Source organism: Clavelina lepadiformis, chromosome 9, assembly GCF_947623445.1.
Source record: "Clavelina lepadiformis chromosome 9, kaClaLepa1.1, whole genome shotgun sequence".
NCBI lineage: Eukaryota > Metazoa > Chordata > Ascidiacea > Aplousobranchia > Clavelinidae > Clavelina > Clavelina lepadiformis.
In genome coordinates, this window is record NC_135248.1 from 13,704,565 (window position 1) to 13,806,450 (window position 101,886).

General features: G+C 37.5%; 7 protein-coding genes, 4 long non-coding RNA genes and 1 pseudogene across 15 annotated transcripts; 4 read left to right on the forward strand and 8 right to left on the reverse strand.

Annotated features, from left to right (window-relative positions):
* Positions 1 to 305: 305 nt before the first annotated feature.
* LOC143470744 (beta-adrenergic receptor kinase 1-like) lies at positions 306 to 15,578 on the forward strand. The gene is made up of 21 exons (XM_076969018.1): positions 306 to 609; positions 1,719 to 1,795; positions 2,457 to 2,527; positions 2,783 to 2,887; positions 4,055 to 4,129; positions 4,286 to 4,347; positions 4,905 to 4,956; positions 5,548 to 5,639; positions 6,280 to 6,367; positions 8,347 to 8,428; positions 9,647 to 9,777; positions 10,563 to 10,657; positions 11,030 to 11,204; positions 11,502 to 11,602; positions 12,233 to 12,299; positions 12,465 to 12,636; positions 12,954 to 13,034; positions 13,207 to 13,340; positions 13,738 to 13,857; positions 14,135 to 14,266; positions 14,472 to 15,578. The coding sequence occupies exons 1-21, from the start codon at positions 497 to 499 to the stop codon at positions 14,589 to 14,591; spliced, it is 2,145 nt and encodes a 714-aa protein (XP_076825133.1). The 5' UTR covers positions 306 to 496; the 3' UTR covers positions 14,592 to 15,578.
* On the reverse strand, positions 15,564 to 17,804 carry LOC143470746 (uncharacterized). The gene is made up of 4 exons (XM_076969019.1): positions 17,211 to 17,804; positions 16,666 to 16,706; positions 15,961 to 16,157; positions 15,564 to 15,721 (listed from the first exon to the last, which is right to left on the reverse strand). The coding sequence occupies exons 1-4, from the start codon at positions 17,302 to 17,304 to the stop codon at positions 15,685 to 15,687; spliced, it is 369 nt and encodes a 122-aa protein (XP_076825134.1). The 5' UTR covers positions 17,305 to 17,804; the 3' UTR covers positions 15,564 to 15,684.
* Positions 17,805 to 21,606: 3,802 nt separating this feature from the next.
* On the forward strand, positions 21,607 to 25,644 carry LOC143470747 (synaptic vesicular amine transporter-like). Its single transcript, XM_076969020.1, has 9 exons — positions 21,607 to 21,748; positions 22,731 to 23,018; positions 23,349 to 23,525; positions 23,686 to 23,822; positions 23,892 to 24,060; positions 24,223 to 24,370; positions 24,522 to 24,688; positions 24,763 to 24,908; positions 25,215 to 25,644. Exons 1-9 carry the CDS (start codon positions 21,652 to 21,654, stop codon positions 25,254 to 25,256), a joined length of 1,371 nt encoding a protein of 456 aa, XP_076825135.1. The 5' UTR covers positions 21,607 to 21,651; the 3' UTR covers positions 25,257 to 25,644.
* Positions 25,645 to 26,971: 1,327 nt separating this feature from the next.
* LOC143471409 (triosephosphate isomerase B-like) lies at positions 26,972 to 28,101 on the reverse strand (annotated as a pseudogene). The gene is made up of 5 exons (XR_013119544.1): positions 28,014 to 28,101; positions 27,668 to 27,814; positions 27,474 to 27,591; positions 27,202 to 27,384; positions 26,972 to 27,099 (listed from the first exon to the last, which is right to left on the reverse strand). The product of XR_013119544.1 is annotated as a triosephosphate isomerase B-like (transcript).
* Positions 28,102 to 40,669: 12,568 nt separating this feature from the next.
* On the forward strand, positions 40,670 to 42,357 carry LOC143470917 (uncharacterized). Its single transcript, XR_013119431.1, has 3 exons — positions 40,670 to 40,770; positions 41,282 to 41,739; positions 41,925 to 42,357. It is a non-coding gene; the product is annotated as an uncharacterized LOC143470917 (long non-coding RNA).
* An 11,491-nt stretch (positions 42,358 to 53,848) lies between these two features.
* LOC143471321 (uncharacterized) lies at positions 53,849 to 54,533 on the reverse strand. Its single transcript, XR_013119529.1, has 4 exons — positions 54,442 to 54,533; positions 54,280 to 54,366; positions 54,059 to 54,156; positions 53,849 to 53,933 (listed from the first exon to the last, which is right to left on the reverse strand). It is a non-coding gene; the product is annotated as an uncharacterized LOC143471321 (long non-coding RNA).
* Positions 54,534 to 58,172: 3,639 nt separating this feature from the next.
* On the reverse strand, positions 58,173 to 61,095 carry LOC143471325 (uncharacterized). Its single transcript, XR_013119532.1, has 2 exons — positions 59,503 to 61,095; positions 58,173 to 59,252 (listed from the first exon to the last, which is right to left on the reverse strand). It is a non-coding gene; the product is annotated as an uncharacterized LOC143471325 (long non-coding RNA).
* A 710-nt stretch (positions 61,096 to 61,805) lies between these two features.
* LOC143471045 (uncharacterized) lies at positions 61,806 to 80,999 on the reverse strand. Of its 4 annotated transcripts, none has more exons than XM_076969375.1 (16): positions 80,855 to 80,999; positions 79,849 to 80,007; positions 79,183 to 79,251; positions 77,022 to 77,185; positions 75,810 to 75,960; positions 75,603 to 75,738; positions 74,713 to 74,894; positions 69,166 to 69,303; positions 68,557 to 69,003; positions 66,775 to 66,872; positions 66,258 to 66,412; positions 63,384 to 63,469; positions 63,076 to 63,306; positions 62,822 to 62,960; positions 62,603 to 62,749; positions 61,806 to 62,443 (listed from the first exon to the last, which is right to left on the reverse strand). In XM_076969375.1, exons 2-16 carry the CDS (start codon positions 80,000 to 80,002, stop codon positions 62,266 to 62,268), a joined length of 2,475 nt encoding a protein of 824 aa, XP_076825490.1. In that variant the 5' UTR covers positions 80,003 to 80,007; positions 80,855 to 80,999; the 3' UTR covers positions 61,806 to 62,265. The 4 variants fall into 4 exon arrangements, with proteins under 4 accessions (XP_076825490.1, XP_076825489.1, XP_076825488.1 ...); XM_076969374.1 differs by lacking the exon at positions 80,855 to 80,999 and adding an exon at positions 80,607 to 80,847; XM_076969373.1 differs by lacking the exon at positions 80,855 to 80,999 and adding an exon at positions 80,077 to 80,563 and having other exon boundaries at positions 61,807 to 62,443.
* Positions 81,000 to 83,964: 2,965 nt separating this feature from the next.
* Positions 83,965 to 85,806, reverse strand: LOC143471410 (uncharacterized). Its single transcript, XM_076969864.1, has 5 exons — positions 85,778 to 85,806; positions 85,552 to 85,607; positions 84,701 to 85,483; positions 84,493 to 84,605; positions 83,965 to 84,378 (listed from the first exon to the last, which is right to left on the reverse strand). Exons 1-5 carry the CDS (start codon positions 85,804 to 85,806, stop codon positions 83,965 to 83,967), a joined length of 1,395 nt encoding a protein of 464 aa, XP_076825979.1.
* A 5,941-nt stretch (positions 85,807 to 91,747) lies between these two features.
* On the forward strand, positions 91,748 to 93,501 carry LOC143471267 (uncharacterized). The gene is made up of 4 exons (XM_076969689.1): positions 91,748 to 91,877; positions 91,953 to 92,639; positions 92,735 to 92,847; positions 92,968 to 93,501. The coding sequence occupies exons 2-4, from the start codon at positions 91,976 to 91,978 to the stop codon at positions 93,391 to 93,393; spliced, it is 1,203 nt and encodes a 400-aa protein (XP_076825804.1). The 5' UTR covers positions 91,748 to 91,877; positions 91,953 to 91,975; the 3' UTR covers positions 93,394 to 93,501.
* Positions 93,502 to 93,636: 135 nt separating this feature from the next.
* Positions 93,637 to 94,787, reverse strand: LOC143471275 (uncharacterized). The gene is made up of 3 exons (XR_013119521.1): positions 94,663 to 94,787; positions 94,213 to 94,387; positions 93,637 to 94,037 (listed from the first exon to the last, which is right to left on the reverse strand). It is a non-coding gene; the product is annotated as an uncharacterized LOC143471275 (long non-coding RNA).
* A 140-nt stretch (positions 94,788 to 94,927) lies between these two features.
* Positions 94,928 to 99,980, reverse strand: LOC143471258 (uncharacterized). Its single transcript, XM_076969673.1, has 7 exons — positions 98,287 to 99,980; positions 98,031 to 98,120; positions 97,861 to 97,941; positions 97,529 to 97,600; positions 96,869 to 97,131; positions 95,677 to 95,865; positions 94,928 to 95,599 (listed from the first exon to the last, which is right to left on the reverse strand). Exons 1-7 carry the CDS (start codon positions 99,239 to 99,241, stop codon positions 95,537 to 95,539), a joined length of 1,713 nt encoding a protein of 570 aa, XP_076825788.1. The 5' UTR covers positions 99,242 to 99,980; the 3' UTR covers positions 94,928 to 95,536.
* Positions 99,981 to 101,886: the final 1,906 nt, after the last annotated feature.

Here is a 101,886-nt window from a genome sequence, read left to right on the forward strand (position 1 = left end):
AGAAATGAATTCATGTTAATGGACTTTTCCTGCAAATTGTCTTTTTGTAAATTACTCTCTGACCTGCCATTTATTATGTGCCGCTTGCAGGCTGTATATTAAGCCATCACATGCTACAATGAAGCTTGCTTATTTTGGAAGCAAATTAACTGAGGTCACTTTAACCAATTTATTCCTAAACTGTTCCATTGCAGGGCTCATCGTTGAGATTTTTCTGTTAGATGAACTGGTGGGTGTGGTTCATGTAACTGCAGTTTTAACTTAACTGGAAATGAAAAATCAAACTATAACAGTTATATAACTGTTTAAAAACTTGTCTATCAAGGATTTACGGCATTGTAGGTTCTTCTGTGACATGTAAGGTGGTGAATTGCTTTGAATGGATGAGAGCTGCTAGTCACTGATGATCTTATCAAGACTATACCACTTACTGTAAATTCTCTGTCCATAATAATCTGTCCTCTGTCGTGATAAGGAACGAGGAACCGACTAAGCCATGGCAGATTTGGAGGCGGTCCTGGCCGATGTCAGCTACCTGATGGCCATGGAAAAGAGCAAAGGAGCCCCCGCTACAAGAGCCCTTAAAAAGATGCCGCTTCCAGATCCGAGGTAAAAAGTGATATTATGTGTTTGTGATGTCATCTGCTGTGGATCATTTCATTAATTTTGAACATAAATATATATGGTAATTATCATGTGGACAACATGCGGCATGTTTTGTGCCAGGCTTTAAAAAGTAATTATTCTTAGTTTTGTTTGACGTAGACTTGTTGTTTGTTACAAGTTATTTGAAATTAAATTTAGTTTTTTTTTCAAAGTTTGATAGACAAAAGCATTAGGAATGTTACATCAAAATAGCAATGATGGCAATGCTCAATAAATGTATCATATATATAGCTTATATATATACGTATGTATACAGTAGATTATATGTAAAATTCAATTAAGTATCGACACACATCCCCACCATTTTTACAATTACTATGGAAGTGTAACTTAGTCATAAAACATTAGTAGAAAGATCAACTTCGGACTAAAATCCTTAAAACTATCTCCTGTGAAGTTGTACTTTTGCACCATCGTTATTCGTGACCGTAACAGAAGGCTGCCGATATATAATTTTTATTCAAGTTTGTACGTGCACTACTGTGTTACACGCTTTTGATTACATAAGTGATATGTGTTTTAATTAGAAAAAGTGTTCAAAACGTTCCCCACAGACACAGATTTGTGCACTCTTTTTATTCTAGATGTAAGATACAATGCACTGTCATTAGTTTATTCACCTTTCAAAGCAAATCCACTAAAAAGAAATCGAACAGTTGTGCTTAGACTAGATCAGGCAGCAGTTTAGCCAAAAGTCCAGGTGTTTAACACCTCTTCTACCCAATGGTGCCTACGTGGATTTATATACTACATACATGTGTGTAGTATTAAAATAATTGTGGTAAGAGTTGAACACATACAGGAGATGTGTTTAAGTAACTGTATAAGTTGATGAAAATAAAATTAGATTTGGGAAAATACCTCGTAAACTCTATGCTATATTTTTAAAGCATTGTGGTGATAGATTTATGATTTTTGACGTATATCCTTCCAACTTGAGCAGCACACAAGAGAGATCCATTATGATACGTGTTTGTCATGTTTCAAATATTTACCTACACGAGTGATACAACTCAGCTTACACCTTCAGTAAATATTAATTTTTGTCACAGTATTCGCTGCTTGATGATGAAATATCTATCGGAGAGGGGAAAAATCAATTTTGACGAGATATTTGACCAAGAAATTGGTAAGCGGTTTGAAAAAACAATTGTTGAATGTTCTTGTTGGATTTTAAATTGACTGTACAATACAATGTGTTGTTTACATAATAGTCTTAAACATATTATAAATTGGTCGTGGAAGTTGTATCTGAATAAAGTTTTATCTATATATCTTATATAGGCCTAATTATTCAATTTTTATAACATTTTGCTTCATCCACTTCATGTTTAATGAAAGGTGTCCTTCATAAATGTAATTTCTTTATTTTGTCACAAGTGTGTTGTGGTTTTGTGGTAGTGTAACGGCAGGATACAACTGCCTTGTGGCAACTTGTAGTTTAAAATAGAATCACTGAGTTGAAGTGTGCGTTGCATGGTATAACATAAATCGGTCAACCATGACTTAAAAGCCTGTAAGAGAGTTGTTGTTTGTAATCTGATTAGAGCGATGGACTCCTCATCTATTATATGTAATTTGTTTAAATGTCTTTGTGTGATTAAAACAAAACATATCGACCTTTTTAGTAACTTTCCTTACGAGCTTGTAACATTGTGTTTTGAAACATTCAAGTGGTTTAGTTTATTACGACTTCAATGCCTAGTTAATCTGGTTACTGTAGAATACTTGGGTGAATAATTGGATTACCAAAGTATTTCTACTTTCCAGAACCTCTAAGTTTTTTGCAGGTTATCGATTGTTTAAAGAATTTTGCACACAATCTGAAGAACCAATACCACAGCTATTACTTTATGAAGAAGTAAGGTTTTAATTAGATATTTGAAACCTATACATGTTTAGTTTTTTTTTAACTCGTACCAGTTGGTGTCATATTGATTTGTGCGTTCAAAGAATTAACTTTTCATGACACAATTATTAAAAACCTCTCCAATGTTAATGGGCATGTTACAGTAAATATGTTTAGTCTCATTGGTAACATAAAGATTTAACTTCTCATCTTTTGAGTGAGCTCCAACTAACTGAGAGGCAACTTCCTTACTCTTTGCTTGAACAGATCTTCAACTATCAAACAATGGACTTGGAGGAGGATCGCGAAGTTCAAGCGAAGATGATGTACGATCGTTTCATCATGAAGGATCTTCTTCAGAGAAAGTCAGCTGTAAGAAGTTGCTTTTTTGCACTTGTGTGCTAGGACTTTCATGTTTAATTATGTTTTGTGCTCTATGTATTTACTAGACCTACTGCTTTATTAACAATCAATAATTGTATTTAGCTTAGCTGATGGATACGTAAATAATATGTTATGGGTTTGTTTTGTCCAAACTTATTGGATGAAAGATTCATTGTTAGACCACCTTAATCAATGGTCACTGTTTTTCCTGTGGGTTTTCACAAAGAACATACAGGGTCATTTACCTGACTGTTGAATACTGACATTGACAATTATTTTTTACAGCAACCCAATAAAATCATCTTTAAACAAAGATATGTTAAAAGCAGCCCATAAATTTTGTTTTAATATTAAGCACAAGATTTTTTCAATCATATTTACATGGTCTAATACCGCTACACATCAAATTTCTCAAACTTCAATCAATATTTTGCTTTTTTCCCTTACAAGTGAAATCAATGAATAATGGACAAAAATCAGCCCAGTGTCAAAGGCCAGGCCCAACCAGCATTCTGCATCCACTTGTGCATTGGTGGGGATTCACCTTGGCATGAACTCATTTAACATTTGCTGTATTATACAATTTCTTTCACTCTTTGACCTTCGTTATGTCCTCTGTATTACCCGGCTAATTGTTATCTTGGCTCAACCACTTTATTGATTATAATTGGTGGGATGGATTTAATGGCATATACTTTGGCTGATTGGGGCACTGGCTGAGTGAATATAAAAATATTAATCCACTCAGTCGGTAGTGGTAACTAGGTATAAATCATGTCTGTATTTTTTTGAAAAATTATTGAGACATTTTCTGTTTTTTACAAATCATTTCAACACTATGTTTCTGCTGTACTTTATATATCTAAGCGATAGGATGTTTGTAGTGTAGTTTTATCAGCAATTTTTACATTTTTTCTCTTTTCCATTAACAACCCATGTGGTAATGGTCTGAATGGTCAACACCATGGTCTGTGATAATTATGAATATTCGCACTGTGGAAGTTTGTTCTATTTTGGTAGAATTTTAGCCGTAAAATTTTCAATGCATTATTTTTGCGTTGTTTAATTTATCCCTTTCAAAAAACATGGTGTTGGTATGAATAGGACTTGATTCTAATTAAAAGTATTTAAAGAATGTTTGTTTCTTAATTCCAGGAATTATCTAAAGGGACCGTGGATCAAATCAAATTAAAATTAAACCAAAAACAGTTTCCATCAGATCTCTTTCAGGTATTTTGGATGTTATTAAGAAAAAATAAGTGATCTTTGTAAAATGTTTGTGCATAACCAGTTGTTGCAAACCTTGTAAATTTTAACTGCGATGCTACTTAAAACATTAACAGTTGTAACGGCAACGCTAGCATCAAAAATACTTTGTTTGTGTAGGTCTGTGACAAAGAGATACGTTCCAGTTTAAAAAAGAATTTTTTTAACACTTTCCTCGAAAGGTGAGACTATTGTATCAGAAATATAAGCTTACATTTAACTTGTTTCATCAAGTAAGGTTTTGTTTATATCTATCACGCATTATTCCTGCTAGGATTTCGTGATGCATTTGAGTATTTCATGATTACAAGCATCATATCACTTAAAGCTGTTCATAATGATCCAAGTTGTCCAAGCGGGTCCACCAATTTCACGTGTGTGGACGTACGAGGTCCAAAAATTCTTTGTCAATAACCTGCTAGTGCATTAATTATTCATTTGCTGGACAGATATCTGACATCCTTATCTGTGCATAATGAACCCTTTGAAAGGTTCATCGGGTTCAAATGTGCTTTGGATTGGTTGCTCTCATATGAATTAACGTTAATCAATAGAAAATATGGATTCACAGTGATCTCCAGAACACTTTAATTATGATTATCAATAATTATGTTCCAGTATAAAGCCCCATTTCATATTCATATGATCATGATTCAGTAATCAATGATACACCAGTTTATGAAAAGGTCATGCTATTTGTTAAATTCTACGTCAATGTTAAAATTCTCTCAAATTTCAGCGACAAGTTCACTCGCTACCTGCAGTGGAAGAGCGTGGAACTCAGCTTGCATGTAAGTGGCCGTTTCAGTATCAATTTTTAAATGTCAACTCGATAAAGTCTCGTAAGAGCTTCTACAGCAAGGTCAATGACATTTATCCCCATGTAGCTCACTTCCCTGTGACCCATTTAGCAAATGGAAATTTTCTGCCAGATTAGGCATAGTAATATGTCTTTAGTCAAGTTGTACTTGCTCCCATTGCAATTGGCGATACCTTATTTTGCACTTGATTCCTATGATTGGTAAATCTTTTCATGGTGGATAATACACAGTATTTGCCAGTGCAGCCGAATTGACTGTTTTCAACTATATCCTTGATGGTATCACGCATATGATTGTTAACATTGATGACAGTAATCATTCTTGATTGGTTTGTTGCTGATTTGAAATCTTGTCTTTATATCCTTGAAGTAATTCACTGTAATTTATCGAAACCATGCCACCGATTAATTAACCCAGTGTGTCCCAAAAATTAGTTGCAGTAAACATATATAGGTTGAAGGTATCTTCATAACTTGCTTTCTTATTGCAAGTAAGTACGATTTCTTTGCCACTAAGCTTCTGCGTTTTCTTGGTCCACATTTTAAATCGTTTTCCTTTCAGTTGACGATGAACGACTTCAGTCTTCACAGAATAATCGGTAGAGGCGGATTTGGAGAAGTTTTTGGCTGCCGCAAAGCCGACACCGGGATTATGTGAGTAGTCAATCTAGTCATACCACACTTGGTTGCGCTACATGGGATAACCTTCTGGTTTGAATTGTCTTTGTCTTAGAAATAAATAGTTTTGAAAGGCGTCCTATCAACACATCGATGTCTGTTGGAGCTATTGCTACAAACCGCTGTTAAACTTAGGTTCTATCCAAGAATGCTTGCAAACTGCTTCAGACATTACTAGAAATACCATCCGGTCTTTTCATTGTTCATCTGACGTCGTAATATGGAACAGTGGAAATGGTAGTAGATCACACCCACTCTTGTAGAATTCACATCCGCCGCATTTACAACGATCTCACCGCGCAACGAATTAATTATAACTTTACTTTATTTTCGGCTTCACATTTGGAGGAAAAACGCATTCTTCGACGCGTTAGAAACGTGTTGGTATACTGCTTTTTTGACGTCATAGACGGTGTGTTTGGTGCGTGTAGCCTTGAAGAAACTGCTTTGTACGCGAATGCAATGCCAAGGGCCTTTCAAAACACAAAAACCTGTCTGTAGTAATGTTGGTGATCCTTTGTATTTTCCAACACATGCCAATATTCCAACTTTTACATGACTTTATTCATGACTTTATTTTGACTTTATTCATGACTGCATGACTTTATTCTTGCAGGTACGCCATGAAATGTCTGGACAAGAAACGCATAAAGATGAAGCAAGGCGAGTCGTTATCATTAAATGAACGTCACATGTTGCAAATGGTGAGTTTCCAGCACTTGTTCCATCTTTAGTGAAGCCTCTTATACGTTCTGTGTTGGCAACAAATATGCTTTACAGTGCTTAGCGATGCGCTACAGCTGTGCTGTGTGCAAAATATTGTTGACCCTTTTTAAAGTTGTTTTTGACGCTTCTCCTTAGAAAGACTTGCCAAGATAGAGTTTTTGCAGCGGCGTGCGTCTATTTCGCTGCCTAGAAATCTTTTTCAATCGTTAAATCATCTACCAAAGGCCATGTCCGCACAAGTTGAACATAGCTACAACCACACGGGTGATGCGAATACGTTGTTGACCGTTAATTTATAAACACGTAAAAGCGGTAAAGTTGCATCACCCAATTTCAAGACTAAAATTTTCAGAAATTTCCTTATAACCTCATGTAAACGTAGTAAGTTAAATAAGTCACTGGTATGACCACAGCGGGCCCCGAGCTGTAGAATTGTAGCTGTTGGTATCAGTGTCGATCGCGAACATATCTATTGATATAAGTCAGGCTTTACGCTGTATGGACACGGTAAATACCGAAACCATTTTGCTGCACTGTCGTTATCTTTATCACAAGGCCATCGTGCCTTGAGTAAGAGTGAAATTAGCACAGCAGGCAAGTTGTAGCTTAAACCGCCAGCGTTGGTGTTTACAGTATACACGCAAGTGCGTTAAAATCTACTGCCAACAAGTACATCTAAACCGTCAATCAAATTAAACTGGCCTCGATCGATCGAAGCGTCGTAAAACTTTCGCATACTGTGGTTTTTATAATAATGGGGTTTGTCTCGACCAAACCCAATACATTGACGGCTTTACGCATGACTGCGTTCTTTGAACCTTGCCGTGAAATACGTCGGTTGTAGGATGTTGAATAACTACCGTCCATGTTTGGCAAACGATAGAAGCCCGCTTTTCATTCTTTATGATTTTTTTACTCAGTTATAAAGTTTTGTAAGATATGAAATACGAACCGCGTTGGTTCATCATATGATCGCGCTTTCGCAATGCTGCGAGGCTCGCCGAATTGCGTTATGTGAGTAACCCAATCGTTACTAGAAGGTGTGTTTTTATCAGGTCGTCTAGTACCCGTAATTTATTGCGTGTTTATTTATTGTAAAGCGGCGCTTGTATGATAACTTTCTCCATTTACTTTTTGCCTTCGCGCTTATAAAAGAGAAAAAGCGAGATTTGTCGCCTGCAGTAGAACAGCACATTTCACCGTGTGTTCTGGGCAGGACTTCCAACATTCGTATTGATTTCAGCGCTGGTAAAATGCCCGCAGGCGTTTTAAACTGCACGACAGATTCTGTGATGTCAACTCACTTTAAACCCTGTTTTGAAAACTTTGCTAGTATTGTCATCCTGAATGCGTTTAAACAACCTGAGGTTTTAAAAGAAATTCACTTTATAAAATGACCTTTGACCCCAGTTAATGCTTACGGCTTGACATGACATATATATAGAACTTTTGGTTGAAGGAAAGTAGAACAAGACAGAACATTCTTTCCTGGTCGTTGAGTGCATTTATAGACGTTTAACACCACTAGGAACACTCATGAACACTGGGAACGCTCAGCAGTTGATTTCGAAGCAAATTAACCTTTACTTGGAGTGGGTGAAGGCTGTAATTCTTTTTACAACACACTCAACGTTGCCAGAGGTGTCTAAACTGCAAGCGCCTTTTTAATTCATTGGGGTTAATTGAATCAGATAGGATTGCTTATGCCAACTCTGAATCATCTCCCAAGCTTAACTTATCATATGCGTCTCCGGTATGTGTTGATCTTTAATGTCGCTCTCAACCACAGTCTTTGCGACTGGAGTTATGTCAATTGCTACTGGTTCAATAATAGTCAATTATCCAAGAACTTAACATGTTCTGTAGATATTAATAGAATTGTTCTTGCCACCTGCAACAATCTTACAAACTTAATCCTGTCAATGTATCCTTTTAACCTATTTTCCATATATTGTAGGTTGATTCACCGTTTGTGGTCTGCATATCATACGCCTTCCAATCCCCTGAGAGGTTGCATTTGGTGCTTGACTTGATGATCGGTGAGTGTTTTATCGAGTTCAACGTTTTTGGAGCTTTTGTTAAGTGCATTATCCCTCAAAAATTAGAAAATGCAAACCATAGATTATTATTTGCAGAATGAATCTCTTCACGTTTGGTGCCATATTTGTTTGGTTTTTATAGTTGGCGTTTTGCATGTATTTTTCATTCTGCTAAGTTGGTCACGTGTTTTTGGCTTATTTTCTGGGCAATTAGAAATTGTCATAAAGTTTATTTTCGGCATAATATTGGTAATAAAGGCAGTGACGTAATTTAGGAAAGAAACTCTAGTTCATAAGAATTCCACCACAACAAAATCTTGAGGTTACCCTTTTGCCAACTGACAACATATTTATGATAAAACTTACAGGTAGTCTGACAAGCCTGAAACCCTACCAGTGCTAGCTTTCAACTTCGCTCTACTGTACTATAAGATAAAGACGATTTGCATTTAGTGTTTGTATGTTGCTATGCGTTGTTATGTTTATCGCAAGTAGTTTTTCCTAAAACACATCGCAATTAAACATAACTTGGTTGGACTAGCCTGCTCCCATATTGTGTGCTTAATTTTCATATAACTTTTGCAGGCGCATCTTTTCAATTCAGTTATGAAATGGTACAAATTTTATTGTGTCTTTCTGCAACACATTTCAACTTAATTAATGTCTCCAAGTGTTTTTCGTGGTGCTGCCAAAGCTTAAAAGCAGTGTTCAGGTCTTTAAAGAAATCCCAAGGTTGTAGTAGCTCAAAATATTATGTCATTCTGTTTTGAAAGTCATTATGTTGTCACAATTGGCCACAAAATTGCTCATGGTTGCATTTACTGTCCCGGTGTCATTTTTAAGAGATCTTACCAGCCATTTAATAACACTTGTATGTGTTTCATTGCTATTTTGGTACTGCTGTCATTTTAATGTGACAGAATGTTAGATACAGTCTACAGACAAAAGAGCTTCCCGTCTTCAATTTTATACTTTATTGGGAAAAGACATTCTTATGGTGACAAGCCATACTCAAATTTTGTACCTTCTACACAGACCACATCAATATTTGTGACAATAGCACTTTGCTTGGCCATAACACAGCATACCAATGTGTTCTATTTCTTCTGCATATATATATTTATGGCACCACATTGCTCATGACGCTATTCTGTATTGTAGCGTATTAATGTACTACGTCACTCAAAAGGTGTCAGTTTTAAAAAGATGACTTTTCAGGTGGTGACCTACATTATCAGCTCACACAGCGGGGAACTTTCACCGAAAACGAGGTTCGATTTTACGCCTGTGAAATTCTGTTGGGCATCGACCACATGCATTCCCGTGGAATAGTCTACCGAGACTTAAAGGTATAATGCAGCAATTCTCAGAAAAAAATTTTGGTAACTCAAACTTCTTTGACAAATTTACTGCATCCAAGTTAAATGCACCGGCAAAGTTTAGGCGTCAATTTCACTTGCAACTTGCAAATCATGAGTTGTCGGAACACTTTGGGATTTATTCTATTCCAAATGTGACAAAAACAAGTTGTAATAAGTGTGTTTGATATGATTTTTTTGGCGCATGTATTATTTTTTTACTTGGACTTGTTCAAAAAATAATAATTATTGAATCGCTCGAAATTTTTGTTAAATTCAACTAAGTTTTGTCAAGTTTTCTCAAATAGTCCTTAGAGACGAGATTTTATTTAGTTTAGTCGTTCCCAGAAATAATTGCAGACATATTTGATTGGTTTATTTTGTTCATCGTAATAATTTCTGATCAGCAGTGACATGAGAATCGAAAGCTGAAAATTTAGCAGCAGTTCCTCAACCTGTTTCATCAGCTTTGAAATCTGCTTTTATTGATTTTTCTTGTTCTCTGTTCGTTTAATTTTAATCATTGTCCCCCTCCCCGTTTTATACCGGACAGCTTTGACAAGCTAACTTTTACCAATTATCTTGATTGTATTATTGTACGGATAAAGAATCAATGTTTTTTATAGTACGCACAGTGTTTGACATATACCAGTACTATTTAAGCATTGTAAGGTATTGCACAGTGTGATTATTGAAGGACCCTCTCGGAATAAATCCATAAATCATTTTATCAATTTCCAATCTATTGATCCTTAATTTGCTTTTCACTTCCTCAGCCGGCAAATATCCTTCTAGACGAGAAAGGTCACACAAAGATATCCGATTTGGGTCTTGCGTGCGATCTTTCTATAAAGAAGCCCCACGCCAGCGTGTGAGCCTTTGACGTAGTTTTTATTTGTTTACATAGTTCAGACCTGCTCTTAGGGCACTTTCTGCTGTGTTTGTTTTAGTTTTAAATGCCTTTAACTACCATAAATAGCTCTCATTTAGGTTTGTTGGTAAATCCAGATGAAATCTGGGCTAACTTTGTTAAAAAATGTTTATAAATCATGCCCCGATATGTTGATAATGGATCATAAGATCTCACTATAACAAATATACCATATTTAGATACATCATACACATATTGAATTTTAGATTGGGATGCAGTATCTATTATTTAAAAGAAGTTTCCCCCTAATTGTGGGTTGAGGAGACATAGAGGCGATTTATGAATAATTTATCTGATTTTATTCCCGTGCAGCGGCACACACGGCTACATTGCCCCTGAAGTGCTCACACGAGGGAAATCTTACGACACTGGCGCCGATTGGTTCTCTTACGGATGCACTTTATATAAATTATTACGGGGCCATTCGCCGTTCCGAACCTCAAAAACGAAAGACAAAGCCGAGATAGACAAAATGACACTCACTGTGGTAAGTGGTTTCAATTGACTTGTCCATTTTGATTGTTGGTTTTTATTTTACTGTAAAACATACGTCCCATGTTATTTATTGACCTTGGTTCTTTCAAGTGTGTTTAAAAACTATATTGATTGTGTTTTGGGGCTGACTGGAAAGTGGATGTGTATTTTACTGATGTAATTTTACCAGATTTTTGTCTGTGTTCAAATTCAAGCAAAACTTGATAAAACTACCAAAGTGTCTGATACACCTCGGTAAAGTTTTCGAAGCAACATCAGCAAGTAGTTCAGCAATCTTTGTACTTTGCAGGAAGTGAAAATGCCTGATAGTTTTTCAAGGGAGGCGACGGCTTTCCTGCAAAGTTTGTTGAGGAAAGAACCGCGAGAAAGACTGGGATGTCGGGGTCGTGGGTGAGTGAAGTAGCACCAGTTATCTCCAAAAATTAAAGTAATGCTACTTGCACGTAAAATATAACTTTTGAGTTGTGCTGACTGTAAAAACTCATTTTAAACTCAGTTCTCTGTCATTCAAAAAGCAATCTAACTTCTAACAAAACATTCTCTGTCTAATAGTGCCAATTTAAAACTTTGGCTGAGATTAAATTTGATTAACATATAACGGTTCCCTTCACCTTCACGTAAGCAAACTTTCACTTTATACATTGCACTGGTTGTGCAAGCTGTGGATTAATTACTGAGGTTGCTTTGATGGGAAATCTTGTCTTGGTAATCTTTGCTCTCATTTGCTGAGTGCAATTTGTTTGGTCTGTGCAATGACTCCCTGCGGCGTGGAACTTCTAGTAGAAGATCTGTCTATGTTGCACTTGCCTTACTTCTAATGCAACTAGCTAAGAAAATGTTTTGTTGGAAAATCAGCAAAGGACTTCAGTTTTTAACCAATGAGAAACTATTTAAACTACTACTACTACGAAACTACTTCGTATTTGCTGTGGCCACTTGAAACGTCCTGTACAACTAAAACCGAAATAAAAACTTTTGAGATTTTGTTCATATTTCTGACGAGACATATTTATCTTTCAGGGGAGAGGAGGTGAAAGAGGACCCATTCTTTAAAGATGTGGACTGGGATCAGGTTCTCCGACAAAAGGTATTTTCCACTGTCTAGAACAACACAAAGATGTTTGGTCGCCTTTGCTTGGCCATTTCATGATCAGTTGTCAAGATATACCCTCGATGCTATTATAACTGTTCTTTGTTATTTATGTTAGTTGCAAAATTTTTATCTTACCGACTTCATATTGTTCTCTCATAGTATTTTCCACCACTGGTGCCCCCTCGTGGTGAAGTTAATGCTGCCGACGCTTTCGATATCGGGAATTTTGATGATGATGAAACGAAAGGCATCAAACTAACCGACGCAGATCAAGAACTTTACAAAGATTTTGACCTCATTGTCTCCTCGCGGTGGCAGAAGGAGATCTGTGGTCAGTAAAAGTAGAAGGAAAATCGTCACTAAACATATTTTTGTACTTATTATTAAACATGCACGATGGATTGATCTATAGAGGATGTATTTGTTGCTTTTCGTTAGATGTTGTACGATATTGTGTATTGTCATGTATTACTTTTATGCGGTGAACAAAAGCAACAATTTAACATATTGTAATCATAAAACAGTTATCATTTTAAAACATGGTTTCCACACAAATTGCCACATGTTATTTATTCACCTTGCAATGTATATTAATACTGATTTATGCTAAGGGCAACACTTCTCACAGGTGTTAGTTGTATTTTTTAGACACAGTGTTTGACAACGTGAACCATGAGACTAACAAAGCTGAGTACAAGAAGAAAGCAAAGAACAAGATGCTTCAAGCTGGTAAGACTTTCGACACTGATTTCAACATTTTTCGAAATCACTGCATTGATGCTACCCTACATCTACTGCAGCTGTTCTTTGTAGCTTTATTTTAACAGCAGTGATAACTTGCCTTGTATAAAATGATTGGTAACACTTCATTAACACAAGTTATCGGCACCGTTCTTCGCAGAAAACCTCGACGGAGATTGTGTGCTTCATGGTATTATGTACAAGCAAGGCGGCCACCTCACAATCACGAATTGGCAGAAGCGATATTTTTACCTCTACCCCAACCGTCTCGAATGGAAAGACCAGGAGGGTTCCGTAAGTTATTTCCTTCCAACAACTTATCAATCGTTAGCACAAGTAGTGATCAATGATCATACTAGTCAATGTATTATTATTGCTGTTAGTTCGTATGTAGTTGAGTTTTTTGTCGTAGAAGTTTTTTTTTTTTGAATTCTAACATTTTACTGCAATTCTTGGGTTTTTGTTTGAAAAATCTAATTGGCTCAGGGTAAAAGTGTCCGTACTCGGTACAATTTGTTTTAGTAATTAAAAGGGCACAGAGTTTGAGATTGGATAATACAGTTCATCCACCATCATTATATTGACATACATTTCTCATACTCCACATGGTTGAGACAATTTTATAAAACGTTCATATGTTGCAACAATGTCAAAGTGTTTGACCCGGAGTAATTTATCGTTGTTTGATAAGAAAAACCTGGTTGTTTTCGAATCTGTGACCGACGTGAAAGAAGGCCAGGCGAAAGGGATGAAGTATTGTCTCTTCATCACCTCAAGAGACAACAATCGCGACATCGTCATTCGGTGCGAGGTGAGGTATCATGAAAGGGGATTCCCCACGTAAAACTATGCCGTTTTTTGCTAGATCTCGTTTGCTTGCCTTCTAAAATGGAATTTCATACAAAGATAGCCAGTTCAATAATAAATGTAAATATTTGCGACTATGACGCAGCTGTGCTCTTTAAAAGTGATAAAAAAACTGGTTGGTGAAGGCGGCTCATTGATTCATGGACAACGTTTACTTGTGGAAAAGAAATTGTTTGCAATTTAATTAAAAAATTTCCCAATTTAATTAATTTCCTGGTCAGACCGAGCCAGAATTCACGCAATGGAGACAGGACTTAACGGCGACTTGGCGAAAAGCGAAACAAGTCATGAAAAAGGGCCCAAAGTTGATCAGTATGCAGCGCTCTGTTGCTGAAGACGCCAACTACAACAAGGTGACACCGCTTCACAATTTTCAATCTGTCCTAATAATTTAGATCTTGTTGCGGTTTAAATCTTTTGCCTGCATTTAACTTTTTTCCTTAAAATATGAATTTTTAATACCTGCTCGGCACTTTGCGAAAACTGTCGAAGCTATGACACTTACACTGCAGTCGAATCGTTGCTATTTTTTTTAACTCGACTTTCGTCATGTTTCAGGCCATTTTAGCTGCGCAAACAAAATGCGTTCGCGGTAATTCTGCGAACGGTCCGACTTACCGACACAGACTCGTTCCAATGAATGTGGAGGTTGGGGGTAAATCCTCCGAAACCGAATAGGACCTGCCAGCCATATTAACCGCTATCGAAGATTTCGTGATAACTTTGGAAACAAAGTTCGTACAGTGAAAGAGCTTTCACTGTCATGGCGGAATCTCCAGTGTAAAGTTATCTCATTGCGAATAACGGACACAAATTGTCAAAAACTGCATCGTTTTCCAAGATTTCTTTGTCTAATGATAAAGCAGGATCTCATGATTGATTTGGTGAGATAGTATCTCAGTGACCTTGTGAGATGATTTTATCAGAAACCCCTAAGTTTGCTTTTTGTGGTGTTTTACTTTTTTTCATTACTATTATTGTTATCGACAAATGTGCGTGTGTTTGTATGTATTTATAAGAAGCTTTTTTCATTTGTAGTTAAAATGACCACCGTGCATCAGATCATATTTCTTCTGTAGGTATGGGGCAGTGTTAACTACTCTAGTCGTTGAATATCCAATTTTAGGCGTGCGCTATGAGGATAATTCTGCCTCAAATGGCGTAGTTATAGCAAAGGAGTTGTTGGTTCTCTGCTGTCATTACTTTTATCGGAATTGCGGCGATCGCTATTGTGCAAATTTTTCTCAGTTGTCGTTTTCTTTCAACCCTCCCTTTATTATGTCTTGTGAACTTTGTTGACGCACTTCCCCATTTTGTTAGGTACTTATGGCAGTATTCATTGTGGCTATGTTTTATGCATTCGACTCAGCAAAATGAAAGGTGTTTGCAACGAAGAATTTTCACTCGTTTTCGGTCGATGGCCTGTTTCTATTCTGATTTTAAACCAGTTCTAAGCCACCACCATTATATAGTCTATTTTATGGACTTTACCGGTTACTTCATGCAACTCTCCCGATCAGTTTGTATTGAATTTTCCTTCTGTCATTCAGCTTTTAAGCTGATCGTTTTAACCATGGCCATCATGCATGTGTATTCGTGTGCATTCTTATCAGTTACGTTATATGAAATCAGCAAAAGCACAAATATACATCGCAGAAAAAATGTGTGTACTTCTGAAAACAGACTAGTAACACTGAGACAGCAACAAAAATTGTGTATCATTGGAACAAAGAACAATCTCATATTTCAGTGCACGGTGGACATGGAAAGTTCATGCAACATTTTCTTGCTTCAATGTTTGACGATATCTGTAAAGTAAGAACTCAGAAATCAAAAACTAACAATTTCAGTTTTTTTCAGACACTATGGGGTGTTTGAACAAAACCTGTAAATTTTATGTAATGCATAGAACATCAACAATAACTTTTTAAATGGGCATTTGGTGATTAAAGAATTAAGTTTACAATAAAAGCTGCTAAAACTTGTATAACTAAGATTCAAAAAATCTCTGCAAGAAAGCATTGAGAAAACTGCTCAGCAAAAGCACCTTAAAATCCTATAAACTTGGAAAGCACCGGTAGTACCAAGACCAATGTTAACCGAGAAGAGAAGCCAGTTCTTGGGAGTAATGACAAGCGAGTAGCGGGACCATATAAAACCGGTTGCTGTGAGTGAGGCGGACTGGTTAAGGCTCAGCTTATCAGGAGGTCTGAAGTAATCAGAGAGTCCAGCAATAACTAGAGCCTGTTAATGTAGTTCTGTATATCAGTATGCTGGTAACTATACTGATTCTGTAATGAAATTTCTGTAAGTGACATGTACAGAAACGTAACAGTGACATTTCTGTAAGTTCAGAATTCTAATTGCAACCCGTTCTCTAATGATTGTATATAATTTATAACACTATCCAATACTAAGCAACTTGTAATTGCTCTGTATACAAATAACTTAGCATGAAAATGGACTAATAAGTTATTAGGCCTCTACAAAAGTACTTATTGAGGCCACATAACTGCTTGTTAATTGTTCCTGAGAATGTGCTTTATTGTGCTACAACTACAATTGTTAGCATCCCAGCTTTCATTCCGCACAGTTAATGGCAAAAAATATGCAATACAATGAACCCCACTTTAAATTCGGGGCCAAATGTCATCACGATTTGCACAGTCAAGGTCTAGCATTCTAATACAACACATGTTGTGCACTTTTGCATTAGACCCGAAAATGGATAAACAATTAGTATTTCACTTACCCACTTAAATGCTGGTGCCCAAAAATGAATTGTTTTTAACCCTGGTGAAACAAAAAAAATACTTTGCCGTTAATCACAACTAAACTTAGCATTCAAGGCAAATCTTGTAGCATGATCAGCTGCTGGTTTCAAGTTTGTTAATATACTAGCCTATGCTCCAGATAGGAAAGTTTTTTGGGTGAGAAATCCCCATGCTGTGCAACAAGATGGAACAATTTAGCTAATTATACGCGCCATTACTGTTAATTTCCACGTCAGACTGAAAAGCGCAGCAATTTTCGACAAGAAATCATGAGTGCAAAGACTTAAATGGCGCGCATTGATGTTTCAATTCATTGTTTATTTATTATTTATCAGTCGTCGAGAAGATAAAGATATTGGCGTGCAAGTTAATGAATTTAGTGTGTCCTGCTACCACATTTTACACTCTGGCGCACTTAGCAAACTTTCCAGTCTGGTCTATTATAGGCTTTGTATCATAATCTTTATTGGTGGATTGAGGAAAGTCCCTCACTTATAGTTTGAGGTGCTGGAAAGCAACTTACCAGCTGGGTGATTCCATCTTTGCTTTAGTTTCTCAGACATCTTAGACTGAAGACGGGTGTCCAGCCTCGCCAAAGCATGGCGAATTGCACTCATACTTACAATCTTTCCTGCTTTAATAAACAGTTCTGCAATTGAAATTGTTGAGCCTGGCTACTTTGGTAGCTTTTTGGCTGCACTTTTTCTATGCTTAGGCTCTATAGCACAGTAACACTATTGAACCCCAGTTCTCACAAACTGCCCAACAATAATGGAATGAGAACATCTCTCTTGATATGCTTAGCTGTATGCTGTCGCTTAAGGGGCTGTAGGCCTATCCGAACGCCTATCTTAAATAATGCAAAGTAGCATTTTCAATTTAAATTTGCTACTAAACAAGCCCGGTTACCACTGAGTTTTTGTATCCACCAAGATGTAGGATAAAAGAACATACGGTAATGCAGTATTATGAGCAAATTCTTGTGTCTGGAATTCTCACACCAAATGCTTCAACTTTTAAACAACCATTTTTCTTACATTTTTTCAAAAAAACAAAAAAACAGCCAAAAAACCTTCATTTTGAACCAACACAAAATGTCAATTTTAGCCTGAGCCTATCCTACAGGCCAGGGCTTCCCAGCGGGTGTGAGATTATTCTGCACTGGGGGTCGCGACCCCGCAAGGGGTCGCGTAACGAACTTCAGGGGTCGCAGAGCGTATACCAATTTTACACGAAGTACAAAATAGAATCAAAAGAAAATATCGTTCCAGCCTAATCAACATTGAAACCGCCTTGAGACCAGCATTAACAGATATTGAGCCACGGCTGGACTTGCTTTGTAGCAGAAAGCAGTCGCACCAATCACTGAATAAATGTGTGTGCTTTTTTGTTTCCAGTAGCCTACACTGTAAAAAATCTTTTCTAATTATAAGTCAGTGAGACAATTGAGACTAACTATAAGCCATACTTTTCGTTGGAAGACTAACTATTAGTCTCAATTGTCTCACTGACTTATAATTAGAAAAGATTTTTTACAGTGTAGACGTGTGTAAAGTAGTAAGTAGGCTCTGAGTTCTGGTTGCTTGAATTCAGTCTTTGCATCTCAATAAATGTCACTAATGACTAATGTATATTTCGCACTGCTAATCAATTCAAACGTGAAGGGTCGCGGAAAACTTCAGAAGTTTGAAAGGGGTCGCGAGCAAAAAAGTTTGGGAAGCCCTGCTATAGGCTACACTCAGCAAACGCCATAACAACAAACCATCACAAACTAAGATCACATGCGCACTGGACCGGAACGATTTATAGTTTATACTTTTTCTGTAGCGACGTCTTGGATAAGACCTTTATCATATTGTCAACCCACATATGTTGATTGGATTTTCTTGAACTCTAAATGATATTTTGCCATATATGCGGCGATTAAATCTATTGACTGCTTTCTGCATGTGTTATACTATACTTCAGGGTGGTCCAAACCCAGGCCCACGGGCCAGATGTGGCCCACAACATCATTATCTGTGGCCCATGGAACATCATTAAATTCAGTGATATATAATCAGTTTATTTAGATAACCTTATAGATAGGTCTGTACTCTGTAGTTTGATTCATGCGGGACGAAATGTATTAAAATCGTTCCGGGGCCGTGTATTAATTGTGTCCATTTACTCTCCTTAGCTTTGAAAATATTTTTACCGCATAAGTTCCTAGATGCGCGTCGCATATCGGTTCCTTTATAAGTTATAAGGACGGGTTAATTGAGCTAGCGATTTATCTTTTGAAATGACGTTCATTTATCCCGAGCTTTGCAATAAATCTTTAATCGTCGCATTCTGTTATTAAACTATATTTCCATAGAGGGCCACATGCAATATATATGCGATGCTCCATAGTATTACATTGCATACAATTCCGAGTAAGGCTATTTCCTTGTGCATTGACAGAGCGGTTGTATAGGAAACATCATAAATACGACAGTAACATCCAAACTGGTTTCGTTGAAGCTATATCTTTTTAAACCTGACTGCTTTAAATGTTTGTCAAGAAATTTGTCAATATTGTCATGATCTCATCACAGTTCCAGTACTTTGCCCAACCTCACCACCACCTGCCACTGTTATTGGCGAAATTAAAGTATTTTAATTCCTAGATTTCTTTTTGTGAAATGTTTTGACCAACGCGGTGCTTTATTTTTGCTTATAACGTCACCATGCTATTTTGCACCAAACCTTACAGTTTTACATTATACAGTTTTTAATTATTTGATGTCCATGTATCGGCGTGCACTACGTTATACAAGTGTTATTTTCCTGTTTTGTTACGTAACAATAAATCGTGTTTGCAATACTGCATTTTGTTTCTGCTTAAACTGCGTAGCTCTGTGTCCATCCATGATTAGATACAAAAATTTCAACGCTATATTCACGTGTAGTTTGGCACGGTAGGATAACCTGTATCGGTGTATCCACAGACTCTTACCCTCTTATCGCACGACTTAACCCGGCGGTGATTCCTCATCGCTCGAGCCCCGGTTACCGAGCTAGCCTTTGTGCAACTTTCTTGGCGCCTCTATGTAAGTGCAAAAAGAGCTGGTATGTGTACTGGATAGAAGAATATTTAGCAAAACTTTCTTTACTCCATCACAGCAAGTTTTCTCCAGAAATAATTGGCATGGCTTGAGATGTATTAATTCCCTGTAATCAGCTGGAGATGTGCACGAAGGTTTAATTACGTTTGAGAAATTGAAAAAAGTATTATTATTGATTCGGCGCTGCCCGAATTACTCTGTAGTTCGAAATAATTACAACAACGCTTGGTTTCAATTCACTCATTAAAGATCAATCAATTCCGAGGACCACAAGCTACCATCTGTTCATCATTACATTGAAATCGAAGCATATGTTGCCCATCAGAACGGTCAGCCACACTGCATCACGGTTGAGGGCTGACCTTAATTAAACAAAGGAATTTAGAACGGCAGCCGGCGGCGTGTTTTTCAATTCCTTCGACGAGCTGAAGTCAGTTCCAGTCTACCAGCCTTCTAGCTCATTATTGCAACACTGGGCAGATGTTACTCATTGGCACTGTCGTTTCAATACGCTGAATCTAGGTTAATCTTAATAACAGAGTTAGAACAGCAGCCAGCGACACGTTTTGTTTGTTTTTGCTTGGAGTTAGAGTCTGTCTATAGCTGATAGTGTTATGGCGCACAACTCATCAAAGTAACCAACTGATTATGTCGTACTTTAAAGGTGAGTTTGACAGATAAGAGTGAATCTTTTAACATTACCTGCATGAGAGTGAATTGTTAGGAGATAACTGGTAAAGCAAGGGTATAGGCTTACCTTTGTATTTAGAAGGCATCGGGCCTGAGATTTGAGATTAATTTATGTTGTTGAAAGTTATGGTGCCAGGCATCAAGCCGATCATCAACTTGAGCTGCGAAGAAGTGCAGATTAATGGCGACTGGGTAGTTACGAACAAAACTGAAGTTTAAGTCGCACTGAAGTTGTACAGTTTGTGGCTTATAGTTTCTGCCAGTGGCAATACGTTATCCAACAAACAGTAAAATAGCTTGCTGGTATCGGACAATGACACTGTACAACCAACAAACAGCGGTCAACGGGTGTTTTTGTGCGTGTGGCGAGTAAAAATCGGTTTCAGGCAACCAGTGATATGGAAACACAAATACTTTATTCCGACAGCTGGTTTATCTGGTTTATAAGGAAACTAGAAGGGTGATGAGTGAAGTGCTCGGTTGTGCGTCCAGTTAATTACTGCCTGTGGATTACTGTCGTTCTCGCTCCGCAAATATTGAGTAATTGTCGCTCATCATAGAAACGTCGAATTGCGCATCCAACGCATCCGGGTTCTTTAGAAAAAAATTGAAAAGGCCGGTTTTAAGACTCTTAGTGCATTGAGTTGCTGCATATAAGCTGATAGTAATGCGGCTCACCACAGATCAACTAGATGTGCTGCAGGTCGATGCTGATTTCGCTTTACAAGATTAAGTTTTTGTTTGTGACTTCAGGTCCCGACGAGAGCAGATAAATCGCGGATGGATTGATACGAAACAAAAATAACGTTTGTGTCCTACTCGACTGGACGATTTGTGGTTTAGCTGCTGCAGTCAGCTAGTAATGTATTATATCTGCCACACAACTTGCATAAGTTGTTAGTTATCAAACCATTGTCGAATTGTAGAGGAAACAGAGGAAAAATTCGTTTTTGTAAAAAGTAATGTAATAATGACGAAGACAATTTAGTTTCAGGTTTAAACAAAATGTTTATTAGTTTTTTTCAAATCATAAAAGTAAACCTAAAATAAAAAATAACCACAAAAATAACAAAGTTAACTATTTTCAATTTCTTCACTATAACATAAAACTAAACCGGTGATATTTTAACTTTCAGAAGCATTAAGCTAAGATACTGTAGCATTGACACAAGGTGAAGTGACGAAATGTATGTCTTGGAACAAATCAGAAGCAGCAGGTGCTCAGCTATATGTCTGGTGCTCTGGTTATTCTTCATCGATTCCAGTCTTCAATCAATGTTAAGTGAGTGCTAATTTCCAAACCAGATTTCCAGTGAGCTTCGACCATTAAAATGTCGGTAGTGTAGCGAAGTGGTTCAAGCTCTGTAAGGGCTCGCAGACACACAGCCCGTGGCCACTACTCGATGTTGTAATGACTCGCAGTTATAACGATCAAAGCGAAGTACCGACGAAGCTTGCCCCTGCTCATTGGTCCTGATGACATAGTTCCAAATCCGTTCCATATAAAGATCTTTAAAAAAATAAAACTGTGTGCCGTTAATAGGAACTTGCACGAAGACAACACCACGCCATTAATAAAACTTATCATATATTTTGCAAGCAGTGTTTTTGTTGTGTCTTTTATTTTAGGTTTTCTTCTTGGTACAATATTACTAACAGCATTGAAAATCGTGCTGGGTGCATTTTCGTGACGTCATCAAACAAATGTCTTGTGAGCAGTAATCATGAACTCTAAGTAGCCATGAGATCATGATGGCCAGTCTACTTATAAACCGGCTTCGCTAATGATAGTTGCTGCATTGCCTCTTTTTTTCACTTGGTGGTGGTCTCCTTCCGGTACTTTGGTAATACCAAAGAATGTTTAAATTCACTGCTTCATAAGCTTAGATCCATCAGTGCCATAAAATATCTTTTTCTATCGATTTGAGTTGTGACGAACTCGTAAAACATTGCGAAAATAAAACATCTGTCTTTCGCAAATTTTTGATTCAAGTTTAGCTTCTTGCGTTTCAGATACGCTAATCTCTTTTTTAAACGATAATTGCGTCAATACCCTGCTTTTGCCAAACATCTCCGATTTTAATTGAATTAAGTGTCGTCAGGCCTAGCTATCTCGAAATCAGCAATAAATATTATTTCTTTTCGAATCATTTTATGGGAAGAGTTTCATATTAACAACTAATGTGACCCAAAGATTTAGTTACACTACAGTGCATTCATTTATTATAGTGATTGCATTAAAGGTCTAATTTCTTATTTTACAGTCCATCTTGTTCCAAACTTTCTCTGGAAAATCCATTTGTCCACAAACCCTATACCGCAGGCGACAACTCTAAGCTTGAACACTACTTTGCAAGCAAATACTTCACATATATTTGAAGAAGCGAAGAAGACTTTCCTTGCGACGCAGAAGTTGAATGTTATCGCCATATCCGCTTTCATACCGACACTCCGAATGTTTGGCAGCTTTTTGGTTGGTCCATTAGTCGACAGGATCGGGCAGAGTGCTCCCATGTTTGCTGGGACACTGATTGTCTTTGTAACGGCAATAGGTTGGTTTTGTTGAACTGTGGTTGACCTGTTTCGTATTAACCTATTATTTCCTCAGATCACGAAAAAAATTAAACTTGCTTAGTAATATTTATGAAACAAAAAAAATTATTTTGAGCTGAATGATCAGTAAAAAAATTTTTTCATAAAACTGAAATTAAATTAGATAATTTATTTAACTTTCCAATGATTAATTAATTATCATTCTTCTTCTTTTTAAAATAAAACGTTTCTTTACTTCTTGACACAACAAGAACGAATGTACAAATATCAGCCACAAATAACTCTGCTGTTAACTTTGTGTTAATTAACCCAATTATTCCTTCTTTTAGGATATGCACTGGCTTCTTCTATTCTGGTTTTATTTGTGTCGGCCGCTATACACGGCGCAGGTTCTTCGCTTATTATTGTGAGTGGGATGAGTATGTTGACCAGGACCTTCACTGACAAAACGGAAATGAAGAAGGCGTTTGGGTTGTCTTTGGCTGTGGCAGCAAGTGGCACAGCAGGTACACATCTTTTAAAAGTCTTAGACAAGTATTTTAATCTGTTAATTGGGAAAAAAGCGTTACAAAGTATACGACGTTAATTAGTCGCCGATAGTTATCAATTTGCAAACTTCAGTAAGCATATAGTTACAATGAATGACAATAAACTTTGTTATTGAAGTTGGGCCAATTTTCGGGAGTTTAGTGGACATTTGTCAAAATAGACATGCGACGTTTTTCAGTTACGCCGGAATGGTAGCTTTGCTCGGATTCGTCCAGCTTTTCTGCAACTGTTTGAAGGTTCAAAGAGTAGAAAAGGTGAGTTCAATGGTTGATTGCTCCAGTAATGATGAAACCCACTGAATATGTTGATTGTGGTTTCTAAAGAAAAAACAATCTTCGAAAGAACGAGAAAATAAGATGTCTGTGGACATTACCAACAGCTACAATCTGGCTGCACTACAAGGCCTTATGATAACTGGTCTTGTGTTAGGGTCCTTGTGCAGCTCATTCTCAAGTTGGCCAGCTCGCTTTAATTCCTTCGACTCACCCCTAGGTATGACAACATAAAATTAGCTAAATGGGTTTTATACTTAAAGTAACTTATTGGCAGTTTAGGTTAGCTCGTTATTTATAAGAAAAACATTTTAAGAAACTGTAGAGATCTATTTCCAACAAGGTGAGTAACTCCGGCGTCTTTATGTGTAACTGTCCCCAGATCTGGCACTCGCATCTGGGATGGCTGGATTCCAGTTGGGTGCAACGATGGCTTATTTTTTGCCTATAAGCAGTTGGCCTTGGATGGCGGAAACGCTGGAATTGATGATTGTTATAATAGGATTATTCTCGCTAACAGTATGGACAAGGTTTGGACGTGATTTAACAAAAAAAAACGTTTAAAATTTAGACTTGGTCAACAAAGCCGTACTTTTGTAATTAACAAGATTTAGTGTTTGGTCACAAGCATAAATCTACGCCAATCAATTCCAAATCACTGAGAAAGTTCTTGTTATTCAGCTCTATAGTCACGGCTGTCTCGATGTGTGCAATAGGCCTTGGAAGTGGTATGGTTGTCAGCAGTATCTATGCAGCTTTGTCATACTCGGTTGAAACTAAGAACAACTCGAAATATGGAAGCGTTTTCGCGATGGCGATTCTTGTCATCGATGTCGGTTTTACTACAGGTAACGTTCCGTAATCATGACGTAAAGTTACACAGTTGGCTAGGCAATTGTTCCAACCTCATGTTTGTGCGCAGTGCTTTGGAGCGCCAGCGGAATCGTGCCAGTTATGGGTTCCGACATTTTGATGTGGATCATGGCTCTTAACTTCTTGTTATACGTCGCCTCTTGTCTAGTGAATGAGCTTTGGATAAAGCAAATAGTTCTGAATGCTTTGAAAAAGGTGCTAATAGCAAATATTTTAATTGGGTTGGAAAGGCCTATGTAGCTCACCTGTTTAATTGTCACCCAAACTGTTATATGGGCTTAAAACAATAAGGCTAATGGGTTTTGCATCTAACAATAAGAGTTCTTCAGCGTTGATATCGGAAAGTTGTTAACTTCAATTTAAAATAAGCGTTTTTAGCAATAATATTTACTTTGGAATATCAAATGCGTTTGCTTTTTTAGATTGTTCGAGTCGATTAGCATAATTTCAGCTTGTTTACGCACTTGTTGCTTGTCAATTAACATTACCAGTATCTTTCAGCGTCGACGCCACAACTCGAAGATCACCATAAACAATATTTAAAACAAGTGATTTTTTTGTGCTAAAAGCTTCAAAAGAAAGCTTTTTCTGACGAAGAGATCCTTGCTCCAGTCAATATTTCAGTGGCGTCTCTGTACAAGTGTAGACTTTAGTTATCGACGACGGTCGCGGTGATATGGTCCTGGTGATATAGTTCGAAATATTTAAGATATAACTTTATAAAGATCGTTAAGAAAATAAAAATATGTGTGTTTGTGGTTGTGGTAATCGTTTTTCTTTGCATCTGCTGCTCGGCCGGGAATCGAACCCGCAAACTTCATGCTGGAGGGCAAAGATTTTACAACCGAGCTAAACTAACTTTTTGTTTTACTGCAAATTTTAAATGTATATCGTTCGAAATCACTGACCAAATAAAAAACATGTTCCACTATTACTGCCACTTAACCCGCATCCCCGGCCGGCGCCTGAGTTCCAGACGTAGTTAGGTGGCTTAAGGCCGTTAACTTACATGACTTAACTTACATGCACTTAACTTAACTTACTTAACTTACATAACTTACATGACTTACCTGGGGTCGGGGTTAGAGAAAGGATTAGGGGGGTAGGGTTTAAAGATTTTAGAGTGGCCCATGCCCGAGGGATAGGACAAAGAGCGGCTTAGGGCCATGGATTGTTTTAGGGTGGCTTATGGCCATGAATTGGGCTAGAATGGCTTACGGCCGGGGATCGAACTCAGAACCTCTAGCACCGAGTGCAGTGTCGAAGGACGCGAGCTACGGAGTGGCAACAGCATCCAACGATGACTTAACGCATTTAAACGAGCATCAGGTTGAGGTTCTTGAAAAAGGAACAGGGATTTGAAACCGAGACCCATTGCACCATGTATACAGCAGGTAACCTGAAACTTGTCAGCATCTCTACAAAGGGGTTCTGGCCTTTTTTTTCTAGCGAAAACTGCATTACAGAAATTGAGAGTTTTTTTATTACAAATAAATTGGGAAAACCTGTTTTATCTTCTAACTGCCAACAAACCCGAAGTAGTGTGCTATGGGTAAAACATGAATCGATTAATTTGGTAATATTATGTCGATGCTTGCAGGAAAAGGTTTTAATCACATTGTACAGTACCAAAAAGAAGAAAGCCATGGCCATGGTCACCAGTGGTGTGTATGGTTTGGTTCGACATCCATCGTATACTGGCTGGTTTATTTGGAGCATATCCACACAGGCTGGTGGTTCTATGGGGACGCCTAAAGATTCATTTTTTCAAGTACTTGTAGGATGGATAATAATAAATAACCTTTTAGATATTGCTTTGTAATCCTGTCTGTTGCGTGACAATTGCATCATGGAAGTTCTTCAGTGAAAGAAAATTTTACGAAGAATCAACACTGCTAAATTTCTTTGGGCAAGATTATGTAAATTATCAAAAGAAATTACCCAGCGGTATGCCGTTTGTCAGTGGATTTATATTGCAGTATAGGAGTTAACCGAAGTGGTATTTAAATATTTTTTAATCTGCCTTCGTCGTACTTAGTGTTATTTATATTTATAAACTATTTTGTATGCAAGTTCTGTGTAATCATCAATCATTCCACTTACGACAAACATTCTCAATAAAGCAATCAACACAAGGCAATTGTGTTGTATTTTGGCAAACAACACCATTCATTTCATATGCAAAGAGTGTCTGGCTATGCATAATTAACTGACTGCAACAAACAACGAGAAGTATACGTATGAAACTTTAGTGAAACTGACAGTATCCCAATAACTTATGCATTTGCTTTTACAATTTCCAAGAAATCAGGCTTAAAAGAAGCACCTCCAACAAGAAAGCCATCGATGTCCTTTCCCTTTGCAAGTTCTTGCCAATTTCCTGCATGAAGTACAAATGCATGGTCATATAAATTACTCCAGTCACTGACTTGGTTACAACACTGGTCATATAATGGATTGATTGTGAACATGAAAATATCAATACTTATTGTCTCACCCCCATAAATAATACGTTTTGATTGAGCAACTTCATTTGAAACATTGTCAGCGAGCCATTTACGAAGTTTTTGGTGAACTTCTTGTGCTTGTGCAGGGGTGGCAGTTTTTCCAGTGCCTATAGCCCACACAGGCTCGTACGCAATAACGGCTCGACTCCAGTCTTCAACATTATCTAAAATATACACATGACGACTAGATTCGTAGTACTATGCATTAATTACATTAAAATTGCATACAAAACAGGCAATTGCAAATAATAACATTTTATGTGTTTCATTTGTTCAAACACAATCTGTTCTGTTACACCGGCCTCACGTTCATCAAGTTTTTCCCCAATGCAAGGGATAATATTCAGTCCACTCTGAAGAGCATGTTTAACCTGAAAACTTTAAATGCAAATTGCAATATTGTAGGAAAAAATTTGCACTGGATGCAGCTCAGCATTTCGAGCTTACTTTTTGTCCAATGAGTTCATCCTTCTCATTGAAAACATGCCTATTGAAAACTACCTTATTTCCCCAGTGTAGGCACCTTTTGCAACCTTATAGCAATTTTGGGCAGACACTATTAGAGGTATGGACTTGGTGGGGCTACTACGACATCTGTAAGTAAATATGACACAGTTTAGTCAGATTATAAGTGAAGTTATGTTAATTAGCTAAAGACCATAAAATTTTGAAATACTACGTTAACAATTTTTTTTTTAAATAGAAAGAATTAAGAAATATAAGTTTGTGTGGACAGTATGCATGCTTGCTACATCCCCAGCAATCTTATGTTGAAGTTATGTTCATGACTTACCATTAAGTGAATCTACTGTGTTTAAATTGTTAATGATAACATCTAGTGAAGCCTTGTCTCCATTCATCTTAAAGTTACCACCAACAAAAAACGACGTTCAGACATTTTAACAGTATTTTACTTCTACTAGATCCAGTTGTAACCTATTCCCTTTTCAAATCAGATGTTCATTGTTTGTAATTAAATAATTCACGTAGGCCTATAAAAACAGTTTACGATCGTCGCCCACGCCTTACTTATTAAAGCTATATACACTGCAACACACGTGAATGGAAAGTACAGAAGTTTTTGAGAAGAAATCGTGCATGCAAAGACGAAACATATGGCCTGCACCGAAGCCTCAATTCTTTGTTTATTTATCATGAATTAGTGTTTAAACAGTTTTTCTTTGTTTATTTGGTGCAAATTGGTTGGCATAAAGATAAAAACGGCTGCGAAGAAAGAAAGTTTCGTTAACTTTTGCATTTTGACGTAGGCTAAAGAAGCCAATTCTTTAAAGCTTGTGATGTTGCGACATAATCTCACTGAGCTTTTCTGCCGCATTAACATATCATTATCAAACATCATCTTTTGAGTTACAGACAATACAGGCTAGTTCTCCGGTTCTGGCCTATTACAGTATGCAAGGTACAGCGCCTCAACTTGCCTTAGCCTACCACAACTAAAAAGTTTTATAATTTAACTAAGACCGGTAGCTAAGACTAAGACCGGAGATTCAAGGCCCATAACGTTTCCACTTTGAACGAGCATAAAATCACGTTTATGTTCATAAAATCACGTTTGAACAGCATAAAATCACATGCACAACAACAACAACATGGTTTCCAGCAAAGGAAATAAGAAAGCCGTCAAGAAGTGAAGAAAGGTGCCAAGAAAAAGTGAAGAATTAGATCTCTGTGAAGCATAGGTGAAGAATGGCCGAAACCCTCACCTACGCAGACAGAGTAAAAAGACAATGGAACAATGATGTGGCTGAAGAATACAGCAACCATTGCGAGGTGACCATCCAATTGACCAACGATAGCAAGAGGGAAGACATCTACAAGATGCTAAAAGAATCCAAGATATCCTTTGATTACATCGAAGGAATAATTCAGAGACCGGGAAACATGGTAAATATTACGCTAGACCGAAAAAACAATGCTATTAGACTTGCAGAAGTACTTCGAAAGAGGCCGGAAGTAAAGTATGCCATAGCCCACCGTGACGCGACACCTGATCGAAAGACACTTCATCGAACGACACTTAATCGAACGACAGTTTATCGAAAGACACTTAATCGAACGACAGCTGATCGAAACGACACCTGATCGAAACGACAGTTGATCGAACGACACTTTATCGAACCGACAGTTGATCAAACGACACTTTATCGAAACGACAACTGATCAAAGCGACAGTTGATCGAATCGACTGTTGCTTCTCCCGCACACAGTCATAGCAAAACGTGGCGTACCGTTGCATTGTTTGCTGTAGAAAATTAAAATTTGGTGACTTTTCATAAAAAATGTTCAGCTATCTGTCCATGTTTGTTTGATAAAGTTGGATTTTGTAATTTTTGAGATATTGTGATATTTATATAATTTTGCTCTCTCTCCGCATTGAAGCGTATTACTCATTTACGCACCAATAACTTGACAAACTATTCTTTTTCGTTCTCTTTTCACAGCGGGGGCGCGGCGTAACAAGAAGAATTTCTAGAAATGTGTCACTTTTAGAAATACCTAATTTACACTAAATTCACTTTCTTTAGTTTTACAATTATGATGTATACAGGAATCCAGATGATGTTTCTACTAACCTGTAATAATCTCATCAGTCTACGACGCATAGGTTTCTAGTAATTAACGATTGCAAATGTGTGTGCGGGGTTGGCCACACCTAGTTTTTTTAGTAAACTCGCGAGCTTGGTTAGGATAGGGTTAAAAGATCCACAATTTATCGAAACAACTGACGATATGCACTGTTAAAAGAACGACAATTTATTAAAAGAACTGACAACATGCACTGTTAAAAGCACGACAACTGACGAAGTGCACATTTCAATCGCATTCATTTAATTACAAGTTGTGTGCAATTGCTCGAAGATAACTTTTTATGTCCATATTCGTTGAGTCATAATTTTCGACTATGCTCTTCAGCCGTTGGTTGACAGCGTCGTAGCGCGTGATCTTAGCTTGCTTTTCGTGAATTTCATTGTTGAAAATATTTGTTCACATGTGTACGTGCTACCAAGCATCGAAGCCATTTGTTTTGCGCTGTCGGTCAAGCTGGGATAAAGACCACTTTCAAGAAGCTACTTTGTGTAAAAGTCAGGCAGCGACATGCCCCTTGCTATTAAATTTTGCCTTCAATTCCTTACTCTTTGTATCTATAATGACTAGTCTGGTCTACTGTACAGACAATCTCGTACTTAGTAATTCTCGTGCGTATTCTTGTGATATCTTATTAATATGTGGGCGGGCCGGCCGCCATGCGAAATCGAACACTTTATGATACAAATATAAAATATAGATATAAAATATAAATCGTCAACTTTATGATATATACATCACAATTCATTAATGCACACCATTACAAAGACCGCACATCACAATGGCTCATTGTTTCAATGTTTGAGAAACAACACGCAAAAATCTTGCTTGAACTGTCGGTTCGATAAAGTGTCGTTCGATCAACTGTCGTTTTGATTAACTGTCGGTTCGATAAAGTGTCGTTCGATCAGCTGTCGGTTCGATAAAGTGTCGTTCGATCAACTGTCGGCTCGATTAACTGTCGTTCGATAAAGTGTCTTTCGATCAGCTGTCGTTTCGATCAGGTGTCGTTCGATAAAGTGTCTTTCGATAAAGTGTCTTTCGATAAGGTGTCATAGTACCATAGCCCACGGAGACGAAAGGATAGACCTCACGATCAGATGGGTACCGATCCACTACCCACAAAAACACATCGATGCAATCCTTGCAGAATATGAGATTCAAGGCCCAGCACGCTTGGGCGTCGATAAATACGGCATCAAAGATGGAAGGAGGATCTACAAAGTGAACAAGAAAACGTTGGAACGACACCAACTCCCATCGTACCTGTACCTGGGAAAAATCAGATGTGCGGTAAGCTATTTCGGACAAATTCAAACATGCTCCTTCTGTACAGAACAAGGACATAAATTCAAGGAATGCCCAAAGAGAAGGCGAGAAGACGAACGAAACGAACGAGATATCCCGATGACAACCGCTCAGACAGTAAAAGCCGACGAGGAGGGATCACCACCCGTGACCCGACACCTTATCGAAAGACACTTTATCGAACGACACTTAATCGAACGACACTTTATCGAAAGACACTTAATCGAACGACACCTGATCGAAACGACACCTGATCGAAACGACAGTTGATCGAACGACACTTTATCGAACCGAAAGTTGATCAAACGACACTTTATCGAACCGACAGTTAATCAAAACGACAGTTGATCGAACGACACTTTATCGAACCGACAGTTCAAGCAAGATTTTAGCGTGTTTCTCAAACATTGAAACAATGGGTCATTGTGATGTTCAGCTATCTGTCCATGTTTGTTTGATAAAGTTAGATTTTGTAATTTTTGAGATATTGTGATATTTATATAATTTTGCTCTCTCTCCGCATTGAAACGTATTACTCATTTACGCACCAATAACTTGACTAACTATTCTTTTTCGTTCTCTTTTCACAGCGGGGGCGCGGCGTAACAAGAAGAATTTATAGAAATGTGTCACTTTTAGAAATACCTAATTTACACTAAATTCACTTTCTTTAGTTTTACAATTATGATGTATACAGGAAGCCAGATGATGTTTCTACTAACCTGTAATAATCTCATCGTCTACGACGCATAGGTTTCTAGTAATTAACGATTGCAAATGTGTGTGCGGGGTTGGCCACACCTAGTTTTTTTAGTAAACTCGCGAGCCTGGTTAGGATAGGGTTAAAAGATCCACAATTTATTGAAACAACTGACGATATGCACTGTTAAAAGAACGACAATTTATTAAAAGAACTGACAACATGCACTGTTAAAAGCACGACAACTGACGAAGTGCACATTTCAATCGCATTCATTTAATCACAAGTTGTGTGCAATTGCTCGAAGATAACTTTTTATGTCCATATTTGTTGAGTCATAATTTTCAACTATGCTCCTCAGACGTTGGTTGACAGCGTCGTAGCGCTTCTTCCGTGGTGGGCCATCGATTCCAGCACTCAATTGTTCAATTAACAATTCGTTGGAACCTTGTTCCTGCTTAATTTTTTTGACGAGTCTGCGAAGCGTCGGATGGGATATTGAGACACGCTTGCTGAACGCATTGTGCCATCCTTCAATGCTATTATTCGTTCGTGGAAGGTCATCTTGAACCCGGTGGAAGACATTCCAACATCGGATAGGAAATAGAGGTTGACGACGATTCCTGCGACACAATCGTCCAATCCAAGTATTTTCAAAATAGTCAATGTATTCAGACAAGTGCTGCTCATCGTCGTCACTGAACGTGGCCAGGAAGTCCTCGAACCGTTGTACAACGTCTTCAGGCGGAACGAATGCCAGTGCCTGGAAGCATTTTATGCGAAGGGCGTGCTCTGCATCTTCATTGAACCACCGCTGCAGAGAGAGAGCCTGAATTTTCCGGAAGCTACATTGGCCAAAATGGAAAAGGCAGCCGAGAATTTCTGCCCGAGGGAAGCTGGAAGAAAGAGCATTATATGCTGCCATTTCAAAGTCTATTGTTACGGTTTCTGGGGCTATTCCTGGTCGCTGTTGTTCCAATAAACCAAAGATGCGATTGTACACAGCTTCAGATTTGTTCTCGGTAACGGTGTATACGAGTGGCACCGTGCGATTTTCATCGACCAGCGCGTGTATCGTGTACAGCTGGTATCCAAGTGGGGCAACATCGAATGTACCGTCACAAAACCAATTAGCGCATTTGTTCAGTATATCCAGATTCTTTTGAGACGCAAACATATAGAATTCGTTCTCATCGTCTTCCTCGATAACGAAGGCTTCTCCCCTCGGTGTCACGCGGAGTTCATCCATCAAGCCGATTCCTTCTGGACATACGCGCTTTCGCTGTATCATCCGCTTTAATGATGTTGCTTTAGGGAGAGCACCAGCGGTGGCTAAGGATATATCCTGCGTTCCCCTCTGAATAATGTTTGAGGTACGTTCATCTGAATTGATTGCTCGATCTCGCATGCTGGCTTGTGCTCTTGCAACTATAACACGTGCAGGGTTTGGTGGATGACTGTGTTCAGATGGTGCTCTCTTGAGGCTGTCGTCCTCGGCTGTGGATAGACGGCTTTTGCATTTGAGGTAGTCCTCACGTCTCCAGTAAGTTACGCCATTTGTTGTTTTGTCACGAACGTACAAGAAACCGTCCAAGGCCAACTTTCGTTTGCCTTTATCACTTAAAATGAATTCCATTTCGATATGTATACAATCGTTATTAACGTGGAAAAAATTACAAGAATTCTTAAGATGTCTAAAATCAAATAGTGTGGAAATGTAAGTATACACAATATGATCAAATAATGTAATTATAATAGTCATATAACTCATAAATAGGGCAACCAGTTTTTTGACCCAAAAATTTTTAACTTTGACCTTAAAATTTGCAAAGTTTGACCTTTATTTTGCAACTTGCCTCATTGACAACTTGATGCCTCATTAATTACTTACCTGATGCCTCATTAATACTATAATTCACACTCACTTCAGTATATTACACCACATTGCTGCAATCTCAATCGTACCAATCACAAAAAGAGCAAAATATTTGTGTTCACACTTCAACAACACAGCATTAAAGTGACACTTGATGCTGCTTGCTTTGTGAAAGTTTTTCAACATCTGGTGGCAAGTCATATGAAGCAAGAGCCAGAACATTTTCTAAATAGGCGTCGGAAATGCGTGATCTTAGCTTGCTTTTCGTGAATTTCATTGTTGAAAACATTTGTTCACATGTGTACGTGCTACCAAGCATCGAAGCTATTTATTTTGCGCTGTCGGTCAAGCTGGGATAAAGACCACTTTCAAGAAGCTACTTTGTGTAAAAGTCAGACAGCGACATGCCCCTTGCTATTAAATTTTGCCTTCAATTCCTTACTCTTTGTATCTATAATGACTAGTCTAGTCTACTGTACAGACAATCTCGTACTTAGTAATTCTCGTGCGTATTCTTGTGATATCTTATTAATATGTGGGCGGGCCGGCCGCCATGCGAAATCGAACACTTTATGATACAAATATAAAATATAGATATAAAATATAAATCGTCAACTTTATGATATATACATCACAATTCATTAATGCACACCATTACAAAGACCGCACATCACAATGGCTCATGGTTCCAATGTTTGAGAAACACGCTAAAATCTTGCTTGAACTGTCGGTTCGATAAAGTGTCGTTCGATCAACTGTCGTTTTGATTAACTGTCGGTTCGATAAAGTGTCGTTCGATCAGCTGTCGTTTCGATAAAGTGTCGTTCGATCAACTGTCGGCTCGATTAACTGTCGTTCGATAAAGTGTCTTTCGATCAGCTGTCGTTTCGATCAGGTGTCGTTCGATAAAGTGTCTTTCGATAAAGTGTCTTTCGATAAGGTGTCGTAGTACCATCACCACCACCCCCCAGCGATAGTAAAAAAGTATTTTCTGCCTTGGCAGGAACAATCGAACTACTACGAGGAAAGTACACCAAGGATACGGAGAAGAGCCGAGCGGGAGCGGAAACCCCACTAGAAGAAAGCCCGCAGTTAGACCCCGATGAGCGATCCTCGGAACGACCCTTGGAGCGAGACCAAAGTGATAGCCGTGGAAACAAAAGAAAGAATAGAAGTGGAGAATCAGACGAACAACCAGAAGAACCCGAAGCACAGGGATTTATGGACGGACAAATTCCATACGATGCTTCCGATCTCCCACCGAACCTAACACGCATGATCCCCTGCTCATGCGGACAGCACAATCGAATCCGGAGAAACAAGAGCTCATCAAGAACAATCCCGAATTTTAAAGAACCGAACTATTGTAAAGGTTGTACGGCAGCCCTTATGCGATGTGCCTGTACCTCATTCGCCGTAATACGAATCAACGACGGACTTAAGTCGTTCCAGTGCAAAGGATGTGAAATGACTTACGAACCAAATACCGAACACCTTAATGTCACTGTAAACTAAAGATTGTAAACCTCTATGTGTTTTCAGTTCTAGAACGAATCCTGGTTCAAACTCACGAAATGCATCGCCTTACTGTAATTTGCGTCTATTCCGAACATCGAAGTACTCGTGTTTACTTTTTCTGTGTCCCCTGTTTATACGATCATTTTTTTTCTCTCTTTTATTAAACGTGCCTTAACAATGTATTAAGAAACGTTTAATAAACCAAAACACAATAAAATCACGTTTATAACAGTGACGTAAGATAAGACGAAAACAGAATGGCTATAGTTGCTTTAAACTCGATTCAACTTCGCTCGTTGCTGGATATTCACCTTTTGACTTCGGCGCAGTCTTGTTTTCTTTTTTTATGACGTCTTAACTACTGTATAATGTTTCTATTGAAGGAACAGCTGAATCAAAGAATATAAAATATTTAATGGTCTTTTTTGAAAAACATATAAAAGGTATTTTATACTCTTTGGTCTAAAATCAAAAAATATCTATGGTATAGTGATGTACATCTTCGGATTAAGGAAAATCTTCACACGATTTTGCGACTCATCCGCTGTTCAATCTTTCTCCTACTTTACATCGATTTGATGTTAGTCGTTATGGTAGCAGTGAAACTTATTGGGAAATAGTTCTATTCCACACAAGGTCAAAAATTTATTGAACAAAGCAAAAAAATGTTGTCAAGGTTAAGTGTCGTCAGTCCGAATTTTTCGTGAAACCAACGCCATTAATTTGCTTATGTCTGAATTAAGTTTTGAACTATTTCGATTAATTACTTAAAGGATTATATAAATGAAATTATATATCGTATTCAAACATATTTGTCGCCATTCCTGCCGATTGGTGATATTGCTTTCTGTAGGTACATTCTCCAGATGAACAGTTTTCTACCGTGAAATCCGCCTTGCTCGACAGATGATGAAGCTTTCTAGAATCTAGATTCTAGACCGTTGTCATAATCTAGATTCTAGAGCAAAAGAGACTCAAGTTTGATTACACGACAATTCGTTTTGATTCCTTTTGGAGTTGCATATCTTTTTCGGCAATACTTTTGCAGAGATACATCGGACGTGAGAAAACAAATCTGTATTGGACCAGTAACGAACTTTAGAAATGAGCTAACCACTGAATGAATTAACAAACGGTAAGCAAGGCCTAAGCATGTCAGTGGCATCTCCTTGCAAGACTCCAGATTCTTTGCGTAAAAGAATTAAATTTTACTGGAATGTTAAAGAACTTAAGAAGCAAATTATCGACTGAATGAATCGACAAAGAGCGAACGAAAAATAAAACAAAGTACTCAACGTTAATTAACTTAGGAACATACAGTATAATATACGAGAATGTTGAGTAGCCTGGCTAAACGCGAAGGTTAGCTTACTGCTAAAACGTAATTATACGAGTAGATGCAAAGTGATATGGGGAATGATGGTGGTAGGTTGCTTTTAGGTTGGCCTACAGCCAGGACTAATAGTCTTACTGTTTGACTCCGAGATAATTGTCTTTGACTCCGTTGCGTTTACTGTCTCTATAATGTTTCTTCAAATCAACACCAACTTCATAAAGTCTAATTGTTATATAGTCCGAATAGGTTGTATCGAATTAGAAACGTTTACACCATTTTCCACATTTAAACATCGTTATAACTCGAATTCAGTAATGCTTCCAATTCCGAATAATTCAGCAATCACTTCAATTCGGCAGAACAGAAGAAAGAGCCAAAATCCGAGAGTTTAGAAGAGTTTTCTAAGAGAGCGATTTAAACGAAACATTAGCTTTTATACTCCGTATTTTAACCAATGATCGAGTGCCAAACTAGCCGGTACTATGACACCTTATCGAAAGACACTTTATCGAAAGACACTTTATCGAACGACACCTGATCGAAACGACAGATGATCGAAAGACACTTTATCGAACGACAGTTAATCGAGCCGACAGTTGATCGAACGACACTTTATCGAACCGACAGTTAATCAAAACGACAGTTGATCGAACGACACTTTATCGAACCGACAGTTCAAGCAAGATTTTAGCGTGTTTCTCAAACATTGGAACAATGAGCCATTGTGATGTGCGGTCTTTGTAATGGTGTGCATTAATGAATTGTGATGTATATATCATAAAGTTGACGATTTATATTTTATATCTATATTTTATATTTGTATCATAAAGTGTTCGATTTCGCATGGCGGCCGGCCCGCCCACATATTAATAAGATATCACAAGAATACGCACGAGAATTACTAAGTACGAGATTGTCTGTACAGTAGACTAGACTAATCATTATAGATACAAAGAGTAAGGAATTGAAGGCAAAATTTTATAGCAAAGGGCATGTCGCTGCCTGACTTTTACACAAAGTAGCTTCTTGAAAGTAGTCTTTATCCCAGCTTGACCGACAGCGCAAAATAAATGGCTTCGATGCTTGGTAGCACGTACACATGTGAACAAATATTTTCAACAATGAAATTCACGAAAAGCAAGCTAAGATCACGCATTTCCGGCGCCTATTTGGAATTGGAATGGAATATGATATTAATAATGATATTGGAATGTCTTCCACCGGGTTCAAGATGACCTTCCACGAACGAATAATAGCATTGAAGGATGGCACAATGCGTTCAGCAAGCGTGTCTCAATATCCCATCCGACGCTTCGCAGACTCGTCAAAAAAATTAAGCAGGAACAAGGTTCCAACGAAATGTTAATTGAGCAATTGAGTGCTGGAATCGATGGCCCACCTCGGAAGAAGCGCTACGACACTGTCAACCAACGGCTGAAGAGCATAGTCGAAAATTATGACTCAACGAATATGGACATAAAAAGTTATCTTCGAGCAATTGCACACAACTTGTAATTAAATGAATGCGATTGAAATGTGCACTTCGTCAGTTGTCGTGCTTTTAACAGTGCATATCGTCAGTTGTTTCGATAAATTGTGGATCTTTTAACCCTATCCTAACCAGGCTCGCGAGTTTACTAAAAAAACTAGGTGTGGCCAACCCCGCACACACATTTGCAATCGTTAATTACTAGAAACCTATGCGTCGTAGACGATGAGATTATTACAGGTTAGTAGAAACATCATCTGGCTTCCTGTATACATCATAATTGTAAAACTAAAGAAAGTGAATTTAGTGTAAATTAGGTATTTCTAAAAGTGACACATTTCTATAAATTCTTCTTGTTACGCCGCGCCCCCGCTGTGAAAAGAGAACGAAAAAGAATAGTTAGTCAAGTTATTGGTGCGTAAATGAGTAATACGCTTCAATGCGGAGAGAGAGCAAAATTATATAAATATCACAATATCTCAAAAATTACAAAATCCAACTTTATCAAACAAACATGGACAGATAGCTGAACATCACAATGACTCATTGTTTCAATGTTTGAGAAACACGCAAAAATCTTGCTTGAACTGTCGGTTCGATAAAGTGTTGTTCGATCAACTGTCGTTTTGATTAACTGTCGGTTCGATAAAGTGTCGTTTGATCAACTTTCGGTTCGATAAAGTGTCGTTCGATCAACTGTCGTTTCGATCAGGTGTCGTTTCGATCAGGTGTCGTTCGATTAAGTGTCTTTCGATAAAGTGTCGTTCGATTAAGTGTCGTTCGATAAAGTGTCTTTCGATCAGGTGTCGCGTCACGAAACTAGCCATACAATGACACGTATCTACTTGTCCATGTTACATTCTAAGCTTTTATCACAAAGAATTAAAATCGATTTACATCGGGTACGGAAAACCACTTGACACACTTAACTACGTCACATGTCGATTTGTACTAATATTGAATAAGGATTACTAGGAAGAATACATTCGAAATTTGTTTAGAGTTTGACTGGAAACACAAAAATTGTTTAACAATGCCAATTATAGAACTTGTTATAATTTGTTATCACGATCGCCACAGTGACGTGGAGGACTAATTTGACGCGGTAGGTCACTTCAACTTAGTGCAGGTCAGTTTGGTAGATCAGGATGATATTGGCCTAAGCAACGTTGCATATCGTATTTATGTATAGATGGTCATTGGTCAGCCTTCAATCAATTTACGTAAAATTACTTGTCACTCTTAACAAAACTCAAATGTGGGCATATTATTTTTCGTTCAGTTAACTCGTTGCCCGTTACTCGTTAACTTACCTAATTTAACAAACTTATTATTATGAGACTGACTCCATGGAGACTGATTGAACTCCTGGCAAAGATTGCGTGCCCTACGGTATGGGGTACTATGACACTTTATCGAAAGACACTTTATCGAACGACAGTTAATCGAACCGACAGATGATCAGACAAATTTGGTGACTTTTCATAAAAAATGTTCAGCTATCTGTCCATGTTTGTTTGGTAAAGTTGGATTTTGTAATTTTTGAGATATTGTGATATTTATATAATTTTGCTTTCTCCGCATTGAAGCGTAACGTTTTCGTTAACTCATTTACGCACCAATAACTTGACTAACTATTCTCTTTCGTTCTCTTCTCAAAGCGGGGGCGTGGTGTAACAAGAAGAATTTCTAGAAATGTGTCACTTTTAGAAATACCTAATTTACACTAAATCCACTTTCACTTCGATAAACTGTAGTTCGATAAAGTGTCTTTCGATTAGGTGTCGGGTCACGGAATAGAAAGCTTGTAGTGCAAGAGACGAGAATTAGGTATATAAAATTGTTATTAAAAAATAAAGGTATTAAAATGAAGTGGTGTATTGCTTGAAACAAAATTAAAGTTGCCTTAAAGATCTGGTAGGTTACAGCTAAACCTTCCCTGAGACCGCCTTCTCTTAAAGCCAGGGGGAGTCCGCCCAACCGTTGACCATCGTTTCATTTCCTGTAATTACCTGTAACCTGTCACTAACCGCCGCAATCGCGCAAAAATGAAACAACGAAGTTGGGCGGACAAGCATTTGGGGACCCAAGAAGAAATTTCTTACATCTTTTCTATGGAGGAAAAGGCAAAAACAAAACAACAACTCATGACCCTACCTCATCTAGCAAATGTTAGAGGGGCCAAGCCTGTTCAAACTATTCGATAATTCGCGTCGGATCTTCCAAATGTCACCTCAGGTACAACTGATGTATACCCGGGGTACCTGAAACAAATTTACCATCGCATTTGCGTTGACAATATAAAAGAACAATATAAAAGAAAAGAAAAAAGAAGTAGAAAAACACACAAAAATACAAAACTTACGTTTGTAGAAGCTTCGGTACGACCAAATAATTACGTCCATGTTTGTATTTTGAAGTTTATTGCGTCAATTTGGTTGATTTTCATTTCATTTCATTTCCACGGACATCATAGATTGCTGGTTTAAGCTCAAAATTACTTCTCAGCTTTTTACGCGGATAATTTTGGAAGGAAGCCAGACTTTAATCAACGCGCGCCGCGCCGAATGCCAGGTGACGTAACAAACAAATAAAGAAACTCGTGGTCATTTTATTTTGACGGTGGCTGAGAAGGTCGCAACTGTAAGAACTTGTGCGTTGGCTTGGTCAGCTCAACATTTCCAGAGTTGAGTGAAAGCTTGTTCTGGTACGTTTGGTGAGTTGCGAACATTCAGTATTTTGTTGATAGCGATAAACATGCTTATGATAGTGGTATATTTTGTCCAAACTTGTTAGCTTGTCTGAACTTAATATGATGTAGCACAATTGTATTGTTGGCATCTTGCATGTTTGTAAAAGTTTTACCACTTTTTCCTTGTCATTAATTGTGCGAGAGCATGTTCTTTATTGTGCTATGACTAAATGGCTGAAGATTATGAGACTGTCAGTTTGAAGTTTTGGTTTATTGAATACATTTTCGGTTGACGTTTATATCTGTTATTTAAACTGGTTTATAGCTTGCTAGGTTATATAAGTACAAGTTAGCTTTCAAACTGGTTTTGGCTTGTTATATTTTTGTAAATAATATGACAACATTTTTGATCAAATTTTGTAATCTACTATTATAGGCTTAAGTTTTTGTTGTAAAATATAATACGTTTTTAACCCGGAAACTTTAGATGCAAAATAGCGTAAATTCAACTTCAATCAAGCCATTATGTTTGTAGGTTCAAGCGGTGATTCTCGGATCAACAAGCCGCCAATGACGTACACTTTCTAGAAAAATTCTGTCTTTCAGCGGAACAAAGTTTTCATTCTTATGCAGCTAATTCTCATAATTAAGGGGCTGTAGCAAACTGTAGAATTGTTTATTACAGTTCACATACTGTAGTGGATCAGCTTTGTTCATGTGATTAGTGAAGTTCTCCAATCATAATGTATTCATGAAATTTCAACTACTTTTGGTGTTAATTTTTGAGCTGTCGCTATTTCAACGAAAACATCGTACATTCATAATTACCTTTCCATACCTCACGTTAACTAAACTTCAATATTTTATCATATACTGTTGATAACTAAACCTAACAATATATGTTTTTTAGACTAAATCAAATACCCAGTAAAATCAAAGCAGCTTCGAAGACTGACTGCGTGACCTATTTCAAGTTCGGCTGAGAGTGAAATAGTCAGTTACTTTTTTGCGGTCCATTTAACAAAATTAAAGACACGTTTAAGCCGTGTGAATTATATGGTGGGCCTCTAGTGGACACCAAATCACTCAATGCTAATAGTGTTTTGAAGTTTTCAAGAAATTTTCCATGTTTATGAGGTTTAGCCACGCTACAAAACGCTGTTCAAATTTTTTTCAAGCTTGTCGTTTGCTGACCTGGATGTCGTACATGTTGTTTTGGTGGAGCTGCTTCGTATCCTGCTTCACCTTGTGGTTGAAACGCAGGAGAGGTCGACCAATAGGCCTGGATCTAGAGATGACTTCACTGTGAGAGATGTCCTTTGAAATTCCGACATAGGGACGTCGGCGACCTTGCCTTCACTTTTCAAGCTAGCGTGCTTTTATGTGATAGAGTAGCTGCAGCCAGTGCGCTCGGTCACACTGCTGTTCCTGATCTTGGTGCGCCACGTGACTCCAGACAGCGCCTATTAAGGTGTCAAACACGTACAGAATTTGGCTAAAACTTAGTATGAAAGTAGCTAAAATTGGGTTTTTTAGACCAAAAATTCTAGTGTTTATTTTGGGCCTCTGTTATTTTGTTTTTTTAATGGCATTTTATGGAATGGCAGTTCAAAGAATACTAAATTGACATGCAAAATTTCAGTGAGCCCCATAGAGGATATTTCGAGCAAACAGTCTTTTAGTAAATTCACTGTATAATAAAACAAACAAAGATTTTATGGCATTTTTTGGTGTTCGACCTTAAAGCCTTCAGCTTTCTCTTCTGTCACGTACATGTTTCTCATTTACTAGGTTGTTTGCTTTCGTTACGCTTTTGTGGCAGATACTGCGCATCAGTGTTGGTGCTGATGACCATCGAGAACCTCCCGCATTTGTTTGCAAAATCATTCATGAGTGTAAGGCCGCTTGTACACTTGGCAAAGTTCTCTAAAATGTATCCTTTAGTTGTACACAAACTTTCGTGCCGTCAGTTAAGGATCTAATGAGCACGATGGGCCGTCCTTGTTCTCGATACTTTTCTGGGTTAGTTGGATAGAGAAAATAAAGTCAATTGATGACCTGTTTCTATAAAGTCGCCTTATGATTCGGGATAAAAACTGTCTGCTAAGATTTATAAACGTTCAAATTTTACTCTGGCAATAACTTCGCCAACAACGCTCACCAAAGAGATATCTCTACGGTTGGTACAAGCTTTTCTAGTTGCTGTTGTTGCCACGGCACTATTCAGCTCCTCGAGAGTTGTCAATTGTTTAAACTGGTTCCACGACATATGACCGCGAACAAACTCACCGGGGACAACTGAACGTGACGTAAATTGACCGCGAACAAACTGACTGTGATGTAAATTGACCGCGAACAAACTAACCGGGAACAGACTTACCGGAATGAAAATTGACCGGGAGGTAAATTGACCGTGCACGTGCTGAATTATTGTGTTTAAGTTGATGGTAGTATATGATATGTAAAGTAAATATTTGTTTGTAACTATTTCATTGTTCATTGTTACAACGTGAGATAGGCTACAACGCATTGTTTCATGATCTCATCAAACAACTCGTCTAGACCGGGAAAATGCATGTAACAATAGGAAATCTATGAATAAAGGTGAAAAACCCGTGGGGTCACCCTACAAGGGGCCAAAAAACCCTACGAGTGGCAACCTTGACTGCAATACACATACTAAATTGGATAGTGACTAGATAGTGAATTAGAATTTTGACGTTTTGACGGCCAATTTACGTCACGGTTAATTTGATCGCCGGCCAATTTGTTGCCGGTCAGTTGTCCACTACCAGTTGTCGCCGGTGAGTTTGTTCACGGTCACTTCTCGTGATCCCGTTTAAGCTCGTGCATCGGTGGAAAACTTTGTGTTTTGCTTCCGGCATGTTTTTATTTGCTCATTATTAATTGCCACTGTTCCACTTCATCACAATAGTTATTTCAAAGTTATTAGCAAAACAACGTCACACCTTTTACGGATTCGTGCTCAGACGTTTCTCGATGTCTGTTTCTCGATGTCTGTTTCTCGATGCTCCTCCACCTACTCCACTGTTAAGAGATGTTAATGCACAGTGGTGTTGCGATCGATGTAGCGCTTTTAGGTTTTCTCTGGTCCAGTTAGTTTGAGACATTACGGCTAGGCAGTCAACAACTAGTCCTTTCTTATCTGGCCCGTACACGGTTACATATTAGGTTGAGGGGAAAAGACAGTGCTGGCAGCCAAGATAGGTTCAGAAACATGCTACAGCCTACAGGCGTGCTAATGTTTGCCGACGTATTCAATTAAGGTCGTAGCGTCATCAGTAGAAACGGTGATCGGTGGATCCGCAGGATCGTTGTCTAGTTTACGAAAGGCCCTATTAACCCAAGCAAATCAGCTAGGGAGTAGGCACCTTTTAGATTAAGGTCAGCATATGTTTCGTATGGTGGCCATCTAGTGGACGCCTAAACATTTGGCGCCATAAATAAATTTACTGCACTAGCTGGGTATCGAACCCGCTACCTGCATGCTAGCAGGCAAATTTTATCCAAAAGAGCTATACACGGGATTATATTTTGCTTAGAATTTCAAATATATATTATTCGAAAACAATCACAAAATAAAAAAGAACTGTACCCACTGAATCCCCTCGTCCCTACCCATTCTTGCAGGAACTTAGGTTCTACATCCTGTTAAGTGGTTTTCCACCTTCCTGTATTGCATTCTTTTCTACCATAGCTGGGGATCGAACCTGGAACCTCTGGCACCGAGTGCAGTGTCCAAGCACACGAGCTATCAAGTTGCACACGTATATGATGTTGTGTAACAAATATAACTAACGACGATGAATCAGTTGTTAAATTTTGAAAAGGGAAAGACACAGGTCATATGGCTCCACAGAGACCTGAACTCAGTAACTTTTGCTCCGATTTCTGTGATAAACGTCGCAAGCTACAACGCGTCTGGCCTAATCTACATTTGTTAGCACAGATACCATTATCACATCAGTTAAAAAAAATTAATTGAAGTTTTTGAGGAATCAAAGCAAGAACCTTTGCACCGATGTCAATGACGGAAGGCGCGATCAGTTCTGTGTAGCATGCCTTGCTCCTGCTCTGCGTGTAACCCTTTGTTCGTCAGGATAACATTCATTTCAACTTACGGTCGATTCAACTCTGGAACTCAACCAACGTAAGATGAAACCAAGGATAATTGAGTCCAAGGTTTCAATCCACACATGTTGGTTGGGTCATCCTGAGTTTAATTGTTCTAGATCTTCTAGTATCTTCCTCGACTGTACAGAAATCGAATTCACCAGAAACCGTTCATTAATATCATAGAAAATGATAAGTGACTCCGACGTGATTTGAACACGAAATCTTCTCATCTGGAGTCGGACGCGCTACTGCTTAGCCACGGAGTCATAATGTTGACAAAACATTGTACCAAGATAAATGATGTAAAGGTATACATGTAATCATTACACACATTATGTCGTGATGTCAGAAAGCTAAGTTTATACGATCATGTTAAATACATATTTTCACTTTGCTGACTCAGTTCCAGTTTCGAAGGTTATTTTCAGTCGGTATTACGTTACACTTGTGACCGTGGACCAGGCTGCTTATGTTTTATTCACGCATGAGTAGCTTAAGAGCTTAAGGCCGGGAATCGAACCTGGAACCTCCAGCACCGAGTGCGGTGTCGAATCACATGAGCTACGAATTAACTCGTGTAAACGATGTGATGTAACAAATGTGACCAATGTACATGCATCAGTTCGAAAAAATAAAGATACAACCTTTCTTAAATACATATTTTCACTTTGCTAACTCAGTTCCAGTTTCGAAGGTTATTATCAGTCGGAATTACGTTACACTTGTGACCGTGGACCAGGCTGCTTATGTTTTATTCACGCATGAGTGGCTTAAGAGCTTAACGCCGGGAATCGAACCTGGAACCTCCAGCACCGAGTGCAGTGTTGAGTCACATGAGCTACGAGTTAACTCATGTAAACGATGTGATGTAACAAATGTGACCAATGTACACGCATCAGTTCGAAAAAATAGGACACAACCATTCCACTGCAGGGGGATCTGAACCCAGAATCCTTCGCACTGAATCCTGCCATTCCTATCGCGAGCTGCAAATCGTCTAACGAGCGTCCTTAATCAACACTCATATCTTCACCAGGTGACAAAATTGAAAATAAATTAAGTTCAAGACTTTAAAAAATCGATTCCAGAACATTTGCACTGATGTAAACAACGACTTGTAGGTTGAGTTGTCCAGGAACCGTTCGTCAGTTCAAAAAACTGAGATAAAATATCAAGTGCCCGCTTAAGATTCGAACACGCCACTTTCTAATTTGTAGTCAGTCGCGCTACCGTTGCGCCATAGAGTCGTCGTAGTACCAGCACACTCGACGACAACCAAAAGGTATACATGCAATAACGTCACATGTTATGTCTTGATGCAAGAAGGCAGAATTTGTACGACCCTGCTATAGATTCATTCTTTTTGTTTTGCCTTATTGCAAACATGTGTGTTTCGGAATATACGATCCAAAAAATTCTCCCTACTGCACCGCCCCATAACTCAATTGAACCCGTCCTAGCAAGAGCATCAGTTCCAAAAACGTAGGTGACTTGGGGCAGTTGACCAGATTTCTCCTCCCTGCATTGCGTTTTATTCACCCATGAGCTGACCGTCTGTAATCTATAATCTATATCATTGGATCAGGGCATTGGTTTTGGTACATCACATTGTGTCTATTGCATTTTTAATGCGACCCCTTGATGGGTAGCCTACACGTTAATGATATTAAAACTTTCAAAGGAATTATTTTAACTATTAAAAAGAAACATGTCTGTCAAGGAATCGAACTCGTGACCTATTGAACGACGAGGAGGTGTTTAAGGCCTGAGCTACCAACCGGCTTCTGTCAATGCCGTTAATTTCAGTACATTATACAGATGTAAATGGACAAAAATATACCCAGCGTGGAAGGGAATCGAACGCGAAACCTACTATTCGAAATCCTATTCAGAGAGTGCATGTGTGCTTGCACTACATTTTAGGGCTATTGGGGATCTGCTTCGACTCGGTTGTTTTTTGTTTATATATGTTGTAACAGTTGACTCATTCTAAGAAACCTATTCTTGAAACACATGTTTCAAGGTTTTATTCTTCACAATAAATTTCTCACATTTTAAGCAGTCAGGCTGTAAACTTTACTGATTTTAGAGCGAAATACACAAGTTAAACCATAACATTATCAATTAAGATAACCCACACACAAAACATACAAAATGTACACAGTAAATGTCAAACTGAATACAATGAAACAGAAATTAGCGCAATAGATGCAAAATAAATATGATGAAAACAGAAAACAGTATGAAAAACTTAATTGCAACTTATTAATAAGCCGTGCCATTTATAAAGACGCGGGTTCCAATGTTTTATTAATAAATCTTCCACCACTAAGCTGTTATACTCCCAAATTGCTAAATATTGTTTATATATTTTCGATAGATATGTTTTTCAATCCCACCATTACTCACAAAGTGACGCGCAGTGTCACTGATGAAAGCTCGTTATCGGCCAATCATGGGCGGTTACTACAAATTTATTATTTATTTATTTACTAGGTTTAAAACGTGCACGAATAATGGTATTATTTTGCGGACGATAGCAGGCAAGTTAAGTTGGTGAGATGTTTGTTTCAGCAAAAATGCCAAAGCACAAGTCATAGTTTCATCAGGATACCAGCAAATAATCATGGTCGAAAATCGAACGATTTGCTACGAACTTTGTTGCCACCGCAACAAAACGATTTGTTATTTTGTATTGTTACACAATTCTATATTAGAATTTTGCTACATTATATTTTATTATATTAACAATGATATTGTTTTGCGGCCACAAGTTCTGAAACACTTAAACCGTACGAGTATTTTTACGAGTTAATATATTATTTTATCATATAACAGTGCCCGTCATTGGGACTCCAGCACACAGGAAAGATTTACAATCTGTTTCCAATCAGCAATTGGTTTCAATTGCGGTTTTTTGCACGTGACAAGTGTTACTTTGTTATGTATCATGTTGTTTGTTTCATTTATATTGCGGTACTACGACACCTTATCGAAAGACACTTTATCGAACGACACTTTATCGAACGACACCTGATCGAAACGACAGCTGATCGAAAGACACTTTATCGAACGACAGTTAATCGAGCCGACAGTTGATCAAACGACACTTTATCGAAACGACATTTGATCAAACCGACAGTTGATCGAACGACACTTTATCGAACCGACAGTTCAAGCAAGATTTTTGCGTGTTTCTCAAACATTGAAACAATGAGCCATTGTGATGTGCGGTCTTTGTAATGGTGTGCATTAATGAATTGTGATGTATAAAGTTGACGATTTATATTTTATATCTATATTTTATATTTGTATCATAAAGTGTTCGATTTCGTATGGCGGCCGGCCCGCCCACATATTAATAAGATATCACAAGAATACGCACGAGAATTACTAAGTACGAGATTGTCTGTACAGTAGACTAGACTAGTCATTATAGATACAAAGAGTAAGGAATTGAAGGCAAAATTTAATAGCAAGGGGCATGTCGCTGTCTGACTTTTACACAAAGTAGCTTCTTGAAAGTGGTCTTTATCCCAGCTTGACCGACAGCGCAAAATAAATGGCTTCGATGCTTGGTAGCACGTACACAAGTGAACAAATGTTTTCAACAATGAAATTCACGAAAAGCAAGCTAATATCACGCATTTCCGATGCCTATTTAGAAAATGTTCTGGTTCTTGCTTCATATGACTTGTCACCAGATGTTGAAAAACTTTCACAAAGCAAGCAGCATCAAGTGTCACTTTAATGCTGTGTTGTTGAAGTGTGAACACAGATATTTTGCTCTTCTTGTGATTGGTACGATTGTGATTGCAGCAATGTGGTGTAATATACTGAAGTGAGTGTGAATTATAGTATTAATGAGGCATCAGGTAAGTAAATAAAGTGGCTAACCGCTAGAAGGGAAAAAGTGTTACCGTACTCTTTGATATAAATTCATAATCAACAGGAAATATTGCATCAAGTGTCACTTTAATGCTGTGTTGTTGAAGTGTGAACACAGATATTTTGCTCTTCTTGTGATTGGTACGATTGTGATTGCAGCAATGTGGTGTAATATACTGAAGTGAGTGTGAATTATAGTATTAATGAGGCATCAGGTAAGTAAATAAAGTGGCTAACCGCTAGAAGGGAAAAAGTGTTACCGTACTCTTTGATATAAATTCATAATCAACAGGAAATATTTCATTTATTTATATGTTATTATTTATTTATGAGTAGGGCAACCAAAAGTCAATATGGTCAATTTTTTTTTTACCAGCTCAGAATGCTATAAAACAAGCACAAAACAAATTTCAGCTTTGTACGACGTGTGGTATAGAAGTTATTAGGTCAGATAAAGTCAAAATGTTACGTTAGGTCAAAATACGGTCAAATTGTTTCGTTAGGTCTTTTTTTGTTAGGTCAACATCTATTAAACTTGTAATTTTGTAACCATTTTGTAATATTTTTCTTCCGTTTTTCTCTTTTCTTGTACCGCAAACAATTCCAGTGCCGCAAATTTTACTTAGAACCAAAGCCACAAAGAGAGGGAAGGCTTTTCAGCGCGTTTGGTGACGTCATGATGTGACGTCATTGCATTTGAAACTGCAAGTTGTCAATGAGGCAAGTTGCAAAATGAGGTCAAACTTTGCAAATTTTAAGGTCAAAGTTAAAAATTTTTGAGTCAAAAAACTGGTTGCCCTATTTATGAGTTATATGACTATTATAATTACATTATTTGATCATATTGTGTATACTTACATTTCCACACTATTTGATTTTAGACATCTTAAGAATTCTTGTAATTTTTTCCACGTTAATAACGATTGTATACATATCGAAATGGAATTCATTTTAAGTGATAAAGGCAAACGAAAGTTGGCCTTGGACGGTTTCTTGTACGTTCGTGACAAAACAACAAATGGCGTAACTTACTGGAGATGTGAGGACTAGGTCAAATGCAAAAGCCGTCTATCCACAGCCGAGGACGACAGCCTCAAGAGAGCACCATCTGAACACAGTCGTCTCGTCACAGCAGACTCGTCATAAAAATTAAGCAGGAACAAGGTTCCAACGAAATGTTAATTGAACAATTGAGTGCTGGAATCGATGGCCCACCACGGAAGAAGCGCTACGACGCTGTCAACCAACGGCTGAAGAGCATAGTTGAAAATTATGACTCAACAAATATGGACATAAAAAGTTATCTTCGAGCAATTGCACACAACTTGTGATTAAATGAATGCGATTGAAATGTGCACTTCGTCAGTTGTCGTGCTTTTAACAGTGCATGTTGTCAGTTCTTTTAATAAATTGTCGTTCTTTTAACAGTGCATATCGTCAGTTGTTTCAATAAATTGTGGATCTTTTAACCCTATCCTAACCAGGCTCGCGAGTTTACTAAAAAAACTAGGTGTGGCCAACCCCGCACACACATTTGCAATCGTTAATTACTAGAAACCTATGCGTCGTAGACGATGAGATTATTACAGGTTAGTAGAAACATCATCTGGCTTCCTGTATACATCATAATTGTAAAACTAAAGAAAGTGAATTTAGTGTAAATTAGGTATTTCTAAAAGTGACACATTTCTATAAATTCTTCTTGTTACGCCGCCACCCATTGTTTCAATGTTTGAGAAACACGCAAAAATCTTGCTTGAACTGTCGGTTCGATAAAGTGTCGTTCGATCAACTGTCGTTTCGATCAGCTGTCGTTTCGATCAGCTGTCGTTCGATTAAGTGTCTTTCGATAAAGTGTCGTTCGATTAAGTGTCGTTCGATGAAGTGTCTTTCGATAAGGTGTCGCGTCACGTATATTGCATTAGCATTGTGTATTTCATATATTTCATTAAAAGAATTAGGTTACCATGAGACTTTGTAATAATAATGTTAATAACCAATAATGTTTTCCAGTGATTCAATTCCAACAAATTAATTATTTATATTGTTTTAGGCGGAAATATTTGGAAATGACTTTTTTCTAATCACCAATCAGCCGTGTGACGAATTCGATTGCGATTTGTTGACGATTTCAATTTTATTATGTATCATGCAGCTGAATGGTTCATTATTTCTAGAATTTTGTAAGGAACATCTGATTTTTGTATATTTTGTGTATTTTATCTGAAGAATTGATCTTTGTTCTTTTAAACGCTGGAACCTGTAACCACTAAGAGCTGCGGACCATCAGTCAGAAATTAAGACCATTTAGAATGGAACATGCAAGAATTTGTGACGTAATATGCAGTGCGACGTGCAATGCAGTAATTTGATGTGAGAACTAAAAACACAGCAACGGTATAAACATTGCATAGACAATATTGAACACTGTTATAGAAAGTCATGTTGTCGTCGTTCCAACAGAGAAGCTTGAGCGTACGTCTTAGGCACAGGATCAAAAGACGACTTCTTTTGGCTGAAAAAAATATAGAACAAAATCTTGATTAAAAGTACGAAGCCATAGAATTAAAGCTGATGTATGCCTGCTATAACGCCAACGTTAAAAATTTGCAAAAAATCTAAACGATTAATGCTGACGAAAGCTTAAAATTGACTGCGTTTGGTGATGTTACCAAAAAGTCGACTGCTCTTAGTTTTTGAAGCCGTTCCACCGCGTCAAGGTGGCAGTCGTCGGAACGGTTCTTTGGGAATGGAAAGAATCCCCCACTTCGCTACCGATGGGTGTAGAGAAGCAGGATAAAGACCGTTGTTACAAGCCAAATGCCGAATTCTACTTTTGTATATATTATATATTTTATACTGTTTTAGTATAAGATTTGGTACGTTACGATGCGACCTCCTTCTCTTAAAGCCAGGGGGAATCCGCCCAACCGTAGATCGTTGTTTCATTTCATATAATTACCTGTGACCTGTAAATAACCGTCGCAATCGCGCAAAATGAAACAACGAGGTTGGGCAGACAAGCATTTGGGGACTCAAGAAGAAATCTTTTAAATCTTTTTCTATAGAGGAAAAGGCAAAAACAAAACAACAACTCATGACCCTACCTCATCTATGAAATGTTGGAGGGACCTAGTCGGTACCGCGCGGTGTGGTGTGTTGTGAGATTTTTATACAAGGCATTAAGAGAAGGTCGCGTTAGATGTTTTGACCTATTGTTGTTGATGTTGTTTTAATTTTACCTGACTGAAAATGCAGTCAACAAGACCGAAGTACGGTCAACCTAGGATTGTTTTACTCTAATACTTTACCTGATAACCTGAAAAAAAATAGTTGAAACCAACACCGGTAACTCAAACCGGCCATACTGTACAGTATGTGAATTATCTTTTTAAGGTTGTGTTTGTTTTAGGTTGTGTAGCGCGCTAAGGCACCGATCCAACCGCTGCATTAGGTTGGAGTGCCAGAATAAAGTAAAGTATAGAGTCTTATGCCTAAAATAAGATAAAGTAAGTATAAAAAATAGAAATATAACTGCACTGGAGTCGATGGACATAATGGGAATAACTAAAGAGAATTGTGTGGTTCCGAAAACTAAAATCCTAATTGTTTGTTCGCAAGGTTGAAATGAAATAGTGCTGGATAACCTAAGCGAGCTACACCCTAGGAGCACTATTCTATCTGAGGACCCGCAACAAACCCCATAAGCGTCGAATTGTTTGTGTCTGTGGCCTAATGCCCCGTCGGACCTACTGGTTTCATTCAGTGCCGTCATCTAGGGGAGGCGCAAAATGTCGGAAGTCCCTACCCTATTCTACACGGCACTTTGTCCCCCTAGGATAGGGTTGTGAGGGTGCAGGCTAGTAAAGGGGCGCGAGGGCAAAATGTTCATAATTTGGGGCGGGGACACTGGATCGCTTTGGGCTTGGCGAACCCAGTGCTGCATCGGGTCCTGCACCCTCCCGACGATAAAACACAGTCAAAACACAACAATATAAGACAGAAGAACTCACAGATTCAAACTATGAGAAATAAGACAAGTGATAAAACAACACACAACAACAATCCCATCAATTTTAAGAGATAGAGAAAGTCATTATGCCATCGACTCCAGCACCTGCACTATCTTATTGTATACAAGGTAATCCCAGTAAATTTGTTACTGGTTTTAGATAACTGTCGTTTGGTTAAATCGCAAAACAGTTATATTGAAAAATTGTTTAAAATTATCTTTGCATTAATGGTAAAATTTAAATGTAACAGGTATCAAAATCAGCAATAGTTAATCTGCTCAATATTATTATTGCTATTATGTTAACACCCACAACTAGGCCTAATAGCAAAATTATTGTAACAAAAATAATATCATTCTAAACTATGCAACATATAAGGGGCCTAAGCAAACAAGATATTTGAAAATTCACCTCGGATCTTCCAAACTTTGCTGCTTCAGGTACATTTGGGATATACCCTACCTGAAAGAAAATTACCATCGCATTTGCATTGACGCCCTCTACCGACGACAAAAAGAATAGAAAAAAAGGAAGGAAGGAAGTAGGAAAACACACAAAAATACAAAAATACGAAATGTCTGTCTTTCATCGAGGTGATATTAATGAATTCTTATAGAAGTTATATTAGTCTGATAACATAATGTCCCATTGGTATAAAGTGTCCCTTTTTGCTGCACTACATGGTTTAACATTTCTACACGAGGGGCGCAATGTGCGATGGTAATGCCGCCTGAACCGTAACCTACGATGCACTGGCGCGCCGGCAACTTGTCGTCGGAACCTTTCTCTCTCTTCCGTGTTTGCCTCATCGCTACTTCTTCTCATCGTCCCTCGTTGGTTACCAGCGCGCTCCTACCATTATAACGTTCTGCCACTAAATACTGCTTTGGTTGGTTGGTTGATTGGTTGTTGGACTTCCATGAGACCTTAAAAGTAACAGAAGGGTCAACCCATACTTACACAGCAAAGCCATCACCCATGATTAATAGCTTGACCCCAGCAATTCATTAGTTAAACTCAGGAAACTAGTTGCTCAAACGAGACCTACCGATGGCGAGTTATAGCTGGGTTGAGGCAGCACCGCCAGTTTCTTAATATTGAACAAACGCATCGAAGCTATTGAAGTGGAATTGAATGTTGGCAAAGAGTCTGAAACAATATTGTTATTATTAGCTGACGATCGAATACACTTGTTAAAACTTTGAAGTAGCTTTTAATCGTAGCTATGTGTCTAATAATTTCATTACTGTTTTGGTATAGGCCTAACCACCCACCACTGAATTTTTGTAGGGTCTTGAAGCTTGTAAGATGTCACAATGTTTGGGAAATGTGAAAATGTTTGGTTTATACAAGAAACTATCAGGGAAATGACCTGCAAGAAATTAAAATCGGGAATGAAAATAAACAAATATCAACACCGATTTTCGGGAAAAGCGATATTTAACATGGTGAGAATTAGATAAGGGCCCAAGAAAGACATTACGTTTCCACTTACTATGGGCGTAACCACTATTAGCTACTGGTTGCACGGAAGTAGATGAAAGCGACTAGAAGACTTGGAACTTCAAAGTAGAACCTTCAGCTGATGGAAGAAATATCTTGGAAAAACGAGTATGAAAAAATCTAAGTTTTATTTTCAGCAATAAAACAAACTCACCTGGACTATAAATTATCGTAGGATGGTGACGACCCACAAAAGGGCAATGACATCATAGTTGTATTGTTGGCAATTATTAAGGCCCTGGAACCTTTATGAAACAGAAAAATTCCTAAAAATATTTACAACATACCTTGCAAATGTTGTCGGAGAGTAGCCTATGCTTTACACGTCACCACTTGTGTCATCTGAAAAAGGTGAACTTTTTGTGACGTGACCGTTATGTTAAATAAAGCTTAAAATATACCCCCAACATAATCTTACTGAACTGAACAAAGCCAACGCAGATTTCCAAGTTTCTATACTGCCTACATATGCTATAGTTCTGGTACAAATTTTTACATCTTCAGTTCACAGCAAGAAATGTTCAGATTTGCAGATTCCAGATCAGCTTTGAGGGAATAATTCTCCATAAACTCCATATGCCAGATATCTCGAGCTCAAAATTTGAACAGAATCCAGAGAAACTGAACATATTTAAACTGAAGGTCACTGCATGGCAAGGGCAAAATCAATCAATAAACTCCAACAAAAAAACCAACAAAACAACCAAGAAAAATCCAAAAAACATCACCAATTCACAGGCACCAAAAATACTCTTTAACACAAACGGTACAAACGCCAAAGCGCAGAAATGCAACAACAAAGACGCTAAAGCGCGCGCAGAAAGCTGCAGCAACAAAGCAGGAACAAAGGTTAACAACAAGAACATCGAAGTGTACAACTAAGGTCAAACAAATACCAAACTCAGCAACAAGCGCGAGCTGTGTTTCAGCATCAAACAAAATACAACTTGCGGCCCTGACCAAATCTCTATCGTTATAAAACAAGTCAGACAAACAAATACGAGCCTTTTCAAATATGAATCTTTTTAATATAAGGCAAGCAATGCAGTTTCAATTCACCATGGACAAGCTGTTGGACTTCAAACTTGATTACACTTAACTTTTTTAGTTAAGGCACGAAACTGAACTCCACTTCATTGTAAATCCATTTCTCCTAACCTACAGTCCTACACCAACCACCCAACCATATCAACTACCCGAGGTAAAAGAATGAAATTATGGAACGGACACGGCGCAGTAAAGATTCGAGAAATCTCGCGAAAATTCCTCAGCTGATGAAATAAACGCACGAAACTTGCTCCAAGGTTGACTCGAAGCAAAAGGGTGCCAGCTTCTTGCTAGAAAATTTGCGACAAGCTCTCCTATTGCTTAACAATGCCACAGCACGACACAATAATATAGTATATTGTTGTGAATTACGATTCAACTGAAACGTTTGTAACTGGTTTGAGCGGAACAACGAAATGGTTTCCCAGTTTCCAAAGTATTGAAATACTTTTGCTAAAATTTAAATGAAAACCAATTACGACGAATTATTCGAGCATCAGACTAACAGTGTCTATATACATCATATTTGCTAAAGAAAATGTCCGCTAGACGATGAAACGGAGCTGCACAAATGGCGCTGATTTATAAATGAGATAAAAGAATGAAGGAGTAAAAGTTCCAGTTTACGGTTTATTTGATTAAAATTAGCAGTTAACCTTTAAAATTTTTTGAAATATTTTAGCTTTCGCCGAAGTCAAACGTGATGCTCTGTCTTTGGCTGCTGCTTCATAATGATAGGTGTTACGTCATTAACGATCAGACAATGTTTACAAATGTCATCAACAACTGATGCTTACAAATCACGTGACCTTTGTTGGAAATAGCTCAGATTACTCCAAACGACTGTGAAGTTGTCTCTGACGACGACTGATCCAGATGATAAATGACCTGATTTTGTTCCATCCGTAAATTGGTTTTGCTGCTAAACTCTTTTCGACAATTTAATTCAAAATTTCTGAAGAGATAAGTAGAATGCTTTGTATGAAGAGCGATCAACTTCTCCATAAAGTTTAAAGTCAAATTCCATTTTCACTCGGATCTGCACATGGCAACGTACATGGCAACGCGCAATGCCAAAATAATCCATACATGTAAGATTCTTAACAACAAAATCCTCGGACCGGTATCTCTTGCAGAAAGGAGTTTTATATTTTGGTGTTATTGCTTTTACGCGTGTCCTTTGGTTTCCATCGCTTCCCAACTAAGCGCAAAAAGGATGATTGTGAATGAACGTTTTTAGTATGAACATCGAAGGTGGAAAATACAACAAAACAAAATAGTACTTTTGAAATCTCTTTCATTTTAACCTGGTTAATTTTAACGTTACACCGGAGATAAACTCACGCTGTGCAATAAAGCTTCAGCGTAATATGCGAATGTTTCATTAATCAACCAATTTTCTAAAGCTGCTAATCACAAGCTTCTACATTTAAACAAATTGATTTCAATTTTTTCTGCTTGCACGACTGTTTATACTTATTATAGCCTACATCGTTTGTGGAGGATTCGAGTTAAAGGCACATTCAGTTAAGAAATTAAATTAAATCCATTAAAATGTTCTTTGTTTGTTCTTTTCATTACATTTTTTCTAGTGTACTTGTAGTGAGGTTATTTTTTTCGTCATGATGACGTCGTGACGTCTTATTTACTCTAGCGGCGAGCAGAGCATACGGATAAAAGAAAAAGTTTATGTATTTGAACGAAAACTCCGCTCCGCTAATATTTGCAACCAGTCGTCTATTTGCACACCTTGTCCTTCATGCACTTGTCGCAAGCAACTACACGCCAGCGTGAAGTTCATGATTGCTTCGCCGTAATATGTGAAAAATTTTGCAACGCACTCAAGGGAAACGTGCCGACACACCAAGAAAGTTCGCGACTTAGCACTGCAAAGGAGTTTTTTTACGCGGAACTTGAAAGTTGTACATTTTCAATAATTGGAAAGATTTTAAATGCTACCATCGCGAAATGTTACTACTTGTTAAATATTAACGAAAGGAGCGTGTTGACGAATTTGCAGTTAATTTACATTCAAGTTACTGATTATGCGAGTCAGACAGAAAAACAAGAAATTGACATTTGGGAAACCGCCAGATAAGACCAATGTGCTTAAAATTTCTCCACTAATGGTGCTCGGGTTCATCATAGAAGGGGTCATGACAAACAGAATCAGAAAGTTCAATTGCTAAGTCCTCGGTCAAACTGGCAAAACCTTCGCGGAATACAAAGAGATGATTCTTCACGCCGACTATGCTTTCAAGCTGGTCGACGTCAAGTTTACCACGTGAGGACTGAACTCCAAGTGCAAATATCTGAAAATTGTATATGTAGAGAGTTCTGTTACCACGGGGGAAATTTACTGGTAAAAATGTTTATAGGTTACAAAACTCAGCCTGTATAATACAGAAGCCTATGACGCAACACTACGCGTTGCGGCTTAAGTGCACAATAAATTCAAGTCGTTGCTTGCATGCTTATTTAGAACTTTTCCAGGACACCCCTGTTTCGAAGTTTCATCGCCGGCACCGCCACGTCATCCTGAGATTTTCCATCAGTCAGCACAATCACCTCCTCCTTGCATCCTCTCTACTTCCCATACGTGAGGAAAATACTCTGTTCAGGGCGTACCTTAAAGCCCCGCCAGTATTTGTTCCTATGTCGCAGATAGAAGCCGTTAAGGTCGAAGGTCACGCTGGTAAATGCATGTAAATGTCCACGATCAAGACACTTACAGCTTCCATCAAAAGGGATGCATATGAGGGATATCGAACCGGAATTAATGGACTTCTGTACGGCAAAAGTTTTGTAAAAGACATAACCTACATTAAAAATGTGGACTGACGTGAACTAAGTTTATTGATATTACAAAACAAAAGTTTCAGTAAAAACATTTCAGTGATAGCGTTTAGGACACTCAACTAAGATAGGCTATAATGCATAGGCTACACGGGATTTAAAGCATAGGCCTACAATAGGAAATCATGGTAATGTTATACCGTAGCATATTAAATTATAAAACAAGTTGAATAACTGGAAACTTTAGCCACCAAGAAATTTATCTAGATACTGGATAATATACAAAGCAGCAATATTAACTATGCAGGCTGAATACTGGACAATCTTATAATAGAATAAAGCAAAAGAAATCAACATTATTTGATTTTACGCGAATTTAAAGGTTTTAAAAAATCTGTTCTAAGCAATTGAAAAAAAAGAACAACATTGAGGATATTGATAAAAATGTTTAACAACAAAGCAGTCATAGTCATTTTGTCCTTCATAACATCAATGTCGATTAGAAAAAATATCGTCAACCAAGCAAAGGATCCAAATCTAAAGAGAAGATGAGTGATGAGGTTGATGACGCTGTTGACTCGATAAATTCTCGACGAGCGAGAAATTCCTGATAAATGTAGAAGTTGGCGAACATGCAGGAATACACTGTTGACTTCACTAAGCGCAGCAACTATTACTTGATTGTAATAATTCCAACTAATCGCGTACACACCAAAGCCTGCAAAGACCACTACATGATGAAGAAGAACTGCCCAGGAATTAGCGACTGACAACGAAATCAAAGTGTCGAAAAAATCGAACAAAAAATATCCGAGTGAAAATCCAGAAGTGAATCGGTTTAGAGGCATTCCACGATGTTGAAGTTGAAATGGATGCGCAAGCTTCGGATTTAGATAAAAGCAAAGTGTACACAAGATTGAACAAGCAACTGAGTGGGCCAAGGAACATACGAGGTTGTACCACAGAGCTGTTCGTTCCTGGCGCACACTTTTTGCAATCAGTCCTTTGCGTTTAACCCAGTACTTGAGCATGACAAATGCAGCAAAAGATACTCCGGAATATTTGACATGAATAAATAAATCCTCCATGTTTTCATTATTTCTTCGGTATATATGATCTAATCTTCAGTGGAGCAACAAATCATAAACATATAAAATTGTAAAATGTAAAACAAAAACACCATAAAGTTAAGTAAGTTTACTCTGCATGCTGCTGGTTTTTAAATGATAGAGCGCATTGTTACGTCATATTTGATAAATGTTATAAATAATGAGGCAATAATGACGATGGCATAATGCAACATAGCATTAAATGATGGCTGTTGCTGTTTCACCCAATTAAGTGGTAGGTCAGGTGGTAGGCTATAGCTTACCTGCAGTTGTGGTTGGATTCAGCCAGTGCTGTAACCAAATCATTTTTTTAGGACTCGAGTCAAGTCAAATCATTTGGGAAGTTGACTTAAGTCAAGTCGAGCCAAATTACTGATTGGATCAAGTCAAGTTAAAATATAACGCAATTCAAATCAAGTCATGTCATTGGCTATACCTTTAACCGATCGTTCGCAATGAAATCAAATGTTTGTAATTCAGCTGGTCCTAACCAGGCTCGCGAGTTTACTAAAAAAACTAGGTGTGGCCGACCCCGCACACACATTTTCAATCGTTAATTACTAGAAAACTATACGTCGTAAACTGATCGGATTTTGACAGGTTAGTAGCAAAAACATCTGGCTTCCTGTATACATCATAATTGTAAAACTAAAGAAAGTGAATTTAGTGTAAATTAAGTATTTCTAAAAGTGACACATTTCTAGAAATTCTTCTTGTTACGCCGCATCCCCGCTGTGCGGAAAACCAGCTGACCGCGAGAAGAGAACGAAAGAGAATAGTTAGTCGAGTTATTGGTGCGTAAATGAGTAATACGCTTCAATGCGGAGAGCAGAGCAAAGCAGAGGAAAATTATTAAAATATCGCAATATCTTAAAAATTAGAAAATCCAACTTTATCAAACAAACATGGACAGATAGCTGAATATTTTTTAGGAAAAGTCACCAAATTTCAAGTTTCTACAACAAACAATGCAACTGTACGCCACGTTTTGCTATGACAGTGTGCGGGAGAAGCCAAGCCTAGTTAGAATAGGGTAATGAATTGGTCAAGTTACTTTCCGAGACTCAAGTCAAGTCATTTCAAGCATTGACTCGAGTCAAGTAATTTAAAAACGTGACTCGTGTCAAGTCATCGACTTGTGCGAATTGGTCCTTGGAATTTTAATGATCTCCGTGAACCACTTGTTAACAAGCGGATGTATAGGCTTATGTATATATCGGCCCCGGGTTAATAAGGCATATGCTGCTAGTGAGAGAACCAGATGTTAACGTATTTGAATCCCACCACTCAAGTAATAACAAGGCTATGTAGCCTATCTATGCATATATTACACCTCAAACCCAATTCTAGAACTATCATATGAGGCTCAGGAGAAGATATTCCGGTAAGTCTCGCCAATTATCACGTCAAGCTGAAGATTATGATCTATGATATTCGTTGTCAGTACAAAGTGTATTTTTTGTTGTTTTAAATGTTTTTCATTCACCATGACCATCAAGCTTAAAATGTTTTTGATCCTGGCCAATTCTAACTACTGTATTTTAAACGCTTCTCTAAAACCTGGGCCTTCAAAGAACTAGACTGTTCCCAGAAGTTATAGCTGTCATATTAGACGAGATTTCTGGGGGTAAGTGCTTTTAATCCGAACTGGCTGACAAACTGAATATAGCAGCTCCACAACGCCGGTTGTCAGTCGAAGTCGAACGTCTTTTCATTCATTCATTGCTTCGTCGCAGGTGCTGGTATGGACAAAGAACTTTCATGTTGATTTGTTTGCACCGCCACGCTGTTGTATTATGATACAATCATCTCTTTATAAGAAACTCTTTAAAACACTATAGAGGCCTTTTATCAAAAAGCTATACATTGTCCCTATCCTTTGTATCGCGCCAAATGAAGTTTTAAAAACCTTTTCCGTTTGTTACGACACAATCGGTTTGTTTGTTGAGTTGGTTTCAAATATAATTCGTATCAAAGTGCACTTGTTGTTGTTTTGTAGTTTGATTGTTTTCTAGTTTGAAGTTATTTAAAACAAATTTATATCTTGAAAAAATGAAAAACTTGACAAGAAACGTTCGCTATAAAATCTATATTTTATAAAATTTAAGAAACCGAAAGCCCAGCGCCCGGTTAGTAAATGTGAATGTATGTGTTTGACACGTTTCCTGCTATTTCATATATAGGTGTAGCATTACATGGCAACAAATTGTTGTAATGAATAAACAGTTAACAAAACATAAGAGAGAGCAGGCTTCGTTAAGTGAAATTATTCTAAAGCAACTGTTTGTGAACTAACCTTTCCAAATGCGTGATGCTTAAATATAACTTGGAGTCATTTAGCCAAAAATTCATACTTAAGCATTGAAATAAAATAAGTATAGTAAATGACACAAATATTTTTGATGCATTTGCGGCCACTGTTAACAAATGCATAACATCTGGAACCGGTTCATAGATTGGCTTACAGACAAGTTTCCGCTCTATGCTGCTGTCTTACATTATTATGATTATTATAATGAGCTATGTTCGCTCATATAATAACCGTGTTTAACTATTTAAATCGTTCGTTGTTTGTATATGAATTGAATCAATGGGACCTTTGGGGTATGTCATTTTAACCCATAACATTCACAGTATGATCGCATATATTTTAAGTGATAGTCATTTCGTAGAACAGTTCATAAGTAAAAGCATCAGGGATGAACCGTTGATGATGATCTTCTTGGTTGTAACAAAGATTGCGTCATAAGACGCCCGAAAACAGCTAGTTATTTATCCACGCGTTAGCCAACGTTAATCACATCTCCCTCTTTAGCGGTGAAAGTATTAAGTCTTGATTATCTTTCAATTGGTTGTTTTTTCCGTTAAAACTGATAAAATGGTTCGCTATTTCCGCCTTACCTTACTTCAACCGACTGACGGGTCTTATCTACCGGCATTTTAAACAACGACAGAATGCAAACAATATCTTAGCAAAAGGTTTGTTTCATAGAACCAAATCAGATAAAACAATAGGCAAGAAATGGTTATTTACTGTGCAAAATCTCAATTCTGGAACGTCCATGGTTGCAAAGTATGTCAGCTTTGCCATCAGCGTTTGCGTCGAGAAGAATGACCTCATCACTGGCGCCGGTGCAGAAATAAGATTCGAAAACAGCGTCTGCATCGAAGTTTGCATTTTCGGACAACTTGACTGACAACAATCTGCCAAAAAAAGAAATGTTGCAGTAATCCGACAGCATTTGCATAGTAATAGTAAGCACGCCATAAGCTCTACAGTGGGAACGCTCAAGTCCAGTGATCGACGCTTGTGCATAAAGTTTCCTCACTAACAAAAATTTACGGTGTAGCAAAGGCATTTACTTTTTCTCTTTGTCCTGACAGAGCAAATCATCCAAGCCATCACCATTGAAATCCGCCGAATATTTTGCCCCTCTACTGCAGTCCTGCATGTAACCAGACCATCCGAGGGCAGCAAAACGTCCAGATGTATCCCCGTACAAAATGTGGCTATTAACACAAGACCGTGCACGTCAGACAAATCTTTTTGAAGAACAAGGAAGTTGTGGGAATAAAACTTACAAAATGCCACTGTCCTCGCCACACATTGCATCCTGTTTAAGGTCGCCGTTAAAATCGCCAAACACCCACCGGAGTGTTTTAGAAGCCGGGCAGGGATTATTGAGCGGTTTTATCGGCGTTCTCCTGAACATCTTGATAACTGGAAATATACTTAAATTATTAAATGAATAAAAAGTACCAGAAATTGCACTTTTATCAACGAGTGCCATCTGTCAAGTATCCTGCTCTGTGTTGTACTAAAGATAAACAATTACTTGGCTCCTCGCTGTACAACCCAACTCTACCAGATACAGGCGGGTTGCTGTTGCATTTTTCCAATTTCAAGATTGAACCCACCAGATTTCCATTAGGACATTCCTCTTTCAACAACTCAAATATTTTTTTATGAAGGGAGTTCTTTTTCTGACAACGGCGCCGTTTAAACTTGTGGCCTGACACGTGACACTGGTCCTTTAGCAAAACCCAAGGGGACCAGTGCGGACGCTCTGAATAAATTAGAACCGCGCTGACTGCAGTTGAACAAAAATAGTCAACAAGTGTTTTGCTTTTTTAGTTCAAATACCGTCTTCACACTCTGGGACATCGCACAATGAGCCATCTAAGGGGCGTCCAACACACTGATGAAGACTTCCAGCGCATGTCCTGGACCTGCAAACAACACTCACATCACATCGCATACCTAGTCTAATGTGAGTAAGGATTGACGCCTTATACTTTTAGTCCCATGAAAATAGTCTACCGATGAACTTCTGCTAAAATGTTTAGACGATTGTGGCGGTTAGAGCCACTCCAATCTAAGGTTACGATTCTTATTATGACGTCGCAAGAGATCAACGAGAAAGATCGAGCCAAAAGAAAGCCGCGAAAAATGTCAGGGGTGATTTTCGATTAATTGGAATTTTAATACCTTCACTACATAATATAATAACCCTTTTTTGAAACGCATACGCGAGGACCCCTGTGTTACGTAACAGTCTACTTGTCACCTGATTGTTTATTTATGGCGAGTTGCTTAGTTAAGGGCTGACGAGTGTTCCATGAAAAGGGGCTTTCCCATTATTCTGGAGTCAGAGAAAGGCAATCAATCGGAAATTTGAAAGTCGATCTTAATTTTTTTCACCAAAACATATCAAAATCATGGTGGGGTTGAGGACAGGTAATATTACCGGACCTACCTTTAGCGATTATGGCGTAGTAGGCCAGCTAATACATTTCAAAAGAAATACGACTTTGCATTAAGTCATAAGTGGTTCTAGAAAGGTGCAAAGCGAAATCAATTGTTCGGGTTCGAACGAACCTGAATATTATGAAGGTCGACAAGAATAAATTCTATTTCTATTTGTTTCAGAAACAAACGGTTAGATGTCGCCATACAATTAATTACTTCGGCTTACAACATGACGTCATCGCCAAACAATTAACTCGCTCGGAAAAAGATTTGCTAAAACAGCGATTGAAAACCGTAACCTGGTGACTGATCTTTACTTAAAAAATTAAGTCTTGAAGCGTTGAAAAATACTTAATAAGTAATGCAGTAACGTGATATTCCTGCTCCCCGAATCTTTTATTCGAGGAATATTTCGGTTTCTGTTCGTATTGGAATAGCCCTAGCAGTTACAGGCGATAATTCTTTTCAGATGTATAAATGTCGCAAGTGACATTTGTACATCTACTTTGAAGACTTCGTGTTCTTCTGCCAGTTACCGGTACAAGACTCTGATAGCGCCAACAGCCAACGCTTGCATACCTGGTGTCGGAAAAGTAACAAGACTGAGTGTGCAACGCCGACCCGACAACATAACGATGGTTACACCTCTTTATGACGTAACATACAACTGAAATCTATGCTCTCTACTTGCATCGTGCGCTAGTTTGCAATTAGTTGTCTGCATCTACATGTGATTATTATAGTTGGTCGCCCTTGTCTGAGGCTATTACCGCTGTGAATGAAATTTCTTGTCCAACTTGACAAAATGCTTACACGGTTGACCGTTCACCAACTGACAATGACCTATTCATGGGCAAAGACAAAAATCTGAAGACTTGGGAATGGCCAAAATTTGTGCAAAAGTGGTTCCAAGTTGTTGTCACAGGGACAGAAAGGGAGGATGCCCGTCAGCATGGAGTTTCTTAAGGAGGCGTCAAACCCCTAGAACTAAGATCTTTATGAATTTGTTGTACGTCCTACGTAGGGCTTTAAAAAACCTATTTAGACCAATCATAATGCAGCACTGTTGGTGTTGTTTACTATCTTGGGAATTACCCTAGCAGTTGGCGCGCTTTAATGTCCCAGGTCGCGTGCAGAATTAGGCTAAATATTAGCATGAAAGTAGCTAAAATTGTTTTTTTTAGACCAAAAATTCTAATGTTTATTTCGCGTCTCTGTAAAAAAAGTTTGAATTATGGTTTTTTGATGGCATTTTATAGAATGGTAGTTCGAAGCATACAAAATTGACATGCAAAATTTCAGAGAGCCCCATCTTGGATTTTTCGAGTAATCAGTCTTTTTGTAAATTCACTGTATAATAAAACAAACAAAGAGGTTATGGCATTTTTTGGTGCATATGAAGATGTGTCAGATGATTCGGTGTATGAATCAAGTGATAGCAGCAGTACAGGTGTAGAAGAGGATGAAGAGGCAGATACGTCGACAGCAGTTGTTGTGACCACCACAGGCATGGTAGACGGTACTTCTGGTTTAGCCACGCTTCAAAATAGTTGGACTGCTACCAGTGTTAGGCAGAGGAACTTTGGATTCACTGGTCAAGAAACTCTGTGCATTCCTAAAGGCTAAACCTTCACACGAAGGCAAAGTTTGGCCAATAGACGTATTCAGTCTATTTATATCAGATGAAATCATCAGTTTAATAGTGAGAGAAACGAACCGTTACGATTGTCAGGTCATCAAAGGTGTTTGGGGTGTTATGAACTGATTTCTTTGAACGAAGGGTCACGGGAAGCATCGAAAAAGGCTAGAAAAGTATCAACCTATTGTGAAGGCTGCGAGAGCAAACCATATTTGTGCTTTAAAATGAAGCATTCTGACTGAAATTTAAGTGACAAATGTTCTTTTTCAATATAATGAAATTACAAAGAATTTCACCACTTGCCTGTGTTGAACAAGGATTTTGAAACAGGAAAAAAGGCCAAAAAATAATAACATTAATGTTTCTCGTAAGAACCACAGTTGGGTCACAAAGCAGTAGCAAAATTTTACGCATGACCCACTGATGGGTCGCATCGCCGTGAACGTGTTAATTTATGGTCAACATATTTTAACACCTGCTTTCCACTTTGACAAAACTTGACCTAGCAGAAACTAATTTACCATTCCACATAATATTCATACTGTGTTAATTTGAATAAAAATGAAAAGATATTAAGCATTTTCCAATACAACAAATGTATTTAGGGATCTATTTATACGTAGTTTAACCTCATTTTAAAAGCATAAGTTCCACAAGTTCTGGAACATCGTCCATAACTGCCCCAGGGTTCCCACTGAGCTGTAGTGCAAGTTGTTGGACGATGATTAGCAATGCATTTCCTTTTCTTGTAACTGACCACGTTGGGAAACTTCTTTCTGCATTGCTGCATATACACCATAATACTAACTAGAGAATGATAAATAATAATATCAATCTATCAAAGAAAATGATAAACTATAAAGCTAATAAAATCATTGTACATTAAATCTTATCTCATTTCTGCTGATATATTTTTATCATCATCTGGTAATGTATGCTTAACGTTTTACCGCACAACTCTTTTGAGCTTAATTTTGTTACAGTTTAACAGCATTGCTCTGAGTGCTGGAACATCGTCACTATAGCACAACATACTCAGCACTTCGCAGAACTTTCAGTTTCAACATATTTACATTCTGTTAATTGGGCCTTTGTTAATGAACATTCCTTTCTACGCAAAAATGGCAAAACTGAAAATGTACTTACAATAAAAGTTCCACCAATGCAAGTACGCTTAGCAAAGGCAAATACACTTCTACATGTGCACTGCCCATATGGTCCAATATCACTCCAACGTATGGATACTAAGAAACAATAAAGTTTTGTTAAAAATTGCTGACAATTTAAATTCCAGTCGCTCAACGAGAAAGTGACAATATTTTTCCACAAAAAAAAGACACATAGTGTAGCTGATGAACAACTGTATTGTTATGAATTAAGTAGTGTTGTCAAAATGCAGCACAGAGGTCAATAATTCATTCATAATATACAAGATCGAAAAACAAAACAAATAATAAAAAAACATTGAAGAATTATTCGAAGAACAAGAATGAATTTACAAAAAGTGACAACCATATAAAAAAGGAGGAAACAAAGAATAACAAACTGACAAATTAAATTTTGTGACATCTATCCGCATACAAGTTTATACAATTAATGGCAAAAAATTAACTCGAGTCATTTTGTAACCAGACACAATTTCACTCGGTTATGACTGTGGTGCTAAAAATAAAATGAGTTTCTTTGGTCAACTTAGCATAAAAATAAAATTCCATCATATTTACAAACCTATTTAAGGGAAAGCACATCCATGATATTATTTCCACATTTCACTATGATATTTATTGGTAACAAGTTCAATAAATTGGAATAAACTTTTGCACGCTCGCCTCGAATTAAAAAAGCTTTTATGACCAAGATATGCCAACACCCAAGCTGCTGCCAAGATATGACACACTTATTTGTTCATTTTACACCTAACTTACCCTAAGTGAAAATCGCCATTAATATTATTCAATCATTCTAGAAAAAAGCAGAAAAATTGACCATAAATGAACACTATACCAATGTACTTTTGACATACTAAGGAAGCAAAAAAATACTAGTGGACTTCATAATTTCCCCACCTTTGTTCTAAACAGAATATATGACCTGCATGTTTGGATGACAACACAACAACAACAGTGATTGGGTCAATTCCTATCAAAATGTTTAGCTTTATGATGGGAAATCAGCCCACACAAGTTAAAATGTGTCATTACTCATACAAAAGATTAGTATTAGTTAATTATTTTCTTTATTTCTTAACACCATAACGACCAAGCACGTCAAGTATTGACGTATTTCAAGTATTTAATTTATTGTTTCTCCACCGGGTATCATCTTTTTCTGCTGAAACATCTTGACAATTATTTGTTTGTTTTACTTTCTTGCAACGCTCAGTTTGTCTGACTTTTGGAGGTTTTATGAATAAAATTAAAGTATATGTCTACCTCGGACGACCGAGCGCATCAATTGACGCACATAGCTTAAAATTTCACACTAAGTCTACCGTCTAGTCTGCAGAATCATTACAACGTGATAAAATGGAATAACGATAATCAAAAATTGATAATCAGCATCGTCTGAGGTATAATTGAGCATGGTGAGATCACCCTAAAATTGGGAAAATTTCGGTCCGGCGTCCTAATTCACTGAAGAAATTCGGGCTCATTCAGCGAGTTTATTCGAAAGTAGCACGTGCTCGCGAGCAGTGGACATTTTAGAAGGACATTTAGTTTAGTAGGACATTTAGAAGGACAAAAGGCAGAGAAGACTTCAAAGATGTTTTTCTTACTAAATAAATGAATGATTTGTATTTTATGTGTATTATGTGTCAATTGACGCACTTGATCATTCTAGGTAGTATAAAAGTGCGGTCGTTCTAGTGTTAAATTAATATCAATACAAACAGTGGATAATGAAAAAATAGCAGAATAAATATAAAACCTGTTGAACTCCCACTGCCAACAGTTGTACCATTGCCACCAGTTGTACCACCACTGCCACCAGTTGTACCACCGCCGCCACCAGTTGTACCACCGCCGCCACCAGTTGTACCACCACTGCCACCAGTTGTACCACCGCTGCCACCTGTTGAACCACCACTGCCACCTGTTGAACCACCACTGCCACCAGTTGTACCATCACTGCCACCAGTTGTACCACCACTGCCACCAGTTGTACCACCACTGTCACCAATTGTACCATCACTGCCACCAGTTGAACCACCGCTACCACCAGTTGAACCACCGCTACCACCAGTTGAACCACCACTGCCACCAGTTGTACCACTGTTGCTTATTTTCAAGTTTTTGCAGTACAATGTATTCAATTCATTGATATCCTCTTCGGATAATTCAAGCCTATGGTCAGGCACTCCTTTTGTCTTAGTACCTAAAACCATATTTTGATGAAATAGAAATCACATAAATATACAAGCATACAAATTCCAAAGATCATGTGGCATTTAACGACATGCTGTTATAAAAATTGTCATATTCTTATGCCATGCCGGCAATGATACCAGCCAGGCCTAGCACAAAAACAATGTTTTACCAGGTAACTTTTCCACAGTTGCCTCCCCATTTCGTGTAAAGCCATATTTTCCGTAGTGCATGATAGAGTCAAAGTCATATGGAGATCCCAAATCAACCACATACTTGACGTTCATCACTCGATAATGCGCCCTATATGCTTGAAAACATTGAATTACTTAGCATGCATAAAAATATAAATATGATCAGTACAATCACACTGTCAAATATAAATAACTGGTTTGAAAGCTACAACTTATCAAAATGAAAGTTATCTTTCATCAAAGTCAACAACGCATTTACGAAAAATTAAAGTCTATTGTTCAAGACTTGAGTAAATGATATTTTAAATCAAGCAAAAGTCACATCATGGGTCAAAACACAATACATTATCACCAATACAGCTACTATTAATATTTTTAGAAGCACGCTTGCAAAAGCGTTTGGCGCTCGCTTCAGTGCAGCTCTAGCAGGAATTGAATTCCAGCTCACCCTGGAATTAACACATTTAATTCCTATGCTATAGAGAACATGCAACTGGGTGGACTTAACCATGACTTGTGATCGCTAAAATCAAGAATAACCGTACAAAATATCACATAAGATGTAGCCGAAAGCCACTGTACTCAGAAGGTGTACCGACACTTAATCACGCGACACATAATCACGCGACATTTAATCACCGACACATAATCACTAGGACATTTAATCACGCGACACATAATCACTAGGACAGGGGTTCCCAACCTTTTTATGTTCTCGTACCACTTAGCCACCACGGATTGTCAACACGTACCACTATTTTCAAAACAACTAATTTGATCCAATATTCGCACAGCAGCATTGTATTAATAACAATGACAGCAGGGAGCAAGATCGACAAAAGTAGCTGACTGAGTGCAGAGAATTTAGTACGGAAAGAAATAAAAGTGCTGTTCGCATATTTTAGCAACTCAAAATTAAATTGTTATACTACTATACTGTATATCGCATGCAACGGAGAGCTTCTCGCGTACCACCTGAAAAGCTCCCGCGTACCACTAGTGGTACGCGTACCACCGGTTGGGAACCCCTGCACTAGGACATTTAATCACGCGACACATAATCACTAGGACATTTAATCACGCGACTTCGATACGTAATCACGCGACATTTAATCACGCGACACATAATCACTTGGATGCGACTGCCAAAGGCTTCCTTGGTCTTTCTTTTAGAACTCCCCGACAATTCTTTTGACTCCGTTGCGCCGGCTTTCTCTATAATGTTTCTTTAAATCAACACCAGCTTCATAAAGTCTAATTGTTATATTGTCCGAAAGTATAACCTATGTAATATCTAACATTATTCTACTGTATTGTCATCGAAGCTCTTGACCAAAGTACCATCAAAACGTTACACCGTAAAATACAATGCTACTTGAAACTGTGTCAGAGCATCGGTTTTGGAACTCTGGAACAATGCCAATGAATGAATTATTACAATTTACTATCACGACCGCCACATCTCTTTGTATCTATAACCACTAGTCTAGTCTACAGACAATCTCGTACTTAGTACGAGATCCTAGTCTACCGTTGACCGTTATCTGTCAAGCGAGATTTTAGTCTATCTTCGTGCAGTTGCTTACATGTCCCATGCATAACATTGCTGTAAATTGTAAATGTAAAAAAATATTGTAAATGTGTGATTAAATGTCGCGTGATTAAATGTCCTAGTGATTATGTGTCGCGTGATTAAATGTCCTAGTGATTATGCGTCGCGTGATTAAATGTCGCGTGATTAAATGTCCTAGTGATTATGTGTCGGTGATTAAGCGTCGCGTGATTAATTGTCGCGTGATTAAGTGTCACCAAACCACTCAGAACAATGGTTGCATGATGCAATAACAAGTAGCAACAAAAGAAATGCTAGTTTCCAACAAACCAGCATGCCTAAAATGTACGCAGACATAAAATTAACTTAAGTGATGTGGCAAGTTCAAAAACAAGTTAGCTTTAAATTGACGGATAGTTGCCAATAAGTATACTGCAGAAAGGATTTTTAAAAATATACTGTCATTAAGCATCTATTACCAAAACTGTATTCCAATTTTTTCTTCCTGTTATAATGAAGAAACCAGTCATTCTGATGTCACAATGTAAAGAAATGGTTTTAGTTATAGCCGTTACTATATACTTGTCAACCACAGAAAACATTCTATTCATACTTGATCAAAACACCCGAGTCATGCATAATGTTTTTATGCTATGACATAAGAGCCATCATCTTCATCATAATCAAGCAATCAATTTGTGTTTTTTCCACATGCTTATGTGAGTGCTTAACCACTGCATGTTTGTAAAAATCCTTTTGCAACTATACTTACAGGTAATTACCTTTTGATTTAAAGCCCATTTGAACTGAATTTTTGAACTTGCACCATCACTTTCAATAACTAACTTCATAAATAACAAGTAAACCATAACCCGAAATAAAAAAAAAAGTTTTTAACTAATAGTACTAATTTCATTGATATTTTCTCCATTCAAAGATTTGTGCTAAAACTAGTGACAAGAAGAAAATGATCAACTGAAATTTGTCTGTGCAAATAATTATTTAATTGATTCCATGAATAACAAGAAGCAGATGGGTTCATCAGCAGGTGCCATCCGGTGGTACGTGAGAAAATTTCAGTGGTCCACAAGATATTGTGACTATCTGGTAGTGATATTTCTATGTTTATTAAAAATCAAACAAACCTTTATCCCAATGGTTATAATTTGATTGATATTTTCATCTTGATATTTTCTCCAATTAAACATTTGCGCTAAAAAAATTGACCAACTAAAATTGGTCTGTGCACTATGTATGCTGACCTAAAATTTGATGCGAATTTTGAACAACACACTTATACCAATGATATTTTTATCTGTTAAAACTGGGAACAATTTGTCTCAAACTTTAAGTCGCTTTCTGGCTTGCAGTTACATTTCTAGAGCCAAATACAATACCAATAGGCTGATTACAGACAAACAGGTTAATTCACAGGTCAACAAATTTTTTTTAATTTTTTGTTGCAAGAGATTTTTTAACTGATTCTACACAATCTTGGGATGCTGATTTCAAATCTGCAATCAGTTTCTTTATGCATGCTCTAGTTTTCATGCAATCACAAATTTAAATTTTTTCGTTTCTGGCTCATATTTAGTGTGCGTTGTCTGTATGGTACAGTACCAGTTTTTCAGATAGAAGCTTTCAGCTCTTTTAAGTTGTAGCCTACTGCTGTTTAAGGGCGTTTGAAGAAGCTAAGCAATTTGATTATAGTGAGGTATTGCGGATAGATGCTGTAGGATAGGTTATAAGCTCTATTTTACACTCGTAAATGCAAAAATAAACCTGATTCATTTTGTTATATCAGTGGTGTGTACACGCTTTTTCTGTCAAAGATGAAATATAACATCGTTCGTGAAGCCTGCCTACAGAGCTTACTTTGGCATCTATCTTGGCGATCAAGATAAGAAATGGTCTCCGCATATTGTGTGCCATAACTGCGAACAAATGCTCAGAGACTGAACAAAAGGAAAGCGGAAAAGTCTGCCTTTTTGCATTCCAATGGTGTGGCGTGAACCCCAAGATCACACGACTGAATGCTACTTTTGCATGGTACAGTAAATATGAAAGGTGTTGGCAGGAAGAGCCGACTAATGCTTTCTTATCCAAGTATACCATCAGCTATACGACCTGATCCGCACTCTTCCCTCCTCCAGTCTTTAGTGGTTTTATATTTTCTGAAGATGAGGAAACTGAATCTGATAGGGAAGAGGTTATGGAAATGGAGTATAAAAGAACAGATACAGAATCTGAACCCTCTTCTGGTGAAACCAGAGCAGCTGTTCAGCAGTTTAATCAATCAGAACTGAATGACTTAAAACGTGAATTAGATTTGTCCAAGCAAGAAGCTCAGCTCTTAGCCTCCAGACTCAAGGAAAAACAGGTTCTAGATAAATCTGTAAAGGTTTCCTTTTTTTTGGAAAAGGAGAAGAACTCTTTCTTCCCTATTTTTCAGAGGAAAATATGCTGGTATACTGCAACGATATACCTGATCTTCTTGAACAACTGGGTATCTCCTCATATGATCCAGAATAATGGCGATTGTTTTTAGACAGTTCCAAGCGCAGCCTCAAGTGTGTCCTTTTACACAATGGAAATGTTTATGAAGCTTGGTTGGTCACTCCACTGTCTTAAAGGAACGGCATGATGACATCAGAATTGTCATGGATTTGCTCAGATTTGCACACCTGGATCATTTGTGTTAACCTCAAAATGGTTAGTTTTCTGCTAGGTCAGCAAAAAGGATACACTAAATTTCTATGTTATCTATGCATGTGGGACAGCAGAGCACGTGAAAAAACATTGGACACAGAAGGAGCGGCCCATCCGTGAAACATTTCAAGTTGGCATGCCTAATGTAACACACAACCTAATCGTAAGCAGAGACAAAATTGTTTTTCCGGCCCTGCACATCAAACTAAGTCTCATAACACAGTTTGTTAAAGCTCTAAATCCTGACAACGAGTCCTTTCATCATCTTCTTTACACTTTCTCTGCTTTGTCATATGATAAAATTAAAGCAGCAAACTCAAAAAACGTACAAACGCAGAAGTTATTGGATTGCCATCATTCTTTTCAATGTTATTTTGAAAAAAAAATGTCATTTTGCTTATTACATGTATTTTACCAGCAAAAATGTTCTTTGTTACATTTTTTCAAACATTTGGTGCCTAATTGTCTGTAAATACAAATGCTAGTGGTAACACAATAATTTCTGGGAACCTATTTTTGTTTTGAGGTTGGTTATTCGACTATAAGCAAGAACATCATTTGACAAATCATGTAATTTTCAGAAAATTTGAATTTAGTAAATTAAAAATCACAATTTGCAAATCTAGACCTTGCAGAAAAAAACTAAGGTCGGATTTGGATTCAGCGCCCCAAAAATAGGTAAGAACAAGTGTTGGTAGAAATGCAACAAAATTTTTGTTGACCAGTGTTATAGTTAACTTGTAGTGACAGAAATTGTTTGCTGCTCACTAAACACATGAGAGATGTGGCCAATTTACGTCTCAAAGAATATTAGAATCTATGAGTGTTTAAATATAAGTGAATTTCAAACACTTTGCATTTGTTGAACCTGTCAAAATAGTAGCCACAGACAAGACATTATAAGTTTTTGACAGCTTTGTCACAATTGCAAAAGCATTTCGCTCCTGGGACAATAAAATAAACATTCTTATAGGACCCCTCTTGACATTTATCTAAACTTGGTGCGATAAATTAAATTGCCAATGAAACATTGACGACCGCTGCACTGGATGATAATAAATAGCAGTAAAAGAAATCCTGGTTTCCAGGAATGAGCGCAATAAACAATTGCTTTCATAATCATGTGCTAATGTTTTGACAATTTCTGATATAATAAGAATAAATAAATTAATAATATGACATAATAATAATAAATTTTTGACATAATAATATTGTAGTGTTTTGCAAAAAAGTTGCATTAAAGTGAGGTAAATAAATATCAAACCATCCAAAACATTTTCCCAGATGACTTTGATATAACCATCACGATCTGGCCGGCATTGTTCGTGATCGAAACCAAAGGTGTGTAATAGTTCGTGAGCGATAATGAACCAGTACTCACAGCCAGGCCCAATGCTTAATTTTTGGCCAGTTTCAGCAGCCCAGGATTGTTTTCCAAGGTCTGACCTGAAATTTATTTAAGTTGAAGTTAACGTCGACTAAAATTTAAATGGATTTGAGTATAAATGAAGAGTATAGATGATATTTAAAAGTGCATCCAGCGATGCGGAAACTTCGGTTCATAGGGGTTTGGTAACATAATCTAAGATATGGTATGATGTCAGTCGAAAGATAGCAAAAAAAAACAGACATCTAACCACCTCTTAGTGAACATAAAGTAGCTCATGTAAAAAAAAAAAATTCCATAAAAAATAAAACTTTGTGGACGTAGCACGATTCACTACAGTATCAGGTGGTGGCCTAATCTGCTTGTACTGCACCTGGAAGTTTCAAGCTTGTTGGTTAGGATGGCAACTTACAAAAGGAAACAAGCTCCGCATTACAACATGGAATGTTGCAAAAATTGAGCAGAAAACAAGAAATATGACAATTATCATAGTTCATCATAATGAACACTATGACGCTTGATTCTGTGCTTGTGAGTGAAAAGTGCTTATTTTTTATTCAAGAACTTGAATGAAAGCGGGGTTCGATTTTTCTTTGACGAGCGCCAGCGCCGCTCATTTAAATAAAGCCCCACTCTATATCTAATGAATGTAGAAGAAACCTCTTACTTTTAAAATCAAACCAATATGCACTTTTCAAGAGCTCAATAACCTTTGAAAGTATTGTGAAATAAAACAAATTATTACAATATTCAATTTGAGGCCATACCAACATCCACTATCTCGAACATATTTAATGTATGGAGAGTCTGATGACGGCAAATAAGGCAGAAACTTAAAGCACGACCCCTCCTCAAATTTGTCATGTGCTATTTTGATTGCGCTGACAGCTGCCTTGTTTGATTCTAGAACATCAAAGTGGTTTGAATTCTTAAACTAGAGAAGAATATTCAGCAAAACATTATGGAGAACTTACTAATTTTGTCATCCATTGCGAAATAAATTAAAAATCTTCGATCCTCCACATCCTCATTCCAACGAATATTTACAGGGTTATATTTGTTAATAGGAGCTGCTGTCCCAACTTGAAGTAAAAATTCTTCATCTTCGTCTACATAACCATAAGCCTGAAAATAAGATTATCGAAAATCTTTATACTTGAACTGAGGAAAGTTAGTGTGCAATCTGAGCTCATTGATGATCCTTCAAAACTTAATTGATGATCCTTCAATACTTTTTCTAAAAGCGGTTACCACCAGATCAAATTTCAAGATTTTAATGAAAACTTTGTGAAATCTCTTTGTCTGAAAGGCATCTACCTCACAAAAATCTCACAAAAGTGTTTGTTGCCGAAAAGAATAAAAACCATAGAAACATGGGTCAGGAGCTAGATTATTACGATTACTTTGTCAATTGTTAAGTTAATGAACGAGGAAAAGGCATACAAAGAAATCCTGAATCTACTATTGAAAAAGCAAACCGGTATTACTGGTAACCTGCCTACAACAAAAAAATGAACCGAGTGATTCTTTTGCAATAATACGGGACAATTTTAGAAGTTGCTGAATGAGGATAACTCAGTTAAACTTAGATAAAAAAATTTACATTTGAACAGATTGTTTTTTCGGCTTGAAATTAACTCAACACCAGTAGAATGTGATAAAGACCATGATAGTGTTGTTTCTAGTTTTTGAAAATTTATAGTTTCTCAACATACAAAGTGTCAATAAGAAAGAAATTTGCATTGTAAAAGAAACAGCGGACAGCTGATTGCCATCAAAAAGTGTCACGTGACCAACCAAGGGCAACCAACTTAATTCAAACATTTTAACGCGTAAAAGGTCTATTGTCCCCACATTGCTTGTCTCGTGGCAAGTTGCCAAATATATACACATTATTTATCTCTTGTTTTACTTTTTTGTGTAGTAATGTTAAGTTTCCCGAAAATCGAATTGTTTGTCACTCTCATTATTCAATAATTTACAGATGACATAAAATAGCATAGCCTTGAAAGCTTTGACAAAAAAATATGCAAATACGTGCAAAATATTGAAGGTAGTAGTAACAACATCAACATGCCTAAATGTGGATGAATTGACCGAATTCAACATAGTAACAACATAGTATATGAGAAAAATTATTGCAAGTACAATAAAATAATAAATCTCGCAACCTCGCAAATCCCCACCTTCAAAAATCTTGGTAATTGAGTCTCATCTATTTGAATATCTCCTTGGAATGAGTTGGTATCTACTGCACATTTACAGCTCACTGGGCATCTATCTCTGTCCATTTCATAACCAAAAGGACAGGGAAAGGAGCAAAGCGAGACATCAAAATCACACTCAACCTCTAGCAAACAAATAGAATCATTAAACTAACTTCAAATGATGTAGTACTAAATTTTTTGAAAAGTGTTTAGTAAATAAATAAAATCAGTGACTGAATGACTTCAGATGTTGTAGTATAAAATATAACTGACCAAAGGAAAATATTGTAAAGAACCTAGATTCTACGATATTGGGCAATCTGGATTTATTGGGATCATCCAAAATGTGTTTACAAAATTAATATTTCGGCATACGTGCAGGTTGAACTCGAATTGAAGAAAAGTTTTTTTAACATCTTGTTAAACAATACATGCTTAATATGTTTCTTGTTGCTGCTTCATTATTGCAATAGAAAGAGTGAATGCTGTAAATGATATATGGACGTTTTAAAAACATTCATCACAGGTAACTCTAAAGAGTTAGATATACTGTACTAGATGTAAGGAACTATTAGGGTAATACAGTAATACACCTTATTCGTATAAACCCTGTCCTATTACACAATAAAAAGATCCTCTGCAGTAACAATGAAATTGTTGAAAGATTTTAAAGAAATCAAACTGATACAAAGTAAAGAATGACAAAAAATTTTAGGTAACTTGAAGTGTTTAAGAGAATACAATGAAGGACATAAACTGATGAAATGTTTAAGTTATCAGTTATCACAAATAGCCTTCTATGTTTGACATGCGCCAACTCGAATCTATGAATCCAAGTAGCCGGCACAAATATTGACAAATTTTGTTATTCTCACAAATCTGTCTCTTGTTTGTTGTTGTTGTTGTTTGATCATAAACTTCTGAATATTTGTTAATTTGTATGAATGTACAGTGATTTTTATATTTTTCATTGGACAACAAAACAACAGGATTGACAATGTCTATGTTGCTCGACAGGTAGTTTGATAAAGCGCACTCGAGCAAAGTTAGCAGATTTATGTTGACAAAAATACCAAAATTTATTCATCGTATTTTGACAATCTTCCCCACAATTTATCATATTTCTATACTGTTAAGTAACAATTATAAAGTCGGGGTATGTTTATTAAGAAATTTTTGCAGGTGTGAGGATTGGCAAATAGAAATAGGTTGGAATCTGTGCATTAAATACACCCAATTGGCAACAATTGGTAACACCACAGATGTCTCGTATGTGTCAGTTATGAAAGTCAGCTCAAAATGCATCTGACGAAATGCAGGAGTTTCACCGCTATTGCGCATGAGGCAATGCAATAGTAGGATGTCTATTGAAATGATTAGAGATGGGAACTTTCCTTCATTTGACACAAAATTACAGGTTTTCAGATGCATTGCAACAAAGATGTCAGACAAAATGTTGCCATAGAAAAAAAGATTATGTTAAGCTTGGATAAGTTTTTTTTTGGACATCAGGATCGACGGTTGATCGAAATGAAAATGAATATTGTTTCAAAAAATTAATTGGGCAGAAGTAAAGTTTTTAGCATGAAATTTTTATTTAAAAGATAAAGCAAGGTTATACGTTACGAGAAACAAAATTTGAGCCAAAATAGTCCAGTTTGACATTGATCTCATATAGACCGTCGCATTAAATAAGGCCGGCCTCAGTAAGCATTAAGCCGTCGAATATCAGCAACAGTAATCGGCATTGTCAATCCTTACATTTTGTCTTTCAGGATTATTGTAATTTTGGTTGAAGCTATTCGTAAAATATTTTTAGGTTAAATAAAAGGTTAAGTTAAGAAGAAAAACGATTATGTTAAGAAAACAAGCCACAGAGTATACCTAGCAAGCACTGTATATGCAATGCCAGCAACAAAAGCAAAAATTATAAGCATTTCATTAAATAAAAGCTAACGCGTTCATGTTCATGCTTTATATTTATACTCCTCCTTGCCTTTATTGAATGCGTTACCATGACAATAATGTGTTATCAGCAAAAGACTGCGTCCGGTAAGCCCGGTAAGTGACAACAGATACCTTGACCACGCTATTAAGATTAATACAAGTACAAGATCATATAAATCTTTACAAAAACTACCTGGACAGGTGTTCCTTTGCAAACCATTTGTGCTGCTTCTTCTGATTTCTATGCATGGATCAGTTGACCCTGTTTAAAAAGTCTATTTCATTAAAAATAAACAATGAGGTGCAAAAACACACATAGTGCAACGACCAATTCCAAGTATCCAAGCATGGCTTGTGGCAGGCTGTAAGCAAGCTTATGACATTTGAAAAAAATTTCGTCTCAACCTGCTTTTCAAAAGACCATCAATTTAGAGTTTTCATCAAGAACAACAACAAGAACTTTGTTACATGACCATTAAAACAAAAAAAATTGTAACCCATAGTTAATTGTTGTTTGATGATGAATGAACTCCCATTATCATAGCATTGGCCAAAAGCATGTAATGACCCAAAAACTGTATCATTGCATTTATGTAATAGAGTTTCAAATGGCATTAACGTTTATCCTTAAATAACATTTTCAAATGAGTCCTTAAACAAAATTGTCATTATCAATCATTGTCAAAAATTGTTGTAAGTGAGCGGAAATATCTTCAAAAAAATGATGGCAATAAGGTAACCAATGTGGCCTAACTTCTTGCACCTCAAAAAGGAGAAACTTGTTCACAAGGAAAAATAAAAAAAACAAACTACACACAACTTACCTGCAAAACTATAGTTTGCTTAGACGTTAAATTACCTGAAAGAGTATAAGCTAAAATAGCAGCAATAACAGCAACAACAAATAAAGCAACTCCAATTTTTATGTATGTCGCATTGGCAATGACATTTTCTTCGGCATTTGATTTTGGGAGTTTTCTTCTTGTTTTCTGTTGTTTGCTTGATTTCTTCATTGTTTCTAAAAACATTGGAAAATTTAGAAATTTTCGTCAATGCAAACAACAACTGACATTTGATTAAATCCCACCTTTGAGCTTTCTTCAAGAAAGCAAAATAATTAAGATTATTTCATTTCTTCTTCAATATAATTCATTTAAGTGAAAATAGAAAAAAGAGAGAATAGAAAAAAACACACTGTTTTCTGTTAAAACCACAAGTAAAATTTGATACTGGTATGACATTTCATTTCACGCATTGGTGTAATCTTTATCATTGAACTGAGGAAAGAATGTGCACAACTTGAAGCCATCGACCAATTTCATCACTCCAGCCTCAGTTGCCGAGTTTGTCATTTTGTGCAACTTCTGATAAATACAAGTTTTTTTGTGTTTTTGGTATAAATTTATTGCAAGAATTTAGAACTGTCGACCGAAACCATTAAAGCAAGGGTCATTGAAACATTATTTGGGGTTATTACATTAGTTGTATACTGGAAATCTAACCTGGCTCACATATTTATGTGGCAGGTACACTAACCACTTCTCCGCCACCAAGTTTAGTTAAAGTCAAAACTGTATTAAAGTTAAACGTTTATATATTTCATTGTTCTTCACTAACCATAATAATAAAGGGAGGATCGTCACCAAATAATATCGTGGAACTATTTCCATCGATGCTGTATCAAAGTTGACAGCTTATAATCATGCAAATTAATTCCTAACTTCCCTTAATCCAGGGGTTCTCAACCTTTTTACGATCCCGTACCACTTGGGCACCTTGTATTGTCAACACGTACCACTTCTTGCAGAACAACTAATTTGATCAAACCTTAGTTTACTCAGAAGAATAACAAACACTATCAGTACCTGCATTATTTCACACCACATTAAGTGTGTGTCTTCATCTACGCTGTACACCAACTGCATTACCGCCAGTACTTTAATAAAATTACTACGAAGCTGGGAGAGAAGTAACGCATATGAGCAATCATTTGATCTAATATCTATAACGCTTATGAGAAGTAACGCTCTTTGTTGACACGACCTGTATTTTAAAATTGTATTGTTACAGAACAATAGGAATTCATAGAACAATAGGGGTTCAGGAAAACTTATTGATTTCGAAACAAACTCCAAAAGTTAACTAAAAAGCTGTGAATCCAGGTTTTTGTAAAAAAATGGAATTTTTTCACGTATCACCTGTAAGACCTTCGCGAACCACTCGTAGTAAGCGTACCAGAGGTTGAAAATCCCTGACTTAATCCAATTTACTGGAGTACCATTTTCTTACTTTGACAACTGTACAAAGATACAATATAAGGAACGTCTAGCTCATCAGCCACTGATTACTAAGTAAGGAAATGCAAATTACATCAGTTGAATTTAGTCAATTTTTCACTTTTTGTTGGCAGAGTTAAACGGGTGCAGTTTTCAAGAAATTATATGAACCTGTTGAACAAGTTACCATTCAGGTCTTTAAAAACACCAAATTATTTCATGTACACACATACCATAGAACAGATAAAAGGACAGACTGCAGATATGGCAGGAGCACAAGTGAGAGTTTTTGGCCAAAACTGTATTGCACACCGGGTAAAAAGCGATCTCTTTAAAGAAAGGCGACAATAATTAGGTTACTTCTACCTTTTCTGTTGCAAAAGGCTGTACCTTGCCTTCCACAAACACCAGAGAGACTTGGGACACGAGTCGCACACCTTCTGCTTTAGCACACCATAATTTTGCTTCTGAACCTCCATGATCTTGGCCAAAACTAACATACTTTGCAGTTAGAGTGACAGACAAGTGAAACGTATTTTGCACAGAGATCTTTTTTGCGTCCAACGTTTTGTTGAACATTAACAAAGCAAGGCCAAAATTACAGTCCAAATTGGGGAACACATTAAGTGTGACGCTGACCATGGTTAGCTGCATTTTGAGGTAGCTGCTTATCTAAGATAAACTGAAACCCAAAAATGTTGTACCTTGAATTCAAAAAGCCTTAACAATATTGAAGTGACTAGGTTATTACACCAGCGTCTTTTTTCCGAAGTTGAAATATTAAAATATGGTGAGTTGTAGACCAGCTAATATCCACTAAGGGATTGGTGACTCGCGTTATGGACAATGGTAAAAGGAAGAATTGTGGCGTAACGGCTAGCAATTGGGTCGGTATGCTTGAGGCTTGGCATTCAAATCCTGCTGAAGATTCATATCAGAATGTGAAATGAGAGTTTGGGTCAGAGGGGTTTCCTTTTCAGTTAATCCACACTCAGCAGGCCTAGCCTATTAATGAATTAGGCCTAGCCTATTAATGAATTAGGCCTATTCTATTAGGCTAGGTTAGAATTATTACCTTATGACAATTAATTTTTTTAAAGTGATCATTTCACCGTATGCAGGTCGCCATCATGCAGCCTATCGTTTAAGATGGGCCGATAGGTTAGGGTTAGGAGAAAAACGATGAAAAATTCGATTTTGGAAGGTTTAGGTTTTATTGAAGCTAGAGTTATATTAGAAGGTAGCATTGGGTTAGTTTTAGTTTACTAGCCTATGATATTGGCAAACCTAACATTCAAACTTGCCAGGTTAACAAGAAATTGAAAAATAGCTTCGAACGCACGATATTTTCCGGTGCCGGCATTCTTAATTTATCTCTGTCAACTCGTGACACCTTCCTTTTCAAAACTTCACACGAGAGAGCAAAAATAACAGACAACCAAAATGTTTTCTCAAAATATCCAATGTTTTGCCTTACAGTTACAATTAAATTATTTGGGCAGACTCCATTCCGGTAGGTTCCAGGAACCGAAGGTCAAACAAGCAAACAATTTTCTGTCAAACAATTTTCTTCTGTTTTCACGAAGAAACACCAACAAACCGAGCTTGGGGTTATGATGTAGAAAGTAAATAGACTGTAGTAGACTCTGGGCTATGTTGTACTTTTTACCATATTCTAAAAGTAATCTGATTTTAATGGCTTGTAGACCATATATTTAGGCCTACCAATATAAATTGCCATTACTCCATACTTCAAAGTAAAATGCTTGGATTTAGTTCTTTTGTACTCTGTTGTCAACAATGTCAGAACTTTTTCAAAGGTTTCACTTTACAAATTACTGAAAATTTTTCAAGCGGATTTCAAGTCTAATTATTATTAATTATCTGCTGGGGTTGTTACCACAGCAGAATACAATAATGTAAGTATAACCAGGCCACTGGAAATACGATAAAAGCATTGTTTGGAATCAAAATTCAAACGTAACCTTAGATATTGTGTGATGCAGCATAGCCTATACCTAGACTACCCTGCAGTGCCCAGCAGGTCGACAAACATGAAGCGTGAGAAAAAAGTATAATCTTGTGCGAATGCGTTAAAGTGCGGAATTGCTTTCAGAGTGCAGAAAAAATCCCACAGCCTTAGCACATCTCCACATGGTGACACGAGTGAGTCGTTTCGTGCGAATCAAATCCAGTTACCTTATAGCAGGGGTTCTTAAACTTTTTGGCTCACGCCCCTCCTTGACGGTACCTAAAAAATCCTCATTGCAAAATAAGAAAGCATTAAACAAAACAACAATTTATTTTCAATTAACTTTCATTAATGTGACGGATGTAGTTGTTTTTGGGAAACCAAACGTTTAATTCGAGGCTTTGTAGAAGATAATGCATATCTTTAATGAAAAATGTAGGAGATAATGCACATTTGTCATCTCTCGCGCCCCCTTTAGGAATCTTACACGCCCCCCAGTTTAAGAACCACTGCCTTATAGCGATTAGAACTTGAAAAACGTTGTGTCAATTTGAAAGGGAAAAGTTATTAAGAGTCTAATAACACACTTAATCGCCTGGAAAATTCAATTATAGAAACGACAGCAAATGGTTGTCAAAGTGATCTTTATTTTTGCATAACACACGTGATATTTACAGAGAAAAGGCACCAGGTTTAAGCTATCCAAGTTAATTCAAATTTCAAAAAATTAAGCACCGAATATGGGGTCAAATGAGGACAAAGAATCATTGGGTGACTGAGAACAGCCGGAAGAATAATCCTGTAGGAAATCTGCTCGCCGGGTGAGGTCATCATCCAGAGGCCATAAAGAATCCACTTCGCCGGAGAGCATTTCGTTAAATCCAAATCCTTGACTGAAGTCATTTGACTCGTAGTCGATGCCAAATTGCGCCGGTTCCGGAGATGACATGAGCGATTGGAGGATTAACGTGACGTCAGGATCTTCAGCAGCAGTTGAGTGACTTGTCATTTCTGACGACGAGGTTCGGGGAGAGATGATTGGTGAGTTATTGCTACTCATGACGTCACCGTTTGCTTTGTGCATACGTATGTGCTTACGTAACGAACTGGGGTGGGTGTAGCTGCGATCGCATCCTTTGTACTTTAACATAAAAGACAATGATCAAATTTTAGAATTAAATTTCAGCTGACTTGGTTTACAAAGAAAAGTCTTAAAATGAAACAATATGAAAGCGAAACTGAGAATGTTGCTTACCTTGCAAACATATAACTTTCCTTTATTGTGCATGTAGCTGTGCTTTTTACGATCAGAGCTATTGGCAAATCGTCGATCACACCCTGGATATTTGCATCGAAACGGTTTTTCACCTGAAATAAAACATTGCAGACTTGGAATCTCGTATTTCGTTAATGAAAGTGGAGGAAATGCTAAGAATAACGCTTAGACTAAAATATCATCTTACCTGTGTGAGTTCTTTTATGGATTTTGAGATTTTCGCTCCGACCAAATCCCTTACTGCAGACTGGGCATTCGAACGGTTTCTCTCTGGTGTGAACTCGGATGTGGTTGACCAGCTTGTACTTGGCCTTGAAAGCTTTCAAATGACGTTTGCAGTTACGCCAGTAGCAAGTGTGGTCGCTTTGTTCCGGTCCTCCGACGTGATCACAAGTGATGTGGTGGACAAACGCTTTCATGTCTTCGAAGATTAAACCGCACACTCTGCTGCCCTCCTGGCTCCGGATCATCCATTCGCACGCAGTCGGTTTCGAAAGCTGGTGCGAAAAAGATTTTTTGATAGTTGCTGACTGTTGCTGTTGAGCGGTTGGCGGTAACTGTAGCAAGGCTTGGGATTGTTGCTGAATGGTTCCCCGCTGTCTCTGAAAGTTTGACGGTTGTTGCTGAAAGGTTGATGGTTGTTGCTGAAAGGTTGATGGTTGTTGCTGAAAGGTTGACGGTTGTTGTAGAGCTTGATATTCCACCGGAGTTTGCTGAAGTTGAAAGTAATAAGGATGCTGATAGCCGGATGAGAGAGGTGGAGATTGATGAAAATTTCTTGATGCGTCATATCCGGGATAAAATTCCGGCGTCGGCGTTGTCGGATAAAGATGGGCCTGATAGTTGAACGATTGTTGTTGAGCAGACGAGAACAAACTTTGAAGGTTCAGGTTAGTTCTTGAGTCATAATGATCACACGGACGGTTGGTAAAGCTATTGGATGCATTGGCTTGATTTATTTCATAAAAATCTAAAAACATGAAAACAGATAAAAAATTTCGCGATTATCCAATCATATAAATGTGGAAAGATACATACCTCTGACAGACTTTTCAACCCATATCAGGTTGTGAAAACTTCTAGGATCACTTCTGCTTCAAATGGTATCTGTCGAACACTGACCAACTACTGGATAACTGGACACATCTGGCTGAATCCTGGTCATTTATACCTGGCCTGATCTGGCTTTGCTTTTTTCTTATCACGACGTCACAATCAATTCTTTGTTTGTTTAACTTCCGATCGTTGGCGATCGCTTTCTCACCTTGTCACGTGCTGCGATCCCAAACTCATTATTTACCTTCGGTCGCTAGTTATCGAGTCTACAACGAAGATAATTCCAGGACGCAGCACGCGTCCATCGATGACGTTGCATGATGTCACAATGGGCGCGAAAATTGAAAATACTTGCACTTGCAGGATTAACCGGTGGAAGACAATGTTTTGAGCACTTTTTGAGATAAACTTAAAAATTTTAACTCTCATTCGTTTCTTTGGAACCAGGTGAAAGGTGAAAAAATGAGACGCAACTAACACAAAAGTACATTTCGGTATAAGTTTTATTATTTTAACCCATTACCTGCTTAATGAATTCCATTTTTTATCGCTGTTGCTTTGAGTGGTTGTGTCTTGTGATTAAAATGTTATAATGTACAAATGTATGCGGTATTTTTGTTTGGAAATAAAAGACAAAACATTTTGCAAAATATCAAGTAAATTTACAATTCAATTTGCGGAAAACATACCATACTTTTTACAAAATTTTCACTTTTATTTTAGTTCTGTTTCTTTAGGTAGTTGCATAGAAAATATTTTATTTTAATTTTCATTTGCTAAACATCATTAAACTCATTCAATGGTAGTTGATGTCGATGGAAATGTTTAATTATCTTCATTAATGATGTAATTATTCGTTTTCCTTTGTCTCGCACCTTTCGAAAAAACTTAACTTCACGGAGAACATTTATCACTAAATAGCTGATTAGCCTATTGTGGCGTCACAATCAGTGTTATCCGGGCGTCGAGATACCGGTTGTTTAGTTGATTGTGGGTGGTCATTGAATAAATTTGACTTTCACTTGATTTTTTGTTTAGAAAGTTTAAGAAGGTTTCGCACGAAAAGCAAAATACTTCGGTACACTCCAATTTTCGTTGCAAATGTAACTGGAAATGTATTAAGTTTATTTTCTTGCTTTTTTAAAATACTTTCCTGTTTATCAAAACAAAAATGCTCTGAAGAATAGAAATTATGAAAATGCAAAAATAACAGAAGTTTAGAAGTTAGCTTAGTTGGTTGGTTTTGTTGCATTGAAACATCTACCTCAACATTTTCCTCAAACACATCAGTTTCCCATTTTACAATTTTAAACATTTTTCAATATGATTTTGCTTTGTGTCGTCATCACAATGACGTCCCACAATCGTTTCTTAAACTTCCGACCAACGATCGCTTTCCCACGAGCTCATATGCGTCGCGATTTCCACAAAACCCATTGTTTGCCTGCAACCAGTATTTATCTAGTCTGCAATGGCACCCAGCACGCGTCATTGTTGACGTTGCGTGATGTCACAATATGCGCGAAAGTTCAAAATGTTTGGGCTTGTATAAACTTACATATATTTTAAACTGGATTATTTTCACAATCAGAAATATACAAAATGTCACAAAGCCAGATTTTAACAGTTTTTGTTTCAGTAATTTTAACGATTTTTAATATTTTTGACAACTTGAGTCAGTCTAAACAACAATATTGATCGAAATTAAAAATATTGCCTAAGATTATGATTTCTTTAACAAACTTTAAATTAATCCGATCCAGTTGGGAACCAACTGAGAAACTGTTTTGGATAATTTTACAATTTTCACAACATGTTATAACTTATAAAAATATGCAATTTTTGTTTTAAAATAGCCTATACGATTTAATAGTTGAATTTTGGTATTGCTTGTAGTTTTTGTCTAAGAATTGATCGCTTCTTTGTTACTGGCTGTTGCGATGTGTTTTCAATTTTATAGTTTTAAGTTTAATTTGACAAAAAAAACTGTTAAGAGTAACTTAATTGAAAAAAAATTCTAATTTAATTTTCTTTAATTTTTCATTCAAATAACAGAAAATCTTTTTTCGATAATAATTGACGCTCAGAAAATCTCATGTCTCATTCCATAATTACTTCCTAAAATTTCCCAAACTGAAACGACGCCATAAATACCGTAATTACTCGCTTCCCTTTTGTCGTTCAACTTCGCTCATTCAAACACGATTATCGGTTTTGGTGATTACCCTATTGTTACATCATAATGACTAAAGCCGATTAAAATCTGGTTTTGTGAGGGTATGACAAGATTAGCTAAATGGAACATCGGTAAAATAATTTTGAAACTGCTTTAGACTTCTGAAATCTTCTAATGACCTTGTAATGTTTGGATAAATTTTATAATTTGTAGAAATTCATTTCTTCAAAGTGTCTTTGTCCAAAAGTACTTGTATGAGACTTTTTTAACTTCGACCTAAAATATCATAGTTTCAAATAAATTGTTGAACGAAAATTCAAACTTCGCACCTTACTTAGGGCAACACGTCTCGTACACAAACCAGTCCTGCATGTGCAAATATTTTCGACTTTCGTCTCAATTGTGATATCACCCAACGTCATCGGTGGACACGTGCCAACCCCAGGTGTAAATGACACAGCAGGCCCGATAACTAGGTAAATAATGAATTAAATGAATCTCAGCAAGTGACTTGGTGGGAAGACGATCGAGGAGTAGAAGTAAAAAAAAATTTTTGTCTGTGTGACTTTGTTATAACGAAAAATCTTATAATGTACTGGAGACGAATTGGTAGCGCAACACTATGAATGAACATCATCATTACATTTGGTAAAATAACGAAGTAAAATTTGTATTCTAATAACTGTGGGTATTCAGAGAAAAATCGGCCAAGAAATTTTATTCTGTATGACTAATAACTTAATAAGTCATTTCTTGGCTTCCAAACGTTCGCAACAACGGATTATTTCCCAGAAACTAGGAGAAGCTTTTCGCTCTTCGTCTGCTGTTTGTCAATAATAAACGTGTAGTATTTTCTGCCCGACTAAATTATTTAAACTAAAGATTGTTATTGTTATGGACATAAAATTGGAAATGTACTTTGAATATTTGTAAAACCTTTTGAATAACATTAAAAACTTTTTTACCATAAAGGCAAAATAAAAATGCGAGTGAAAGACAGAATTACCCAGGACACTTTGGGTCGCACGAGCAAACAAAAGATCGCTCGATCATCTGCAAAATACAGTCTGTGACATAGAAATAGGGCAACCACCAGCCGTGATAATCCTCTACTATCAAGCCAAGTTCTGTAAGATCAGGGAAGCAAGCCATCTCGTCAATTACGACGATAAATGAAATATTCTGAACACGGAAATTACGTCATGTAAATCAAGTTGAGTTGGTTGATGAAGTTATGGAAATTATTTACAGCAGCCTTCAGTTCTTGGAATTATTTAAATCGTTTTATTTTGATAAGCTTTGAAAATCAAATTTCAAATTTTCAAATTTCAAATTTTTGTCGCATCTTATTTCAGGAAATAACTGCACATTTAACTAATATTGGACTAAAAATTTCAAATATAAAAATTTAGATCTGATGATGTTCTAACCTGTTTTCAAACATGGACGCGCTCCTGTATTAAGAAAAGAACGCAATCAGCATTATTCGAAAAAGTTCAAAATGACCTAAAATGTTCAACCAAGCAACGAGTCCTTATATACTTTGTCAATGCAAAAGTAAACACAATTACGATCTTATTTAATATCTTGATGAACTTATTCCAATATATTGGATATATATATAAGTGTACTTTTGACTTTTTTCACTTGGACGAAATTTTGTTTTCGTGAAATTGATATGAAAGCGTGTTCACGATATTGCGTCTTGCTTGATTTGAACATGCATGTGCATGAGCAAATAATTTTTACTTTCGCGACCATCGTGACATCACGCAACGTCATCGATGGACGCGTGCCAAGCGCAGGTGTAGGAGACTTAAGTAGCGTCTGAAAGCAAATAATGTGCTGAGGAAATCGCGACAGGTGAGCTGGTAGGAGAGCGATCGACTTTTGAAAGCTATGCACACAGAAAGAGACGGCATTGTGATGTTATTATGACGAAATACATCTTACACACACGTCAACTTGCATCGAAATCCTTGCATTTTATAAGGTGAACTATGTAAGACAATAATTGCCAACAATGATTTAATGCTTCAGATTCCAGAAAAAGTTTCAAAAATCTTCAATATTTTTCTCTATAAATTTTTAATGGTTTGTCACGCTCTAACAAATTACTAAATTCAAAAAAATCAAACATTACACAATTATAGTGACAAAGATATTAGTTTTCTTGCTAACCTCTCCAAAAATGGTAACTTTTTAATCTTATCCGGGAAAAGACTTTTGGGCGGTCATTGTAAAAATTTTGTAGTGTTCTAAGTCTTTGCACATAGCTTTACATATACATAGCACATAGCTGTACACTGCACTAGTTTTTAATTTTAAAGCGTAAAAATTTCATTATGCAGTAGTTGTTTTCTGGTTGTTTGTTGTTGTTGTTTTGTTACAGTTTTTCTTGATTTTCAAGAAAGTTAACTTGGCTTTAAATTGAGCTTCCTTGAGTTAAGGTCGAATTGGCCGTTTTCACTTATAACCAACCAACACATTAGAAATTCATTTGAAGACATTCGTTTAATTTTATACCTTGAGCAACAAACAACGAGAAAACAAACAATTGATTGTCGCGCAACCATCGGACAAATTTCTTAACTTTAAGATTGAGACTCCAGTCTGCAAGTTCAAAAGAGTATCCTGTAGGTTCATATTCTCTAAATCATAAACATGAACAAATATAAACCAATAAAGCGCATAATGACGTAATAATCATTGCGACCATCTGACGGACATACAGTAACAATTAAGTGCTGGCAATTTAAAAGTGTCCGTCTCAGAATATCGGATCGATTACAAAAATGTATTAGTTTTGAAAGTATTTTTTTTATTTGTTAATTTCTTGCTGAAATACAGTAGAGTTGTAAATTAAGTTCTTGTTGTAATAGAGCAAAATGCAAAAGTCAAGTTACAAAGCGGTTTACGTTTTGATTTCAAATGGAGAAAAATTTATCAAACGTAGCGTTGTTTGCATTACCGTTGTTATAATACACCATTAATGTATCAAAATAGGGATAACGGGAAAAAGCAAAAAAACAAACTAGTTTATAACTTTTTCATTATTACTACGTCATAGCAGTGGACTTCAACGCAACATTTGGTTACGTTTTTGTGCATACAGGTTAACTGCTAAAACACAAACAGTTTTTAGAAAAGAAACTTTCATAAAAAACAAGGAAAGATACAGTTAATGAAAGTCAAATTCAGACAAAAGATCGCAAACCAAGTAAGTAAATAAGCGTTATCTCGGTCAGACGGAAAACACAGATTGTGAGGTAACAATGGGATAATCACCAACCGGGGTAAACGTCTCCTGTCATGCCAGGATTTGGAAGGCGAAAAACACTGAGTCGATTATTCCAATTATGATGATAATTATGATAGAGGATTTTTGGTAATTTCGGAAAACAACAATTATATCAATTTCACCAGGTTTTGACGAGCTAAATATAGAAAGCATTCTCAACCCGGTCAGATATATTCTCAATTCATGAAAATATTTTTGGTTTTATATTTTAAAAATTGTTTAGATATCTTTATGCGAAAATGACGATTTTTAAAAACAAAAACTCAACTAAAAAGCTGTGGTATAAGTTTAACATTAACCGACAATGACAAGGGAAACGCGACGGGCGTTAAAATAATAATTTGGTTTTTATATTACTTTGTTACCAAAATATTTTCAGAGCGTTTAGTGGTTTTTTTAGGCCGATGTTTATGAACTTTGGCAAGTAGTTGTTAACTTGCATTTAACTTGATAAACCCAGTAAGTGCAAATATTTTCAACTTTCACGCCCATTGTGACATCATGCAACGTCATCGATGGACCCGTGCTTCGTCCTGGCATTATCTTCGTTGTAGACTCGATAATTAGCGACCGAAGGTAAATTATGAATTTGGGAATCGCAGCACGTGACATGGTGAGAAAGCGATCACCAACGATCGGAAATTAAACAAACAAAGAATTGATTGTGACGTCGGGATAAGAAAAAAGCAAAGCCAGATCAGGCCAGGTATAAATGACCAGGATCCAGTCAGATGTGCCCAGTAGTTGGTCAGTGTTCGACAGATACCATTTGAAGCAGAAGTAATCGTAAAAGTTTATACAACCTGATATGGGTTGAAGAGTCTGTCAGAGGTATGTATCTTTCTACATTTATATGATTAGAAATTAGATAATCGTGATATCTTTTAATTGTTTTTATGTTTTAAGATTTTTGTGAATTATTCGAGAATATGAATCCTCCGAACGGACATAACCACCCACCAGTTGCTCCTTACGGCCCAAGAGCTAACACAACTCCTCAAAATTTGTTCTCGGCCCAGCATCCCTATGTCAACTATCAGGCCCATCCTTATCCGACAACGCCGACGCCGGCATTTTATTCCGGATATGACGCATCAAACTTTCAGCAGCGACCGTCAAACTTTCAACAACAACCGTCAAACTTTCAGCAACAACCGTCAAACTTTCTACAACAACCGTTGGCCATTCAGCACCAATCCCGAAACTTTCTACGGTTGCCGCCAATAGCTCAACAGCAACAGCCTCAACAACCAGCCGCTAAAAAAAAAGCGTTTTCCAACCAACTTTCGAAACCGACTGCGTGCGAATGGATAATCCGGAGCCAGGAGGGCAGCAGAGTGTGCGGTTTAATCTTCGAAGACATGAAAGCGTTTGTCCACCACATCACTTGTGATCACGTCGGAGGACCGGAGCAAAGCAACCGCACTTGCTACTGGCGTCAATGCAAACGTCATTTGAAAGTTTTCAAGGCCAAGTACAAGTTGGCCAACCACATCCGAGTTCACACTGGAGAGAAACCGTTCGCATGCTCCTGGTGCGGAAAGCGGTTTAGTCGGAGAGAAAATCGCATAATTCATACAAGAATTCACACATGTAAGTTAATATTTTAGTCAAAGCGGTTTTCCTGGCATTCTCTACGCTTCCATTAACGAAGTACGAGCTTTCAAATCTGCACTGTTCTATTTCAGTACGCAAACCGTTTCTATGCGAATATCCTGGGTGTAATCGACGATTTTCCAACAGTTCTGATCGCATAAAGCACAGCTACATGCACATTGAAGGGAAGCCCTTTGCCTGCAAGGTAAGCGACATTTCCCGTTTCGCTTTCATATGTTTTCATTTAAAACCTTCTTTGCAAACGAAGTCACCTGAAATTAGGCTTCTAGGCCAAAAGCATTGATTCTTACTTTTTACTTTAAAGTACAAAGGATGCGATCGAAAGTACAGCCACCCCATCTCGTTACGCAAGCACCATCGCAATCATGAAGCAAACGATGACGTCTCGCGTAGTGACAAGTCTTTAAACAACTCCCCAGAGTCCACCTCCAATACATCCAGGGCTTCAAATATGACGACCGAACCCAGACAGCAAGGAAAAATTGCGTTGTCACCCCAGGGAAGCTCGGAAGCTTCAGAAGAATTTGCCGAGCTTCAGTCACCTCAAGATCGGGTAATGCATTCCGATATTCTCGATGTAGCGCCCTTCAACGACAACCAAGAGGCGTGGTTACCAAATGATGTGGACGTTGTGGATGAGCAGGTCACGTATGATCCAGATGGCGCCAACTACTTCAATGATTACTCAGAACAGGCACCAGTTAAAGGTAACGATCGAGGCGGGTGGTAGACGTGTTAATTTTATGCGGAATGTTAAGGTACAATTTCGACTGGTTAATTACTGAGAGCCAGCCAAGTTGTTTCGAATCAAGCTTTGTCCACATTTTTCTTTCATGAGCAGCTCATCGCCAAAATGTTTTCAAACAGAAGTTTGCGTGAAAGTTTATTTTCAGAGACAAAGCACAATGAGATTCTGCCCACAAGGAGACAAATGTTTATACGAAACATTTTTAAATTCACCATTTCCACTTGATCATTTAAATAAATTTTACACACGGCTTCAAGCATAGAAGTAATATTTCAAATCATGACGACAATGTAAGAAATATTAACGCATGCAGCGCGTACGCACGAACCAGGCGGTAACGCAAGGTTGGTAAGATGGAAGTTTCAGGTCTCAAACCAGATGGCAAATAATTACCGAAACCCCAAAACACCGCGGCAAGTTTTTCGTATCCACCAATGACATAGGGCTTAGTAAGGTGTTCTTTGAACTCTCGGGGTTCTTGCTTGGGGTGTGCGAGGTGTGCCCTTGTAGCTACCGGCCGGGGTATGCGGTTCTTTGGGCCTATTCGGGGTCATTCTGGGCATTTTTGAAGTGTGCTTTTTTGCCCAATCCCGAACGGCCGTGCCCCCCATTCAGACGCAACAGACCTGAGTTCAAAAATATGATTGGTTACGCAACGTGAAAGACAATCAATCTATGGATCGCTTGCAGCCAATTAAAATGTTCTGAGCTTTCTGCTAAACGAAGGCAGTTAACATTTTGCTATCTATGCCACAGCTTTTACACAAAATAAATGACGGTATCAATGTAATAGAAAGTTACCTTGCTTTTAATGTTTTCTGCGGCAACATGTTGGTTGGCGGCCCAATCGACTTTGAGAAAACGTGCCACCGTGCGACGTTGTATCCGGCCGGCCATAAACACTACCTGGTGTGTATGCGGTGTTGGGTGTGTACGGGTAACCTGCTTGTCCTTGTGGTGATTGCATTGGGGTAGTCTAAAGATGGAAAACGTTTTTAGAATATAGCAATTTTTCAACAAGAAACATCAACAGTAACTTACGATCTTGATGTATCCAGCACAATTGATAAAGATTGTTATTTGTGTTGTTACTGTTACAAGTTAATCGATAATAATTATTTGTCGCCCGAAGCAACAATCTCACAGTGTAATCAGTTTACGATCGAGCCGTAGTTAAATAAACCAGGACGGTTTATCAGTTAAATATGTTTGTTTGATTCACAAAATCTCTCAGGTCGCTAATTTACAAACCTTACCAAAAGCGCCATAATGAGTGAGAGCAATAAACTCTTAGTCTGGTTCATCTGTGGCCGTCTCTGCCCATTGACAATGATGCTCTCTGCGCATTCTCCAGCGAATATTCTTCTATTGTGAAAGCCGACTTGGACGACGACTCACAGAGCTTTCTCGACCGCTGTCAGAACCAAGTGCTACTCAAGTCTGAGAGCACGAAAAACTCTTCTTGACTCATCATGAGGTCGCATGTCTTTCTCGGCAGCACATTCGCAGACATCAATCGGCCAACACGTGGGGAATAGAATTGTATTCAATCGGCAACGAAACAAATAAACGACTGAATGGATTTACAGACGTTGAACAAAATACAAAGCAAAGCAATCAACGTTAATTAACTAAGGAATGTAAGAAATTCGCCAAAACAAAGAAATCAAAGGAAATAGTAACTAACATGATGTGGCGGTGACATGACGCCAACCGCCACTGATAAAACTGATCGCCAGTGATAGAAAAACCAATGAACAAGTTTCTATGATAAGAAATCTCGAAATTATCACTACAAAATAGCACAACCGTATGCGGTGTTTACAAAATCAATTAACTCGTATGTGACAAACAAATACAATTGTTACGTAACTATGCGAGTAATACAAATATAAATCACTTTTAAGCAACATTTCAAAGTTCTTCGCGTGGCGCATCAGGATAAACGAGAACTGCATTGTCTAAAAATCCCGAGTTCGATTCCCGACCAGGTCGCGATTGACAAAATATAATCGCGTTCGGTCGCTCTTACTTTTGTGTAAATGAATCGATCTTAAGAACGGTATTTATCGAAGTAAAACCAATTTCTTGCTTGAAGATGACTACGTCACACGGAGACGTCACTTTACTTTCGCGAGCGGAGTCCTACCCATTTACCATCGCACCAACCAAGAAGAACCTCCAACTTCTATAAATTAAAAGTTTGAGATTAAATTCCTCTGCAATGTTCAACTTCACACAAACATAACAAGACATAAATAATACCGAGTCATCCAATTGGTCAAGGACTCGTTGAATTTCAGCGATTTCTGATTGGTTCGCATCGCGCTTCCCATCTGTTGCGTCATCATCAGGGAAGCAATTGTACATAAACAGCCCATCCTCGATTTTGTTGAAGAAGACTTTTGAAGGAATCTTCGGGATTATGTTGCCACTGATACCAAGCACTCCGATCTAGAGTTAAAATGTTTGTAAAATTAAACTACAACATGGTGTTATAACAAAGACTAATTTCTTAATATTTAACTCATACAAGTTAACTGGTTAGTGTTAACTAATTAATAACTAACTAGCACGATGGTAGCTTAGGCCTACAGTAGCCTACTGGACAAACACAAATTCTTGGATTTTGAGAAAAATAGAAGGAATTTTAAGCGACCAACTTAAACCACAATTGAGTATTCGTTGCAGAAATAAAACTTGATATTAAAGTCGCAAAAATATTTTTACTTTTGTAAAAATTTGAAATTTACTTCTGGCCAAATCTTGGTCAGATGCTGATGATTTTAGCCTAAACTGAACCGATCAAATTTTGCATTTTTCTCAATAAAACGAACGAATTTTAAGCGGCCAGGTTTACTACACATTCCAGATCTATCAGCGATTTAAACAGTAAAACTTGCGCGGTGAAATTACGCCCCATTGAAATAAATTGACGACAAATTGGCCGTCAAAAGGTCAAAATTCTAATTCACTATCTAGTCACTTCTGTTTATTTCAATAAACGTTTCAATGTGTATTGAAATAAAAAACAATTTTGTTAAAAACAAAGGAAATAGTTACAAACAAATATTTACTTTACATATCATATACTACCGAGTTTAAAATTTTGACCTTTTGACGGCCAATTTGTCGCCGGTTAATTTGATCGCCGGCCAATTTATCGACGGTTAATTTGATCGTCGGCCAGTTTATGTCACAGTCAGTTTGTCTGCGGTCAATTTACGTCACGTTCAGTTGACCCCGGTGAGTTTGTTCGCGGCCACTTTCCCGCGGCCATATGTCGTGCTCCCACCAACAACAACGCACAGAATCTCAACAAACCATCTTTGCTTAAAAGCGGGAAAAACTATTATGACGTCACACGCAATACCAAGGCGCATTGTTACGACACATCGAGTTCGTAAACAAAGTTGAAGACGAACGGAAAAGCAGAAAGTAAAATAAATAAACAAACCTTTCCTGGCATTGCTTGAATTGCCTCAAATAATCGGCCGACATCTTCTGGTTTAGAAAAGCAATTGGACAGACGAAGCCCCTCGATGTGTTTCTCAACTTTAGTGAGAATAAACAGGAACGAGTCAATTTGTGATTCTGTCAACTTGATATCGTATAAATCCAGCCTTTCTGGGAAGAGTTCCGCTGCATTCGTGGTGAGCTGCTCATCATTGATTTGATGAATTTGTTCATAAACACGCAGCATTTCACGTTTTTCATCATCTAAACATAAATAAAACTTATTTGTACCTGGTTTACACTTCAACGACTTTAGGCCTATCTGTGGTTGAATGGGTGTAGGCTACAGGTTAGTTACCAGCTAATATACAAAGTCCATTGATCACAATTCAATAAATAAACCGTGCAAACTGCACAGGTACAAGTTTACAACAAACAAGGTTGCAATAAGACAACCGCGTCATTACATGCAATTATATACATATTATACTGTACTGGTAAGCCTAAAATTACTATGGGCTACTAGGTGGTTAAGAATTGTTACATCAGATATGGGGCAACTGTGCATTACTAAATACTACCATTTACAGACACCAAGTCAAAATGTATCACAGCAAAGTGTAATGCATGTAAGATATTGTGAGTTAATTCACAGTATTACCTCTCCATGAATATATCCCTTTGTATGGATATGTTTCTAATTTGCTGATAATCTCTGTATGTTGAAGATTTCCTGCAAAATAGCAAAACAACATTCTTACAACACTAGCAATGAGCACCAAATAGGAAAAAAAATAGAAGTTATTAACAAACTAAATCCATATCCAAATCCGCAAGCAAATATTTTAAAAAAAATGTCCGGCTATTTTGGTTAGCATGTGCATCTATTTTCGGGTCGGGCTGAATATGCTTAGAAACATTTAAATAAATGTAAAAAATCCGTAAACAATATAATTTCTTGTAATTTTAGCCAATTGTCTATAACTTTCTTACCAGTGGAGGAAGGCATGGAATGAATGGGTGCTTGGACATTGCTGAGGTATTGCATATGAACAGGATAATGCAAGGAATTATCTAAAGTACATCACGATCAGATAACTCTTTGTAGGGCATCAGCAAGCTGGGCTAGTCTGACAATTGTCTTGAAATCACAAACATCTTACCTGCTGGTAAAGGTTGCGTGGACATGGAAGTATTCATCACCCAGTGCTGAGAAGAAGGAAGTGGAGTTGCAGGACAATTCATGGAAGCACCTACATAGCATGATTAGAAACTAAAGTAAAACATGACTAACTTGTAATGATGGCGTATATGCTCTGTAGCATAGCATACTCGGCTTCTATAGCGTAGGTTACAGTTCACATGGTATCACTGTATGAAGTTAGCACATATATGTAAGCTATGCGAATTTTGTCTTACCAACATATGTGCTGGAAGGTTGGCTGAATAATGCACTATTGGCAGAATTTTGAGAAAAAGAACGTTCCATAGAACCACCTGCACGGATGGTTGGGTTTCGTGCTACTGGAGTCGGCAAATTATCTCCTACATCTGACGATCGAGTCTGAGTGCAAACATTTTGATCATCTTGTAAAGTTGAGTTGGCTGCTGCTAAAGAAGAAGACACTGAAAGAGAATTATTGGGCTGGATGCCAAGTATCTGATCGAGTCCTTCAACCTTGCTACTGCTTGCTTGGTCTGATTCTTCCACTGATTCTGCCACGGACAGAAGGAGGTCTATATTACTGAATATGTCAATGCCACGTTGGGGTGTCAATTTTTTTTGCTGGGCCTGGACATCCTGAGTGCTCGATACTTCTCTTTCACTATTACAACTTTTAGCAGAGACAAGTTTCGAATTCACATTTTTTCTTACAGCCAAATGGTTCTCAGAAAGCAGCCTGTTTCCGTTCTTTACCGGAGAGCTTTCAAAATTACTGCCATGATTTTCTTCAAAGTTATTTTGAATGTGACCATTGCCACCATGTCCACAGATGTCAGGTGGGTTTTGTACAACTGGCGCAGAAAAACTGTTCATTACTATAGGAGGTACATTATGGGCAGCGTCTTTTTCATGACATTCTGAGAGTCCATCAGTGTTGGCTGCTGCAGAAAACACCTGAAGAGAATTTGTCAACTCAACTTGAGGTGTCTGGTCATTTCCATAAAACTTTGTTGACTGGCCTGACTCTGAATCAGATGTAAGATCAATGACAGGTTTATTTCCATTTAATTCTGATGACACAATGGTATTAACATTGCGTGGTTCCAGTGGCATCTGTCCCTCGTAAGTTACATAGAGCTTTTTCCCTCCCACAAAAATCTGATTAGGAATTGGTTTTTGATCCAGATCTCTCCTGTTCATAGAAGTCATACGAGCATTAGAAAGCAAGCCATATCTATTCCTTACATACGAAATGCTTAAAACCTTGCCATGATTCTGTTCAAGGTAACTTTGAATATGACTGTGATCAAGAAACACTGAAACAGGCCAGACTTTTACTTGAACTTCTTCTTTGTCGTATAACTCCACACATTCATAAAGGTCACCACTGCGACAATTATTTAGCAGCTCAAACAGCTCGAGAACGTCACAGCGGGATTTGCAGACAATTTCACAAACATTATCAACTGGAGAACAAGCTATCAATTTTGAAATAGGAAACTTTAAGTCATTGAGTAGTTGATAAACTTGATCCTCACATATGTGTTTCCTTCCACTTATTTCCAGAGAAAATTTCCTGTTTATAGGAGTTTCACAGCGTGAAGGTTGTTGCTTGTTGGTACTTTTAGCAGGGTTTTGAACGTAGCTAACATAAACATTTTCCTGGACTACTGGTGTCACATTTGGAGGCAATAAACTTTTACTCAAATGCTGAGTTTCTAGAGCTTGTGACTGATTTCCAAAAATTTCATTATTTGTATCCCCAAAACGAGCCCTTTTTGTTTGTGAAGATTGATATTCCAATGAAGATACTGCTGTGTTAATTGATCCTACAACAGCACAATCTGTTTGAAAAGTTTGTAAACCAGTGCTATCCTTCTGTTGAATTGTAGCGGCCGTTGGGTGTTTCGTTTGTTTGTCGCTGGCTGGCGCTCTCACAATGCTCGCAGCACATGTCTATTTAAGCACTGTTAATTCGTTTACCGATCTCTTTTCGTTTTGCACTGCCTGCGCGCAGGACATCAGTTCGATTAAAGACTTGAAGTAAGAAGGTCGTACTTGTTTTTCCTTTAATATATGAGCGAAGGTAACAAACAACTGAGTAGCAACCTTCTGAGCAAAGGAGTCAGCATCGTAACAACGCAGCATCGCAACAGCAACGTACAAGCTCTACTTCGCCATAGAATGACAGAATAACCAGAATTGGTCAAAGTTTGCCCAGAAGATGAAGGTCTTTTGTGCTGAATATCAGTAGCTGGATACTGACTAATTATTGAAATGTTAGAAGATTTATTCTGGGTTGAATCTGGCAATGCGAGGTTAGAAGAATCTTCAACACATTCTGATTTTCTTTTTCTATGTTTCTCACTGTGTTTGCCAAAAACTTCCCACATGTTTGTTTCAATTGGATCACCAGCTTTCAACTTCTTGTAGCCGTCTTCGTTTAAATGCAGCCTCGCTTTACAGAAGCGTTTCTCACAGCACCAAAATGTCAGTGGCTATTTAATGCTTTTCTTATCAAACACGTAGCAATATCCATCCGGTCCCTTTAATTTGTCTTTTCCACGAGTCGATGTTTTTAATTTCAGACCAACTGTCATGCTTAAAATTAGCAAAGACAGATATTAAATTGCTCATTTACTTCCATAGACTGCAGATCTTGATAGCTCAAACATTTTAATGATTCACGCTTCATAAACGTAGAAAATTTAATCTAGCAAATTCCAAACAATGAAAAATATAGTGAGACTATGGCAAGAGGGCATTTACTGGTATCAAACATGCCAACATGATAGCACGTCTAAGAAAATTGCATTGCACATTTTGTTTTTAGTTAACTACGATTAGCAACCTATTTTCAATGCCTACCATATGATATGTACCTATAGTTAATCTCGACAAATAAACATCTACCGGTACCTTTTCAGCCTGCAAGATGCTATGTGTTATAAATATTATTATATGTGAGCACTGACCATGCACATTTTGCAATCACAGTATGAATTATACTAATTGACTTCTATGCGACATCCACATCAATTACATAAAGTTATCATACTATCCACTTTAATAATACACCTCATACCGTCATGCAATTTTTATTTAACGATTTTTATCATCATAAGCAGTCAATCAATAACGGACAACAATAAGTAAAGTCCAAGTGTATGATTAAATATTTCCCTGTGTTCACCGGAGACTCAAACCTACTGTTATATAATTGCATTATTGCATAAAATATTTTATTCATTTCCATGAATTATCTGCGGTACTAATATACAAGTGCACAACCAAATGATGTCACAATTTGAGTGGCTGGGGTCTAGTATACAAAGGCATCCTGTGGTTGTGCACTTGTATACTAGGCCTACACCCCTAATTTCTTCATTTGGAACTATGGTGCATAAACAGCCAACGGCTTCCAGTCTATCCACCCTAAGGAGTGGGGATGCCCCAGATTGGAAACTTTGCTAAGTACGCAAGGAATTAAAATTAATTGCGCGTATAATGGCCATTCTATCATCTTGTTGTGCATGGAACAACTCACAAAAAGAACAAACTTACCACACTGGGAGATGCTTCCATCAAAGAAAGTAACCTGCTGTGCATACTGACTACAGCAATTATAACTGATTCTGTTCATCCAATTTTTACAGTGATCTTTTTTTCAGTGATCTTTAAAAAGCACTTACAAACTTACAGAGCTTTTGGGTGTCGTTATTTTTAACGTCATACCATGACCCCTGAAGTAAGCAGGACCGTACGTATATAGGTCTACACAGTGGTGGGATTCAAATATTTCAACATCCGGTTCTCTCACTAGCAGCATGCCATATTGACCCGGGGCCGATATA

What these genes read in the sequence shown, in the direction of transcription:
- LOC143470744 (XM_076969018.1), top strand. Translation starts at nt 497, where the DNA reads ATGGCAGATTTGGAGGCGGTCCTGGCCGATGTCAGCTACCTGATGGCC. An exon ending in ACAAAATGACACTCACTGTG is followed by an intron (nt 11,205 to 11,501) that starts GTAAGTGGTTTC and finishes TGTACTTTGCAG; the next exon opens with GAAGTGAAAATGCCTGATAG. An exon ending in GTGGCAGAAGGAGATCTGTG is followed by an intron (nt 12,637 to 12,953) that starts GTCAGTAAAAGT and finishes TGTATTTTTTAG; the next exon opens with ACACAGTGTTTGACAACGTG.
- LOC143470746 (XM_076969019.1), bottom strand. Translation starts at nt 17,304, where the DNA reads ATGAGTGCAATTCGCCATGCTTTGGCGAGGCTGGACACCCGTCTTCAG. An exon ending in AAGATGGAATCACCCAGCTG is followed by an intron (nt 16,707 to 17,210) that starts GTAAGTTGCTTT and finishes TTGTTTCACCAG; the next exon opens with GGTTAAAAACAATTCATTTT. An exon ending in CAAGTTTATAGGATTTTAAG is followed by an intron (nt 15,722 to 15,960) that starts GTGCTTTTGCTG and finishes CTTACTTTACAG; the next exon opens with ATATCGTCAAACATTGAAGC.
- LOC143470747 (XM_076969020.1), top strand. Translation starts at nt 21,652, where the DNA reads ATGTATGTCTTGGAACAAATCAGAAGCAGCAGGTGCTCAGCTATATGT. An exon ending in CGATGTCGGTTTTACTACAG is followed by an intron (nt 24,689 to 24,762) that starts GTAACGTTCCGT and finishes GTTTGTGCGCAG; the next exon opens with TGCTTTGGAGCGCCAGCGGA. An exon ending in TTCTGAATGCTTTGAAAAAG is followed by an intron (nt 24,909 to 25,214) that starts GTGCTAATAGCA and finishes AGTATCTTTCAG; the next exon opens with CGTCGACGCCACAACTCGAA.
- LOC143471045 (XM_076969375.1), bottom strand. Translation starts at nt 80,002, where the DNA reads ATGAAGAAATCAAGCAAACAACAGAAAACAAGAAGAAAACTCCCAAAA. An exon ending in TTTAGCTTATACTCTTTCAG is followed by an intron (nt 79,252 to 79,848) that starts GTAATTTAACGT and finishes CTTTTTAAACAG; the next exon opens with GGTCAACTGATCCATGCATA. An exon ending in AACTGTGGAAAAGTTACCTG is followed by an intron (nt 69,004 to 69,165) that starts GTAAAACATTGT and finishes ATATGGTTTTAG; the next exon opens with GTACTAAGACAAAAGGAGTG.
- LOC143471410 (XM_076969864.1), bottom strand. Translation starts at nt 85,806, where the DNA reads ATGAGTTTGGGATCGCAGCACGTGACAAG. An exon ending in GGTTGAAAAGTCTGTCAGAG is followed by an intron (nt 85,484 to 85,551) that starts GTATGTATCTTT and finishes TCATGTTTTTAG; the next exon opens with ATTTTTATGAAATAAATCAA. An exon ending in CCATAAAAGAACTCACACAG is followed by an intron (nt 84,606 to 84,700) that starts GTAAGATGATAT and finishes GTTTTATTTCAG; the next exon opens with GTGAAAAACCGTTTCGATGC.
- LOC143471267 (XM_076969689.1), top strand. Translation starts at nt 91,976, where the DNA reads ATGAATCCTCCGAACGGACATAACCACCCACCAGTTGCTCCTTACGGC. An exon ending in TCATACAAGAATTCACACAT is followed by an intron (nt 92,640 to 92,734) that starts GTAAGTTAATAT and finishes GTTCTATTTCAG; the next exon opens with TACGCAAACCGTTTCTATGC. An exon ending in GGAAGCCCTTTGCCTGCAAG is followed by an intron (nt 92,848 to 92,967) that starts GTAAGCGACATT and finishes TTTACTTTAAAG; the next exon opens with TACAAAGGATGCGATCGAAA.
- LOC143471258 (XM_076969673.1), bottom strand. Translation starts at nt 99,241, where the DNA reads ATGACTTCTATGAACAGGAGAGATCTGGATCAAAAACCAATTCCTAAT. An exon ending in ACCTTCCAGCACATATGTTG is followed by an intron (nt 98,121 to 98,286) that starts GTAAGACAAAAT and finishes CATGCTATGTAG; the next exon opens with GTGCTTCCATGAATTGTCCT. An exon ending in TTCCATGCCTTCCTCCACTG is followed by an intron (nt 97,601 to 97,860) that starts GTAAGAAAGTTA and finishes GCTATTTTGCAG; the next exon opens with GAAATCTTCAACATACAGAG.